At 46.5% G+C, this 140860-nt stretch overlaps 6 protein-coding genes and 2 pseudogenes across 16 annotated transcripts in view; 6 read left to right on the forward strand and 2 right to left on the reverse strand.

Annotated features, from left to right (window-relative positions):
- Window positions 1-1215: 1215 nt before the first annotated feature.
- LOC101837625 lies at window positions 1216-4716 on the forward strand (annotated as a pseudogene).
- Window positions 4717-17589: 12873 nt separating this feature from the next.
- Window positions 17590-24733, forward strand: Foxo4 (forkhead box O4). The gene is made up of 3 exons (XM_005081184.4): window positions 17590-18429; window positions 21984-23046; window positions 23326-24733. The coding sequence occupies exons 1-3, from the start codon at window positions 17977-17979 to the stop codon at window positions 23331-23333; spliced, it is 1524 nt and encodes a 507-aa protein (XP_005081241.1). The 5' UTR covers window positions 17590-17976; the 3' UTR covers window positions 23334-24733.
- A 487-nt stretch (window positions 24734-25220) lies between these two features.
- CUNHXorf65 (chromosome unknown CXorf65 homolog) lies at window positions 25221-28419 on the reverse strand. The gene is made up of 6 exons (XM_005081185.4): window positions 28006-28419; window positions 27800-27886; window positions 27306-27440; window positions 26068-26136; window positions 25475-25641; window positions 25221-25343 (listed from the first exon to the last, which is right to left on the reverse strand). Exons 1-6 carry the CDS (start codon window positions 28028-28030, stop codon window positions 25251-25253), a joined length of 576 nt encoding a protein of 191 aa, XP_005081242.1. The 5' UTR covers window positions 28031-28419; the 3' UTR covers window positions 25221-25250.
- Window positions 28420-28562: 143 nt separating this feature from the next.
- Window positions 28563-32477, reverse strand: Il2rg (interleukin 2 receptor subunit gamma). Of its 2 annotated transcripts, XM_005081186.4 has the most exons (8): window positions 32320-32477; window positions 31968-32106; window positions 31571-31752; window positions 31228-31367; window positions 30388-30550; window positions 29818-29914; window positions 29557-29626; window positions 28563-29232 (listed from the first exon to the last, which is right to left on the reverse strand). In XM_005081186.4, exons 1-8 carry the CDS (start codon window positions 32432-32434, stop codon window positions 29047-29049), a joined length of 1092 nt encoding a protein of 363 aa, XP_005081243.1. In that variant the 5' UTR covers window positions 32435-32477; the 3' UTR covers window positions 28563-29046. The 2 variants fall into 2 exon arrangements, with proteins under 2 accessions (XP_005081243.1, XP_012976780.1); XM_013121326.3 differs by lacking the exon at window positions 28563-29232 and having other exon boundaries at window positions 29576-29626; window positions 30492-30550.
- Window positions 32478-38286: 5809 nt separating this feature from the next.
- Med12 (mediator complex subunit 12) lies at window positions 38287-62199 on the forward strand. 7 transcript variants are annotated; one of them, XM_040744256.1, is made up of 45 exons: window positions 38288-38574; window positions 39093-39197; window positions 39416-39607; window positions 39741-39900; window positions 40539-40720; window positions 40881-40991; window positions 41103-41357; window positions 41866-42012; window positions 42328-42427; window positions 42539-42675; window positions 42902-43033; window positions 43844-43970; window positions 45427-45656; window positions 46010-46090; window positions 46208-46378; window positions 46905-47049; window positions 47217-47267; window positions 47550-47668; window positions 47850-47993; window positions 48396-48559; window positions 48749-48880; window positions 49227-49454; window positions 49628-49772; window positions 49940-50060; window positions 50459-50560; window positions 50662-50775; window positions 51036-51211; window positions 51373-51552; window positions 52583-52654; window positions 53100-53233; window positions 53396-53557; window positions 54167-54278; window positions 54443-54532; window positions 55050-55159; window positions 55333-55468; window positions 55998-56159; window positions 57351-57728; window positions 57923-58073; window positions 58204-58409; window positions 58571-58648; window positions 58729-58946; window positions 60660-60897; window positions 61371-61532; window positions 61727-61808; window positions 62007-62199. In XM_040744256.1, exons 1-45 carry the CDS (start codon window positions 38476-38478, stop codon window positions 62048-62050), a joined length of 6585 nt encoding a protein of 2194 aa, XP_040600190.1. In that variant the 5' UTR covers window positions 38288-38475; the 3' UTR covers window positions 62051-62199. The 7 variants fall into 7 exon arrangements, with proteins under 7 accessions (XP_040600187.1, XP_040600190.1, XP_040600191.1 ...); XM_040744257.1 differs by having other exon boundaries at window positions 58204-58400; XM_040744253.1 differs by lacking the exons at window positions 61727-61808; window positions 62007-62199 and having other exon boundaries at window positions 38287-38574; window positions 58729-58783; window positions 58859-58946; window positions 60660-61440.
- A 1733-nt stretch (window positions 62200-63932) lies between these two features.
- Window positions 63933-86662, forward strand: Nlgn3 (neuroligin 3). 3 transcript variants are annotated; one of them, XM_013121350.3, is made up of 8 exons: window positions 63933-64080; window positions 66684-67339; window positions 67973-68032; window positions 71886-71945; window positions 73576-73725; window positions 80642-80827; window positions 83254-84043; window positions 84737-86662. In XM_013121350.3, the coding sequence occupies exons 2-8, from the start codon at window positions 66883-66885 to the stop codon at window positions 85578-85580; spliced, it is 2547 nt and encodes an 848-aa protein (XP_012976804.1). In that variant the 5' UTR covers window positions 63933-64080; window positions 66684-66882; the 3' UTR covers window positions 85581-86662. The 3 variants fall into 3 exon arrangements, with proteins under 3 accessions (XP_012976804.1, XP_005081248.1, XP_012976805.1); XM_005081191.4 differs by lacking the exon at window positions 67973-68032; XM_013121351.3 differs by lacking the exons at window positions 67973-68032; window positions 71886-71945.
- Window positions 86663-116772: 30110 nt separating this feature from the next.
- Window positions 116773-117202, forward strand: LOC101825860 (annotated as a pseudogene).
- Window positions 117203-138710: 21508 nt separating this feature from the next.
- Gjb1 (gap junction protein beta 1) overlaps window positions 138711-140860 on the forward strand; it is an 8068-nt gene continuing 5918 nt past the window's right edge. Inside the window, exon 1 of one of the 2 annotated variants that reach the window (XM_013121354.3) lies at window positions 138711-138806. The gene's annotated coding sequence lies outside the window, so the exon portion shown is untranslated. The remainder of the gene's footprint in view (window positions 138807-140860) is intronic. The other variant, XM_013121355.3, reaches the window with a different exon arrangement.

Here is a 140860-nt window from a genome sequence, read left to right on the forward strand (position 1 = left end):
TTTTGTCTCCCCCAGTTTGGTTGTGAACACCCCAAAGCAAATGGCTGGCAGTGTGCTAGAGGTGGGACAGAAGCACCTCATAAGAAGGACAGATGCCTTGGCGTCTCCCTAGAGGGAAACTTCCCACTCGGAACCACAGCCTTGATGCAGCTCTTATTTAGCTCTGCTTCCATTATTCAGAATTAAGTGCAATAACAAAAACAGGAAGAACCAGGTAGTGGTGGCCCATCTTTAATCCCAGCACTTGGGAGGCAGAGGCAAGTGGATCTTTGAATTCGAGGCCAGGTTGGTCTACAAGAACGAGTTCCAGGACAGACAGGGCTACAGAGAAACCCTATCTTGAAAAAAAATACAGGAAGAAGAGCAAGTTCAGAGGCAAAAATAAGTTGAATGTTTGACTGCTCATAGCTTAATATAATTACTAGAGGGCCAGGCAGAGACAAACAGCTAAAATGCAAGTTTCAACCTGAGGAGAGGTCAGGGCTGAAGATAAGCATTTGGGAGTCTTGGGCATAGACAAGGCAGTTTGAAACACTAAGATTAAGTCAGCCAAGGATGGCTGGGGGTGTGGGGGTGTAGCTTATTGACAGAGCACTTGCCTAGCATTTTGAGTCCAAAAAAAGAGAAAGACTGTCAAGGACAAGAGAAGAATAGAGCCAAAGATATAGTCTGAGATGTCTTCCACTTGGAAAATAATCAGTAAGGTTAGGAATACACAGGAAAACAAAAAAAAAGACTTGGGAGTGGACAACAGAGTCAACAGAGAATGAGGCAGAGAAGAGAATAAGGCTAAGAAAAAGTTAGTTTTATCTAGTGATTAAGAAGCCAGACCTCTGGTACTCTTCTGTAGGGCTTGAAGGCATTGAACCTAGAAATGCCTGCATGCTAGACAAGCACTCTACTGCTGAGCTACTCCTTTGCCAGCAAACCCAGACCTCTGATAACCTAGCAGCCTTCCCAGTGAAGGTCTGATTTTGCTTATTCTTGTCACCCATAAGTCCTACCACAGTCTCCTCTTTGTACACACATGTTGAATAAATGACCAGATGAGTGAACCGCATCTACCATAAACAGACGCCTGGCCTCTGGAAGTCCCAACAAGCTAAGCTCAGCCACCAGTCCCCAGGATGCCCCTTAAAAAGAGAAACAATAGTGAAAAGCAGAGAAGTGAGATTTATTCAATATGGCTACATTGTAAGAGGAACAAATAAAGTGATGAAACAAGCAGGTCTCAGTGCCACCTTCCGGGGTCCTGAGGTGAGATTTAGAATTCAAAAGGAGGCACGAGGTATGCATAACTAAGCAGTCCTGTTAAAGTATGGTCCTGATCCTCACTGACCCATCATTGTCTGGGCTCCAGCCTGAGCCTGTAGTACAAAGTGGTCTGACAAGTTGTCACAACTGTGTGAAAACGCTTCCTGGGAGGCAAGTTCCTCCTCGGCTGACACCAGGGCCTTACCTTCTCAGAGAAATCTTAATTCTTAATTCCTGAAGGCTTGTTGTTTAAATGATCTAGTGGTCAAAAGAGGGACACAGTATCTTCTCTCCAGCCAGAATGGTTAAAATGGGAAGAGGGGAAAAGCTAAGCCAGGCAACCATTTTTCTCTAAAACAACAGGAAAATACAGGTGATGACATAGAGAATCGTTAAGATGAAAAAAGAGAACAGTTGAGGGCGTTATTTATTTCTTTCTGAAAATGTGGGGTGCAACTGTGAAAATTTGGAATAGAGAACACTTACAAAATATGAACACACACACAACAAGAGATAGAGACGCATAGAGGCAGACAGACTACCTGGAGGCTCTTGAGAATGAGGAAAAACAGGCAGATTTCCTGAGGGCAGTTACAACCTGAAATCAGCATGGAGTGAGTTTCTCATTTTTACAGCCTTTGCCCTAGGGCAGGCTTCAATCCAAGCCAGAACTGTAGACTCCTGAAGAAAACCTTCAGAAAGAAAGAAAGAAAGAAAGAAAGAAAGAAGGAAGGAAGGAAGGAAGGAAGGAAGGAAGGAAGGAAGGAAGGAAGAAAAACCTGAGCCTGGAACAAACTTTGGAGAATGAGGTGATGTCTTAGGAAGGAAAGAAACTCTAAATTAAATTATCTGGATACATTTTTCCCCAAGATGTATCCTGAGCTGTGAGATGCATAGGGCTGACTCCAAGTTCAGTCCAGCTAATAACGACAGAACAGTACTGATCTGACCTGTCACGTAGAACAGACCAGAAGGGCTCGGTAACATAGATTTCAAAAATCCAAGAAGACTTCAATATTGTTCCATAGACAATCAAGAAAATGAGACCCAGTCTCAAGGGAAAACACGACTGAGAGAGATCAATCTTGAGATGGTGATACTCACAGAGAGAGAAATCCATTGGTAATAAGTTTTTGTTTTGTTTGTTTCTTAAGAAACAGAAATTACAAGAGAGAAATAGAAAACATGAAACTAAACTAAATGGAAATTCTAGAAATAAAAAATGTAATATATAAAGTGAGAAATGAACTGGATGGACTTAATAGCACGAAGAAATAACAATGGGGTCAGGAAACTTGAAGAAAATAAAAAGTCTATAATCTGAGCCTATCCTGGTGGTGCATGCCTGTAATCTTAACACTGGAGAAGGCAGAGACAGAATACTCAAGAGCATGAGACCATCCAGAGCTCCCAAGAGGGACTGAGGCCAAACAAAAGAGAACAAAAAAGTGTCAAATTTGGAGGAGAACAGACTGAAGAAAAATGAACTAAGCTCTGAAATCCGTAGGACAGTATCAAAAGTCTGGATATGGTTGATTTTGCTTATTCTCATTACCCCTAAGTCCTACCACACTTCCCACTCTGTACACACATGTTGAATAAATGAACAGATGAGTGAATTGCAAATCCTGTCACAAACAGCAAGTGATGGGGTTATCAAAGTTTCTGGGATCAAAGCCTAAACTCTTGAAGCCCTGACAAGTCAGGCTGAGCCACCAATCCCTAGGATGCCAAAAAGCCAAGAAGGGAGTATTCAAGGTGTCCACATTGTGAAAGGGGCTGTTGGGGTTCTGACATGAGATTCAAGTTTCAATAGAAGGCAAGAGGTATGAATAACTAAGCAGGTCCCGGACAGAACTGACCCATCATTGTCTGGGTTGCAGTAGTCTGAGTAGTTGTCAGAGCTGTGAAATCTCTTCCATAGTTCCTTAAAAGACATTGATGGTGATTTGAATGCACCATCCTTCTTGTCTGGATGCTTTTAGGATTTTCTCTTTACCTTCAGTTCTCAGCAAAGTAGAGGTGGTTTTTCTCCATATTGTTTGAGCTTTACAGAGCTTGAATTTGTAAACTGATACTTTTTGTCAAGTTAGGAAAGGATTCAACCAGTATTTCTTCAAATAATGTCTTTTTTTTACCATTCACACTCTATCTGGTAGTACTGTCACATGTTTTGTTTTGTTTTGTTTTTGTAAAGTTGGAGAGTTAAATACAGGGCCTTAAACAAGCTAAGTAAGCACTCTACTGCCAAGACAACCTTGTTTAATTGTCTCAGAAAAACAAAACAAAATGAAGTAGGCAGGAGGGAGGGAAGAGGAAGGAGGGGGAGGCAGGAAGAGGGAAAGAAAGAGACCCCCATGACCAAGTATTTGTTTATCACAATTTAATGGAGTTCACTAGTAGCCAACAAGTAATTTCAACATGATAAGGAAATCTGGAACAAGGTGGGCAAGTGTCAGGTCCAAAAGAAACTTGGGACAAATGACTATCTGCGATGCCTATTAGCATACCAAAGTTCATGCTGGCCCCAGGTTCCTGGTATCACAAGTACCTGTGGCTCTTCTCAGCTCTTCTCACCCCACCCCCTACCCTAATCTTCTCCGGCTAATGGGCTTCCCTTCCTCAGTTTCTCATTCCCATATAACCCTGTCATTTCGACCATGGCTTCTCTTGGCCTTCTTTTGTCTTCCTTTTTTTCTTTGCTTTCTTTCTTTTGTTTTGTTTTGTTTTGTTTTTTTGAGAGAGGATTTCTCTGTGTAATAGCCCTAGCTATCCTGAAAGTCTCTCTGTAGACCAGGCTGGCCTCAAACTCACAGAGATTCACATGTCTCTGCCTCCCAAGTGCTGGGATTAAATATGTACACCACCACCACCTGGCTTTGTCTTCCTCTTTTAACTACCATCTCTTGTTTGTCTTTCTCTCTTGGTCTTCTCTTGCTCCCCTGCCCCCTCCCCGTCTCTGCTCATGGCCTGGTCCAGTCTGCGACCATGTTCAGTGTGCTGCTTTCTCTCCCTGCCCTGGACTCTTTCAGATGCCTCTGGCTGTGCTTTCCCTCACATCTACAATAAAAACCAGCCCCTCAATCATACCTTGATGCAGTTATGTCCTCATGTCTAACAGAGAGTAAGGTACAGAAAAGAGGATAACTCAATTGTTTGGGATGAGGAACCGGAGGGAAGGTTTACATCTCAAACGGACAATTGTTGGACAGGTGCAATCAGTCCCCATGGAGACTGTCTTTTATAATAGATATGTTCTGGGAAATAGCAGAATTTGTTTTCTTTTGTTTTGTTTTTTCAAAACTCTGCTTCTGCAAGATGTGAAAAAAAATAAGAAAAGGCTATGGAAGCTCAACTGATTCCAGATATGAAGAGGGAGCAAGACCACCAGGAAACTCCCCAGGAAGAATGTGTCAGAGCAGTCATCTTCAAGGCTTCAGCCCTCCTCCAATGGCTGGTTGATGAGGAAGGTAAATGCCCACTCTAGACAGCAGACAACTAGACATGCATGTGCCTAGAGTAAAACCATCAACAGGTGAAGAGCCACTCAGCAGGACAAGATGAAGGTGTGTGTCTGATCAAGTATTGCTCTGTGTCGTCCGTCTCAGATGAATGAGGCCATGCTGGGAATTCCAGCTGCAGGATCTGGACTGACTGACAGGCAGTTCCATAAATGCACATGTTTTTCTCCTTATCTTTTTTTGTATAGTTTACTAAAGTATTGACACAGCTTCAATGAATACTTTGAGGTTGCAAACCTTGATTTGTCATCTTTATTTGATTAAATCCAAAATGTCTGAGCAGAAGAAATAAAGGTCATGTATTTAGTCCTGGAGGGGGGAGAGAGAGATTGAGGATCTAATTCAAACTTGGGGGAATCTAGAAGGCTTCTTGGAAGAAGTAGCAGCTAAGTTTAGATGTGAAGGATGAGTAGCAGTTAGAAAGCTGAAGAGAGCCGGGCGTTGGTGGCACACGCCTTTAATCCCAGCACTTGGGAGGCAGAGGCAGGCGGATCTCTGTGAGTTCGAGGCCAGCCTGGTCTACAGAGTGAGTTCCAGGACAGCCTCCAAAAACAATACAGAGAAACCCTGTCTCGAAAAACCAAAAAAAAAATGCTGAAGAGAGAAATAACTAGGGACATGTCTGTTTGTTCCAGACACAGGGAACAGCAGATAAAGACTTACAAGCATGAGACAGATTCTTTCTTCCCTCAATATATGTTTTTATTTAAATTAGAAACATGCCTGCTTCACATGTCAATCTCAGCTCCCTCTCCCACCCCTCCTCTTTGTCCCTCCACCAGCCCTCCCCAGCCCACCACCCAATCCCCACACCATTCCCCAGGGAAGGTGAGGCCCTCCTTGGGGGGATCATTTTATACAAGGTTTTAATGTGTTGCTCAAATTAACTCCAAACTTCTGGGTTCAACAGACCTTTTTGCCTCAGCCTCCCAAGTGCCTGGAAATAGAGGACACATCATAAGACCTAGTAAGAAATTCATTTTCATCTGATGATATCTTTATTCTGTTTAGGGTCTTTTTTTTCAGAGACAGAGTTTCTTTGTGTCCTGGCTGTCCTGGAACTTACTCTGAAGATCAAGTTGACCTCAAACTTACAGATCCGTCTACCTCTGCCTTTTATGTGCTGGGATTAAAGGCGAGGGCCACCACTACCCAACACAAATTCTTTTTTTTAATTTATTTATTTATTACTAATACAACACCCTGCCTCCATGTACACATCAGAAGAGGGCACCAGATCTCATTACAGATGGTTGTGAGCCACCATGTGGTTGCTGGGAATTGAACTCATGACCTCTGGAAGAGCAGTCAGTGCTCTTAACCTCTGAGCCATCTCTCCAGCCCCCAACACAAATTCTTATTTTAGGACTGGCAAGATGGTTCAGCAGGTAAAGGTGCTTGCCCCCATATCTGGTAGCCTGAAGGGAAGAACTGACTCCCATGAGTTGTCCTCTGACCTCCAAATGTGCTACACACACACACACACACACACACACACACACACACACACACACACGTAAATGAATGTAAAAAAGAAGCTACAAAATCTCATTTTAATACTTCTTCAAGTCAAATACCTAACAACACAGAACTGATGAAACATCCAGCTGGCAGAATATATTATATACTATACAAGTATATATTAAGTTAAGTTAAGTTTACAGCTCATTGGTGGTGGCACACGCCTTTAATCCCAGCACTTGAAAGGCAGAGGCAGGTGGTTCTCTGTGAGTTCGAGGCCAGCCTGGTCTTCAAAGTGAGTTCCAGGACAGGCAGAACTGTTTTACAGAGAAACCCTGTCTTGAAAAAAAAAAATATATATATATATGTATAGTCACAAAGCCTTGTAATAATTTGAAAACCAGCTTATTAGTAAATGGAAAAGGAAAGAATACAAAATTGTATGTATAATGTGATTATAACATTCATTAAAATCCATATAGAATGAAAAACTAATCCTGGAAAAAAAAATACTGGTCGTGGGGCTGGAGAGATGACTCCCAGGGGTTAAGAGCATGCACTGCTATTGCATAGAATCTGGATTTAGTTCTAGTACCCATGTCGGAGAACTTACCACTGCCTATAACTCCTGCTCCCGCTGGACTTGACACTTCTGACCTCCAAGGGCACTTACAGTCATATACATATACCCACACTGCATACACATAATTGCAAATAATTTTTAAAATGCTGACTGTAGTCTATGAGTATGAACTTTTTTATGTACATTATAGTTTTTTTCTTTAGTCAAGATGTATTACTCCTACAGTAGAGGAAAGACTTTGATTTTTCTTTTCTTTTTTATGTACATTGGGGTTTTGCCTGCATGAGGGTGTCAGGCACCCTGTAAATGGAGTTACAGACAGTTGTGAGCTGCCAGGTGGGTGGTGGGAATTGAACCCACTGGAAGAGCAGCTAGTGCTCTTAACCACTGACCCATCTCTCCAGGCCCCTTAACTTACATATTAATGGCCTGGCACCACTTAGACGTTTAACTGAGTGCAGGATTTTATTGAGGGATGCTGTAAAGCTGGGGGGGGGGAGGAATCGGCAGTGGAAACTGCCAAAAGCAGAGGGAGAAAAGAACTAAGCAGAGATCAGAGAAAGTAAACATGAAAGAACAGGAAATGAGGGGAGGTGGAAAGATGAGAGCATAGGTACACTTTCATAATCAATGCCCATATGAAAGGTGCTAGTAGTGGATGTTTATTACAGGCATAGCTAGAAAGTTTCAAGTTATTTTATTGTTGTCTGTATTAAGACTATATGTATCTATGCCTTTAAGCCTCTCCCTATTCTTCCCAGGAGCAGGCTATGCATTTCTTCAGCCCACATGAGCTGTTGTTACATCTGCCTGATACTGCCAGCAAAGACCAACTGGACACTAGATTTGGATATTCTGAAGCCCACTCTGGGAGCAAATTGCATAACCACATGCCTGTGTGTGTGAGCTACAGATTTTGCAGGCTATATGAAAAAGCCTAAAAACTTCTGGTGATAAAGGAGTCAAGATGGGACTCAGGGAGCCCCAGAGGCATTTACAGAAAACAAAAAAAGTACATTGGTTCTCTCTGGATCTAAACCCCGTTTATGACACACAACCAAACGAGCTGAACAATGCTGACTCTTAGCCAAGACCATTTCTGTAAGATGTTTATACTTTTCTGTTGACTTTGGGACATACCCTGTCATCCTCAAAGCTTTTAGTGAGCTAATGGAATGACTGCTGGGGGTTGGTTTAATAAATGTCAAGCGAAGGTGTTGGGGTGAATTTCTACATACAGTATAGTTGTTTCCCAGAAAAGCAGATGTTCTGGGAACCTTGTCTTTTCTGTAGATAACACATCTTTTGACCCATAGAAAAGCCAGGAAAATAGAGACAATCCTAAGAGACCAGCACGTACGAGGACAAAGACAAGATCTTAGTGTCATCACCCTGACCTTTAGAGCGTATTCCAATTGTCTCAGAGTTCTGATGATGCAACTTATGAAAGAATTTTTGCCTTTACCATTCAAGGAGCTAGCTAAAAGTGGCCTAATTTAGATTTTTTTAAATCTCTATCAAGCTGTGTTGATACCTGCATGTAATCCTGCTACTGAGATATGGGCAGGGGAATCAGGAGTTCAAAGACATCTTCAGTCACGTAGTGAGTTTGAGGCCAGCCTGGGCTACAGAAGATCCTATTATCAAAGGAAAAAGCCTCCAGCTCTCTCAGTTGCACTGGTCACATTTTAAGTATTCAGCGGTGATGTGTGGTCACTTGACTATCTTCTTGAACAGTGCAGATATGGAGCACAGAAAGTTCTACTGAAAAACACTGTGAATCTACACGTTCAAAATCCTCATCTCAGGACTGAGTCTCTGCCTCTGCATGAAGAGGGATTTCATTTTTCTCACTTAAGTTGTCTCTGCACTGGTGTGCAGAGTGGTGGAGAGGCAAGCAAGGAAACTTTACAGATAAACCCTCTTGCCATAATGAAAAAAGGAAGAATTCATTTAGGAGTGGCAAAAAATACACCGTATTCACTTAATGGAATAGAACATAAAAGTTAAAGGGAACAAACTAGATAAATCAATAAAGATAGACCTCAAAAGCATTTGTATGGGGGGCAAGTTGCTAAATATAATCACTGATACAAAGAAAAACACAAAACAATGGCTATAGTTTGAACGTGTTGGAAATGTATTGCCCAATTCAATGGTTTTCAAAGATAAGACCTTTGAGAAGCAATCAGGTTGGGAAGCCTCTGCCTTCACGAATGAACTAAAGCCATTATCATGACAGTCTCTTTGACATTATGGGAGTGGCAACCTTACAAAAGCTGAGTGCCTTCCCTGTCCCTCTTGAGTGCCCTCTTGCCTTGTGACCCCTTCTGCCACCATATGGTGCAACACAAAGGCCCTCTCCAGATGCAGTCTTTGATCTTGGATGTTTCAGCCTTCAAAACTGTGGGGCAAAAAAACAAAACAAAAACAAAAACAAACAGCAAACTTCAACTATTTAGAAATTACTGAATCCATGATGTTCTGATACAATCAGGAGAGAATGTACTAAGACAACATTACTATATTTTTCTGTGTAAGAGTAAAAGCAGAAGGGTTGAGCACTTGTCTAGCATGCATGGGGTCTGGGAACATTGACAGCATTCCAAAACAAGCAGGTAAACTTATGGCAGGAGTTACTTCAGGGAGGAGGGGATGGAAAGGTCTGTGGGCTACAGATCCAAAGGGACTTTCGGTTTTATTCTATAATGATCAATTTTTTTTCAAGGAAAACACATTCATGTATACTTGGGTGGTTACAATTATCAAAACAGGACACAAATTGGTATGAGTATAAATATGTAAAAGTGTGATGAGAAAAATAAGGGAAACTTGCCAACCTTAGTGATAATGATAGTCGTTTAAAAATGCAGGATTGAGCGGGGCAGTGGTGGCACATGCCTTTAATCCCAGCACTTGGGAGACAGAGGCAGGCAGCTCTCTGTGGTCGAGGCCAACCTGGTCAAAAAAAAGAAAGGAAGAAAGAAAGAAAGAAAGAAAGAAAGAAAGAAAGAAAGAAAGAAAGAAAGAAAGAAAGAAAGAAGGAAGGAAGGAAGGAAGGAAGGAAGGAGGAATGAAGGAAGGAAGGAAGGAAAGAAAGAAAGAAAGAAAGAAAGAAAGAAAGAAAGAAAGAAAGAAAGAAAAGATGGGTTCTGGCACATGGTAAGTGCTAGAAATAACAAGTCAACATCATTCAAGTAAAACAATTTGTAGCATCCTTGGTGACAGTCTCCAAAATTCAATTGGTCAATAGGAAACCCACTCTGTAGCTAATCTGTACTGGCAGGCGCAGTGGAACACTACAGCTCCTAAAACCAGAGCTTCCACTGGAACATTTTGAGACTTCCTTTTTAGATACAGACCATGTGACTGGCTATGGGTTTTGCAAACAGTTCAGATAAAAAAAAATCTCTCCTTTGTGACATGAAACTCAGTTTCAATAGCTACTTCCTAAAAAAAAATCTGGCTTTACCTGCACCCTACCTCCATGGGAATATGAGGTAAACTTTCATGCAGGCAACAATACTAGTCAGGCTTCTCAACTTTCAAGCCAGAATGGTAACCCTGTCACCAGACCACCTGTTCATCTGACTCCCAAAACATATGGATCCTGACTCATCAACAACGGAGAGTACTACTACGTCTGGCCAGCACCAAAGAATAAATAAAAGTTGGCCTCTGAAGTCTTGTCAAATGCCTGGCTCTGAGAAGAGATATTTATGGACTATATTGTAAGGGACATTCTATCCATCCACTACTTTAGGTGGCATGTTAAGTTGTGTCCTCAGATCAAGTTAGAGCACCAGAAGCTTACATGCCTGAACCATCTGAGCTCAGTCCCAGCAGAAGTGTTTTAATGTGATGCCCTGGCTTTCAACCAGGGTAGTTATGAGAAAGCAATATGGAACTCTCTTCTGTGTATTATTAAACTGGTACTGAGGACATTGTCCCCTATGTTAATCCCACAAGAAATATTTCTTATAGAATTTAGTGCCAGCAATGAACCATTATGTAGCTGTTAAAAATTATAATTATGGAAGACTAAATGTGAAAACCTGTTTATGATATATTCATAGAAAAAAAGCAGGACACAAACTGGTGTATAGACTCTAATTGTAGCCCTGTAAAATTATATGTGCCTATGGACAAAGAGTGAAAGCTGATAGGCAAAGACAAAATTATACGAGGGCAATGGGATTATAAGTATTTTGTTTTGTAAAAACAATTTTGTTTGCTCTCATTCTGTCTTTTCAACTGGGGAAAAAAGACATTAGTGACAGAAAAGCCCCCCTCTCCCCCTCCCTCTTCCCACCATGTTTAAGGAATGCTTATCTTCTTTCTTCCTGACAAGACTTGTACAGTTTGCTGCATGCCCATTCCCTAAACTGCCCCAAAATTTAGTGTTCAGTCATTGCACACTGAGTTCTTGTTCCTGTGCCTCTGATTTTCTCTTTAGAGGCTTAGGACTGTGTACTCTTCTTCAAATGCCTTTAATTGCAGCACTCAGGAGGCAGAGGCAGGCAGATCTCTGTGAGTTCAAGGCCAGCCTGGTCTATAGAGGAGTCCCAGGACAGCAAGGGTTATTACATAGAGAAACCCTGTCTTGACGGAAAATAATTTTTTTCGTCTCTCATTTTCAATATATCTTAACCAAAATTGTGAACATATAATAATAAATTAATATATTGTCATATTCTTTTCCTGTAAGTTTAAAGTATGAGGATGTGCTCATGGTCTGTAAACTCTTCCTGTCATTTTTTTCTGTAGTACACATAAAGCCCATAGGTCTCATACTCTGCACTAAGTTATGTAACTCAGTTCTTCTTTTTCTTATGCTTGTGTGTGTGTGTGTGCGCGCGCGCCCACACCTACCTCCAGTTTTAAAAAGAAGGAAAAACAAACCAACATAGAAGAAAGCAGCCAGTATTGTGGCCCACCCCTGGGATCATAGCACTTGGGAGGTGGAAGCAGGTGCTCAGCGGTTTAAGGTCTTCCTTAGCTACTTACTGAGTTGCAGACCAGCCTGAGTCTTATGAGACCCTGTCTCAAAAGAAAAGAAAAAACCCACTTGTTGTTGTTGTAAAGGACCCAGGTTCCATTCCCAGCATTCACATGGCGGTTTACAACCACCCATAACCACAGTTCCAGGAGATGCTATGACCTTTGTAGACCTCTACAGATACCAAGCACACATATGGTACACATACATATGCACAGGCAAAACAGTCACACATAAAATTAATAGCTGAAATTGTTTAACGTGTTCTTTTTTTAATTGATTAATTTATTTTGTATACATTGGTGTTTTGCTATGGGTGTCAGGTCCCCTGGAACTGGAGTTACAGACAGTTGTGAGCTGTCATGTGGGTGCTGGGAATTGAACCTGGGTCCTCTGGAATTGTAGTCAGTGTTTTTAACCACTGAGTCACCTCTCTAGCCCACTAGCTGAAATTTTTTAACAAAAGGAAAAGGAAACAGAAGGAAGGAAGGAAAAAAGGAAGGCAGGAAGAAAACAGTAATAGCATTTAGCTTATTTAGTTGCATATCTTAAGTTAGATAATTTGTATGATAAACTTAGCAAAGGCTCAATACTATAATCAGATAAGTATCACTTATTAATATTAGTGTACTTTGTATTATTACTCAACTAGTTCTTAACATGACAAGGATGACATCTTTCCCTGTGATTATTATCAAAATCCTGTAAAAACTCAAGCGAGGTTTTCAGAGCTGAATAGGGCAAAAAAGAAGTGGAGAAATGTCTTTGTTCAAACTAATAGAGCCGATTTGGCAGTAGACTTGGGGGTGGCACCCAAGTAGCAGAGTGGGCAGTGGTAGCAGTGACAGAGGCAAGACAGCCAAACCCGTATGACCTTCAAGAGAAAAAGAGAAAATGTAACAAATAAGATCCATTCACCAAATGGACTATGGGACAAAGCCTTTAACTCCCGTGTGCTGCTGTGTCTGTTTCATCACTCACAACAGTCTCCTGTTGATTCTCTCTCCTTCCCTACACCTCTTCTATTTTTGTACTGCTACCTTGCTGACTCTACTTGGCTATTTTTGTGTCTGTTTTTTGTTGTTGTTGTTGTTGTGTTTGACTGGTTGGTTTTGCTTGGTTGGCTGGTTTGCTTTGCTTTGGTTCTGTTTGAGGCAGGATCTCCCTGTGTATCCCTAGTTGGTCTGGAGCTAGCTATATAGACCAGCTTAGCCTTGAACTTGTAGTAAGTGATCTTCTGCCTAATAAGCACCGAGGTTGCAGACATGTCCAGCTTAACTAACATTTATCCTAACACTCCCACAGCAATGAGATAAGTTACCCTGACCTTTGTAGCTTCAAAGTCATGTTTTTTTTTTCTTTATCGTTCCACCAATCCTTTTGCTCACTCTCCTCAAACACCTGGTTCTACAGCACATTGTTCATGCATGACTGTGTGTGTGTGTGTGCGTGCGTGCGTGCGTGCGTGTGTGTGTGTGTGTGTGTGTGTGTGTGTGTGTGTATCTCCAAGGTTATTCCATGCATGGTGGTGTATGATTTTAATCCAAAAACTTGTAAGTCAGAGACAGGTAGAGTTCACTATATATAGATCTCTATACAATCCAGACCAGCCAGGACTACATTGTAATACCCTTTCTCAAAAAAAAATCTATATATATACACGTACACATATACTTTCATCTTGTGACAGCGTAACAAATTTCTGTTGATTAGTGGAAGAGTTCACAGTCTGATGAAGTAGACAATAATACTCTCATGAAATAAAAAGTCATGTAGCTACAACCACAAAATTCAAAAAATATAAACCAAGTTTATAGTGGTTCAGAAGGTACAAAATAAATAAAAGATTTGTCAGGTTGAACTAGTTAAGGACAGTTTGGAGATGTGAATTGGAGATGTAAGGGGGTAATGAACATGAATTAGAAGAAAGGTAGATCTTTTCAAACAAATACACAAAGGAGACAATGAAAGACATAACTCAAGCCAAGACATATTCATACCCTGCCCTACTATTTCCCCATCTCAGCAACTCTACATGATCCAACACCACACCTGTTTCAGTTAGAGAAGAGCTTCCTGTAAGGTAATGACCACTAGACTCTTGGCCATCAAATTTGATATTCATGAAGCACTTATCAAGGACTCTAGGCAGTGCTGCAGGAGAAAGAAGAATATGCAGAAGATGTTTACAGACATTGTGAGCAAGTATTTCCCATCTTCCTACTCTAGACCTCATGTAGAAACATATGGCCTTCTGTATGCAACCAAGGTAGTCCACAGGTAGGGAACAAATCCATATTGGAGAAGGACAAAAGAATATGGAGGGGCTAGGGAGATCATTCAGTGCTTGCTGTACATGCATGAGGACCTGAGTTCAAATACCCAACATTCAGATAAAAACAGGGCTTAAGATTTGGGAAGAAGGCAGAGACAGAAGAGTCTTCCTTGCTGGCCAGCCAGTCTAGCTGAATCAGTTCAGTTAACTCTGGTTTAAAAAATAAGATGGGGGCTGGAGAGATGGCTCAGAGGTTAAGAGCACTAGCTGTTCTTCCAGAGGTCTTGAGTTCAATTCCCAGCAACTACATGGTGGCTCACAACCATCTGTAATGAAATCTAGCACCCTCTTATGGCATGTAGGCGTACATGTAGGTAGAACACTGTATACATCATAAATAAATAAATCTTAAAAATAAAATAAAAAATAAGGTGGACAGTGAATGATTAAGGAGAACATCTGACATCAACCTCTGGCCTCCACACACATATATACACAAATGTGCATGCACACATACACACACACACACACAAATACACGAATATATGCACAATATTTTTTTAAGAATATGGAAAATCAAGACAGTTTATCATACCATGAATAGGCTAATACCACTTTGAAGGCACAAAGTGTCAAAATTGCTGAAAAATTATGGTTGTGTGGACATTCTTTCTTATAACAGGAGAATCTTAACATAACAGAAAATCAACTGGGCAGATAAGATGGCTCAGTGAGTAAAGGCACTTGGCCCCAAGTCTTACAACCTGAGTTTGGTCACCGGAACCCACATGGTGAAAGGAGAGCGCGCGTGCGCACACACACACACACATACACACACACACACACACACACACACACACACACACACGTGTGAAAAACAACTGATTTATCCCCGGGGCCTTGAGGTCACATGCCTCTGATCCCAGCATTTGGGAGGCAGAGGCAGGTGGATCTCTGTGTGTTCGAGGCCAGTCTGGTCTACAGAGCGAGTTCCAGGACAGAGAAACCCCATCTCAAAAAAAAAAACAAAACAAAACAAAAGAAATCAACTATCTTTTTTAGTTAGCTGCATAAGTGCTGGACAAATGGCCTATTATACCAGGACTTGAGAGGTGGAAGCAGGATGATCAACAGTTCAAGGCCAGCCTGGGTTTGCCACATAAGAGTCTGTTTCCAAAAAACAAAACAGGAAGGAGAGGAAAATAGACATTTACAGCAAAAATTCAAACAGTAAACAAATTAAATTATAGTCTCTAGAACCTTGCTATCTAGCAGAAAAATTGCAATATGACCAGGCAAACAAACAGGTATTTGTTTAAAAGTTGTTAAATATCTAAGTACAGTATTTAATTCTTGGTCTTATTAATTCATTCATTTGGCCAACATTAACTGCGACCCAGAGCTGAGATCACAGACACGTAAGACTTGTGTCTGCCCTCAGGAACTCAGTTTATTATAAGAAACAGACCAGCAAGCAAATATGGCCTGCAGCTATATAACAGGAGCTTGCCAGAGGTGCTTTAAAATGCACAAAGGGAACAACAAGCTGTACCTGAGGAAAACATGAAACAATGGATGGGATTTTTCCCCAAAATAGAAACTTGAGGGAGGGATGACAACAGTAATCCATTTTCTTAATTAAACCACTTGATCTCTGATATCAACAGCATTTTCATCTATAAAATGGGCATAATAGCAGTATCTGTCTTTCATGGTTATGTTAGGAGTGAGCTAACATTGATGTGGTGGTTTCTATATGAAGACCCCCCCCCATAGGCTCATATACTTGAATGCTTAGTCACCAGGGAATTGCACTATTTGAAATTATTTGATTAGAAGGATTAGAGGTGTGGCACTGTTGGAGGAAGTGTGGCACTGAGGATGTCACTTTGAGCCCAAGCTATGCCCAGTGTCACACACTTTCTCTCTATATATCTGCAGACCAGGATGCAGCTTTCAGTTACTGTTCCAGAGCCACATGTGCCGTTATGCTCCCTGCCATGATAATAATGGACTAAACCTCTGAAACTGTAAGTAAGCCCCCAGTTTTCATAGGAATTACCTTGGTCATGGTGTCTCTTCACAGCACTAGAACAATGACTAAGACAATTGGTAAAGCAATTAGAACAGTGACTGATACATGTTTTAACTGTTAATTACTAGGTGTTTTTTAGAAAGGTAATAAAACAAACTGTAGTGGGGGGGGTAGTAGGGCGATGGATGAAACGAGATCCAGTTCGGATAATAATGCCATTTAAAATGCAGAGATTATTGCTGTTGGTTGTTTGAGGTTTTTGTTTGTTTTTTTCAAGAGCTCAAACTGTCCTGGAACTCACTATATAAACTAGGCTGGCATCTAACTCTCAGAGATCTGTCTGTCTCTGCCTCCGGAGTGCTGCAACTGAAGGCGAGCACCACCATGCCACGGTCGGTCCTTAAACACAGTCATAATGTCTCCATTTGGGATTTGGAAGCAGCAAGTTACAAAAAGGGAAAGGTGACACCAAGTGTGATTTGGAAGGCTATGTAGACCCAGGACAGCTGCTAACCAAGCTCAGAGTTTAGGAGTAGCTAGAGGGTAAGGGTGTGGGTCCAAGAAGGGATTTCTGAAAAAGTTCAGTTAGGGATCTGTTGAATGAGAAGCTGTTGCAGATCGGAAAAAGGAGAATATCAGTATTTCAGAGGAGGCCCGCAGAACCGACAGAGTAAACAGGCTTAAGATGTCTGTGAACTGCACTTGGAGGGTGGAAAGGCTAGGGGAGGATACTACCATCAGTTAACACCATTTGTTATGTTGTACAAGTTCCCCACTCAATTCCTCATCGTGAATGTATCTTATTTTCTAATTAGTTCCCTACTTATTGATACTCTTCCTGCTTTTTATAGGGACAATACTTTTCATTTTGCTTTCTTAACTGAAGACAGGGACGTCTAGCATCTCTCAAAATCGTCACTTGGGCGATCCCGAAACTCGAGTTAGCGCGTGGTAAGAGAAGGAGTAAGGGAAATGATTTTTGAGAAAAGAAAGCGAGTACGGGACGACCTCTAATCATTAAAGTTCCACCTCCCCATATCCTGCCACGCGCCTCGGTCTTGCTGCCGATATCGGACTCCTAATCGCAAGGTAGGACGGGAGATGTAGTCCTCGAGCCCGACCTGGGTGGCACGACTGAAGAACTCGGTTTCCCAAGTGGCTCTCGAGGCGCGTGCGCAGATGGCTGCCCTGGAGAGTGGTAAACAGAGACGTCAGGCGGGGGCTGCTGCTTGGAGCAAAACAAAAGGGAAACCCGGGGGCCGGGGGGTGGGGGGGGTTCGATAGGGGATTCTATGCAGGGAAAAAGGGAGGCTGGGACCGCGGAATCCTTGACTCTATCAAGAGTGACCTGGAGGGAAGAAGCGGGGGGAGGGGGAGCCAGGGGAGGGACAAGTGACGCCGGGGGAGCGGGGCGTGGGGGAGGGCAGCGATCCGGGTGGGGGAAATTTGGGAGGAGTGTCCGGGGGGCAGCAACTTAAAAGGGGGAGGGAACTTCGCTGAGACGTTCGGTGATGGGAGCGCAATGTATGAGGGGATATGGTGCCTCAGGTTTAAAAGAGCAGGAAGCTGAGTGAGAGGGTGCAGAAAGTGCCTTCGCTAGGCGGAGGTTACAGGTGGTGCCTCAGAGTATCGCTCTGAGGCTGCAGCCTGTAGTCAGGCAGGAGATCGGAGAACTGAGTGGGACACTTTGGGGTCTAGAATCCCGAGACGGGGGAGAAGTTCGTGACTTTCTGAGAACTGGTAGGAATGTGCCTCCTGGCCCTCGTTGCTTCCCCCCTGGGGGGAGGCATGGTGAGGGATGGTGGCAGGCTCCACTGAACGTTGAGCTGCAGAGGTTCAGCTCCACGTATGGATCCAGAGAATAAGAAGTCAGCCACAGAGGCTGCCGCGATCATAGATCTCGATCCCGACTTCGAACCCCAGAGCCGTCCACGATCCTGCACCTGGCCCCTTCCTCGACCAGAGCTCGCTACGGAGCCACCCGAACCGTCCGAGGTGGAGCCAGGTCTGGGACAGAAGGTACACTCGGAGGGACACTCCGAACCCATCCTGTTGCCCTCTCGGCTCCCAGAGCCGGCAGGGGGGCCCCAGCCGGGAATCCTGGGGGCTGTAACAGGTCCTCGGAAGGGAGGCTCCCGCCGGAATGCCTGGGGAAATCAGTCATATGCAGAACTCATCAGCCAGGCCATTGAAAGCGCCCCGGAGAAGCGGCTGACACTTGCCCAGATCTACGAATGGATGGTCCGTACAGTGCCCTACTTCAAGGACAAGGGTGACAGCAACAGCTCGGCAGGATGGAAAGTAAGTATGAGTCCCTTGCCTTCACTCCATCCACCCTTTTGGACCCCTCTGGTTAGTCTCACTCCAGGGGGCCCCATTATCGCTTCTCCACTCCATTGGGAAGCCCAAAGATCCACCTTCAATCCTCAGTTAGACAAACATTGACTTAGTACATAGTATATGCCACACTCAGAGCTTGAAGCGGGAGGATCAGCGATGAATAAGACACTGTCCCTGCTCTGAGGAAAATCGAATTCTCTACTCGCTACTCAGCACTTTGGCTTGAACTGCTCCAAACATTTATTCCCACAGAGAAGTCTTTATCCTATGTACAGCAGGAACTGTGTGGATTCTCCACCCGCACCTAGCCTTCCCTCCTCCCTCCTCTCCCACCCAACACCTTTTGGCCCATTCCTGCGGGATTACTCGGATTCCCTGCTCGCCTCCCAATACCTCAGTGAACAGGAACTGTTACTCTGCCCAAGAGGGAGTGGGCGATGAAAGGGGGGAAAAAGTGGTTGCTATCCATGAGGAAAGGCAGCTGATATTGTGCACTAGGGGAAAAGGTTGTGAACTGCTATCTGCCTCATTTTACCTTCTACTATAAAAAATTCTTCCTTGCAAGGAGCTATCCAAACTCTTGGCGAAAGTCTTTGTTGCTGGGGAATACTACTCTTGAGAAAAGAGGTATCATAGAACTCTGATTTTTAGAGTCCAGGTTGGCAGTTCTCTTGGTCTTCTAGAAGAAACTCGGAAGATCTCAAACGATAACCGAAAAATTTGCCAGAGTAATAGAGACTAATCACAAAACGAAGGAATCGAAGAGTTCAAGCATAGCAATGCCTTGTATCTCTGTAGGTAGTTAGGATTGGTGGGTGTACCAAGTACAGAGGACAGAATGAACAGAGGATCTTCATGTAGAGATTAGTCAGGGAGCAGATCTGCCGTATGCGTAGGGGCCAGACAGAGCAGAAGATGGGACAGCTGACCGAGACCCTTGGCACTATTTCTGGGTAGACTGCCATGCCACAATCTCAAGCTCACAAAGAGCTCCCCTCCTTGGACCCAGCCTGCACAGCTGTTTTTCTTTTCCCTTAAGTTGATTTTCCAGGGTAGAATGACCACGAGTTGCTTGTTATACTGTGGGAGTAGTCCCTCCTTATGATTTACGCTTAACACAGCCTTTATAGTTTATGAAATCCTCTTTTTTCCCCTTTTGGTTCTGGGAACTGAACCCAGGGCAGTGCGGTTGCCACTAAGCTGAATCTATAACCATGAAATAATGTTAAGATTTTTTTCATTTTTGTTAGTCTTCGTGGCAGTTCTGAGAGTCTACATTATGAGGAAATTAAGGCACTGGAGGTTAGGTACTTAGCCTACTATCAGGGTGAAGACTTGAATGCAAGTTTTGCTGCAGATCATGTTTCTCTAAGGAAAGCCTGGCTTGCTTTCATTGCCAAACCTAGTCAGAAGGGGTCTAGAGCTTCCAAAGCCCCCAGCAGGAATACTTCCCTGGTATTGTGCCAAGGTCACTCCCACCCCACCAGGGGGCGGCACTCACTTGAACAAGAACGCTTAAGTTAGGTGGCTTTAAGTGAGCAGTTTATCAGCCCCTCCCCCCCCCACCTCAAACAGTTCTAGGCACCTGGAAACTGACCTACTTGCTTGTTCCAAGACCTTCGGGAGAGGGGATGTGGATGGAAGTAGAGGTCAGTAGTTAATCCTTTGCACAGCATATGTGAGTCTCTGGGCTTGACCCCCAGCACCACACACACACACACACACACACACACACACACACACACACACACACTCAGTAAATCCACAATTAGAGAAAGAGAAGGGAGGAAACTAGAAGACACAATGGTGCTCAGTCACTAAGAGCCCTAGGTGGATGGATGGGCTCAGGGAGGCAAGGAAGTCTTTCGAGAAAGGACCCTGCACAAGAAGCCGGTCCAGCCATGCTCTTCAAGACACAGGTTGCCCTTTTACCATTCAGATAGAAATGGTTTCTCGATGTCTAGAGCCTCAGTTTCTTTGGGGTTCCTATCATGCTCCTATCAGCTTCCTCCTGACCTTTACGGTAGAGAGATCATGCTCAGATTCTTAGACTTCCAGGGGGGAAAACTGGGAAGCAGGTAGGGAAGCAATGGGAGGTGGGGCAGAATCAGAGACTCAAGAAGTGTCAGCCTCCATCTTGCACCCTGGACTACTTGGGGTGGGGGAGGTATATTTATCTAAATGTCACCAGTGAAGAATAATAAATAATAGGTAGGTCCCAATACCCAAGGCACCCAAGAGCTGACAGAGCTTCAAGGAAAACCTCACTATAGACATCTAGGGGCTACCTACCAGTTGGACAAGTATCGACTATGTATTGTGTACTTGATATGCTGTGGCCTTGGTGCTCTGAGGGGGCACTGTTGGGAACAGTGGGACTGGAGGGCATTGTCTGTGCCTTTAGTACTTACAGTTGACAAGACTAATTATATGAAACCATAAACCATGCCATATAGATTGGGTAAAACTGTGGGAAACAGATACAAAATTCTATAAGAAATTTGGCTATGGAAGATAAGCAAACTTTATTTAAAAGGCATAGGATTTAAGCTTGGCCCCCAGTAGAATTTAGAGAAGGAAATGTCTCCCTAGGAAAAGGGGACAGAGAAATTACACCTCATGAAAGTATTGAGTATGTCCCAATTGGCAGAAATAAGAATGGAATCCTTTTTTGGTTTTTCGAGACAGGGTTTCTCTGTATTGTTTTGGAGGCTGTCCTGGAACTCACTCTGTAGACCAGACTGGCCTCGAACTCACAGAGATCTGCCTGCCTCTGCCTCCCGAGTGCTGGGATTAAGGCGTGTGCCACCAATGCCCGGTTTGTTTTTGTTTGTTTGTTTGTTTTGTTTTTTGTTTTGAGACAGGTTTTCTCTGTGTAGCTTTGAAACCTTTCCAGGAACTCACTCTGTAGACCAGACTGGCCTGAAACTCACCGAGATCTACCTGCCTCTGCCGTCCAAGTGCTAGAATTAAAAACTTGACTTGAGATCCAATCTTAGAGAGTTATCTGGCTGGCCTAAAGGTATAGTGAAGAATGGAGTACCCTCTGTACTGACCTTCTAGCCCCTAGCCTATTTAGAGAACTGACCCAGGGACAGGTCATTCCTGGGCTGGTATGGCCACCCTCCTGTATTCTCCACCCAAGCCTGTACATCAGGAAAGGAATGGTGCTATGGAATGCTTTTTCCCATCTGAGCCTAGTTCTTCTAGGACAAGTACTCCCCCATGCCTACGAACCCAAAACTGCATCCAGAGATTTGGGGGGAGCTTTTCTAGAGTAGATAGTAGCTCTCCCTGGGAAGTATGTTGTTACTTTGTCACCCTGTGAGAAGTCTGGGGGAGACACTGAGCTTGGTAACTGTGTATAATTTCTTTTCCCTGCCACATTCTGGTTTCCTCCCTGGATTTGACTTTTGAGTCTTCTGCTTTGTCCCAGTCTCCCCTCAGATTAGACTGCTGGCCACCCTCCCCAATACATATCTCACGCCCCTTTTCTACACCTCTGTCCCATCCAGAATTCCATCCGTCACAACCTGTCCTTGCACAGCAAGTTCATCAAGGTTCACAATGAGGCCACTGGCAAGAGCTCTTGGTGGATGCTGAATCCTGAGGGTGGCAAGGGTGGCAAGGCACCCCGCCGCAGGGCTGCCTCCATGGATAGCAGCAGCAAGCTGCTCCGGGGTCGCAGCAAAGGCCCCAAGAAGAAACCATCTGTCCTGCCAGCTCCACCTGAAGGTGCCACTCCAAGGAGCCCTCTAGGCCACTTTGCCAAGTGGTCAAGCAGCCCTTGTTCTCGAAATCGGGAAGAAGCTGATCTGTGGACCACCTTCCGTCCACGAAGCAGTTCAAATGCTAGCACTGTCAGCACCCGGCTGTCCCCAATGGGGCCAGAGTCTGAGGTGCTAGCAGAAGAGGAATTGCCAGCCTCGGCCAGCAGCTACTCAGGGGGTGTTCCTCCCACCCTCAGTGAAGATCTAGAGATGCTGGATGGGCTCAATCTTGCGTCTCCCCATTCCCTGCTGTCTAGGAGCAGTCTCTCTGGCTTCTCTTTGCAACATCCTGGGCTTGGTGGCCCATTACATAGCTATGGTGCCTCCCTTTTTGGCCCAATAGACGGGCCCCTGTCAGCAGGAGAAGGGTGCTACTCAAGCTCCCAGTCTCTAGAGGCCTTGCTCACCTCTGATACACCACCACCTCCTGCTGATGTTCTCATGACCCAGGTAGATCCTATTCTGTCTCAGGCTCCCACACTTCTGTTACTAGGAGGAATGCCTTCCTCTAGCAAGCTGGCTACTGGAGTTAGCCTATGTCCTAAGCCGCTAGAGGGTCCAGGTCCCAGCAACCTGGTTCCCAACCTTTCTGTGATGGCACCACCTCCAATCATGGGAGGTGCTCCTCAGATTCCTAAGGTCCTGGGAACCCCTGTGCTCGCGTCTCCTACTGAAGCTACCAGCCATGACAGAATGCCTCAGGATCTAGATCTTGATATGTATATGGAGAACCTGGAGTGCGACATGGATAACATCATCAGTGACCTCATGGATGGTGGTGAGGGACTGGACTTCAACTTTGAGCCAGGTATAGCACCCCCTGATCACTACATCTTCTCTGTATATGAATGCTCTGCTAGTTCTATGATCTGAGCTAGAGAGAACCTTATAGCTGGTAACAGGAGTTACTGGGGAGTCGGAGGGAGCATGTCATATTAGAATAGCATCCCTTCTAAGTGGGATTTCCCAGCAGCTCCTCATCACAGAAGGGGGAGCTTTGTGTGGGGAGGGAGTGCCTCTGCTCGGTATAAGTCTGGATGGTGCCCCAAATGAATCTTTTTATCGTGTTCTCCATTTTTCCCCACAGATCCCTGAGTCACAGCCAGAAGCTTTGTCCCCTGCTTCAGAGGTGGAGCCAGGCCTGCCCTTATCTACTCTTTCTCCTTGAGCCCTCCCCAGAAGTTTGGGACCCTGCTTTAGAGCCTGGGTTGGGTGGTCACATACATGAGTGTTCAGAAAATTATAAAGATAGAGCTATGGCATGTGGGGATTGTGGAAGAGGGTGATGGGAGGAAGGAGGGAAGAGGGATTATTCTCACTGTGCCAATTAGGGGGTAATTATGGCCCTTTCTCAGGAGCCATCATTGATTTCCCCATTTCCACCTCCAAGGCCTTGTAGCAGGGGCCAGCAATGCTATTAGAAATGTGAAGTCACCAGTGGCCTTATTACCCCTGCCTTTGGGAGCAGGATTATTATTTTTTTTGTAGAGTCTTACTAGAGCTGACCAGGCTCGGTCAGGCCTGGGTTTTTATGCAGTGGGTGGGGGGTGGGGGGCCGGGGGACCTAGAAGGGCCAAGTTTTGAGCACTGGACTGGCTCACCAGGCCAAATCACTTTTGGAAAGAAGCAGATAACAGACAGGCTTTTTATAAACTTTTAAAGAAATATAAACACAAATATAGAGATTTTTAACAGTGGTGAGGTGCTAGTAATGGGAGAATGCTCTTTTTCTTTCTGAAGGCTTTGTCATAGTGACGTGATACAAACACTACAGATTCTAGGAGGGAGACAGACACAGGAAGCTTGGGGAGAGGTAGGCAGCAAAAGTGACTGGAGAGAAACCTTCGCTCTTGGACCAGGTCTAGAAAAAGCTCTATGCAGACATAGGTTAGAGTTTAAGAAAAGAATCCAAAGCCAGGCCCCTGCACTGCGTGCTTAGAAGAGCGTGCTGTTGCGGGGCATGCACACTCTTGTTTGAGCAGTGCGGGTTAGTGCTACCAGAGAGCATCCAAGGCCTGGAATTGGCTTGGGGCCTGGGAGGGGCCTGAAAGAAGGAAGGATTTAGAGTAGTAAAGTTAGGTACAGAGACCTCCCTGTTCAAGGCTTGGGACAGCTGTCCCTGCCCTTCTTCCCAGTCATGGACTGCCAGGGTTATGTGGGAGACTTGTGTGGTGGCAGACAGGGCTGTGGAGAGGAACAGGGAAGGGGGGAGCTTGGGGAGTTTGGCTGAGGGTCTGGGAAATGAGCAGGGATGGGGGGAATGTGGATCAGGTTTACTAGCACCTGCCAGAGAGGCCATCTGGGGCTCCTCCACCCCAGCCCCCAAGCAGTCCCTCCCCCAGCGCCCTTTGCATTGTCCCCTCCCCCACCCCTGCTGTGGGTTCCCATCATTTCCTGTGTCAGCGCCTAGCCTACCCAGATTGTATCATGTGCTAGATTGGAGTGGGGAAGTGTGTCAAATCAATAAATGAGTTCAATAAATGTCTATAATCAGATCTGGTTTCTGGTTTCTGCTGCCTTGCTGCCCCCCCTTCAATATAGGGGAGGGAGGGAGACGGAAAGGCGAAGGGCAGTTACTTGAAGGGCGGGTGGGAGGGACTGCCTACAGGCTGGGAGGTGGGGGAATTTCAGCCTGGGAGGTAAGGGAGTGTGGTGGGGGAGGGACACCTAACCCCAGCAGGAGTAGGCGGCTGCAAGATAGGCCTCCCTCGAGGGGAGGTAGTCTGGTTTGAGAAGACCCCACCCCCTTCTCGGGCCCTCAAAGGCTCATTGTACTAAAAGTCTAGTAACCAGACTTCACAGTCTCTCCCCCCCAACCCCAAGTGCTCACTCCAGCCCTCTGTTGTTGCTCGGGTCCACCCTCAGCCTCCCTGGTGCCTGCAACCTACTGAAGCCTTTGTGCAGATACTGGGAGAAGGAGTCTTTCTAGAAAAAAAGAAACCTCACGTTAAATTCCAGTAATTTCATGCTCTCCCCTGGTAGTTGCTGCTCTCACTTGGTCTCTTTATTGAGTTAACGATGTCTCTTGAGAAAGTCTGCTCTAGTCTTATAGAATGGTCTTCGGGTGGGAGGTGGCCCATCTTCATCGGATCGTCCAGATTTGGACTAGAAAAGAAAAATAAATCTATTAATGTAGAGGCTCTGCAGGGAAGGTTTCCACTGTCTAGGGCTAACTGAGGGAGAACATAGACATCAGGGTTAGAAAGGAAATTCTTGGGGGTCAGCAGTGCACGGACCTTCTGTTGGCTGCTTGGGCCAGAGATCTGCTGGGTTCCACTACTCTTGGAGGCTCTTGCTGTGAGATTTAAAGAGGATTCCATGGCTGCCAATCTCTTAGCTTCTAGAGTTCTAAGCATCTTTATTCTGCTCCTCTCCAGGAAGTCACATTGTGTGCGCAGGGACTCTAGAAAACAATAAAAGGCACCATCACTGCTGAAGAACAACAGAGACAAAACTCATCTGATCGTTCAGTTGATCAGTCAGAGTAACATGGCCTAAGACAGAAATGATGAGAGGGTGATTGGGAAACTGAGACGATGATAATGAAGTGGGAAAGGAAGACATATATTGTTCACTTAATTTAAACTAGACACCCCCGAAAGTTTACCTAGACCCTTGTTCCCCTTTTCCTTGACTCCTATGATGCCACCTACCCCACCATGCTAGTCCTACCCCTACCTTACCCTCTCTGAGAAGAGTCCTTCGCATTCAGCCTAGGCTGTCTTTACTTCAAAATCCCCTTGAGTACAGGGGTTACCACCAGTGTATGGCACTATGCCCAGCACACAGCTATACAACTTCCCACGCCCCCCACCACCACATGCCTTACCAACTAGTTCGGGGTCTGGATTCTTCAAGAGGGGCACGACAGCTTTGTAGGAATTCTCAATCCTGGTACCTGTAAACATATATAGTGTTGAGCTATTTCCAGTTCCTGATATATACCAAATCTCTGCCTTTTTGAAGCCCAAGATTTCAGAATCCTAACACTAAATACTTTCTTGAGCTGGTGAACTTTTTCCCTCCCCTTTGGCATAGACCTACATGAACCCTAGGATGAAGTAGGGTCACATGGTATATATGAACCTAACCTAGTGCCACCAAAACAGTGCCTTTCTTTGAGCTGACTAGACATGGTCAATTTGGATCTGGTTTTTGTTTGTTTGGTTTTTGGTTTTTCAAGGCAGGGTTTCTCCGTGGCTTTGGAGACTGTCCTGGAACTAGCTCTTGTAGACCAGGATGGTCTCCAACTCACAGAGATCCACCTGCCTCTGCCTCCTGAGTGCTGGGATTAAAGGCATGAGCCACCACCGGATCAATTTGGATCTGTTAAGTGTGTTTTGGGGGGTTCTTGAGATAGGATCTCATATAGCCCAAGTTTTCTTTGAACCCCTAATGTTCCTGGCTCTACCTTGTGGGTGTTTCCTGAGGCAGTGTCTTGCTATGTAGCCCAAGATGGCCTCCAACTCTCAATCCTCCTTACCTCAGTTTCTAAGAATGTATTTCTGTTGGGTGGTGGTGGTGGCACACACCTTTAACCCAGCACTCGGGAGGCAGAGACAGGTAGATCTCTGTGAATCTTAAGCCTAGTCTGGTCTACAGAGTGAGTTTCAGAACAGACGGAGCTGTTACACAGAGAAATCCCGTCTTGGAAAAAAAGAACATATTTATTTATTTTGAGACAGGGTCTTATGCAACCCAGGCAGTCCTCAAAGTTGCTATACAGTTAAAGATGACCTTAAACTTCTGACCCTCCTGTCTCCACCTCCCAATTGCTAGGATTATAGGCAAGCCCCACCACACTCAATTTTATGCAGTGCTGGGGATGGAACCCAGAACTTCATGAATGCTAGGTGAGCACCCTGCCAACTGGGCTACACCCTAGCCCTGCTTTGTGTTCGGTGGTGGTGGTGATCTTGCTATGAAGCCCAGGCTGTCTTTGAATTTACATTCCTCCTGCCTCAGTTCCCTGAATGCTGGGATTACAAGAGAGAGCTGCCTTATTTTAAGGACAAGTTTCAGAATCCATCTTGAGGAACTCTATGGAGAGTACCCCCAAGCCTCTACCTGGTGCTCCACGTTCCACTTTACAAACGTAGTAGGTATTTCGAGCTGTAAGGAATTTGGTGGCATAGTCTCCGGGTGTCTTTGACAGGAAAAGTAACTTCATGGTCCCAGTTTCATCACACAAATCAATGGTGCCTAGGATAATTGGGACAAGTCAGAACAGAGAACAAAACTGGGCATGGTAGCTCACGCCTTTAATCACAGCACTGCAGAGGCAGAGGCAGGTGGGTCTCTGTGAGTTCCAGGCCAGTCTGGTCTACAGAGTGAGTTCGAGAACAACCAAAGATACATAGAGAAACCCAGTCTTGAAAAGCAAAAACAACAACAGAATAGAGAACATGAGTAAACAGGGCCAGTGGTCTTCTACAGAATGGGTTTGAAAAAGGTTCAGGGATATGAGGATAACTCTTCTTGCTGGGAGAAAAGTTTAGAGGCTGGAGGCAGCCCATTGCTTCTGACCTTCAGTCACCCATATTCCTCCCCAAACCACTTACTTGTTTTACGCAACCCCATTTTCTTTCGGATGTAATGTAGCAACAGGAGAACAGAGCAATTGGTATTGACCAGAAACTCTTGATTATCTGAGAAGAGATGGGATGGAGGTATGCAGGCCCTTCTCTGCTTCCATCTCCTCTGTGATCTCTGCTATCCTCAACCCTCCCCAAGTCCCTGCCCAGACTTGCTCTGTGCTGCCCCTCACCTCCATGTTTGATGTAGATAAACATGCTATCAAGATCATCTCACTCTTCAAAGATCCCCAGGTGACTCATGCAGAAAGCAGGTGTTCTAGTGCCCCTGGGGGCCTGAGGGTGCCCATAGGTTTAGATGACCAAAGGGGCAGATGTATCTCATAAGTTGAAGGAGGCCCAGCCTAGGCAGACAGGAGAGAGCTTTTGGCAGTTGGGAAGGGTCAGCATCTCTATGGGTGGAGCCTGAGGCTGTAGTTGAAGGATTGTGATGTCAGAAAGTGATGCATACAGTAGAAGGCGGAGTAAGCCGAGAGAAGACACTGGGTGGGATCTGTAAAAGAGCTTGTAGGAATTGGAACAACACAGCACATACGACTCTAAACTGGCCCCTGGAGTGAACATAGAAATTTACCAGGGAAAAGTGAGTTACCAGAGCAGTATTTCCTTTAGTTCATTTGCGGTGCTCTTCATTCTGCAGTATGACCCTACTACTCCTTTTTCCTACCCTCAAACCATTCCTCCCAACTCTGTTTCCCCTGCTTCCCAACCCCACAACAGCCATTCCTGATGATCATTGGTAGAAACTTTATTTCTCATTGGTTCAGGAACAATTGAATGGTAGATGGGAAAAGGGAGGGAGGATCCTGTGAAAGAGAAGGGCAGTGGTGGGCATGGTGGTACATGCCGATAACCCAAACCCTCTGGAGGCTGAGGCAGGAGGATTGCCTATGAGTTATGGGCTAACTTAGCAGCCTTCACAGTGAGTACCCAGCCACCCAGGGCTACAGGGTTAGACTGTCCCCAAAAGCAGGGGAAGGTAACAGACTTGGGGGTGAGGGTGGGGCTTGAGCAGGGAAAGGGGGCAAGGAGCATTTCTCAAGTAGAGCATATTGAATGGAGGAGCAGTTACATGGGGCATGAAATTGAAAATTAGCCACTGAGGGAGGCAATGGGCATTGGATCCAGATTGTCAAGATGAGCAGGGGAAAGTTAGCATCTCTTAGAGCTATAGGACCCTGAGATTCCATCATCAAGGGATTGAGGCTTAGGCTTCAGGCTTCAGGCTTCAGAGAATAACATGGGGGAGGCCAGTAGAGGGTATGCAGACTGCAAGGAGAACCTCCTGGCCCGTCTCCTAGGGCCCCTCCTTTGGGAGGAATCTCACTGACGTGGCAGAATCGTTCGCTGTAGTCTGGCTGCAGACTCTCAGTCAGCCCTTTAGACACACCACTCCAGGCCTAAAGACAGATATCTCCAGGTCAGAGGTCAATGAGGGGCAGGAAGCAAAAGACTCAGGCTCCAGTCAAAGGAGCTCTCACAACTCTGCAACCATTGTGATTACAGAAGGGTTACCAGGCTCCAGGGTGCCTAATACCAGTTTCCATCTGCATCACACAATCTCTTTTGCTCTGTTTCTCTGCCTAGCCCACCCTCCCTTTGGTCAGCCACATCCTGGTAGTGTAAGCCCCCTCCTCCCTCCGCTCAGCCCCCCTCACAGTCTGTCTTGCTAGCTGGCAGTTGGCTGTTGATAGACTGCAATATGTGTATGGCAGTGCTCTTACCGAAAAGTTCCCGTGGTATTCAGTAACCAGATCCTCTAGATTCTTGATGGTGGGAATTCGAGGCATTGCTCTGAAGCAGAGAGAAAGAGGGGAGCAGAAGTATTAAATTAAAGCTCCTTTATTACCCTTCATCCAATTGGCCAGTGTGGAACCTATAGCTTCCTTTCAACGCCCTCATCATAGCTCTTGATGATCTACCACTGGAGATTTTGAAATAACCCTGCCACCCCACCTCATTTTAAGGGCTCCCTGAAATCTCACCGTTCTAGCCAGCAATACACAAAGATCAGGGTAATAATCAGTCCCATGGAGCCAACCGGGATGAGCACAGCTTCCAGTGCAAACACAGAAGGATTCTCTGTAGAAAAAAAAAATGAAAGGAAAATGAACCCTGCATTTGTGGCACTCATAAGACATGGATGCCAGGCACCATGCCAAACACACTCCTTATGCTTACTTTCCATACATCTCATGAGAGGGAGGAACAGTGTTTATCTACATTTTGCAGATGAATAATCCAAGTCAAAGAGGTCAGTCCAGATCCAAGGTCATCTCCACTGTGCAGACTCTATGGAATGTTATAGATACTGCCTACACATTCCATATTCTCCTTGAGCACCCTTTGGCCACCTTGGGGATCCACTCTCCTATTTTGGCTGCACCCCTTCTCATCCTACATAGAAAACCCTGCTTCATAGTGATTGAATTTGAACAGTGGGTGGAGGTAGAGGCTTGGGAATAGAGAGATAAAGCAAATAATGATGGTAGTGTGTTACAAAGGTTGGGGTACTTGGTTCACGATTTAGGGGTCATGTATTTGGACCACTTTACCGTTTGCAGTATGACTCCCCCAGTGAACAGGTTGGCTCCATTTACTCCAGCGTTGAGCACTTCCACAGAGTGGATTAAAGCGGCTCCGAACCCGGAATGTGTACAGTTTCTGTCCATCCACACTAGGCAAGGAAAATCTAGGGTTCTGATCCACTATTTGTTCCTGGGGAGAAGGGTGTGGGGAAAATGGTTATCTTTAAAGGAAGACAGAATGGAAACATTCTTGTGTATAACTCAGTGTCATCTTCTGATTCTTCAAACTTCTGGTTCTTTCCCATTCTGGGAAAAACAAAACAAAAAACTGGTTCTGGTTCCTCCCAGTTCTACTTCTCTCCTTTCCTGGCTACTCACAATGCACTGCTCCCTTCTCTAACTTAACTCAGAAGTGGATCTCCCCTGCAGATCCACTCACTGCCTTGCTTCATGTCTGCATCAGGAAGAGGATGGGTGGGAGAGCCAGAGTGAAAGCTCACTGGAGATGACAGAAAAAGAAATGAGCTGGGCGGTAGTGGCGCACGCCTTTAATCCCAGCACTCGGGAGGCAGAGGCAGGCGGATCTCTGTGAGTTCTAGGCCAGCCTGGTCTACAGAGTGAATTCCAGGACAGCCTCTAAAACAGTACAGAGAAACCCTATCTCAAAGAAAAAGAAAGAAAGGAAAAGAAATGAAAGTATAGACAGAGGAACTTGGAGGCAGAGACCTGGGGCCGGGTATTAGGTCCTTCCATCTGGATAGTTGAATCCTTCTATCTGGCTAGTTGAATCCTTCCATCTGGCTAGTTGAATCCTTTCTCCTCTCTTGCTTGGCATTAGCTACTGCATCCATTCCTCAAGTCACTTACCGTCCAGCTTCGATCTCTGTCGCTCCGGTACTGCACCAAGTGTTGTAAACAGTGTTCTGCATATCTGCTTTTCCAGCTCAGCTCTAGCTGGGATTCACTCAGGTTGTAAAGTGTTAGATTCTCCGGAGCCCAGGGGATCACTGGAGATATGTGTGCGTGTGGTCATTGCCCTGGCCTAGACAAGTCAGGATCTTGGAGGTAATTCCCCTTATTCCTCCTCCCTTCCCCATCCCACGCCCCTATCTTCTCCCTTCTGCCCATGACCAACAGTGAGGAAAGAAAAAGATTTAATGTCCAGTGCCCTCAAGCTCCCTGGCCTCTTGGTCTCTTCTCTCCTGATTACCAAGATTCTGTAGGTTTAGCTTCTGTTCAGCTTGCCTCTGGGGTCTCCGGGGATCCTGGAGTTGAATGACAAATGTCTGGTAGAGCTGGATCTCCTCTTTTTGTATCTGACACCCAGAAGTAATCTCTTCTGAGAACAGATAGTGGCCACACTCCCGGAATTTATTATCAGATCTCTGGTACCTAGAGAAGGATTACAAGGAAGAATGATGGGGCAAATGTGGGTACTGTGTACATCCATAACCTAGCCGCATTTCATCTGAACTGACAACTTATCCCATGAGAAACTAGTAGGGTGCCTGAGAAGCTGGCTACCCTCTTCTTTGATTCCCATGCAGTCTGTCTCAGCTATCCTACCTTCTTTTCTTTCCTGTGCTACCCACTCTCCCTTCTCATACCTGTAGTGCAGAGTCAGGTTGGTGGGCTGGAGCTCAGAACTGCTATTCCAAGTGCAATTCATATACTCGACATTGAACACAAAACATTGAACCTCTGGGAGGGGCAGAGTAGGAACACTGGTGTGTCCATGGAAGAAATCTAAGTTTGAGAACCAAATGAATAGTGGAGTGGAAGAAAAGAAATCTTGGTCAGAAGAAGCAGAGGGAGACAGAGAGCCCTTCCCTGTGCCCGCCCCACTCAACTCTTTCACGGCTTTAAATGGCCACGATCAGGCTCCAGATTTCCTCCATAAAGCCCTTTCCCCATTGCCTTTCTCCTCTCAACAACCCCCTCTGGTCCTAGATTTCCTACCAGCTTTGGTGTCTTCATTCTCACTGGGCATGAGAACCTTGGAGCTGCACCCTACCCCTAGCAGGAGCAGCTGAAGGAGTAAGAAGGATCTAGATGGCAATAAGGGTTTCAACATGGCGCTTGCTCTTCTTTCTCTGGGTGTAGTCTGTGTCAGAACCCTGAACCACTCTCCCACAACCCCTCCCCACCCATACATTTCCTTTTGTCGTAGCTTCCGGTGGAAAGAACCTTAGAAACCACGGCAGTAGAGGGGGGTTGGTAAATGGGTTCAGTGACAAAGACTAAGTCCTCTGGGAGATTGGGTTCTCCTGTAAGGTGATGTTAGGTCAAGATTAATAGATGATCAACAACAGTGTCACAGAGTCAAGAATCTTCAGGTCACCTAAGTTCAGGAAGGATCTACTGAACACCCACCCCCACCACACACCCTCCTCCCAATCACCTTCTCTTCTAAGTTATCTTTTAGAGTGGAGGGTCTGAACACCCCCATCCTGTGTTGTGATCCTTCCTTGACTAAGTCACCCTTAAACCTCTGTCAAAGTTCTGTAGTCTTGGGAGGATGGGAAATAGTGACTTGATTCATGTGAGCACACATATAGCTGTCTTTCCTCTGACCTAATCTAAACTAGAATAGCCACTCCTAGCTGCTGCCGGAGCTTGGTCCCTGTTGACACTGGTGAGAGCTAGCTTCTGAAATGGAAGAACAACAGTACTAGCTTCAGGCTCCCCTGCTCCCTGCAAATCTGCTTCTCTTCCTGTCTTCCTTGTCCTGGTTAATAGTATCATCACCTGCCAGACTTGAAACCTCAGGATCCTCCTCATGTCCCCCTTCTCTCTCATGCTGAGAATCCAATCAGCCTGTTTCTGTGGTATTTCTCCCAGCAGTTTCCTCTTTTCTGTTACCACAGTCACTGTGTTAAATCAGCCTCTCATTACCTTTAGTCATGATTATTCCTGTAACCCACAAACTGGTCCCCTTTCTAAAGAGCCTCTGCTCTCCAGGCCATCCTTCATTCTGTGGCTAGATTTACCTTCCCTCAAAGCACAGGGTTGATTAGAGAAGCCATTTACTGAAATTGTTTATCCAGCCAACATTTATTGTGTCTTTAATATGTGCTGGGTACAGTGTTTATGTTCTGAGAACATAAGACAAATAAGATGTCATCATTTTAGAAGCTCATAGATAAGTGGGGAACATATAAATAATACAATATACTGTAATGAGTTCTACAGCATAGATGTGGAGATTCTCCAAAACACAGTTGTACAAAGGTAGGAACCAGCCAGCTGCTTTTTTCCTAAGCCTGATTTGCTAATCCATTTTCTCTCTGGTAAAATTACACTCATTTTTTTTCAGATTCTGCTTTAAAAGCATCTCTTTAGTAAAGTGCCCTTGAACTATCCTCTTTCCATCTTGGTCAATTTATTACTTCCCTCTTTTCTGGGAAAGGTAGTAGTGGTGATGTTGAAACAGGGTCTCATGAACTCAGGCTGGCTCCAAACGTGGTATACAATGAGGCTGGCCTGGAACGTCTGATTTCTATGTCTCTACCTCCTAAAGTACTGGGATTACAAGGAAGTGCCAGCATGTTTGATCTGCGATCCTTACCTTAATCATACTCTTAAAAAAACCCTTTTTGCCAAAGAAAACCACAAATTCCGAATGCACATATCTTTTTGGAGGCCACCATTTTTTTTTTTTTTGGTTTTTTCAAGACAGGGTTTCTCTGTGGCTTTGGAGGCTGTCCTGGAACTAGCTCTTGTAGACCAGGCTGGCCTCGAACTCACAGGGATCCGCCTGCCTCTGCCTCCCAAGTGCTGGGATTAAAGGCGTGCGCCACCAATGCCCGGCTGTTGGAGGCCACCATTTTAACTATTACAGAGGTAAATACCTCAAAAGTCTTCAAACGCTATCCATAGCATTTAGGATTCAAAATCTATTGATCTATTAATCTATACTAGCCACACTGGATACATGTGTGCTTATTCTTGGACTGATTTAACCACTGCCTAACTTAGAGAAGGATCTCCTTATAGAATGACCAAAATCTAGAATACTGGCACCATCAAACCTGAATTGCCAGGGGAATCAAAGGGTAACAGTGCTGGTGAGAATAGGAGACTCTAGGTTCATTGCCACTTCATGGTTTTGAGACAGGGTTTCTCTGTGTAGCCTTGGCTGTGCTGGAACTCACTAGGGTGGCCTCCAACTCAGAGATCCGATTGTCTCTGCCTTTGGAGTGTTGGAACTAAATGCATGTGCCACCATGCCTGGCTGCATTTTTCTATTATTTTTGTCCCTTTTTTTAAAAAAGCCCTCTGTACTTAGGGTGTTAATGATGTACCAATGTAGAACATGAATTCATCAATTGTAACAAAATGTACCACTCTAGGGTGAGATGAGGAGAGGCAGAGGGAGTGAATTGGAGCAGTTTCAGGTTCACAGCAATATTAAGCAGAAGGAACTAACTCTACCTTTCTGTGAACCAGAAGTTGTTCCAATTTTTTTCAAACAAAGTCTCACATTTACCATGTAGCTGATGATGATCTGGAATCCTGATCTTTCACCTCCAGTCTCAAGTGTTGGGATTACAGGCGTGTACCACTACACTCAACTGCTATATCTGGTTTTAAAGACCTTCAGAGTTAAATCTAAAGTCACCACATCCAGTACATTTGCCTCTACCCAATCAGATTATATTTTTAAGGCAGGCTTTTGCAATTCTCCTCCTCCAGTGGCCCTACTGCTAAGGGTTCACTCTTTGAAAATCAGCTTCCTAGAGCCAGGTGTGGTGGCGCACATCCTTAATCCCAGCACTGGAGAAGCAAAGGCAGGAGAATCTCTGTGACTCTGTCGTCTACATAGCAAGCTCTAGGACAGACAGCTAGGACTACATAGAGAGACCTGTCTCAAAGGAAAGAAAGAAAGAAAGAAAGAAAGAAAGAAAGAAAGAAAGAAAGGAAATAAATCAGCTTCCTCATCCAGAAAATGGAGACACTAACAGTCCCTAAATCATGGGGAGTGTGGATTAAAGAGGATACTGTCTAAAGCATGTGACACAGTAGGTGCCTCTCACTATAGTAAAGGTTCTTTTTAAAATTTATTTATTTTTGGATTTTGTCAGACAGGGTTTCTCTGTGTAGCTTTGGAGCCTGTCCTGGATCTTGCTCTATAGACCAGACTGGCCTTGAATTTACAGTGATCCACCTGTTTCTGCCTCCGGAGTGCTGGGATTAAAGGTGTACCCCACCACCATCTGGCTTTAAAATTTATTTTTTTTATTTTTTATTTTTTTGGTTTTTCGAGACAGGGTTTCTCTGTATTGTTTTGGAGGCTGTCCTGGAACTCACTCTGTAGACCAGGCTGGCCTAGAACTCACAGAGATCCGCCTGCCTCTGCCTCCCGAGTGCTGGGATTAAAGGCGTGCGCCACCACTGCCCGGCTCTAAAATTTATTTTTAATTTAAAAAAGATTAATTGCTGGGTGGTGGTGGCACAGGCCTTTAATCGCAGCACTCAGGAGACAGGGGCAGGTGGATCTCTGTGAGTCTGAGGTCAGCCTGGTCTACAGAGTGAGCTCCAGGACAGCCAGGGCGATACAAAGAAACCCTGTCTCAACAAGCAAAATTAATTTAAAATTTTTAGATTTATTTACTTTATTTTTATGTATATGAGTGTTTGCTTGCATGTACATGTGTGCACTACATGCATGTCTGGCACCTTTGGAGGAGAGAAGAGGGCATCAACTAGTCTGGAACTGAAGCTATGGATGTTTGTGATCTCCCATGTGGGTGCTGGGAGTTCAATTTAGGTCCTCTGCAAGAGCAACAAGTGCTCTTAAGCACTGAGCCATGTGTCCAGCCCAGGATTTATTAATTTTTATTTTATGTGTTTGAATGTTTTGCCTGCATGTAAGTCTATGCACCACATGTTGTGTTGTACCTTGTACCAGAAGAAGGCATCAGAATCTCAGGTACAGACTATCGCTAACTATCTTATGGGTGCTGTGAATTGACCCCTCGCCCTTTGGAACAGCAGGCAATGCTCTTAATCCTTCAGCCATCTCTGCAGCTCCTCTTTCTTAAATTAATTATTTATTGAGACAGGGTCTCATTGTGTAGCCCTGGCTGTCCTGGAATTCAGAGATTGCCTGCCTCTGCCTCAGGAGTGCTGGGGTTAATGCCCTTTGCCACCAGACCTGGCAAAGATTCTTTTTTGCATGTATTTATTTGTTTGCTTATTGTATGTGTGTACATGGAGGTCACAGGACAATTTGTAGGAGTCAGTTCTCTACTTCCATCATATGAAAACTGAGGATTCTATTCTGGTAGCACAAGTGGCAAGCATCTTCTGCCTTCTGGCTGGCCCTGCTGTAGTAAAGGTTCTTAACTTGTAATTCATAGATACTTTGTGGATACATAGATTCAATGCTCCCTGATAGAAAATATCTGATACTTTGTATAAATACTGTTCTGTGAAGAAGATGAACATTTCCTCCTCCTCCTCCTCCCCTTTCCTTTTGATAAGGCCTGGAAGCTTCAAGAGGAAGGCGACTCTGGACTTTTCAGTGAGTTCTCGGCCACCTTGGGCTACAGTGGGATGACCCCAAAAAAGAGGGGTGTGTATGTATCACTATGTAGTTTGGGCTGGAAGTGAACTTGCTATCCTCCTGCCAGTGTATGAATTACAGGCGTGTAACACATATACTAACCTTTGATGGTTTCGCCTATACCCTTTGGTCTTTTTGAGACAAGGTGTCACTATGTTGCACTGGGTGACCTGCAAACCTCACCACATGTGTCTCTTTGTTGGCTTTTTTGTTTGCTTGGTTGGTTGGTTTGGGTTTTTTTTTTTTTTTTTGGTTTTTCGAGACAGGGTTTCTCTGTGGCTTTGGAGGCTGTCCTGGAACTCGCTTGGTAGTCCAGGCTGGTCTCGAATGGTTTTTGGTTTTTAAGAAGGGTCTCTATGTTGTCTTGGCTGTCCTGGAGCTCACTGTGTATTCCAGGCTGGTCTCAAATTCACAGAGATTCTCCTTGCTTCTCTGCCTCTCCAGTGCTGAGATTAAAGGCGTTTACCAGACGGGCAGTGGCGGCACATCCACGCCCTTAATCCCAGCACTTAGAAGGCAGAGGCAGGTAGATCTCAGTGAGTTCGAGGCCAGCCTGGTCTACAGAGTGAATTCCAGGACTGATACACAGAAAAACCCTGTCTTGAAAAACAAAACAATAAAACTGTTTACCATCAACCTGAGTTTGATGTTTTTTCCCTGCTGTTGTTTGTTTTGTTTTTCGGGGAACAGGATCGCAGTATGTAGACTTGGCTGTCCTGGAATTCACTATGTAGACCAGGCTGGTCTCAAACTCACAGAGATCTGTTTTCTTTTGCTGGACTAAAAGTATGCATTAGCAAGTCTGACTAAGGGTTAATAAACAACGACAACAAGAACAAAAGGATTAGGGAGTTTTGGTGCAGAGGGGCTGTAACTACCTGGAGAGATTGGAAGCAAGCATTTCAGCTTTATACAGGTGTTTTCTTTTTTGTGAGACAGGATCCTTTTGTATCTCAGACCATGGGTGCTTTTTAAAACAATAGTAGTCTCTAATCTTTACAACCATCTTTTAAAGGAAGCATTAACATACCCATTATCCAGATGTAGGAACTAAGAAACTCAGTGATTAGTAAAAGATGCAGTTATTAACCAAAGTAAACATCCACGAGCACTTATTTTTGGCCAAGAATTGAGTGAGGCGACGGGAACCCAGTTCCAGCTAGAGCTCAGCATCGCGGCAGCCTCCCCCATTTCAGATGTGCACCTCTGGCAAAGCCATGCGGGTGGATTTTTAGTAGGTGAAATTGACTTTCCCTCCCAGGGCCCGAAGCTCCCGGGCCGTGGGGCTCCGCCCCGCGCTGGCGAGGCCCCACCCCCTCTGCAGTCAGTATTGTCCGACGGTACCCAGCGTCCCTCGGCAGTTTCCGGCAGTAATCGAGAGTTTCTAACGTGCCCCGCCTCCGCCACCCCCCTTCTCTCGGCCTCAGTCCTCTTAACCGCCGCCCGGCTTGCTGTCCCCGCGCTCCCTCCCGTCCTCGGTCCTCCGCCCCTTCCCTCCCCACCTCGCCTGGCCCTGCAGGCGCCTCCGGCGGTACGGGCTGGGCAAGATGGCGGCTTTCGGGATCTTGAGCTACGAGCACCGACCCCTGAAGCGGCTGCGGTTGGGGCCTCCCGATGTGTACCCTCAAGATCCCAAACAGAAGGAGGTGCGTTCACAAATCCCCGCTCCCGCGGGTCCGGGCAGGTGATTAGTATAGGAAGAGACACTGACAGTTCAGGGAAGGGGGGGCGGGGCGATTAGATGAGAGCAAAAGTCCCAAAAGGGGGAAGTGTAGAGTGGACTGGTGCCGGAGAGTAGGGTCTGCCGGCAGTTCCGGTTGATGAGCCGGCAATGGTTCACGAGCCACGCCAGAGGGGCCCCCCTCCACACTCAAGCGAGCGCTCACACACAAACCTCAGAAAGTTGTTAGGGCCAGCTTGGTGAGGTTACGGCAAGGGAAGAGTGATGTTGAGGTCTCTCTGGGGGATGTGGGAATCTCATTGACTGTGGGGATGAGGGTGGGGTCCAAATGAACATAAGGGCTGGGCTTTAAATAACAACCTCTTCTACTCGGAATCCACCTCCTCCCTTTTTCCCTTGCTACCCTTCTTTCTGCCCTTTCTTACAACCTCTTCTACAAGGCGAATGGGGGGGGGGAGCTGAAATGCTGTTTTTCTGCCTTAGGATGAACTGACGGCTTTGAATGTAAAACAAGGTTTCAATAACCAGCCTGCTGTCTCTGGGGATGAACATGGCAGTGCCAAGAACGTCAACTTCAATCCTGCCAAGGTGAGACAACCCCGCCAGGCTGAAGGAAAAGGCTGGAAGAATCTTCGAAGGAGCAAAGGCTCTGGGTTGGGGAAACTTAAAGGGATAACCTAAATGGCAGAGTTCATAGCCCAGTGCAGTTGGTAACCCATGGCTACAACGTTGGCATTTTCACATGAAAAGCAGGACTACCTGTCTGCCCCTGCTTACCTTCCTGAGGCATTCTTTCCTTCCTTTAGATCAGTTCTAACTTCAGCAGCATTATCGCCGAGAAGTTACGCTGTAATACTCTCTCTGACACTGGTCGCCGAAAGTCCCTAATGAACCAGAAGGACAACTTCTGGCTGGTGACTGCACGATCTCAGAGTGCTATTAACACCTGGTTCACTGACCTGGCTGGCACCAAACCACTCACACACCTAGCCAAAAAGGTAAGGTACTGTTTCCTGTTCTTAAGGTCAAGATGGAGAATGTGTCAGATTATCTACCTATATTCTGAGATTAAACTACGTGATATCAGCTCCTGGGGTAATAGAGACCTTGCTGTTTGTGATGCCCATCCAGGTCCCCATTTTCAGTAAGAAGGAAGAAGTGTTTGGATACTTAGCCAAATACACAGTGCCTGTGATGCGGGCTGCTTGGCTCATTAAGATGACCTGTGCCTACTATGCAGCAATGTCTGAGACTAAGGTTAAGAAGAAAAATACTGCTGACCCCTTCACTGGTAGGTAACTGCACACCTGGTGTACCACTGATGGCTTAAAGGAGTGATAGAGCCTTGGAGTAATTCTTCTTCCTAGTCTGCGTTCCTGGCTTCTGTATGAATCTTGCACTCATTCAATTGGTAAGCATGGAGGAATTTGCCTATCTGCTGTGTTCAGGCGCTGGGCTATAAAGGTGACCAGGTATAATCTCTGCTTTTTGGATCTTAGTGGAAATTCGAAGGCATATATATGGTAATTAAATATAGAAAGCAGTAAATGCCAAAAGAGTAGACAGAAGATTCTTTGAGACTTCAGTGGACATAACGATTACTTGCTTTAAGGAGGTGGCTTTTGTCTACAGGCTAAGAGGATGAATGGAGCTCAGAATTGTGGTGACTGTGGATGGAAGTAGGGAATAAGAAGTATTCGAAGCCTAAGAATAATATCAAATAGGCCGGGCGTTGGTGGCGCACGCCTTTAATCTCAGCACTCAGAGGCAGAGGCAGGCGGATCTTTGTGAGTTTGAGCCCAGCCTGGTCTACAGAGCGAATTCCAAGACAGGCTCCAACGCTGCACAGAGAAACCTTGTCTTGAAAAACAAAACAAAGAAAACAAAAAAAGAATAGTATCAATAGTTCCCTTTCCATATTTTCTTTAGAATGGACCCAAATCATCACAAAGTACTTATGGGAACAGCTGCAGAAGATGGCTGAATATTATCGGCCAGGACCTGCAGGAAGTGGAGGCTGTGGTTCTACTATAGGACCCTTGCCCCATGACGTAGAGGTGGCAATCAGGCAGTGGGACTACAATGAGAAGCTCGCCATGTTCATGTTTCAGGTAGGAGCAAGGGCATGTTGTACATGGCATTGAATTACACCTTACCCTGTGCTGTTGGTGCAGAATGGAATTTGCCTGTTACCTTGCCCCTGTTGTGGCTCTTTTCATCCTTCCATTTACTTTATCTGCCTTACCTCTAATAGTTCCCTGCTATCCATAGGATGGAATGCTGGACAGACATGAGTTCCTGACTTGGGTGCTTGAATGTTTTGAGAAAATACGCCCTGGAGAGGATGAATTGCTTAAATTGCTGCTTCCTCTACTGCTTCGAGTAAGACCTAGACTTAGGGAGGGAGTGTTTGAAGGGATTTGAGGAAGAATTAGACATCAGAGCAGTGTCTCTTGGAGAAAACTAGGCGCTCTGTTGCTCATGTCTTCACAGTACTCAGGGGAATTTGTTCAGTCTGCCTATCTGTCCCGCCGCCTTGCCTACTTCTGTACCCGGAGACTGGCTCTACAGCTGGATGGCGTGAGCAGCCACTCATCTCATGTTATATCTGCTCAGCCAACAAGCTCTCTGCCCACTGCCCCTGCACCTCAGCCCCCAACTAGCAGTACACCCTCGACTCCCTTTAGTGACCTGCTTATGTGCCCTCAGCACCGGCCCCTGGTTTTTGGCCTCAGCTGTATCCTTCAGGTAGGTACTAGAGGGCCCAAGAAGGTGTAAAGAACTGACTGCTCATCCTGGAGAATGGGGGTGAGTCCAACTCAGAGGTGGGAGCAGGCACTGAGTACCTGTTCGAGAATTGTGTTTTTCTGTAATAGGATGTTCCCGTTTAGAGGTTATGGACATTCTCTTCCAGGACTAAGGATTAGGCCCAAAGCTTCTTAGGAAAGTACCAGAGAATCTGGGTATGATAGTGTATGCATGTAGTCCCAGAACTTGGGAAGGAGAGGCAGGAGGACTATGAGTTCAAAGTCAGCTTAAGCTACATAGCCAGACGAAACCTTGTCTGAAAATACTATAAAAATACTAATAAAAGAGGAAGGTGAGGTGGAGGGGGCTCAAGAATGATGCTTGCCCCAAGGACTCAGTCATATAGTAACCCTAATTCAGATGAAAACCTAAAGGAGGCGGGTCTTAAGTGGGGATTCTAAAGACGTAGCCACGATAATTGGGTTTGATTCATCTATTTGTCTGGCAGACCATCCTCCTGTGTTGTCCTAGTGCCCTAGTTTGGCACTACTCATTGACTGATAGCCGGATTAAGACTGGTTCACCACTTGACCACCTGCCCATTGCTCCTTCCAATTTGCCCATGCCAGAGGGGAACAGTGCCTTCACTCAGCAGGTAAGCATAAACACTACCTTGGTACTTTGAAATTGAGATGTGATGCTAGATTATTTTTCCAGAAATAGTGACTTGGAGTCTGCTACTGTTTCATGTTTTTGTTTTGTTTTTGAGACAGAATCTTGCTAAGTAGCCTTCACTGACCTGAAAGTTGTTATGTAGACCATTCAGGTCTCAAACTTCATGGTGATCCTTCTGCCTCTGCCTCCCAGTGCTAGATTACAGGCAGGCATATACTACCATGCCCAGGTTTTGGCTACTCTTCTTTTAATTTTTTATTTATTTGGGTGTTTCCTTTTTTAAAAAATATTGCAGGTCCGTGCAAAATTGCGAGAGATTGAACAGCAGATCAAGGAGCGAGGACAAGCAGTTGAAGTTCGCTGGTCGTTTGATAAGTGCCAGGAAGCTACTGCTGGTAGGTGTCAGAGGGCAGAAGCTAATAAAGGATGGGTGATGGATTCACAGATATCTGAGAACCTGAATGCATTGAATCTCTGGTTAATTCCCCTTTACTGTTTGTCCTCAGGTTTCACCATTGGACGGGTGCTCCATACTTTAGAAGTGCTAGACAGCCATAGTTTTGAGCGCTCTGACTTTAGTAATTCCCTTGACTCCCTTTGTAATCGAATCTTTGGATTGGGGCCTAGTAAGGATGGTCATGAGGTGAGTAAGAAGAGAAACAGAAAGAGCAAAAACATTGCAGGAGAAGCGGTCTGTATAAGGGTAAGGTTAGTAACTCATTGAAAGCAGTAGATTCCTGAAGTGATGAACTTCCTGGTTCCTGGGGCTGTGATGTTTTTAGGTGGCGCCTATTCTTGCAGAAAAAGGAACTCGGTTCTTTTGTCCCCAGCCTTCCCTTACTTATCCTTGTCAAATCCTTTGGTTACAGATTTCCTCAGATGATGATGCTGTGGTATCATTATTATGTGAATGGGCTGTTAGCTGCAAGCGTTCTGGTCGGCATCGTGCAATGGTAGTAGCCAAGCTCCTGGAGAAGAGACAAGCCGAGATTGAGGCTGAGGTTAGAGGCTAAGAAAAGGGAGTGAGTTGCCCAGTGGAAAGACTTCTAACTGGGTTTGGACATATTGGAGTGATTGATGGAGGTAGTAGTGGGAATGGGACTGACTGAGGGATTGGAAAGAAACCATAGAGAGCTCTTGTTTTGGCACATACCTGAAATTCCAGCACTTGAAAGGCAGGTACAGGAAGATCACGGTTACCAAGCCAACCAGGACTAGCTAGAGAAACTGTCTCAAAACTTAAAAAAAAAGAAAGCCAAGCGTGGTGGTGTATATCTTTAATCTTTAATCCAACAGCCAGGAGCCTGAGACATGCAGATCTCTGAGTTTGAGGCCAGCCTGGTCTACCTTTCACATTCTAGAGCAGCTAGGGCCACATAGAGAGAGATTCTGTCTCAAAAAAAAGTTTTACAAAAATACTGGGTATTGTGGTACATGACTTGAATCCAAGCACTCACTTGGGAGCCAAAGGCAGACTGATCTCTATGAGTTTGACACTAGCCTGGTCTACATAGTGACTTCCAGACCAGTCAGAGCTGCATAGTGAGACCTTGCCTCACAAAATCAAATAAACAAACAAAGAAAAGAAAAGTGGTAGAGAACATACGGGGATTGTTAAGGACATAAGGCACAAATAGAAAAGAACTGATGGATTAATTGGCTAGAGAGGAGATCAAGGCTGTAGCTGGGAGGTGGCAAAGGAAATGAAATGTGTGGAATGGAGGCAAGACAGGTGACACTTTGGAGGTTACATGCTGAAGAGTGAAGAAACAGGGAAAAGTCACTCCTCAGTTTGTTGTCTCGTCTTGCAGCGCTGTGGAGAATCCGAAGCAGCTGACGAGAAGGGTTCGGTCGCCTCTGGCTCGCTTTCTGCTCCTAGCGCACCTATTTTCCAGGACGTCCTCCTGCAGTTTCTGGATACACAGGCTCCCATGCTGAGTATGAACACGTATAATCTTCTAGTTCTTTTGCCTAGGTTCAGTTCTAAGCCATGTCATCAGAAAACATAAAGAAGGACCTTCTGGCACCTCTGGGTGGTAGTGGCACACATTTAATTTCAGCAGAGGCAGAGGCAGAGGCAGAGGCAGGTGGATTTCTGAATTCAAGGCCAGCCTGATCTACAGAACAAGTTTCAGGACAGTCAGGGCTACTCTGTCTGAAAAATAGACCAAAACAAAAGCCGGACAGTGACACACACTTTCAATCCTTCAGAAGGCAGAGGCAGGCAGATCTTGAGTTTGAGGCCAGCCTTCTGTACAGAACTAGTTCCAGGACAGCCAAGGATGCACAAAGAAACCCTGTCTCAAGCCGGGCGGTGGTGGCACACGCCTTTAATCCCAGCACTTGGGAGGCAGAGGCAGGTGGATCTCTGTGAGTTCGAGGCCGGACTGGACCAATAGCCTCCAAAACAATACAGAGAAACCCTGTCTCGTAAAAACCAAAAAAAAAAAAAAGAAAGAAACCCTGTCTCAAAAACAAAAAAACAAAAAGCACAAAGAAAGAAAGAAAGAAAGGAAAGGAAAGGAAAGGAAAGGAAAGAAAGATAAAGAACAAAGGAAAGAAATAAAAGAAAGAAAAAGAGAAAAAGGAAGAAAGAGAAAGAAAGGAAGAAAGAAAGACAGAAAAGACGGGTCTTTTAGGCAGAATTACTTTTAGGCATAGTTCTACTCCTTGATGGTCTCACAATTTTAATCGAATAGAGAAAAGCAAAGAATAAACACAAGAACATTTGAGTGCCGGGCGTTGGTGGGGTGCACGCCTTTAATCCCAGCACTCGGGAGGAAAAGTTAGGCGGATCTCTGTGAGTTTGAGGCCAGCCTGGTCTACAAGACCTAGTTCCAGGACAGCCAGGGCTTTTACAAAGAAAACTCCTGCCTCGAACCCTCCCCAAAAAAAATTTTTGAGCAAAGCATTTTCAGTATATACACAGGAGCAAAGATACTCTGTTCATTCCAAGATAGTGGTGGACAGCATTAAGTGGTGCAGTCAACTATCCTTTTTAAAATATTTGTATTTTTCCTGCATTGATGTCTGCGCACCATGTGCATGTCTGGTACCTGCAGAGGCTGGTGGAGGGCTTCAGATGGCCTGGAACTGGAGTTATAGACAATTGTAAACTGCCGTGTGGGTGCTTGGAATGAAACCCTCTGGAAAAGCAGCCCTCTGGAAGAGCAGCCAGTGAATGATCTTAACTACTGAGGCATTTTCCCAGCCCTACCAACCACCCGTTATCTCTAGGCTGATTCAGGGTTTTTCTTTTGTTGTTCGACCTGTTATTGCCTCAGGGGTATCTCTCTCTGCCCTGTTCTAAGAGCACCATTACTGAGATGTGTCCCTATCTCTTTTGTCCCGTCTCTGTTCTGCTAACTTATCTCTCCTCATTCCCTCTTTCTAGCTGATCCCCGCAGTGAGAGTGAGCGAGTGGAATTCTTTAATTTAGTACTGCTGTTCTGTGAACTGATCCGACATGATGTTTTCTCGCACAACATGTACACCTGCACTCTCATCTCTCGGGGAGATCTTGCATTCGGAGCCCCTGGTCCTCGGCCTCCCTCTCCCTTTGATGATCCTGCGGATGACCCAGAGCGCAAGGAGGCTGAAGGCAGCAGCAGTAGCAAGCTAGAGGTGTGTGTCCTTTTCCTTGCTCTTAATTATTACTTTTGACATTCCCATTTTCACAGCTTCTAGAAGCCTCTGAGCATGTCTTGTACCCAAGAAAAATGGTATTTTCTCAGCACTTCATGGTTTATAAAATAGTGTCATGAGTTTTTCACTTAGTCTTTAGAAAAGGCCTGCCTTCCATTTAAAGCTAATGGAAACTGAGGCTTTGCGTACTGGTTAAGTAACTGGACAAGGTTTGAATCCATAACTTGGACTTTCCTCATGCCTTCTTGATCCAGTTCTTACATGAACTTTCCTGGACAGTTAGGAAGCACTCCTGGGACCAAGGCAGCTCTTGATTTGTTGTGTGCCTGCAGGATCCAGGGCTCTCTGAATCTATGGACATCGACCCTAGTTCCAGCGTGCTCTTTGAAGACATGGAGAAGCCCGATTTCTCAGTAAGATTCCGAGCATGGAAGAATCCAGCACCTTGGTTCTCCCCTTATGCCTCCTTTTGGAATTTCTTTATGCCTCCTTTCGCTTCTCCTGAATGTTCTGCCCTTTCGTTCTCTTAGTTGTTCTCCCCTACTATGCCTTGTGAGGGGAAGGGAAGCCCATCCCCTGAGAAACCAGATGTCGAAAAGGAAGTGAAACCCCCACCCAAAGAGAAGATCGAGGGGACACTTGGGGTTCTTTATGACCAGCCACGACATGTGCAGTATGCCACACACTTTCCAATCCCACAGGTACTGTTGTCCAACATTTGTAATAGTCTGTTTTGAGCCCAGATTTCCATCCAAGGAGTTTGCTGAGGGGCTAGACCAGTTCTCAAGGGTATGGGTGTGTTTGAGAAGGGGCTTGAACATGGGAGCGTTGAGAGAGACAAAGCAGGCTCTTAAGAGGAGGGCAGGAGCCAGGCGTTGGTGGCGCACGCCTTTAATCCCAGCACTGGGGAGGCAGAGGCAGGTGGATCTCTGTAAGTTCGAGGCCAGCCTGGACTACCAAGCGAGTTCCAGGACAGCCTCCAAAGACGCAGAGAAACCCTGTCTCAAAAAAACCAAAAAAAAAAAAAAAAAAAAAAAAAAAAAAGAGGAGGGCAGGAGCACTCGGGAGGCAGAGACAGGTGGATCTCTGTGAGTTCGAGGCCAGCCTGGTCTACAGAGCGAGTTCCAGGACAGCCTCCAAAGCTATACAGAGGAAGTCTGTCTTGGAAAAAAAAAAGAGGAGGGCAGGAGAACCGTGATGGAGTCTGATGGTGCTGCCGGGATGCAGGAGGAGTCATGCAGCCATGAGTGCAACCAGCGGTTGGTCGTACTGTTTGGGGTGGGGAAGCAACGAGATGATGCCCGCCATGCCATCAAGAAGATTACCAAGGATATCCTGAAGGTTCTGAACCGCAAGGGAACAGCAGAAACTGGTGGGTTTGAGCCTCCTTAAACAGAAGTCTCCCCAAAGAATGTCCTAGTCAGTCTTCCCATGCCCAGTGTAGGGCACTCCCCAGCTATGTCCCAATGTCATGTCTCTTGGAGTCTCCTGAGAGCTCTAGTCCTTTTGAAACTTCCCCCTCATTCCCCCCCTCTGCAGACCAGCTTGCGCCTATTGTGCCTCTGAATCCTGGAGACCTGACATTCTTAGGTACCTCACAGTAAGCCCCTTATTGCCCTCCCCCTCCCCGCTTCACCTAGCACCTCCCTGTACACAATCCTCTGAGGTCCACATAGTCTGTGGTCCTTTAAGCCCGTGCTTCATCGTCCCGTTTATCCCTACACCAGCCCTTCCTTGACCGCCCTTCCCTTCTTTTCTCCTTCTTCCCCTCCTTCCTCCCTACCGTAGTCCCTTCGCCACTCCCCTACCCCAACCCCTAGTCAACTAGTTTTCTCTATTGTCCTGACTCATTGCTTTCAACTGTCCCCTCAGGTGGGGAAGATGGGCAGAAGCGACGCCGCAACCGGCCAGAAGCCTTCCCCACTGCTGAAGATATCTTTGCTAAGTTCCAGCACCTTTCTCATTATGACCAACACCAGGTCACAGCTCAGGTGTGGGTCTAAGGCAGCCCCCTTCCCACTCTGGCCTCCTGCCTGCGTCCCTTTCCGTTCCATCTTCCCCCTACTAAACAGGCTAAGCCTGCTGGTCCCATCCCCTTCCACCATCACCCTCTCCTGCTTCCCAAGGTCCTCTTTCCTTCCATTCCTGTCTCACTCGCACTGCCCTTATCAGGTCTCCCGGAATGTTCTGGAGCAGATCACGAGCTTTGCCCTTGGCATGTCATACCACTTGCCTCTGGTGCAGCATGTGCAGTTCATCTTCGACCTCATGGAATATTCACTGAGCATCAGTGGCCTCATCGACTTTGCCATTCAGGTGGGGAAGTTGGGACAGATAAGGGTGGAAGAAGGAATTCTTGCTCTATAGGGTCGCGAAGACCAGAGTAAAGGCTCCAGACAGTTTCCTAGGCTGTTTGGATGGCCGAAAGACTAGCACAGTGGGAGTGGAACATGACCTAAGACTGCCGGAATAGAGACTTAAGTGCTCCCTGGGGAGGCCCAAGAGACAGATTAGAGCTTTGGGTACAGACCATCCTCCCCCTGTGGAGTTTGTAACACGCTGTCCTGGAGACCGCTTAGAGCTACTGCTAGTCGAGTGCAGGACACTGGTACATGGTAACCTGACCCTTCTGTGCTGGCATGTCAAGTTCCTCCCAGAAAGCGGGGTTATACCCAGTGAAAGGGGCCTCTTCTCATGTTTCACCTCCATGTCTGATAGCTGCTGAATGAGCTGAGCGTGGTTGAGGCCGAGCTCCTTCTCAAATCCTCCGATCTGGTGGGCAGCTACACAACCAGCCTATGCTTATGTATCGTGGCTGTCCTGCGACACTATCACGCCTGCCTCATCCTCAACCAGGACCAGATGGCACAAGTGTTTGAGGGGTAAGCAGGGTTCTGGTAAATGCAGTTAGAAGTGGCCTAGTGACTTGTGGGTCCACGCAGTGGGGCAGAGTCTGCTGCTGAGGTATGGGTAGGAATAGCTGTACCAGGACACTTGAATTTGTTTCCAGGGCCTTTGTGCCGTAGGCGCTGTATACCCTATTGATCCTCCCTACCCTGCCTCTGTGACAGGCTCTGTGGTGTAGTGAAACATGGGATGAACCGTTCAGATGGCTCCTCTGCAGAGCGCTGTATCCTTGCTTATCTCTATGATCTGTATACCTCCTGTAGCCATTTAAAGAGCAAATTTGGGGAGCTCTTCAGGTAAGAGAGGTGAAGGGGTAAGAGAATGGGGCTAGTCCTACCTCCTTCCCATTACCGCACACCGCAGCGCCCAGCTGTTTGTGCGGGATCGCTTATGGAGTATGCCCTTTACCTGTTACTTCATTGCTGAAAGTGAACCTTCTTCCTCCTTGCCTTCACAGGCCACTCTTTCTTAATCACATGTGGTTCCCTTCCTGCTATGTCTGCTGTGGCCCAGCTCCCTTTTTCTGCTCCCAAGGTTCTCCATCCTTCACTCCTTTCTTTTTCTTTTCTCCCCTTTCCTGCCCATCCCTGTGCCCTGCCAGACCCCCTTCAGTATTGCTGTTTCCTTTCCCTACCCCTGCAGTGACTTTTGCTCAAAAGTGAAGAACACCATCTACTGCAATGTGGAGCCATCAGAATCCAATATGCGCTGGGCACCGGAGTTCATGATTGACACTCTGGAGAACCCTGCTGCTCACACTTTCACCTACACGGGGCTAGGCAAGAGTCTTAGTGAGAACCCTGCCAACCGCTACAGCTTCGTCTGCAATGCTCTTATGCACGTCTGTGTGGGGCATCACGATCCTGATAGGTATGGGGCGTACTGAGTTGATGAATGGCCAGCAAGCCTCCATCCGAGGGAGGGGTGTCTTACCTGAGACATACTAGACCTTTCATTGTTACTGGGGCAGAGACTTGCAAAGCTGTGAGTCTGAGGTTTCATAGACCAAGACGTTTCCTGAGGACTCTTGTACTTTTCCCTAGGGTAAATGACATCGCAATCCTGTGTGCGGAGCTGACCGGCTATTGCAAGTCACTGAGTGCAGAGTGGTTAGGAGTGCTTAAGGCCCTGTGCTGCTCCTCTAACAATGGCACTTGTGGTTTCAACGACCTCCTGTGCAATGTGGATGTAAGCTTTTGGGTGGGGTCTTGCTGGAGAATGAGACAGTTACCTATTTGGTAGAGATCTGGCCACATTCAAGACCAGAGAGGGTCAGAGTTGAGATGGAGGCATGGCACACTGGTTAGATCTCCTTCCTCCACACTGAGTCACGGCGTCTGTCTGCTTTTGCTCAGGTCAGTGACTTGTCTTTTCATGATTCCCTGGCTACTTTTGTTGCCATCCTCATTGCCCGACAGTGTTTGCTCCTGGAAGACCTGATTCGCTGTGCTGCTATCCCTTCACTCCTCAATGCTGGTAAAGTCCCAATCCTTAACCCTAGAATGTCAGGTCTGCACCATCCCCCTTAACCATCCTGTTGATTGGAACACCCTGCTGCAGCCCCCAGGCCAGTGCTGTGTTGCACTCCAGGCTAGGAGACTCAGATGGGCCTATTTTGAAACGGCAGCCCTGATAGCACCTCTGCACTGTGTGTGTGTCTGGGGATGGAACCCAGTATCTCCCTCATGCTGAGCCTGAGCTTCAGCCCAGTCTGTGGACCTGTGCGGTTTTTGGCCCTTCGGCTGTGTAGCATTTCTGTGGTACTTCTCCTTTCACCTCGCTGGTCTTTCACCGTATTCCCCCTCCCAGCACACATAGACACATGCATAGAGTTTGGCTTCATCCTTTTCAGATGTGCTCTGTCTTCATTTTAGCTTGTAGCGAGCAGGATTCTGAGCCAGGGGCCCGGCTCACTTGCCGAATCCTCCTCCACCTGTTCAAGACACCACAACTCAATCCTTGCCAGTCTGATGGAAGTAAGTGACTCTGATTGGAGCCAGGCAGCTACAGAAACTGTGGCTCTCCCAACCCACTGCTTTTACTTTTGCTTCCCCTGACTTCTTCTGCTCCCTTGCAGACAAACCCACCGTTGGAATCCGCTCCTCCTGTGACCGCCACCTGCTGGCTGCCTCCCAGAACCGCATCGTGGATGGAGCTGTGTTTGCTGTTCTCAAGGCTGTGTTTGTACTCGGTATGCAAGGGGGTAGGAAGAGAGACATGCCAGGAGTGTATATAGGGTGGAGTGCCAGCAAAACTACAGGGACAGTCTTTCTCCCTCCCAAAGGTGGTCTCTGTGACCTTTGGAGAAAGGGGGAGGGAAATATATTTCTGTATATTTCTGTTTCATAGGGCAGCATTTGGGGGAATTTCTGCCTCTGTGGGCCAGGGCAGATTTCCACACAGTGTTCTGATCATAGTCTGCCCTCCCTATCTCCCACCCATGAACCACAGGGGATGCGGAGCTGAAAGGTTCAGGCTTCACTGTGACGGGAGGAACAGAAGAACTTCCAGAAGAAGAGGGAGGAGGTGGTAGTGGTGGTCGGAGGCAGGGTGGCCGCAACATCTCTGTGGAGACAGCAAGTCTGGATGTCTATGCCAAGTACGTGCTGCGAAGCATCTGCCAACAGGTCAGTCTCCCCTTCCCCCCACACCACCTAAATGCTTCTGTGTAATGTAGTCTTGTTTCTAGCTCATGACCACACTACCTCCCTGCTATACATTGGTTCCTTTGCCTGCCCTTGGCACAACTTCCCAGGGTTGCCTGCCGGCTAATTATCAGTCTCCTTAGGAATGGGTAGGAGAACGTTGCCTTAAATCATTGTGTGAGGATAGCAATGATCTACAAGACCCAGTGTTGAGTAGTGCCCAGGCCCAACGCCTCATGCAGCTCATCTGCTACCCACATCGACTGCTGGACAACGAAGATGGAGAAAACCCCCAGCGGCAGCGCATTAAGCGTATTCTCAAGGTAGGCCAAGGTGCTGGGTTGCTGGGAGAAGCAGCAGGACCCTACCTGGAACCAGTGGGAACTGTTCAGTCAGCATGAATAAGCATGTAGGAGGATGGTAGCAAGGAAACCAGCTCCAGTTTGGACTTAGGAGCAGATCTGGTGATCTGGTGTGAACTTGAGAGTTAGGCTATTGGATGACTGCACAACTGTCTGCAGTGAGTATAGCTCATCGGCGGGGAGAAGTGCCTCGTGGAGGCCTGGATTCTGCTTTGCATATATGCCACTTTGGTTGTGATTCAGGGAGTGAATGGTGATAGCTACTGTGGTTGGAAATGTATTTCATGCACAGTTACTATATGCATGGCACCGTGCATTCATGTTTTTCATTTGTTCTTTATGACCTTGTGAAATGAATAGGAATCTCCTTACTTGACCAGCACGGAAACTGAGACTTGTGAGGTTAATTAACTTGTCCAAGGTCTCATGAGCTAGGTAGTTGAGGGCCGGCCAGTATGAGGACTCAGGTGTGCCTGCGCTCTCTCACTTCACCATGCTTCAGACGTATGGCTGACTGCGGATGCAAAAATAGGCCACGGAAGAAGAACTAAATGAGGTCTCTTTAGCCTGGAGGAGCTAATGCGAGAGGGAGATTACCTAACAGTAGCTTCCAGTCTCTACAGGACTGTGAGGGAGCGTCCTGTAAAGGCCCTGTGGGGGAGTTTGAGCAGCTGATGGGAAACAGCAGAGTCAGGTTTCAACCTTAACATTAGGGATTTAAAGGTTATGCATGGAGCAGAACTTTGTGAGGCACCAGGACAGGAATCTAGGGGGCTATGGAGTCATTTTTTTAACCATATATAAAATACACTAGTTTTCAGTGATTTTGTATTATTATTTAAATGTAGTCTTTCCTAAAGACAGGGACATAGAGGTCTCTTCCCAACTTCTAGGAATCTGTTTTGGGTGATTAGGACTTAGCCATAAAACAGGAGGTATCTAAGGGTGACACAATGATGACTAGTTTGGGAATGGGGTTTTTAACCACCAGAACTTGGACCAGTGGACCATGCGCCAGTCCTCCTTGGAGCTACAGCTGATGATCAAGCAGACCCCTAACAATGTAAGTAATGTTCCCAGGCCCTCCCTTTCCCAGGCCCACTTCCAGTTCCCCATGTCAGGGATATCAGCCATCTTAGAAAAACTGAGGTCCTGCCCTCAAGCTTCTGACTGAGAGAGATAAGAGAGGATGTGAGAATGGCAGACGCATGGAGCTGCTGATAAGGGAAATGGGTTGAGAGTGTTGGAACTTTCAGCTGTGGAAAGGTATGGCTGTGCTAGGAACAGAGCCTGTTACTGTGGCCACAGATGTAAGGAGGTTTGCAAAGGAGAAGACGGTGGGAAACTATAAAAATGAGGAGGTACAAGAGGGCACAGCACCCTACAGTGATGTCCCTACTGTCAACTGCCACGATGTTCTCCTTCAGCCTCTTCCCCCATCTCTCCTGTCATGTCCCCCTCACTTCTAGCTGCCTAGTTGGCACTTTTGTACCTTTTATCCTCCCCAGGAGATGAATTCCCTCTTGGAGAACATTGCCAAGGCCACAATCGAGGTTTTCCAACAGTCAGCGGAGACAGGGTCATCTTCTGGAAGTACAGCAAGCAACATGCCCAGCAGCAGCAAGACTAAACCTGTTCTCAGGTGGGTAGAAACATGTTAGGATTTGTCTCATGAGTTTTTCCACTGATGGCTTAAATGATGCTCTTGAAATGGTAATACTGGACATGCATAGGGAAAAGAAAGGATACATTGTTCAACCTTGCATACCTGGCTCCTCTGAAGCCCGTGTCCTCTGTCTTCTAGCTCTCTAGAACGCTCTGGTGTGTGGTTGGTAGCTCCTCTCATTGCCAAACTGCCCACCTCGGTCCAGGGCCACGTATTGAAAGCTGCTGGGGAGGAATTGGAGAAGGGTCAGCACCTGGGTTCCTCTTCCCGAAAAGAACGAGATCGACAAAAGCAGAAGAGGTAAAGGGGCTGTGTGGGTAGAAAGGAGGAGACAGCAGGCCCAGGGAAGAATAAACTCTGCGACTCAGGAGAGAGAATAGTCCTCATGAGGAAGTGGCAGTTGGGTGGGATGTGGTAGTACATGTTTTTAATCCCAGCACTTGGGAGGCAGAAGCAGGCGGATTTCTGAGTTTGAGGCCAGCCTCCTCTACAGAATGAGTTCCAGGACAGCCAGAACTGTTACACAGAGAAACTCTGTCTCAAAACACCAAAAGAAAGAGAAGGAAGGAGGGAGGGAGGGAAGGAATGAAAGAATAGAAAAGAAAGTGGGAAGTCAAGAGTTGAATATCATGGCTAAGCAGGAGGTCATATCTTAGGGGTAAAATCTAGGGTTCAGCAAGATGATTCCATGGGTTAAAAATATACTTTCTGCCAGCCCTGAGTTTGATCCCTAAGTTCCATATGGTAGAAGATGAGAACCAACTCCTACAACTTTTCCTCTGATCTCCAAATGTGCAGCAGAAATGAAATATAAAAAAAATGTTTTAAGAGTAGAATCTGGGACAAGAAGTTGGAAGTTGCTTGACCTGCAGTCTCCTGTCTCTGCCCTCCCCCTCCTCATGGCTCTAGCATGTCCCTGTTGAGCCAGCAGCCTTTCTTATCACTGGTGCTGACGTGTCTGAAAGGGCAGGATGAGCAACGCGAGGGACTCCTTGCCTCCCTACACAGCCAGGTGCACCAGGTATGGGTGTCTGGGCCATGGAGATAGCGTCAGGGTGGGGAATGATGTACCTAAGAGGCCACTACATGCTGGGACCCTTCATTATTTTCTGATAAAAACGTTTGATGACTTGTACTAGAAAGGAGAAGATCCCTGAGCACGTGTCAAACTTGTCTCTATCCTAGATTGTGATCAATTGGCGAGAAAACCAGTACTTAGATGATTGCAAACCAAAGCAGCTAATGCATGAGGCACTCAAACTGCGGCTCAACCTGGTAAGGGGAATCTGGGGCGGAGGAAGAAGGGGTGGGGCTGGAAATAGTTAGGAAGCTCCGGGTTGGGGAAGACAGGATTGAGAATAGACGCCCTAGGTTCTTTGAGGTCTTCCAATATTAGCCCTGCTTTCTTAAGGAATACAGGACTTTTTAAACTAGTTAGAGGAACTGAACCCCTGTGGCCAGGATACAATAGACTGAATACCCTGTATGCTTCGGGTACCCTGTCTCGGTGTTGGACATTCTGGCTGAGCCCTAGAAATACTAGAAACCTATTTTGGAATGATGAATGGAATTATGAAATTTGCTTAGTACAATTCCCGTCTCTTTATAAGTAAGGAAACAGATCCTGATATATCAAATTCAGCCACTGACCCAAGACTGAATAGTAAATCCTAAGTACAAATGATGAGACATGGCCTCAGGGGTGTCAGCTCCCACCCAACCAGATTTGAACCTAAGCTTTTCTCAAACACTTATCACCTTGAACCGTTTAACTGATTTGTGGTCCTGGCAGGTGGGAGGCATGTTTGACACAGTGCAGCGTAGTACCCAGCAGACTACAGAGTGGGCCCAGCTTCTCCTGGAGATCATTATCAGCGGCACTGTTGACATGCAGTCTAACAAGTGAGCATCCCCAACCCTGCAGGCCATTTCCCTGGAGTTCCTACCAGAACCACTGTCTCCATGCCCTGAGTTCCCCACAGTCTCACACCCCTTAGGATAACATCTTGAGTAACCCTTCCTGCCTGTTTTTTCTTAACCCCTTGCTTCCCTGGTTTTCTCCGTACCTGCCACAGTGAGCTTTTCACTACTGTGTTAGACATGCTAAGTGTGCTTATCAATGGAACGTTGGCTGCAGACATGTCTAGCATCTCACAGGGCAGCATGGAGGAAAACAAACGTGCATATATGAACTTGGTAAAGAAGCTTCAGGTGAGCAAGGGAGTCAAGAACAAGGGTGGGGTGCTGGAAACTCAACCCTACCTCTGTTTACTGTGTGGCCTGGGAGCGGGGAGTGAGGTGACTGATTTTGGTCTGAGCCCTCTTCCTCCTCATTTCCTGTCTGTTCTTTTTTGTTTGTGCAATGTGGATGTACTAAATGCCATTGACAGTTTTTGAATTTATTCTTTTTGTTTGTTTGGATCTCATTTGGTAACCCAGGTTGTCCTGAAACTTACTACATAGCCCATACTTGAACCCATAGCAATCCTCCTGCCTCAGCCTCATGAGTGCTGAGATTATCTTTGTTTTTTGAGATGAGTGGCTGTTTATATAGCCAAGGCTGGCCCTCAAACTCAAAATACTCTTGCCTCTGCCTCCCAAGTGCTGGAATTATAGCGGTGCTCCACCATGCCCAGCTCGGAGTGTCTTTCTACATACTATGTTCTGTGCTACCCTTGAGGCTTCCTGCTTCTCTTGTTCTGTATCTTTGAACTCATGACCTATCTTCCTGTTCCTGCAGAAGGACTTGGGGGAGCGTCAGTCCGACAGTCTGGAAAAGGTTCACCAACTCTTGCCACTACCCAAGCAGAACCGAGATGTCATTACCTGTGAGCCACAAGGCTCCCTTATCGACACCAAGGGTAACAAGATCGCCGGCTTCGACTCCATCTTCAAGAAGGAGGCATGTTCTGTTTCTTGCCAAGCCCTCTCCCCCCCAGCACCCCATTTTCATTTCTGATCTCACAGTTCCAGCTAACACACGAGACAGGAGCCCATTAGGCTCTCCCCCTAATAAAAACCTACAAGCCGTCTGGGCTTTAAGCAAAGCACTTAGCTTTTCTTACACTTTGTCTCCCTCCTTTTGGAATCTCACCCTTTGGACTCTGCTCTGTCTCCTCCCAGCTGTCTCTTCCTGCCCCTTCCCCTCCCATCCCCTCCCCCCACCTGTTTTCTTGTCCTCTCACCATTCTGCTAACCCTGTCCCTGTCCTCATGTCTCTCTACTTGCCCAACTCTGCTTCTCTTTTTCCATGTCACTTTCAATATTTGGAATAAAAAATTATGTGCATGGGCATATGAATGCCACTTTCGTGTACAGATGCCCACCGAGGCCAGAAGTTGGATTACCTGGAGCTGGAGTTATAAGTGGTTGTGAACCATCTGATGTGGATTCTGGGGGAAAAAAACCCGGGTCTATGCAAGAGCAGCAAAGGCTCTTAAGCACTGGGCCATCTCTGCAGCCCTTAGTTTCAGTATTTTCTTGATTAAACATGTTACTCTGCATAGCAGAGGGAGAAAAGGGAATGCAGAGTTTAAAATGCAGAGTGAAACCCCTTCGTGTACACATGCTCTTGATTCCTTCTGCATCGATGCTCCTGTCTTCCTCCTGCCCTCCCTGCTTCTCTCCCCCACTCCTCTGTCTTTCTCTTCTGTCTCTCTGCCTTTCATTGCCATCTTTAGTTTTTCCTTGCTTCTTCACCTCCCTCCCTCCTCCCCTCCTGTCCCCTGTCCCCCTCCCCTCCTCTCCCTTCCCCTGGCTTCTTTCTGTCCCTCTCATTTTCTGTCAGCCTCTCTCCTCCCCAGCATCTCTGTCTCCCTGCCTGCTCCTTCAGTGCCTCTTTCTCTCGTGGCCTTGCCTTTCCCCTTCACATCTTTCTCCTGCAGTTCAACTCTGTCCCAGCAAAAGTGCTCTTTCCTGCCGATGTCCGTGTCGGGGTTTGTCTTCTCTTCTCATCACGTCCCCTGATCTGCTTACAGCTCTTTCCTTGCTTGAAAACTTGTCAACAGATATTTTACCCTTTCTATAAGTTCTCAAGCCCAGCCTCCCGTTTCCAAGTCTCAACAGCTCATTGTTTTCTCATTTTCTGGAGCAGGGTCTACAAGTTTCCACCAAACAAAAGATCTCTCCCTGGGATCTTTTTGAGGGCTTGAAGCCATCAACAGCCCCACTCTCCTGGGCCTGGTTTGGCACAGTCCGAGTGGACCGCCGAGTGGCACGCGGGGAGGAGCAGCAACGGCTGCTCCTCTACCACACACACTTGAGGCCTCGACCCAGAGCCTACTACCTGGAGCCACTACCACTGCCCCCGGAAGACGAGGAGCCACCAGCCCCTGCCCTACTAGAGCCTGAGAAAAAGGCTCCTGAGCCCCCCAAGACTGACAAACAGGGGACTGCACCTCCCAGCACCGAGGAGCGCAAGAAGAAGTCCACCAAGGGCAAAAAACGCAGCCAGCCAGCCACCAAGTCGGAGGCTAGTCCCCCATCCCTACCCACCCCCATTCCCATGTGGTAGGGAGCTAAAGTTCCTGGTTTGAGGCGGGTATGGGGTGGATAGGGAAGGGATGCCGTTAGAACCATGATAACAGTGTATGTATCCCTCACTTCTCCTACCTCTGGACCAGAACTGCTGTAACCCACTTACCTTTGTCCTCTGCGCCCATGCAGGACTATGGCATGGGCCCAGGTCGGAGTGGCCCCTATGGTGTGACAGTACCTCCAGACCTTCTGCACCATGGAAATCCTGGTTCCATATCCCACCTTAACTACAGGCAGAACTCCCTAGGCCTGTACACCCAGAATCAACCACTACCTGCTGGTAAGTACTAGCCATTAGGAATGGTGGAGTTGAACATTCTTCCCTCCCCGGGGGAGCTGTGCATGGCTGGAACTGTTTTTTAAAAAAGGCTGAAAAGATCCCAGAGAGGTCAATTTGCTCTCCTTTCCAGGTGGCCCTCGTGTGGACCCATACCGCCCTGTGCGCTTACCGATGCAGAAGCTGCCAACTCGACCAACTTACCCTGGTGTGCTGCCCACAACTATGACTACTGTCATGGGCCTAGAACCCTCATCTTATAAGACCTCTGTGTACCGGCAGCAGCAACCCACAGTGCCCCAGGGACAGCGCCTTCGCCAACAGCTCCAGGCAAAGATAGTGAGAGGGGCAGTAGGGAGGACTGTCAGGGAGAGGGATTTTGGTGGGTCACAGGACTGAGGAGATACTTGAGACCTTCACAAGAACATGCAGGGTAGGAGGTATAAAAGAGACATGGCAGAAAGCATTTCCTGAATTTCACTTCTCCTTTTTCCTTTTAGCAGAGTCAGGGGATGTTGGGACAGTCATCTGTCCATCAGATGACTCCTAGTTCTTCCTATGGTTTGCAGACTTCCCAGGTAAGTGCCTAAGACTATGTAGGGTAGCAAGCTGCTGTACACCCTCATGCCCCAACTCTCTCTCTCTTCCTTCTCTCTAGGGCTATACTTCTTATGTTTCTCATGTGGGATTGCAGCAACACACAGGCCCTGCAGGTACCATGGTGCCCCCCAGCTACTCCAGCCAACCTTATCAGAGCACCCACCCTTCTACCAATCCTACTCTTGTAGATCCTACCCGCCACCTGCAACAGCGGCCCAGTGGCTATGTGCATCAGCAGGCCCCAACCTATGGGCATGGACTGACTTCCACTCAAAGGTATCCAAAGTTAGTGGTGAACTGGGAAGGAACACTGAGATATAAGCAAGCATCTGATTTGGGAAATCCCATACTTGAGGTAATAGATGAGCCTGAACTTTGGGAGACATCAGGAATACTAATCTTGTCCCATAACCATTACCACAAACAACCTGAGTGGGAACGGACCCTAGAGACCAGTAGTCTCACATTTACAACCCTGGAACTTCCTTGAGGAACAGAGAGAAGAAACAAATGTAGCTACCTTTGATAAGAAGGGATCTAGGGCTTTTAGACATACTAAAGAATAAGGAGTCCTAAATCTGGTATTAAATAGTAAACTCTAGGGCTGAGGATGTAGTGTAGTTGACAGCATGCTTTCCTAGCATGCATAAAGACCCGAGTTTGATCCCAAGCACCACATAAAACCTGTTGTGTTGATACATACCTGCAATACCAGCACTCTAGAGGAAGATCAGAAGTTCAAGATCATCCTTGGCTACATAATGAGTTTGAGGCCACCCTGAGCTATATGAGACCCCGTCTCAAGGGAAGAAAAAGCAGTTGAACTCTAGAATGGACTAACAAATAAATTTCATGATTAATTCTAGTCAAATTGTAGTTAAAACCTGGGTAACTGTCATGAGGCTCTGCAACTTAGGATTCAGAATACTCTAGAGTGGGCTGATTAATTGCCTGCTGTGTAGCCAACGTTTTGTTAGGACTAGAGTGAGGAAAGAGTAAAAAAAAAAAACATACAAGTTTCCTCACCACAAAGATTTTTTTACCCTAGTTGAGAAGTAGAGGTCTTATACAGAAGAAGAAGAAGATACCATGCAGAAGAATGTTTAGAGAATGGTATGAACAAAGACACAATCAAGTGTTCAGTTGGGTGCCAACAAATAAAATGGGACTCAAGAAAAAATGGGCTACTACCAATGTAGATCAGAGTCAGTGGAGAAAGAGTCAAGGATTCGAGCTGACCGTTAAGGATAGCTATGATTCGGATTTGTAGAGAAGGGGAAAGGCAGGGCATTCCAGGTAAAGGCAACAGCATGAGCAAAAACATGGGACTGGATTGAGTGTCTGGAGACAGAAAGGAGCAGATCTTAAATGTCATGTGAAACTCGTGCTAGCGAAGGAGCAGGGGCTAGGTTACAGGGGACAAGCTGACATATGACATTGAATAGTGAGCGACAGCATTGAGATACAACCCCAGAAAGGACTACTTTGCTCAAGAGAGTGATAGGAGGAGCTTGGCATGGTGAGGGATTACTGTGGAAAGAGTGGACAGAGCGTAGGGGAAGGTAGGAGAAGACGAGAGAGGGAGCCCAGCTGCACATTGTCAGGGATGGGCAGATTTGGGTAGAACAGGCATATGGAGTAGCAGAAAAACTGGGGGTGTTTCTGGGGCACAACAGCAACCACAAAACCCTTGATAGGTGTTTATAGACTGCTTATCGTGTGCAGACTGTTTTTCATAAGAGAAAAATAGCTGAAACAGAATCGAAAAATTCCTAAGCATTAAGGTTATGAGACAGTAAAATGGAGTATTGTCTTTGTGTTTTATTCCCTGACCTAGAAATCTGTCAGGCTCCAGAAGGGCTCCTCTAGTTAGTGCCAAGAAGAATGAATACAATGACTTGTTAGTTTCTTTCAGGTCAGGGACCCAGGGTTTGTACCACCCCCTTTCTCTGCCCTGTGCTTTGACCCCTGGACCTCTTGTCTTTGGAGGTTTTCACACCAGACACTGCAGCAGACACCCATGATGGGTACTATGACTCCATTGAGTGCCCAGGGTGTCCAGGCAGGCGTCCGTTCAACTTCCATCCTGCCTGAGCAACAGCAGCAGCAGCAGCAACAGCAGCAGCAGCAACAGCAGCAGCAGCAGCAGCAGCAGCAACAGCAGCAGCAGCAGCAGCAGCAACAACAGTACCACATCCGACAACAGCAGCAGCAGCAGATCCTACGGGTAAGGCCTTGGATTGTGTCTGAGACTTAGGAGCCCAGGAAAGAAGGGATAGATTCTTCCCACACTGTCCCCAAGATGAAACATGAGGTAATGTGCTAAGCACGCAGCAGAATGGGTGATGTATGGTAGTACTTTTAGTTTTCTTTGGTTTCTTCAAGCAAGGTCTCATACTCATGACTGTCCTCCTGCCTCAGCCTCCTGAATGCTGGAATTACAGGCCTACACCACCATATTCAGTTTGATGATGGTGCTTAAGTGGTTTTCTTTCCCCTCCTTTTCATTTCTTGAGTATCATAGTGAGGGGAAACTTGAACACTGTCTGCCAGATACACTGTTTGGTTTCTTTCAGATGTAGACCCAGAGTTCCCTCACTGTTCCTTGGCCCCAACTCCCTTTTCCCTGCCTGCTCCCATCTTTTCAATGCAAAGTCATAGCCCCCTTACTCTCTTTAAAATATTCTCGTCTGCTTGTAGCAGCAGCAGCAACAGCAGCAGCAGCAGCAACAGCAGCAGCAACAGCAGCAACAGCAGCAACAGCAGCAGCAGCAGCAGCAACAGCAGCCACAGCCGCAGCAGCCACACCAGCAGCAGCAGCAGACAGCTCCTCCCCAACCCCAGCCCCAGTCCCAGCCCCAGGTAGCTGTGGCACTATAGCTACAGGCTCCGGGAGAGCTAGCTGCACAGGACGGGCACACAGCCAGCCTATGCTAGGAACAGTGTGTGGTGGGGTAGTGTTGGGAGGATAGGCACAGCACTATAGGTTAGGAGGTGTGGGTGAAGATGGAGGTGGAAGGTTGGAGTTCCATCTTCCACTTTCCATTTCCACCCAGTTCCAGCGCCAGGGGCTTCAGCAGACCCAGCAGCAGCAACAGACAGCAGCTCTGGTCCGGCAACTTCAACAACAGCTCTCCAGTAAGCCTGCCTCCTTCCCAAGAAGAATCTGGGGACGAAGTGGGGATGGGGTAGGCAGAATTGGCTGAGGTGCTGGCTTCAGGCCCAGGTTATGGAGGTCCCTTCCCCTTTCCCGTTCCCTTCCCATCTGACTAGTTTTCCTCATGAATATGAGCCCTGATTGGTCTTCTACCCCTGACAATCTCTCATTTTTCACAGATACCCAGCCACAACCCAGTACCAACATATTTGGACGCTACTGAGTCACCTGGAGGAACTTCTTGTACACTGGATGTGGGCCAGCCTTTCTGCTTAATTCCCAGTCCCCTTCCTGGGCGAGCTCCAGTAGTGGTCGGGGTCCTTCCCTCAGGCTCCATTTTTAATGAATTTTTAGTATTTTTGTTAATGTGAAGCATTGAACTGTTGGGTTTTTGTATATTATTTATATAGAGACCCCAGAGCTGTTGTGCCCAATACATAGAGCTTCTTTGCAAAGGAAATGTGTGAATCTGCACATGGAAGGGTCTCCCCTGAGAGTGCCAGGGAAGGATGGACAACTCGGAGCCCTCATGCCTTCCATATTCTCTCCCACCACTCACCCTCTACCCTCTCCATCTAGGAATTCTAACTGCTATCCTGTCTTCCTGCCCAAAAGCAACCTGCAATGAGCTCCAAGCCCTCAAGTCCTTTTGGGGTGGCTTCCCTCCTCAACTCAACAGTGCAGCTTCTTTACATCTGTCTTCCACTGGGGACGGAACACCAGAAGAAGGGGTTCATTGGGCTGGAGAGAAATCAGTGGAACCCCAGCATCCTTCAACAACACTCCAGACACTGGGTCTCAAACAAGCTGAGAGCAGGGACAGAGGCCAGACAATACCTTTCCTTTTGTCATCTCACGTGGTGCCCATCATCCATCAGCCTAGCTAGAGAACTTCCCCGAGGGTAACATTTCTGGCCTGAGAAGTTGCTCTCCAAGGGTATGTGATGTCAAAGAATAGGTGACAGAAGTCCAGAGTGGCTCTAGCAGGAAGAGAGGCCAGCAAACAGCCATACCTGTTTTTCTCTGGCCTGCTGTTAGACTTCATGTTTTCACACACCCACCTTGGCAGTTTCCCAGGGTAACTGGTGCTAACTCCCAATTCAAAACTTCCTTAAGAGTCACATTTGGAGCAAGGACTGGGTCAGTGTCACCTTCTTTGTTATCTGTTTGCTTTGGGCCTTTGACCCAAGGCTGTACTGGAGACCCCAATTGCTTTATGACTATGGTGATTTCTGCTCTGCCCAGCTGGGGCTGAAAGGGGACTACACTAGTCTGGTGGTTAGGTGACAACTGGGGGGACCCTCCAAGCTACAGTTACACCCTATCACTGGGAAGTGTTGAATATGCTGATAAAAGCATGAGTGCCAATCAGTATCCAAGTTGTTTTTTAAAGTCCTTTTGAGCCCACAAAGCTCTCCTACACATGGGATATATCCAAGTTATGAGTAAGGAATGGGCTCCCAGGCATGGTAAAGCCAACACATCTCAAGCATTTTTCCTGACTATCATGGCATAGATACACCAGGAGCCCTAATGGGTAGAAGTTTGGCTGGAATCAGGCATCTTCAGCAGGGATTTGAGGGTGTATGTGTGCTAGGTCAAGTGGACAGGTGCATTACAGAAAACTAGATAAAGGAATTAGCTATTGGGGTGGAGTAGAAACCATAATGGTCAGACAACTAGTGTGCCGACAGTCTGAATCCAATCTGCCTTCATAGAGCAGAAGAGAATGACATTGACCTCTGGGAGGGTAACAGGATGAGGCAAAGCAGCCCCACTGGTGGTTGCTGCTTGGGTGGTGCTGGGGCTGAGGAGAGGTGAGGGTTGACAAGTGAGGTCTCTGTGGCAAGAAACTGGGTCTTCTTATATAGTGCCTCAGTTTCTCTCTGTGTGTCAAGGTCTCAAGCTTTGCAGTTTGGGCTTGCTGCCCTGGAAGATCACCTACCTGTCTGACAGCTTGGGATGTGAGGTGTGGAGGGAGTGGGGAGAGTGGGAGCAGAGCTTGCTTGAACGTGGGGTGGGGGTATTGGGCCATGCCCCAGGACTTGAGCCATCACTGGCACAAAAGGAGTTAATGCCAGGGACCGCGCCCCCCGTGTCCGGGCACGCGCAGCGCGCCCCCTTGGTGCGCGGGCACAGCAGCCAGGCTGCCGGAGAGCTGATCTCGGGGATTCGGGTGCGGAGCCCTTGGCCTGGAGGCGATATGGGTGGTCCGTGGCCGGGTTCAGTCGTTTGCAGCCGCCTGGGGAACAGGTGAGGCCGCCTGCTCCGGTCTCTCATCCTCTAGCTGCCCATACCTTTCCCCAATCCTGTCCCCTCCCAACCCCGGGTCCTTCCACCTCCCCAGCCAGTGGCTCCCATCCTTCTCAACCCCGTGTTCTCCATAGGTACCCCTGACCTCCCAACCCTCTCCCTTGCTTTGCTTTTCTCCTCTATCTCCTCCCTAAATCCTGCATCCCTATCATCCTCCCGCCCATGGTCCCTCTATTTCTTTGGTCCAGCTTGCATGCTCACCAAAATACCCCTAACCAGAGCCCCTAGCCCCATTCCAGTATTGCACATTGCCAATACCCCCTCCCCTGCAGTGCACCCCCATCCCCCTTCCATCATAGCATCTTATAGCCAGGTTCCCTCCCCCACTCTCTGCAGCCCCCCCACCCAATGGAGGCCTTTATTCTATCCTCCCCATTCTAGGGCAATTTCATCCTCCAATACCATTCCAAACCCACATAGCTCCCAATTCTGCAGTTCTCAACACTGGTCCATTCCAACACAATGCCCCTTACCCAATACCGCTCCAGCCCCCAAAGTCCCCTTAGATGCCATTTTCATCCCAGCATCGCTGCCTCCCCTTGTCTTCTCCCAAATTGCAAGTTGGACCAGAATGGAGATCTTGGCCTTGGGAACTCACAGTGGGTCCTAGGGTACAGAGGGCATTTGGGGGTCGGTTGGTTTGTCTAGGTGTTCACCAGAGGGAGGGGCTGCAGCGAACTGACTCAACAGGGGAATTTGGCATTTGGCGCCGAAGGGTTACTGGAGAGGAAGGCCTCAAGAAAGGGTTAATGGAATTTATGAGGTGGGGGCAGCATCGAGGGGGTTAATGGGGGGGTGCTGGTAGGGAAGCAGTGTGAATGAGCGGTCTGTGCCCCAGAGTTGCCATGGAGACGGTGAATGGGGGGATTGTGTGAACTCAGCTGCAGACTACCCCCCCCATATACACACCCACCCACTCCCTCCTGCCCCACCTCCCTCTACCCCTTCCTTCCCCTTCCCCTCCTCCTCTCCACCCGGGTGCATTCTGGGCAGTGTCTGGGATCTCCCCACCCCATACTTTGCTCCCCATTTCCTCTGAGCCCCCATCCCTTTAGTCACTTTACCCGCCTGCCTGCTTTCCTGCCTTTCTTCTCTCTCTCTCTCTCTCTCTCTCTCTCTCTCTCTCTCTCTCTCTCTCTCTCTCTCTCTCTCGTCTGTCTCTCTGTCTCTGTCTGTCTCTGTCTCTCTGTCCCTCTCTGTCCCTCTCTCTCTCTCTGTCTCTCTCTCTCTCTCTCACACACACACAACACACACACACACACACACACACACACACAAATTCTCATTCCCCTCCCTTGGTGGCCGATTGCCGGTTGTTCCCAATCTCTCCCTCCCCCACCTCTTCAGCCACTTCTTAAAGGAACATGCCTGAAATCTCGGAAGGCGGGAGAAAAGGGGAAAACTAAATGTGCCTGTGTGTGTGTGTGTGTGTGTGTGTGTGTGTGTGTGTGTGTGTGTGTTCGAGCGCGCGCGTGCGCATGAGTGTGTACGTGCTCATTGTGTGCATGTGTCCATGCGGGACACACATGTCCGTGTGCCTGTGTACATGTGTTGACTGTAACTGTGTCAGAAAGCCTGTATGTCTGAGTGTGTTGCTATTTCTGTTTCTGTCTCCACCTATGTGTCACCATTATGCCGCTTGTGTCTGGATATTTACCTATGCGGGTATGTGTGATTTTCTTTCAGTAGGTCTCTGTGTGTCTGAATGTATCACTGTGAGGCCCTGGCTGTGTGAGGCAGTCTGTTTTGGAATGTGGGACTAAATGAGGGGATCTCTGTGGGTTTGGAATGTATGTCTCTACCAGTGAATATTGCAGTGTCTGTGATCCTGGCTTGGTCTCTCTTTGAGTCTTTGTGAGTTTATTTCATGAGTTCCAAGTGTATGCCCCTGCACCCTGTTGTTTATTTTATACTGAACTAGCATCCACAATGCCTAGCGTGCTCAGCAGACGAATTCTGCCTTTGGTTCTGGGCATTTGGTGTGAATGAACAGCTAGGCAGCAGCAATGACAAAGGTTTAAGGACCTGGCAGCAGCAAAGGCTGGGGAGAAATGTTAAGGAGGGACATGGAAAGGTCTTTGGACTTAGGTGAATGGGTGTTGTGCCCCCTGCCCTGCCTGAGGGTAAAGGGCATCTTTCTGTTGGACCCTCTGCCTGTCTGCTGCTTTTCTTTTCTTATACCTTCGAGTCCCCGAATGAAGTTGGCAGTCATACTGGAAGCTCCACTTCCAGCTTTCCCTATCACTAGATGTTGGCTCCAGAAGACCCTGGTGAACTCCACTGATGATGGAGTTGGAGTTAGGGACAGTGAATTTGCAAGGGCAACAACTATCACTCTGTTCATCCCCTTAGATTTTTTCCAACCATGGCCAGGCACACAAAATAGTTCTGAAAAGCAATGGATCACCTGTGACTCCCTGGAACCCTGGGCATGTGAAACCACTAATTGTGGGAAAATAGGCCAAGCCCACCAGGGTCCCAAAGCCTGACTCTCCAGCCCTTCCAGACCATCTTGGATGACACATGCTTCCCTCTTTCCACAGGCCTGTCTGGCCCTAAGGGAGCCCTCTTTCGAAGTGGTGGTGCTTGGACGACCTGCTCTCTGCATTGCTGGGCACCTGTAGGTGTCCCTCGAGAGCTCAGTTTTGAGGTTCAAGTCAGTGTGGCCATGAAGGGGCTGCCTATTGGGCTGATGCTGTGACCCCGGAGTCTGCCTCTCCTGCCAGTACCCCTGCCCGGAACATGTGGCTGCAGCTTGGCCTGCCCTCGCTGCCCCCGAGCCCCACGCCCACAGTTGGCCGGAGTCTGTGCCTCACGCTGTGGTTCCTCAGTTTGGTGCTGAGGGCCAGCACCCAGGCCCCAGCACCCACAGTCAATACTCACTTTGGGAAGCTAAGGGGTGCCAGAGTACCATTGCCCAGTGAGATCCTGGGTCCTGTGGACCAGTACCTGGGGGTACCCTACGCAGCTCCCCCAGTCGGCGAGAAACGTTTCCTGCCCCCTGAACCACCCCCATCCTGGTCGGGCATCCGGAACGCCACACACTTTCCCCCAGTGTGCCCCCAGAACATCCACACAGCTGTGCCCGAAGTTATGCTGCCAGTCTGGTTCACTGCCAACTTGGATATCGTCGCTACTTACATCCAGGAGCCCAATGAAGACTGCCTCTACTTGAATGTCTATGTGCCCACAGAAGATGGTGAGTGCTGCGGCCAGGCATTGTGCCCTCCTTGCCTACCGCCTGCCCTGTTGTGTTTGTGGCTTGCATGTGGTTGTGTGCCCTGCAGCATGCGTCTGTCTGTCTGTGAAAATGCTTCTAACCATCACTCCGCTTGGCCTTTCCCCTCCCTGTTCTTCCCTCTCCCAGCATTGTCCGAGCTCCCATGTGTGAGTGACACTGATGCCAGAAGGGGGCTGGCCAGGCCTGAGAGCTTTGACAGGTCTAGGTCCAGTACTGGATGGGGGTCCCCTGGGGGAGTATGGGTGACTGCTGGCAGCTGCCCGCGGGAGGATGCTGGCTCCACCAGGCCCCCGTTGCCATTCCACCTGCTTCGAAAAGGTGGTAGGTGTGTGTGGCTGAGGGAGCTGGGTGTGTGTGTGGGGTGGGGGGCAAGCCTGGTTGGCGATGCTTAGGTGCCTCCTCTTCCACTAGCTGATGCCTCCTCCCGCGGGGGTCACATTAAGGTAAGTGACAGAAACAAGGAGATGGTGGGACAGGCTTTCTGCCATGTGCCGCTGCAGAGCAGCTCAGCTCTTGGGGCCTGGGTGGGGGGGATGCATGCCCCTGGGCAGAGGCCTCCTGTTATTTTTTAGTTTTTTATTCATTTTACAGTAAAGCGGATTTCCAAGGAATGCGCCCGAAAGCCCAACAAGAAAATTTGTAGGAAAGGAGGTAGGTAGCGAGCCGGCGGGGAGGGAGAGAGAGAGAGAGGGAGGGCTGCCTGCCCACCTGCCCCTGCCCCTGAGGACCCAGCCTTCCTTCAAGTAGGCCAGGTTGAGAGAGCTGTGAGCAGACTTAAGGTCCCAGGCTTAAGGTCCCACCTCCTCCAAGGGCCCTGGCTACTTTGCAGATAGGATGCAGGGGCCTAAGGCAGGTTCAGAGTAGAAGCAGAAAGTCCGCTGCTTCCAGTCTTCCCAGCTTCCCTAAGGAGTGTACCAAAGATAGAGCCAGTGGCTCTTTTGGTAACACCTCAGAAGAAAGCAGGCAGTCAAGATGGAGCCAGAAGCTCCTCCTTCCCCTGCAGCCAGTGCAGATAAAAGGAGCATCCCTCCAGCAGTCAGTCCTGGATTTAAGGTCTAAACTCCACTCTCCCCCACTGCAGCTCAAGAGAAACTCGGGCACACAGAGTGATTTGCTCTTCAGCAGCATGCCCTGCCCCTGCCTCGCCACCTCTGAAAGACCCAGGCTACTCCTGTAGTAGAAATGGCAAACTGTAGACTCTAAAGAAGGCCAATTTTAAATTCACCCTCCTGCTAAAAGGAATTCGTTTCTCCATATAGTATCACCCTCCTGCTAAAAGGAATTCGTTTCTCCATATAGTATCACCCTCCTGCTAAAAGGAATTCGTTTCTCCATATAGTAATGCTTCCTGTTTGCACGCCACTTTTTGTTTTCTGCAAGGGTTCTCAGATTTACCTCATAAATGCCTCTCCACAACTAGGGAAGCAAGCAAGGCAGGAAGCAGTATTCCGATTTTACAGATGAGGAACCGAGCCCAGGGGAGTGACTTGCTGCACAAGGCCCTGTTGCCGGTCTAGAGCAGATCTGGGGCCAAAACCTAGGCCTCTTGACCCTCAGGGAATGTTCTTTCCACTGTAGCTCCATGGAGGCAACTACCACCTGGTCAATCCCACCTCCCTGAAACAGATCAGATGTGGCTGGATTGGGCCAATCGGCTCTGGTAACAGCCTAAGGAACAAGGACAACCACAATCCTTACAAGTCATTGGCAAGCTTGGCCTTTGTTTTCCTTTGATGCTCTAGGGCAGGGCTTCTCCAGTGTCATCAGGATTCCTGGGCTGGAACGATCCCTACTGAATGAGAATCTCTAAGGACAGGCGCAGAATCAGCACATTCAAAAGCTCAGCTGTGGAGGGCTTTTGATGCATGCTGGAACATGGAGTCAGACTTGCTGCCCTTAAGAACAGTGTTTTACCTCTCTTCACATCCAGCCCAGGCCCTCACACGCAGTAGGAAGCCTGCACAGGCTCTCATGCAAATGAAGGATTTCTGTAGTACTGCCTGAGCAAGAAGAGCACTTGTCTAGAAGCACAACCCCTGACTGACTCCTGGCCTCTGCTGCCAACTCATAAGCCCCTTCTTTTTATTGCCTTTCGGTTTTCCTTGTTTTGTTGTGTTTTCTTTTGGTTTTTGGAGGCCGGGTCTTGCTCTGCAGCTTGGGCTGCCCATGAATGCCTTATATAGCCCAGGCTCAGAGCCTCCATTTCCATATGGGAAGGCAGAAAGACCATCCTGACTAGAACCTTCTATTAAGCTATACCTGTATTCAGGGAAAGGGTTTCAAAGCTATTCTCATGAGTTACTACTAAGTGGGGTGCAGTGGGGTGAGGAAGAGAAGGCATTACTGTTAGCCACTGCTTAGGAAGAAAGATCTTTCAGGGCTCCAGTAAGAGCCTAGGGCAGGCCAAGCTCATGCTGAGATTTTGGCCAGATTGCTGACTGGAAGCCACCATGCAGTGTGAATATTTTGCCAATTGTAACTGTGGACGATACGCAAGGTGCTGTTGGGATATGAACAGAATCTAATCATTGTTCTGAAAGAGCTCCTAGGCTGGTATTAAAACGCTGCTGGATTCCTTAAGTCAGTAGGCCCATCTGGGAAGTGGGCTTTAGACAAGATAGGGGAGGACATTTGCTTAACTGTTCAAATTAGTTCCCTATCCTGGGCGTGGGCTTGTGAGTGTGTGAGTGTGTGTGTGTGTGTGTGTGTGTGTGTGTGTGTAATATACAGGGCAGCTGGGGTGGCCTATTTATGTGGGTGGTGCCTGGTAAAGTCCATTGCAGCAAGGAATTGTTCATCAAGGACATACTGAAGAAGGATGTACAGGGCAGGCTGGGACAAGGCCGGAGTAATGTACCCTCAGAGCTTCATAGAAGGAGACACCAGAAGTGAAGGGCGTCCTGGAAACGACTTGCCCAGCCCTACCTCCATGGAGTTGAAAGGAATTTATGTTTAGGAATGAATGAGTGATTCTGTTTGGTGGTTGATCCACTGTGTGGCCATGTCTCATTAAGATTCTGAGGGCAAGACTGCCAGGTGTTGAGCTAACGTGTTAAGACAGTAGGTGCCACTGGAAGTTCAGGAAGCCGGAGGCTGTTTCTACAAGAGCTGGGCTTTTGCCCAAGTTGAAAAGCCATCTTGTGGTATGAAGGTAGTTCCTGTTTTGATCCATAACTAAGAGGATATTCAGTCACCAGAGTGCAGACCAACAGAGAAAGAGGGCTATTTGCTTGCTCCAGGCTCAAGGTATCTGTGATCATGGAAGCCAGAGGGTAAGGGGTGGGGCACTAGCAGAATTACTTCCATTTTGACACTGACCAGCAACCAGGCAGTAGATCGTGTCTTTTCACAGCCATTCCAAGATGTCCTTCTAGTCTCCTCAGACCAGGAAGGAGGTGTGGTGCCAGCCTACCCCTCAGGTCCTAAATACCTTCCTTCCTCCTCTAGTCCCTTTCCTCCCTTCTCCGTTCATGCTCTACCTCTTGTCTATTTCTTCCTTCCCTTTCCCTCGCCCCTGAAAGGTGGCATGATGCAGTGGAAAGACCATAAGGGCTTTGGAGTCAAGCAGACCTAGGTTTGATTCACACCTCTAGCACTTCCTAGCTGTGTGATCTTGAGCAAGTCACTTTACCTCTCTGAACCTCAGTTTCCCCATCAGTGAAAGAGGAATAAAGATGGTGCCTACCTCACTGGGATGTAAGGATCAAACAGTACAGCAGAAGTAGAATGTCTGACATGTGTTAGATGTTAAGGACTTAGTATGTGGTAGGAACCATTTCTCTCTCTTTCTCGCTCTCTCTCTCCCTCCCTCCATTCCTTTCTCCTTCCCTCCTTCCCCCCCACTCTGGCTCTCTCCTAGAGCAACACTTGCTGCTCTTAAAACTGGTTCCTGTGGGCAGGAGCCCTATTTGCCATTAAAAAGAGCAGGGGGGCCCAGTGAACAAGGCCAGAGGCAAAATTTTGTTCCCATCTTCTCCTGTGGGAATCAGGGTCAGCTGAAGCCTGGCTCGAGTCTGCCCACTGGGACTTGGGAGCTCAGACCTGGGGTCCCTGGTGTACCTCTGCCCCAAGTATATCACATAGATATCAGCAGATCTGGCAATGTCACTCCTCATCTTCAGTACCTATCCCTGCCCTCAAGCTCAGCCTGCTTGTGTCGACACATGCAGCCCTTCCATCCAGAATGAAGTTTCCACAAGTGGGCCTCTGGCTCTGTGCCCCAGCCCACCTGCTGCTACCTCCTTCCTAACTGAATGAACTTGATTGGGGACAGGGAGGCGGGGCAGGGAGGTCAGCACAGCAGAGGCCTGCAACACCATCATCCTGATGAAGGTCTGGGCCTCAGCCCACCCATTCCCTCAGTTCTTGCCATCCCTCCTGCCTGTCCTGGGCCCAGGCCCAGAGCTGGCTTGCTGGGCCACACTGCAGTCATGCTGTTTTTGAATTCTCTCTCTGTTTTGTTCTCTGTTCTGTGCTGTTGTGTCTCCCCGTGTCTGGTCCCCAGGATCCGGCGCTAAGAAACAGGGCGAGGACTTAGCGGATAATGACGGGGATGAAGATGAAGGTATTTGGGGGCTGCAGGGCGCGGCGGCTGGTGCATGGCACAGAGCCCCTCCCCTTCTCAATGGGGAGAAGCCCCGTCTGTCTGTCTGTCCGTCCGTTGGTGTGTTTCTGTTCCTGTACAAGGCCGCTGGGCTGTTCCTCCGTCTTTGGCCTTATTGGCCACTGGGACTTCTGGGGTAATGGACACGGCTGGCAGGAGCAGGGGAATGACCATAAGTAGAGCCATAGGGAGGGTGTCTTCCTGGCCCTGGCCCCTGACCCTCTCCCATCTTCTATGACGTACGGACACCTGCCCATATGTGGCAGCCGAAACGGTGAAGAGCAAGCAGGGCCAGGGAGGGTGGGAATAGGCACAAAGAAAAAAAACTGGACGGTGAGAGGATGCCTGGGATTCACTAAGGAGATCTCTGCTCTCATGAGGGGCCTAGCTCTTGGGAGAGTGGCTCTGCTAGCGCACACCAAGGGGCAAGACAGGGAAATTCAAGGCTTCCTCCCCCCCAAAGAAAGATGGCCACAGGGCCAGAGGTCACAGTAGGTTGGGGACGGAACCAGAAAAAACTGTGGCCTAACAAGCCAGGCTGAGGCCCAGACACCACAGCCATCAGTAGGTGAACTAAGATTCTCGGGTGGTGACGGGGCAAGCCTTCCTCCTTGGGGTAACAGGATTGTTTGTGCTGCAGCAGAGAGCATTCCCTACTCCACCCATGCTCTGGGCCTGCCCCTTTGGAGGCCCTGGAGGGGGCAGGCAGTTCAGGGGATCCACTGGTGACCGGCAGGGCTGTGCGATGTGCCAGCTCACAGACTGACGGGTGACAGGCAAGTCAAGGTCAGGCCTGGAGCCTTCCCTTGATTGCTCCAGCCCAACACCGTGCTTACTGGGCTCAGGAGCACCCCTTGATGAGCCCTCAGGCACTGGCCTGGGTGGAGACTTCTACATCATAACTCTGGCTGAGGAGGCCTTCTCATGCCAAGTTCTGCTCCACCCCAGTGTTTCCAGCTAAGTTTGCCCAGGAAGAATGGGGGATATGGGCATGTGGTCAAGAAACCATGTCTATAAGGTTCCCCCACCCACCCCATCTCTACCATTCACGACTCCCCTCTCCCCCACCTTCCTGTTCTCTCCCTGTGCCACCCCTTCTACCCACCCTTCTTGTCTCTGTCTGCACTGGGGGGATCCAGCTGCTGCCAATGGCCGTTTTTCCATGTAACTGGTCTAGTCCTGGGGGTTTCAGGGCTCCCCAGCTCCTGCTTTCTAAAGCCATGTCAGGTCCCAGGACTCCTGGGTGTGCAGGGCAGGAACTCACCTGATGCTGCTAAGGGACCACCAAGTCCTTGTTACTCCTTGCTATCCCAGAAGCCAGCCATGGCCACCCAGGCCCAGGTGAACTATACCCACATGGTCATCTTCAGTTGTGAGGTGCTTTAAAAAAAAACATTATACGAGTTCAGCTCTCTCTGGCCAATACTTGAACTCTGGGCCTAGCAGCCCCACGAGTCCTGCCCTTAGGGATGGTGGTGGTGTCCTGGCACCTGGAATAGCTTTTCTGCCCGCACCCCCACCCCCAGGGCTGGCGGGGGTAGGGGAGCAAGAGCATCCTACCTAGCCTGTATCTCACCCCTTCTCCTTACAGACATCCGGGACAGTGGTGCTAAGCCTGTCATGGTCTACATCCACGGAGGTTCTTACATGGAAGGAACAGGCAACATGATTGATGGCAGTGTTCTTGCGAGTTACGGCAACGTCATCGTCATCACCCTCAACTATCGGGTCGGGGTGCTAGGTATGGTTCTCTACCAGGTGCCTAGGAGGAAGGCTGGCTTTGAAGGGAGGGGGAATGAATCCTGGGGAAGTCAATTCAGGCAGTCTTAGTTCTCTAGCTGGTATTAATAACCAGAGTCATGATATTATTCTGTCACCCTTGACCAAATACCAGGGGTTTCTCTCATCCCCAGGCCCTTTTTCTGAATACTTAGGTGCCAGTGGAAATGCAGTTCAAATTTTATACTTTTTAAAGGAGGGGTTAGACTGGGTAATCTAGGTTGGTCTTGAACTCCTTGAACTCGAGATTATGGGCATGGGTCACCATGTATGGCTCCAACTTCACACCAAGTCTCAAGCCTCTGTTACAAGACCACTGCTTGGCTGGGTTTTGTAGTCCCTGTTAATTTTCTAGAGTCTTATTATCTTCATTGCTACCCACCCAGCCCCACAGTCCTAAGTACCTATACATATCAAGATAATTCCTTCTAATCCACCTGTAACCACACATCCTTATACACTCACACATCACATCCATCCACCCACTCCCACGAATACAAATACTTCTCACTCCCTGAGGCACATGCACACACAGCTCCAGTCCACTCCTACATTCACCCTCACAGAGTGAGACACATACAGTCTCGCTCGCACACATATCCACATACCCACACACTATATGCCCCATATCCACACCCTACACAGATTTCTCTCACCTTCCATATATATATTACACTGTGCTCCACATCTTTTATCCAGAGCTGCACCACACATAGCACACACTCCCAGAGTCACAATTTCTGTTGCCCCTACATTGATACCTTGTACAAATATCTAGACTCTGCACCCAAATTCCACGTAACTTATATATACATAAATATGCCTTCCACTACCCCTACACATCCACACACACATCAGTATCCTCCTACATGCCCTACTTGTGCATTCACACGTGATGTACTTCGCATATGCATATATTTATCTCTCTCCTACTCTACAGAATACAAACCAATATTCTTTCTCCCTGCACGCATTTAACTTCCTACATGTCGACAACAGCCACCCCATAAATTTACAAGTACACACACACACACACACACACACACACACACCCTCTGCTTTCACACACTGGTGACCATTCCATTCACTGCACATATATCCCCGTATATATGCACGCCAAATAGACCACCTCCACATACCTAGATGGATATACATGTACACAGTCTCCCCACATATACTCTGCTAGTATATACCCAAATCATACATGCGTGCTCATACCCTTACCTCTCAAATACACTTACATCCTTGTACCTAGAGCTGCATCTGCACACACACACACACACATGCACACACCCCTCTACCTACCCTTGTCACAGTCATGCTCCCTCATGTATGCACATCCCTTCATTCCTACCCATTGTGTATACCTATTCATACTCACACACGTGCATTTCCCAAAACTTCCCCTATGTACCACCTTGTATCCTACCCACCACATACTCGGGCTGTTTGGGTGATTTAGGCTGTTCCTCTGTCTTATACCTTCTTTGATGACTGCTACTACCCATCTGTGGCCAGGGTCTTGAGATAAACAAACATCCCAGAGAAGGTGACAGAACATATAGGACATTGCTCCCTTTTAGATACCCATCCAGGTTCCACATTCTGGTAGTGGCATAAAGAAGCCATCTTCTTCCCTGGGGGATTGTGTCCTCAGGGTTTCTGTGGGGGTCTGTGGGCCCAGATGTTGAACTAGCAGTTTGTCTGGTTGCTGGGCAGGAGCTTCTTTGAATTTGCTCTTGGCTATGTGGCTTTGCCAGCTCCAGTCCCAGCAGCCCTGGTACTGCATTTGCTTCTGGGCAGGGTTATACGAACAGAATGGCAGTCTTCTCTTGACTTACCCACAGTTCTATGTGAGATATACACCTATTTGAGGTCAATGTGGAGAAATGAGGCTAGGTGTGGTGGTGAATGCCTCTAATTTCAGCACTTAAGAAGGCAGAGGTAAGTGGGTCTCTGGGTTCAAAGTCAACTAGGTATACATATTGAGTTCTAGTGTAGCCAGGCCTACATAGTGAGATTGTCTCAAAAACAAAACAAAAACAAAAATACCAAACCTCTAGAAAAATGATTACCTGAAAAACTGTTTTAGACTGTGTCTCCTTCAGTGGTTCCCTGGGATCCTAGTTATGGAACCTGTAGGACACCTCTCTGGTCTCTTCATGATCTGGTGGGTTTTAGCTTCCAGGGCTCTTCCGTGTTCCCCTGTCTTCCTATACTGCCTCAGACACCATAGCAAGGCTCTTATGCCTTGTTTAAAAAGGCTATCTAAGTGTCAAAGTACCACAAAGGTGACTGTAAACTCACAAACCGGGGCCACACAGTTCTGAAATCACAACAAAGGCCCAAATGTAATCTTACACAGATAAACAGACTACATACACAGTGACTGACGGCCCAAAGCAATGTGCTTATTTCTTTCCTCTAACTAAAAGAAAATGCTTGCTTCAGCTGCTTTCAATGATTATAAAAGCAAGAGTCCATTTTTATAAACTGTATGGGAATGTGCAGAGAACACTAAGAATATGAGCAGATACTATGTTATCAGAACAGCAAGGAATGGAAGAAAAGAAGGACTGGAGGAGAACAAAAGTGAGGGGAAAATAAGGAAAATAATAAAATGGCCAGGCGTTGGGGGCGCACGCCTTTAATCCCAGCACTCGGGAGGCAGAGGCAGGTGGATCTCTGTGAGTTTGAGGCTAGCCTGGTCTACAGAGCGAGTTCCAAGACAGCCTCCAAAACAATACAGAGAAACCCTGTCTCAAAAAACAAACAAACAAAAAAGAATAAAATGACTGATGAGTGAAAAGAGGTTGGGAATAGCAATGGGACACAAGGGAGAGGAAACACTAGATTTCAGTAGCATTCAAGGTCTCCATGGTATCAATCAGGAGCTGTGGGCAGGAAAGGCAGCTGGTTGGGAGCACTCTGTGTGGTGTCCTGGGTTTGTTGTTGTTTTCTGAGACAGGGTGTAACAGCCCTGGCTGTCCTGGAACTCGCTTTGTAGACAAAGTTGGCCTGAAACACAGAGATCCACCAGCCTCTGATCCTAAGTACTGGAATTAAAGGTGTGCACCACCACTGCCTGGCCTGGTGTTCTGGTTTCATGGTCATTTCTCATCAGCCACTCTAACTTTTCAGCTTCTCTACGAGACATTCTTAATCTTTTGAGGAGGCCTTGCACACTTCCGAGATTATAGTGACAAAACAACACACACACACACACACACACACACACTTTTTTTGTTTTGTTTTTAAAGACTAAGTCTTGCCAGGGGTTGGTGAGGCACACCTTTAAGAGGCAGGCAGATCTCTGTGAGTTGGAGGCCAGCCTGGTCTACAGAGAGAGTTCCAGGACAGCCAAAGCTACACAGAGAAACCCTGTCTGGAAAAAAAAAACCCAATCAACCAATCAAACAAACAAAACACTAAGCCTCACCCTGTAGCCCAGGCAGCCTTAAACTTGAGACCCTCCTGTCTATGCATCCAAGTACTGGAATTATAAGCATAAACCACCACAGTCATCACACAAATAGTTAAAAAGAGAACTTCACAGCTAGCTCCCATTGAAGCTCAGCCATGAAACTCAGGCAGAGAGCACTGACTTTACAACCTCCTCTCATTTGGATAATCAGAAAAGCTCATCTTTGAGCTTAAGCAATTAATGATACAAATAACATCACTCCATACTTAGGAAGAGTTATAAACCGAGATTTGGTCAGGAGTTCCAAACACTCCTTAGATACTCTTCAGTGCCTATTCTGGAACACAAATATAATCAATAAGTCACCGATTGCCTTCTGGGTACATACAAGATGTTTTTGTCTCTTGGCACTAGATATAGAACATGAGTTTGTTCCTGATGCTTGGTGAGTTTGCTGTGTAGCTGAGGTTCTGTTGTTTTGTTTTCCAAAGATATTTTAAAAACAAAACAAAACAGGTGGCCAGCTTTGGACTCCAGTTGTATACATTCACTTGCCTTCCCTCTCACCAGCATCGCCTGGGCACTGAATGCAGCCAGCCTATGTAAGAAGCTTCTCTAAGAGTCTTGAGAATGTGGCGACATTCTCCCCCAACCCCTGACCCACTAAGGCAGAGGGGTAGCTATTTTTGAGACACTCCCACTGAGCTCGGGGCCAAAAAACAAAAGGAATCCAGTAGGATATAGGATGTGGATATACCTAGAAGTAGTGGCTATACTGAGAACGTAATGGCTTGCCAAGTTTTATTCTGAATTCTAGAATTAACTTAATTCCACATCATTGCTCAGGTATCTTCCAGGCAAGCTGCAATCATGAGGAGTGCCAATCCTGGAATGACACATATACCTAGTTTTGATACAATCTGCCAGATTCCTCCATCTTCTGTTGACAAGCGGCTTATGTATACTGCAGTATAAACTTGGGTTCAAGGAGGCTGACTCAGATTTGTTTTGACAACTTATGGAGTAGGGTATTTGAGTCTTTATTCTCTCACAGTTTCTGTGAAGGGCCACTATCCTAGGGAGCTATCAAGGAGTGGCTTCTCTCCTAGGCTGCAAGGCTTTGTGCACTCTTGTTCAGTCAGTCATGCTTAACCCATCACCTTCTGAGTCTGTTGGCTATATAGTTCTTGGAGAAGAACTCTCTGTGTAATGAGGATCAATGGCATGTCCCCAGTCACATACTTCACTGTTCCTTATCTGGAAACTCATGAGGTTTGAGGAAGCAGAGCTATGGCCAAACCCTCTATTCAGGCTTTCTAGGCAGATCTGTGTGTGTGTCTCTCTCTCCATCTCTCTGTCTCTTTGTCTCCCTTCCTCTCTCTCCCTCTCCCCTCCCCCTTTCTCCCTTGCTGTGTAATCCAGACTGGCCTTGAACTCAAAATTCTCCTGCCTCTGCCTTCTGAGTGCCATAGACGTGTGCACCAACCATGTACAACTAGGGCAGAAAACTTTAGCTTATCTCACCAAATGATGCCTTGACAAAGATAGAAGCCAAATCGGTTATTGTCTAGGTGAGAGGGAGGGAAAAAACGAATATAGGGGAAGGAGAGAAAAGAAGGCAGATAGATGGTGAATTTTGCTAGAAGATCTCAAGGCTTGGGCAGCTGAGTCGGGTGTTGGCTGGCATAGGGTTCTTTGTTGTTTTGTATTTGTTTTTTGTTTTTGCTACCACCCCCAGCCTGGCATAGGTTGTAAGATTCACAGGAGTCACTTGCATTTCTGAATAGGACCTCCCCTACAGAGACGCTGACACCACCCCCGCCCCTATCTGAAGGAAGTAGATTTCTTCCACTCATCGTTGCTCAAGCTTACTCTAATCCCCTCTCCTTTCCTCATATGGAACCTGGGGTTATGGAAGACATGTGCCAAGGTTCTGGGGGGAGAATAAATAACTACTTACATACTTAATTTTACCAAAGAAAATTAATAACACCCTCAAAGATGGTAAGATGAATTCTTTTGCAGAAGCTAGGTACAGACAGACCCGAGAAAGATAGTGATGTGGTTTCTGTCTGCTTGGCTCTATTTGAGTTAAGCTTCTGCCTGCAGACTGTCAGGACTGCCAGCCTGCTCTCTGTGAGCTGAGTGCTCCTCCAACATGTCCCTGCACTAAGCTGATTCCAGGTGCTGCGAACAGGCTTTTAACTGTGGAGTCAAAGAATACTGATCCAAGTTTGGGGTTGCAGTGTGTAGGAGCACAGCAATTACATCCACCTGGAAAGGACCCTTCCAGAAGCCTAGAGCAGGAGAAGATAGATGGAGCCTTCCAAGGAACCCAGGGATCAAGGAGGAGACAGAGGAAACGAGGCAGCAGGATCAGTCTAAAATGGAAGGGGGTGATATAGGACATCTCTGTGGGATAGCCAGCAGGTGGGCGGGAAGGTAGTCTCCATGGTAACAAGTCTCCACAGCAGCAAATCCCAGCAGGTGGGTGGGAAGGTAGTCTCCATGGTGACATGTAGTCTCCTCAGCAGCAAATCCCAGTGGGTGGGCGGGAAGACCTGTTTCTGTGGTAACGCAGTGCACTGACTTCCTCATTTCTCCACCAGATGAAAAAGATGATCTGACCCAGTGGCTTCTCAACTTTAGCAGGCGTCAGCATCACCTGGAGAGCTTGTTAACAACACAGATTGCTGGGTTGCCTTCCCTAGAGTTTTTGATTGCTTAGGTGTTGGAGGAAGGGAAATGAGGACCTGCCCTGAGAGTGATGAGAAGAGGGCCATACCAAAGCCCTGGAAAGAATTGGAGATGGACAGATTGGCACAGGAAGGGCAAGGCGAGCTTAGGGATTACTGCCTGTGCGCTCTTCACTTCAGAAAGAGAATGAAAGGGGAAATGTAGCTGTAGATCTACCATGTGCTTGCCTTATGCTCATTTTATCCTCGTTACAACCCTTTGAGGTATTTTTATCCCCATTTTACAGAAGAGGAAACTACAGCCCAGGGATTTTAAATAACTTGCTGAAGGCCACATGTCTAAGATGCTGGATTTAACCAAGGGCTGTTTGGCTCCAGGGTCCTTGCTTTTTCTCCACTGCATCTTGTCTGATGTTAGGATCACATCCCCATATACTACATCAGGGGAGACAATGCTGAATTCTGGCCATTTGCAAGCCCTGCTGTTTAACTCTTCCTCCTAGAGGAAACAACCACTTCAAATGCTCTGCCCCCTCCTTCAAAATTGGATCATGGGTGGGAAGTAGGGGGTTTACCCTGCCTATACTGGTGATGCTGGGCCTTGCAAAAAGAAGCAGTGGTTTATGTTAGCATTAGTGAGATGGGGAGTGCTACATGGCTGCATGTTTATCCTCCATGTGACACCTTCCCAAATTCATCATAACCCAAATCCTGCATCCCTTCATCTTCATTATCCTCATGCCTTTTCTTAAATCTAGGTTTCCTGAGCACTGGGGATCAGGCTGCCAAGGGCAACTATGGGCTCCTTGACCAAATCCAGGCCCTCCGCTGGGTGAGTGAGAATATTGCCTTCTTTGGAGGAGATCCTCGTCGAATCACTGTCTTTGGCTCGGGCATTGGTGCATCCTGTGTCAGCCTCCTCACACTGTCTCATCATTCTGAGGGTGAGTAGCTCTTGAGGACCAATGCAGAACAGTTTATGCTGGTACAGTTTGAGCTCTAGGTATCCCAGGCTCTGGCATGCCTGGTTCCATATCCCAGACATGCCCGTGGGAATTGGCCAGCCCTCTCGCACCAGCTTCTTGGGGCAGAGGGGGTGGGAAGGAAATCTTTCTGTGCAGGAAGAACCACTTCTCCTCATGTGAAAGAAATCCCCATTCACACCCCGAGAACGATACTTGTCTCACATGGGAGTCTTATTTGGGAGAGTGGGAATAGAATGCCTCTCTCTGAAGGGACAATAGTTTGTTGTCGGCGAGGAAATCAAAATCTAAGGTGAAAATTGGTTTCTAGGTGTAAGAAACACTCACTGTATACCTTTCTTGAAAGAAAAGCATGTGCACAAGAGGAGAAATGGCCTAGCATGAGGGGTGTGTCTATAGTGAGACTCTGGCCTGGGACATGGGCTTTTCTGAGGGAGCAGACAGGTGTTGGACCACAGAGTCCCTCCAGGACTATAAGCCTCACTGAAATGACACTCATTTTTACCCTGCTTCTGGTGTGGGTCCTTCTGCCAGTGACTTTCTGAAGGGCTTGGATAGGCCCTATTTTGCTAGGCAGGGGGATGTTCCTTTCTGTCTAGACTATAGAGAACATTATATCTCTGAGAGGCAAAGCTGAGCTTCTTATGGAGAAAAAGTATCCTTGAAATAAGTGCCCTTTTCTAAAGTGAGGAAAAATGTGAGCAAGAACACGTTTTTATAGTTGAGGTTGACCCCGTGAGGGAGTACTCTTACAAGAAGCCTTGCCATCTTTCGAAGAAGGCTTGTCTCTGAACGCAAGGAAGCATCTTCACGGCCCCAGAAGCTCTGTTCCTGTGCCCCTCCAGAAACAGCACTGGTAGAAGACTAAATTGCCATTTGCATCTGCAAAGAGAGGGGATGGGAAGCCGGGCATGGTGGTGCACACCTGCAATCCCAGTGCCTACGAGGCTGAGGCAGGGAGACTGCCGCAATTTTGAGGTCAGCCAGGGCTACCAGCAAGACTTTGTCTCAAAACAAGAACACACACACACACACACACACACACACACACACACACACACACACACACAGAAGGGAGAGAGACAGAGACAGAGACAGACAGAGAGACAGAGAGATGGAGACAGAGAGATGGACACAGAGAGAGGAATATGAATGAGCAAATGAATGGATGAAGGGAAGGAGGCCTGAGCTACATCCCCAGCACCACCAGAAAGAGTATCTGTTTCTAGGTGACAGTAGAGAGAACAAGAATCCTCTTTTTTCCTCCAGAGGAGGGAGACATGACTGGCTGTAAGGGTGCCTGTGTCTGAAGCGAGGCCTGGCACTTCTGACTGGAACTCTTTCCTGGAACGACACTGTGCTGTGTATCTTAAGGGGGACTGTGACTCTAGAGACCTGGCTTCTATAACGATTTGTTCTCTCTGGGAAGAGGTGTGGCTCAGTGACAAAGCATTTGCCTACCCTGTGGGATGCTGAGGGTTCCATCCCCAGCACTAATAAATGTCTCATGGAGAATATCTGGGGAAATGACTCTCTCTTAAACAGTAATCCATACTTCTCTCTCTGTCTCTGTCTCTGTCTCTCTGTCTCTCTGTCTCTGTCTCTGTCTGTCTCTGTCTCTGTCTCTGTCTCTCTCTCTGCTCATGTAAAAGCATCTTTCCATTGGCCCTGTGTACCTGAGAGCCAAATTCTCCTTTGGGAGTATTGCGGCCAAGGAAAGATAGTTCTTTCTTCAGAGAGATGGAAGACTCTTCTTTTTGAATTTGGGGGATAGGGTCCCTCTAGCTATGGGGAATCTGGATGTGATGTGTCCCTAGCTTCAGCAAAAGAGGATCTGTGCAGAGAACACACTGCCAGGGCACGTGCCAGGAGACTCTTAGACCCCAGGGCCTTTGCTCTTGGGATTCATCCCTAAACTCCCAGAATGTGGGGCTCTCTCCTGCCTGCATTTCTCATCTCTCATGAAAAAGACCCCTTTGTGGTGTGAACGCCAGCTTTCTGGTGGTGCGTTGGCACAGAACCGGGCCCAGCTGGGCAGGAAGCAAGAGGGAGAGACAACGAGTGATAAAGAGAAGGAGCATAAGGAGGCCCATTTCTGGGACCCAAGGGGTTAATTCTCCCTGGCATTTCCCTTAACCCCTAAGTTACCAACCACTGTACCAGGACTGGGAAACAGTGTGTGTGGAGGGGTGCTCCATAGGGGAGTGATCAGAGGAGGGGCTCAGCAACCCCACTCCGGTCCTGCCCTGTCATCTCCCACTAAGTGACCAGCTCCTCCTTCCTAGTCAATCCACAGCACAGGGTGACCTCAGTGACAAAGAATAAAAGGTGTTTTATGGTCATATGTGACATGACAGCTCTGACCCGGTGCCACCTATCTTCTGTAGGGCTTTTCCAAAGGGCCATCATCCAGAGTGGCTCTGCTCTATCTAGCTGGGCTGTGAACTACCAACCAGTGAAGTATACCAGTTTGCTGGCAGACAAAGTGGGCTGTAACGTGCTGGACACCGTGGATATGGTGGATTGTCTTCGACAAAAGAGTGCCAAGGAACTGGTGGAACAGGACATTCAGCCAGCCCGCTACCATGTGGCCTTTGGCCCTGTGATTGATGGTGATGTCATTCCTGATGACCCTGAGATCCTTATGGAACAGGGAGAATTCCTCAACTATGACATCATGCTAGGTGTCAACCAGGGTGAGGGTCTCAAATTTGTGGAAGGGGTGGTAGACCCTGAGGATGGTGTTTCTGGCACTGACTTTGACTACTCTGTCTCCAATTTTGTGGACAATCTGTATGGCTATCCTGAGGGTAAGGACACCTTGCGGGAGACCATCAAGTTTATGTACACAGACTGGGCAGATCGTGACAACCCTGAGACCCGCCGTAAAACACTGGTGGCACTCTTCACTGATCACCAGTGGGTGGAACCTTCCGTAGTGACAGCGGATCTGCATGCCCGATATGGCTCACCTACTTACTTCTACGCCTTTTACCATCACTGCCAGAGCCTCATGAAGCCCGCATGGTCGGATGCAGCTCATGGGGATGAAGTGCCCTATGTGTTTGGTGTCCCTATGGTAGGTCCCACTGACCTTTTCCCCTGCAACTTCTCCAAGAATGATGTTATGCTCAGCGCTGTTGTTATGACCTATTGGACCAACTTTGCCAAGACCGGGTAAGGAAAAAAATGGGACATCTTCTCTGGGACCTCATCATGCCCTCCCCTTTGCTCCTCTACCTAACCTCTTTCATTATGTCCCTTTCTGTGCAGTTCCCTAAATCTTGCTTGTTATCAGCTTTATCCCCTTCTTGTCATGATTCTGTGCTATTTTCCTTCCTTCGATTTTTTTTGTTGTTGTTGTTGAGGGAGGTAGTAGAATTCTTGTCTAACACACCCCCAGGCCCTGGTACCCAGAGCCACCAAACAATAATTGTGTTGAGAATCAGAACTGTTAGTGTCAGGACTGAGCAAGAATGCCTTACTGGTAGAATTGTGGGATTCAAGGTTAGCTGGTCAAAGGCAATATGAAAGGGGAAGGAATGAGCATTTGGAAAGAGTCTTCCAAGGGCTCTTGATAAAACTGGGCAGCTGAAAGGACTGATAGATACTCAATAGCATGTGAGAAGACAAAGCATTTGCATAGCCTGATGGCAGCGGATGAGCTCAGGGAAGAATGAGATGTTTTCATGCTGCCTGCCATGGGAACTAGTTCAAGCCTTGGGGAAGAAAGGAGGGGGGGAGGTGACAGGACCCTGAAACACATGGAAGAGGTGGGAAATTTTAGACTGTGGGAGTGAAAGAAAGGAGGCTGGAACTTTTCTTTCTCCAGGTAGCATGGTGACCCCAGGTTTCAATATGGTATTTCAGGGATCCCAACAAGCCGGTACCCCAGGATACCAAGTTCATTCACACCAAGGCCAACCGCTTTGAAGAAGTGGCCTGGTCCAAGTACAATCCCCGGGACCAGCTCTACCTTCACATCGGGCTGAAACCAAGAGTTCGTGATCATTACCGAGCCACAAAGGTAGCCTTTTGGAAACACCTGGTGCCCCACCTGTATAACCTGCATGACATGTTCCACTATACATCCACGACCACCAAAGTGCCGCCCCCGGACACCACCCACAGCTCCCACATCACTCGCAGGCCCAACGGCAAGACCTGGAGCACCAAGCGGCCAGCCATCTCACCCGCCTATAGCAATGAGAATGCCCCTGGGTCCTGGAATGGGGACCAGGATGCAGGGCCACTCCTAGTCGAGAACCCTCGAGACTACTCCACTGAACTAAGTGTCACCATTGCTGTGGGAGCCTCCCTACTGTTTCTCAATGTGTTGGCCTTTGCTGCCCTTTATTACCGTAAGGACAAAAGGCGCCAGGAGCCCCTGAGGCAGCCTAGTCCCCAGAGGGCAGCTGGTGCCCCTGAATTGGGACCTGCTCCAGAGGAGGAGCTGGCAGCATTACAGTTGGGTCCCACTCACCATGAATGTGAGGCTGGCCCACCCCACGACACATTGCGTCTCACAGCATTGCCCGACTATACCTTGACCCTGCGGCGCTCCCCTGATGACATCCCACTCATGACCCCCAACACCATCACTATGATCCCCAACTCCCTGGTTGGGCTGCAGACCTTGCATCCCTATAACACCTTTGCCGCAGGGTTCAACAGTACTGGGCTGCCCCATTCACACTCCACTACCCGTGTATAGCTCTGACCCAGAGCACAACCCATCTCCCAGCTCCCTCCCTCCCTCCCTCACCCACAAACACACATGCACACATATACACATATATGTACACGCACGCACCCACACCCTACAGCAGACCCATCTGCACAAACACAGACAGATGTGGACATGCACCCGCATGTACAAAAACACAAATCCAGAAGTGAACCTGAGCAGGCCCTTCAAATGGGGACACATATGAGTCCTTGGAACTAAGGGCCCACGGAATAGCAGCTTGTGCCAGCTCCCTGAACCCGACCACAGACACTCCTGGGGCCCTGGAAGCCACAGCCGGACACCCCCTTGGTGCTCGCCTTCTCGGAACTGCACCGTCTACCAACTGCAGACTCGGGAACTTTAAAGAGCAGGATAGCTCTTCCTCCCCCAGACTTGGTCTTTTCTCTGGGTCTTGTTTTTGTTGATTTTTTTAAAAATTTGGAACCAATGTTTTTCCAGCCGGTTGAATGCTAAGCAGCTCTGGAAGGGAGGGCTCCAAGATCAGGACTCTCTGGTTCTGAGACTCCCGGTGTTCATATAACCAGACCAAGGAAAAGGACCCTCCAAGACAGTAACAGATGGGAGCAAGACTATGGGGTGAAAGGAGGAAGAGGCTAGCAATGGATGGGGCTGGAGGGCCATCAAGGACAGACCACCAACTGGCTCTGTGTTCCCATAGAGGACTACAGCATCAGCCTGGCTAGACCAGGAGAGCCTAGGTTTGGTAAACTAAGAACTGTGGAGGCCTGGACCTTATTGGGCCTCTGGGTATATAATCTGGGTTCTGCCTATACCCTTGGGGAAATGATATCAGAAATTTGCCCCATTTTCTTTACAGTCTCTTTGTGTCTGTCATTTCTCTTTCAAAACAGCGGTGGTTTTTATTTTTATTTTATTTTATTTTGGTTGTTGTTGGCCTTTTCTTTTTTTTTCTTCTTTTCTTTCTTTCTTTTTTTTTAAGAGAAGTTCTTAAAACACTAACGGAAACCCATGGAGTTTGTCCTTTGTAAAAAATTTTAAACACAGTGTCTTGATATAAAAATAAAAAATCCAGTTAGCACTCCCAACCTGCCTCCCGTGCACAGGCCTGCCCCGACAGCCCCTGGAGCCAGGCGCCTGCTCAGGCTGGAAGCACAATTCTCCAGGAGCCTGAGGTCTCCTGCCTTGTAGCTCCTAGAAGTCTGGGCTGTGCTCTGCCTTCCCTGGGCCCCCTGCATAAAGCCTCTCTGATCCTAATCACGTTGCTGTGCCATCCTCCTGCCCCCAGTGCTCTGAGTTCCTGCAGCTGAAAACTGTCATCGCCTCGGGCCTCCTAATGAAACAGCAAAAATAATACTTCCTTCCTCCTCTGCTACCAGGCCACCACCACTGCTACCCACTACCTCCTCCAATGCCATCATTACCATGCTCACCACCCTGCCTCCAACTTGAACTGGTGGCTAGGGGGAGGCTTGACCCCTGACCCGCTGAAATTCTTTCTCCTTTAGAAATGCAGTACATGTGGCAGCAGCCTGTGGCCTCCCCTGCCTCCACTGACTTACAGAATGGCCAATCTACTTCCCTTAAGGGAGACAGGTTTCCTTTTCTGTGAATTAGAATAGGAGAAGTCATTGGAAATCAAGTTCTCTCGGGTACTGTCACTAGTGGCTCCCTGATAACTCTGGGGGATGGATTTAAGAAGGGTCCCCGTAGGGTTAGCATTGCGGGGTTTTCCTCTGTGACTTGAAGAGCTGAACTTGAAATCTGTTCATCAAGTGTGACAGTTGGGCAGGGTTGCGATACCTCGGAAGCCAGGAATAGAATTGTTCAAAGTGACCCTGACAAAGTAGGGAGATGAGCCATCGCAAGGCAGGATGATGTGCAGAGGGAACAAGTGTATACGAAGATCCAAACCCAGAACTAATACACTAATGTGGTGCCTGGGACAAGGGGGGCAATGGTTGCTTCAGCACACAGGAACAGTTAACAGAAAGGTTTGGAGATGGAGTGCATTTTGAGTGATTTCATGATTGGAGAATAGCTTTAGGCCCCCTCCTCCTTCTTTCCTTTATTCTTTCTGAAACAAAAATACTAGCATATAGTAACAAAAACATCAGGGAGGACCTGAGAAGTAACCACAGATTGTTAAAAAAGAATTTACCGCATCAGCGTATACTTCAACCCACTTTACCTGGGAGGAACAGCAGGAAAGGGAAGACCCAGGAGGAGTTCAAGGTTATCCTCAGCTACAGTGAGCTTGAGGCAAGCCTGGAATATCTGAGGTTCTCTCTCTCTCTCTCTCTCTCTCTCTCTCTCTCTCTCTCTCTCTCTCTCTCTCTCTCTCTCTCTCTCTCTCTCTCTCTGTGTGTGTGTGTGTGTGTGTGTGTGTGTGTGCCATACATATGCAGGTGTCCTGGAGGCCAGAAGAGGGTATCTAATCCCTGGGAGCTGGAGTTACAGGTATTTGCAAGCTGCCAGACATGGGTGCTAGAAACCTAACTTGGTTTCTCTAGAAGAGTAGGAGGTGCTAACTACTAAGCAATCCTTCCAGCCCCAAAACTCTGTAAAGAAAAAAAAACAAAAATGAGACCTAGAATTTGAACCAATAGTTTATGAGCCTATGGTCACCCTCTTGGACTCTATCCTGCACTGGCTAGTAATCCCAAAGCATCGGCAGCTCTGGCTTTGATGGGCACGCTCTAAGTTGCTGGGGAAGCAGAGAGGCTCTGGAGAAAAGTGACATCTCTAGGCTGTGCTCTTGGGTTGCTTTGTTTGGTTTAATTTTGATTTATTTGCTTGTTTCTTATCTTTTTTGAGACAGGGTCTTAACTGGGTAGGCCTGGCTGGCCTCGAACTTGCTGTATAGAGCAGTCTGGCCTGGAACTCATAGAGATCCACCTGCCTCTGTTTCTGGAAAGCTGGGATTAAAGGTGTACACCACCACACCCAGCAAAATATTCTCTTTTTAAAGATTTTATTTTTATTTTTTCAGATTTATTTATTTTATTTTATATGTGTGAATGTTTTGCCTGTACATATGTATGTGCCAGATGCCCATGGACGTGAGAAGAAGGGGTTGGATCCCCTGGAACTGGAGTTATGGATGATTATGAGTCACTATGTGGGTGCTGAGAACTGAACCCAGGTCCTCTGAGAGAGTAACAAGTGCTCTTAACTATTGAGTCATCTCTCCAGCCCCGGATTTTATTTTTATGTATATATGTGTGTACATCAGATCCCCTGGAGCAGTAGTTACAGGCAGTTATCAATCATAGGTCAAGTCTGCTAGGAACTGAACTCAAGTCCTCTGCAATCATAATACATGCTCTGAACCACTGAGTCATCTCTCCAGCCCCCAGGTTGTTTTTTATGTTGTTTGCTTGTTTTGTTTTGTTTGAGACAAGGTCTCTCTATGTAGTCCTGGCTGTCCTGGAACTTGCTATGTAGACCAGACTGGTCTTGAACTTACAGAGATCTGCCTGCCTCTGCCTCTGAGTGCCAGGATTAAAGGCCTGTACCATCATGCCCGACTCTAGGTTGCTTTTTCTTTAATATAGAGAGAAGGAAGCTGATGAGGCGCATCCAATGGTTTGCCAAATGCCTATTATGTAACAAGTGTGCTATAACCATCTTCAAAATGTGACTCCTGAATAAAGACTGAGCTGTGTTCTTTCATGGCCTGTGTGCTGCACTCCTTCTGAGGATGACAGAGGGGAAGCAAGACTAAGAGAAAACCAAGGCGTGATGGAGGTGTGGTCAGGAGGTGCTCTGTGCTGCCAAATAGAATGACTGTGCTGTGTCTTTCACCCTCGGGAGCCTACATAATGCTACCTTTTGGGTTCATTTTGTCTGTAGTTTCAGAGGCACTCTAAATCAGAGGACTGTCTCGTGGGGGTGATTTAGACATTTCTTCTCACACACTCAAGATGTCATAACAATGCCAGGGACCCCCTCACCCCAGTGAGAAGCTTTGATTGCTCCCCATACCTTTCAAAGGCCTGAAGGGACAAGGTGATCTCCAGGACAGACAGGATTTCAAGATGATTGACAGCCATCCTAGACTCATGGTTTTTCATGGTCTGGGCCTCATTGTTGAGCAGCAGCCCTGAGCCCACATCTCACAAATCATAAATGTTTAATTATAGGGTGTTGGAGACAACTGTCTTAGGTTCTGTATTCGGAGTATATGTGAAGGGTCAGAGGTTTAAAGTCCCCATGCAAGATTGGTAACCCTGGCTGTAGGGCTGTCCCTGTGCTATCTTCTATAACTATCAGGGTAAAGACAGCATGCAGGCACATACTATCAGGAACCATGCTCAAAGGAAAGCCAGTTTAGCCCCAGGGAGCCTCTGGCTGCTCAGACAGGCTCCTTGTCACGGTCTGCTCAGTAACAGCCCACACAGCATATTTGCAGAGCACCTGGAGGTGGTTTTCTCGAACCCCACAGAAAATAGAAAGGATGTATTCTTCAGCCTCAGGATGACCTGTTATGGATGAGGAAAGGTGAATCCCACAGTTAATAGTCCCAATGGAGGGCAAATGAATGCAAGGCTCCTTGGGGATCACTCACAAAGCAAAATAAAGATTGCTCATCCTTGCACAGAGTCAGGAAAAACAGACCACTCCCCCATTCAGCTCACCCCCTTTGCTGGGGAGACTGGAAAGCCCATGTAGAGAAGGTCATGCCATGGTTGCCTGTAATTAGACAAAGCATTCTTGAGACAAGACAAAATTTCACAGTGGGCAGATGAAGGGGGCTCTTAACTACTCAAGTGATCATACGCAAAAAGATTCTGTTTTGGTCACTAGGTCAGTTTTACTAACTACATTTACTAAAGGTAAATTCCCTTTCCTGAAGTCCAAAATGTAGGATGTGAGAGGTATTAATAAGAATATATCCGATGGGCATTGTTGGTGCACACCTTTAATCCTAGCACTAAGGAGGCAGAGGCAGAGGCAGAGGCAGAGGCAGAGGCAGAGGCAGAGGCAGGCGGATCTCTATGAGTTTGAGACCAGCCTGGCCTACAAAGCTATACAGAGAAACCCTGTCTTGAAAAAAAAATATTTATTTACTTGTTCACCATTATTTTGTGGGGGGGGTTGTTTTGTTTCATTTGTGGGTTTCTTTTTTTTTGCTTTGCTTTTTGAGACAGGGTTTCATCTCCGCTGGCCTCAAATTCACTGTACAGTGAATATGACTCCAGTTTCTGATCCTCCTGTGTCCACCTCCTGAGACCTGGGACTGCAGGTGTGCACCATAATGCCCAGATTCTGCAGTGCTGGGAATGGATTCCCAAGGCCTTACGCATGCTCACTGAGCTGTTCCTACGGAGCTCCATTGGCAGCCTTGCTCTTTCCTTTTTATAATAAAAAAATGTGATAAAAATGTTTAGCCCGTTTGCAGTCCTTTTGAGTCTTTTGAAATTTATTATCAATGGCTTCAAAATGGGGGGAAAAACAAATGCCCTAAGATCTTAAGATGTGCACTTTGATGTGTTACTAGCACTCTGCAATTAGAGCAAACTGCCCAAAGGGCAACAGTCCCTATCACCAGAGATAGTCAGGCGGTGACTGCATACATGGGGCTGATACAAGGGTAGTGAAATGTTTGATTAAGGAGATGACCAGCTAACCTTTAGGCTCACTGAGATCTTGTGATACTTGATCTGGAAGGTCTCGTGAAAAAGTATGCAGGAAACTATTTCTGGAGCAGAGGGCCAGCGTGGGCCAGAGGCAGAGATTGGAAGCAGAGAGAACAGCTGGTTATGAGGTACCTTCTCTGAGGGCTGCAGCTAGTTTTCACCTCTAGTCTCTCTATTTGAATTGCAAGTTCATGTGAAATATGGCCTCACTAGGTTAGACAAACTCTTTACCAAGTACTGACCTTGCCCTGCTTAAGTAATTCCCGGGAAGGGAAATCTCATTCTCTCAAGTCAGACAATTGCAGACTGGATCTTCTCAAAACTATTCTGGAGTCCCTTATTGGAATGAGTCTGAGTCCATTTCCCATATTACCCACCTTCTACTCCTAACAATGCCTTCTTAAGCAAAACAAGGTGAAGTCTTCTGCTGTGCATATTTGCAAACTGGCCCCTGAACCAGCACGCTATCAGTCTGTCCATCTCTTCTCCAGGATAAACAGCTCCAGCAGCTGGAATACAGTCCTCTCACATACCTGCATTCTCTTTTCTGTACTTTGCTCCAGATCGCTAATGTCTCTCTATAGTGTCCAGGTCCAACCTCAGAACGATCCTCGGTGGCCTACTGTGCACTACAGACAGCAGAGCTGCACCCCCCCCCTCTTAGAGAGCTGAACTGATTAGCAACTGGGGAGTTAATGCCCAAAACTGATGAGCACACAGTCACCTGCAACACTTGAAAGCATGCACCCAGATGGATGGATAGGAAGTCACTTCTCTCTTACCAAGTATTGGAGCATCTGCATTTGGCAAACTGGATTTTGAAGATTTACATTTCATTTCATGTTTCATGATGGCCTTTTGGGAGCTTTCTGAAAGCTGGTTCATGGCATTGTATAGTGTGTGTGTGTGTGTGTGTGTGTGTGTGTGTGTGTGTGTGTGTGTTGCTGGGGATTGAAGCATGGGTTTTGCGGCTGCTAGACAAGAGCCCTACCTCTTAGGTGCATCCCTCATCTTTTAAAATTTGAACAATTTGAACAGTATGCCATCAATACTTCATCCAAGTCATCAATTAAATTACTGGGCAGAGGTGGAGAGCTGGCTTAGCAGTTAAGAGTGATTACTGCTGAGAAGACAAGTTCAGTTCCCAGTACCCACATCAGATGGCTCACAACCTCTGCACAGACTCTCACACATAAATAAAAGTAAATCTTTAACAGGGGGTGAGGGCTGGAGAGATGGCTCAGTGATTAAGAGCACTAACTTTTCCTCCAGAGGATCCAGGTTCAGTTCCCAGCACCCATGTGATGGTTCACGACCATCTGCAACTCCAGTTCCAGGGCATCAGATGCCCTAGGAGAAGTGCACAGACATACATGCAAGCAACAACTCATACCCATAAAATAAAAATAAATAATATTTTAAATAATTAAAATTATCAGGCAGAACCAGTACAGTGGATCATGCTTCTAAACTCAGTACTTGGGGGGCTGAGGCAGGAAAATCTTCAGTTCAAAGTCAGCATAGGTTACACAGTGAGATGAGATGCTATGCCCTCCTCCCAAATTGGATGAGCCAAGGACTACTGTCCAGCTGACAAAAATTCATTAGTCACCAGCTGTGAATACACATTCTTGCCTGCTTTACCCCAGAGTTTTCCCTTTTTATCCGAAAGGACATCTCATGCCAATCATTCTGAATCAAAATAGGATTTCACTGAAACACCTTTGGAAATAGGCATAGGGACGATAGGGGAGCGGGAATGGAAGGAAGGCAGAAGACATCCTCCCCAGGCTTCAGGATGAGCCCACACGCTTTCAGACCCCGAGAAGGAATTTCCAGACAAGAACTCAGACGCAGACAGTTGGAAGAACTAGACAGGGGCTTAGAAACCCTGCATGCAGCTCCGCCTCCACCTCCTCCCAGCAGGATAACCCTGGGCAAGTTGCTTAACTTGTCCGTTTGTTCATCTGTAAACCAGACAAGATAACACCTTCCTCACAGGACTGTCATGAGGCTTAAACGTGAGAAAATGTATGTGGATGTGCTTTGTAAAGTGTAAGCACTGTACAAATATAACATATTGTTCTGATGATTGAGCGGGCCCTGTTTTCAGAACAGGGTACAGAAAGATAAATAAGACCTGGTCCTTGCCCGCCCCCAGGAGCTCATACTTTTGTAGAACAGATTTGTTCACAAATCAGAAGATAAAGCACAAAACAGGGCACATGGAACATGTCGTTCTAGTCAGAAGAAGAAAGGTCCACCTGGGTGTGGTGACACATACTTGTAATCCCAAAGTTCAGGAGGCAAAGGTGGAAGGATCATGAGTTCAAGCCCAGTCTCAAAAAGAAAAATCAAAAGAAATGTGTGGGGTGTCTATCAGACTCAGGAACAACAACAAAAAAAAAAGAAAGAAAGGCTTCCAGGCATTTGATAGGTACTACAACAAATTGAACATATCTAACAAAGGAAGTGGCTGAGGGAAGACAGCATTTTAGAAAGAAGAGTCCAGGAATGAGAGTTTCTGAAGTGTGACTGAGGCACTGGGAGCAGTTGTGGCCGACAGGAAGAGGCAGTGGGGTGGGTGAATCACATCACAGTGTTTTTAGACCATGTCACTCTCAAAGTGCCCAAGATACAAGCATTCTGCTTTTCTTTCACAGGAGACAGCGGCAGATTTTGAGCAGAAGCACTTAGTTCTCATGTTTGAGTTTCTCCAACTGACTTCCTTGCACTCTTCTAGGGAGCAAAGGCATCTAGAAACACTCCTAGAAGATCACCTTTCTTCTTTTTAAGAACATTTTTAATTATTATTTTATTTGTATGGGTGTTTTGTCTCCATGTATGGACATCACTTCCCGTGTGTGTGTGTGTGGGGGGGGACTGGCGTTTCAAACTATACTGAGCTGCCATGTGGGTGCTGGGAATGGAAGCCAGGTCTTCTGGAAGAGCAGTCAGTGCTCTTAACCTTTGAGTAATCAATCCAGCCAGTCTTTACCTGCAGCTGAGAAATAGGAATCTGGGAAGAACAGGAGCTATGGCTGTGTTTCAGGAAATAATCAGTGTTCCAACAATTGGACAGATCGAATAGACAGAGGTGGCTGGACAAGAAGACAGCACTCCCGGTGAAGGAATCTAAAAAGCTTCAGCTGGAAGTGGCTCCCTGAAGGATGGTTATCCATCATACCTGAAAGTCTTCTTATTCTCCAGCTCCATGCGGGGAGCAAGGAGTAGGAAAATAGTTCAAGGGCTCTCAAGGTCCATTTTCCAGATGGGTTTTTCAGAACTACTGTTGTGATTTAGTGCCACCTGGTGTCCAAGATGGGATATAGCCGCCATCTTTCCGGCTTTTCCAGCACTCAGGGACAAGACTAACTAGCTCCCTTCTCTAATGGGTTTTTAAGGTACTGTTTGGGGTCTGTGGAATGGAGCAGAAGAAGGAGAGAGGGTCAAGTGCTGCTTGGATCCTCGAGGATGCTCTTTTCTATGTTATCAGGGTTTCCATTTCCCCAGAGTACCTCTGGGAATGTGTATTTTCTGGAGCACTACAGGATTGGGTTTGCAATACATGCTTGCAGATGATGATGGGCATCTGTAAATCTCTCAGCCAGAGCAGAGAAATTACCCTGAGCCTTTGCAGAGTTCTCCATGAACTCAGGCTTAAGTGATGTTTCCTCCTAATTGGGTTAGATTTATTCATATGATTCCTATAGCCCCACTGAAAGGTTGAGAGAGAAGCCTCAGAAAATTGAACAGAGAGATGGAAGCCCTGCTTTTTCTCAGAATCCATTTTGGAATGGATTCCTAGTGAGCCGTGAAACAAAACCTAGAGAAGGTAGGGTTCAATGTAATCTCAGATACCTAAGAGGCTGTGGCAGGAAGATCACAAGTTCAAGACCAGCTTGAACATCAAAGAAAGATCCTGTCTCAAATTTTAAAAAATGCTAACAATGCAGTGATGCCTCGTAGTGTGGTATCAGACAGCACACAGGAGTAATAGCTTGAGTGGGAATGACCAGAGTTGAGCATGACGAGACTATGTTAGGGAAGATGTTACTCTCTCTGCAGGTCTCCATTCCCAGTTACCCTTGAAGTTTGTTTCTGTCACAACCCATCCCAGGCTTAGGCTTCTCAGGCTCTTCTGTTTGCTTATAAATTCTGGAACAGCTCTCGGTTTAGAATACTGATGGACAGGGTACGTACTTGCAGAGGGTATTGAAAAACAGCAGAAAGAACAAAGAAAAAGAATCATTTTTAGACTGTCTTGATTCCTAGATAACTTTTTAAAAATTCTTTTGTTTGTATAGGCTCCAACTCTTCCCTGGTCTCCACAATACAGGGGTCCATGAGTAAAGGCACCTTAACTATACTAGCCAAGAGGTGAACAAATCTCTTTTTATCCTTTAATTATGGTACTTTTCAAGCCCAGTGTGGTGGTGCACGGCTTTAAACCCCGCACTTAGGAGGCAGAGACAGGCTAATCTCTGTGAATGAGAGGACAGCAAGGTTTACAAAGAGCATTCCAGGACAGCTGAAAATGCATAATAGAGAGACACACACCCCCAACCCTTTTTTGAGACAGGGTTTCTCAGTATATCCCTGGCTGTCCTGGAACTCTCTCTGTAGATCAGGTGAGCCTCGAACTCAGAAATTCACCTGCCTGGGTCTCTGGGTGTTGGAATTATAAGTGCGCGCTACCATAGCCCATGAGGGTGGGTGGAACTTTTCCAAAGTAATGTTTGTGAGCAATTTCATAAAGCAGTAACAGATGAACAACAAAAATGACATGGATTGACATATTTTATGTTGTAAGTTGTAAAGTTTTAAGATTTCTGACCCTGAATTAGCTATACTGTACCCATTCAAGGAGGTTACCTAATACAATGAAATGGGCACCACACTGGAGAGGGCTCGGATATTAGCCCTCACTACCTGGAACTAAGCCTCTTGGGATTCAGAATACTGGGCAGAACTGGCTTCCCTTTCTGTTCTCCCAAATGCCAAGACCTGGGTGGGTGCCTTCTGTCTGGCACGTGCTGCCCTTCTGCGGTTTCTATAACCACCGTAGCCTGGGCTTCGCCCCACCCCTTTCCAAGCTTGCTGAGGAAAAAGAACCCAGAGAAAACCCCGCCCCTTCACATAACTGTATGACGTGTTTAGAATATGGGTGATAACTAAGGCAAATGTGCTTGCGAATTGGGAAAGAAAACATTTGGAATCCAGACAGCTTCTAAAAATCAGGACCCATGATGGCCGTCCCTACTGCTCTCGGCTAGTCTTTGGTTTCAGTGCCCTAAAGTGGCCATGTGACCTTGACGGCAAACGCCATCTTCCTGCCAGGGGGCCTACGCGTGTCTGGCGCCTCCGCCAGCGACAGAGCCAGCGCCCCAGCTTTTCGGATCTCAGCGGCTTTAGACCTCCTCCCAAGACCCCCTTTCCGGTCTGCGAGGCCCAAGAGACTCCCAGATCATTGGTGGAGAAAGTGTGATTGACACGGTCTGCGTCTAATAACTGACTGGCTCTTTCCCAGCCCTCGATGACTAGTTCCGCTCTCTTTCCCAGAGTCTTTTTGATGACTCATCCCTCTGTCTTCGCACTGTGGCCTTTCCTGGCCCCGCCCCTGCAGCCCGCCACCCGCCATCCCCGCTGAAGGGAAGGAGCTTCGGGAATCCGTGTGCGCTTGTGTGTGTGCGCGCGCGCGTTCTCGTGTGTGTGCGTGGTGTGTGTATGTGTAGTTGAGGCACACAGAAGCAAAAAAAAAAAAAACCCACTATTTCTGCACCGGAAGGAGGCTCATTTCCTTATGAGGAACTTAACCCCTCATTGTCCTTTGCATATGTTGTTTCTTTTGCATATGTTGGAAGCTGGGAGGGAGAAAAGATTGTGGGGTTTGGCCTCAGCTTCCAGTTCAGCTCCGTATCGTAATGGGTACTGAGTTGCTAGGACAGGTCAGCTTCCTGCTCCAACAGCTAGCCACTCTGAGGGAGGAGCCTTGGAAGGTGCAGTTAGTTGGAGGCTTACTGATCGTTTTGTAGATCCCAGGGGACGTGCCAGGCACCTAACAGAGACTACAATCCTAAAGAGTAATCCAGCCTTACGTTGGTAATGGGAGCATAGGGAACCCAGACCGAGCTAAGAAACTGTCTGGACCCAGGTGAAAGAATGGATGGTCACCTGAGCCAGAGCAGAGGTCCTAGCCGTGTTCCTGCATGTCCCCAAAGCAGACTTTCCTGGACTGGGTTAAGTGAAGCCACAAGAACTGTACAAGGAACCGGCTACACTTGTCTCCTTTAGGCTGCTTCCTGTAGTCTCATTTGCTCTTTTATGCAGCCGTCACTTCGCCAAGTTTCTTCTCCCACAGGTAAAGCTCACTGAAAGTACCAGTCTAACCTAGATCTTAGTAGGCTCTGTGCACAGTAGGTGTGCAATAAACATCACTAAACCTGAGTATTCCATCAAAGACTAGAGACTTCAGACTGCAAGGTGGGCAAAATGCTCTGAACTCGAGTGTACAGTGGTGAGTTTGCACTTCGGTATCTCCCGAGGATATGGAAGAAAGATGGACACGAAGAAGATGGTAAGAAATACTAGCACTAACACCTTCTTTCCTAGCCAGCCTCCCCTGCTCTCCCTGTAGAGGCCCCTTGGCTAAATCCCATCCACGGTTCATTTGCATTATCCAGGCTTGTCCCTCTGACCTCTGTATGGAATGTAGCCAATGAACAGCAAAGAGGCAACATGCTTTTGCCCCTACTGGGGTGAAGAGGAAATGGAGACACAAATCCTACTCCTCCTTGGCTTCTGCTTCCAGTTTCTCATCTTGATCGTAAAGCATTTCTCCTCTCACTGCCCTGACTTCTTTAGTTTATCCACAGTACTTGCTCTTATGGTCAAAGACAAGGGCTGAGTGACACTGAAAAATGCAGAAAGCACACACATGTTGGTGGGGAGGATGGGGAGCAGGTGAGTGCAAAATAGGTAATCACAATGGTTTTTTTTTTTTTTTGGTTTTTTTCGAGACAGGGTTTCTCTGTATTGCTTTGGAGGCTGTCCTGGAACTCGCTCTGTAGACCAGGCTGGCCTCGAATTCACAGAGATCCCCCTGCCTCTGCCTCCCGAGTGCTGGGATTAACGGCGTGCGCCACCAACGCCTGGCCAATCACAATGTTTTATATTAGCATCCTAACTGGGAGTAGTGCCAGTGGGAGGCAGATAGTCATGGTAAGTACAATGATTATGGCAGTTGCCAGTCTTAGATGTTTCTAGGCAGACTGGGAACTGCAGAACCATTGGCTTTCAACTGCAAGAGAACTCCTAGAGGAAATTGCATTCATTTTACATATTTACTAATTGTGTGTTTGTGTTTATATGTGGGTGAGTAAGTACGTGTCATTGCACAGGTGTAGAGGTCAGAGGATAACTTGGGAGTCCTTTTACCATATGAGACTCAAGGATAGAACTCAGGTTGTCTGGCTTTGTGGAAGGTGCTTTAGACAATGAGCCATCATTTTAAGATATAGGGTTTAAGCCCAACAGAGGCTAGAGAGATGACTCATTGATTTTCTAGAGGAGCTGGGTTCAATTCCCAGCACCCACATGGCAGCTCACAGCCACCTATAACTCCAGTTCCAAGGGATCTTATGCCCTCTTCTGGTCTCTGCAGGATCTAGATGCACATGCAAGCAAAACACCACTTCACACGAAAATGTTAAAGGGGGCAGTGGTGAAGAGATCATCAGCTAAGAGCACTTGCTTTTGCAGAGGATCAGGGTTCAATTCCCAGCACCCACATGGCACTCATAGGTGTCCGTAGCTCCAGTTCCAGGAGATCTGATACCTATCTCTGAATTATGGAGCACCTGACATGTACGTGGTGCTCAGACATACATGTAAGCAAAATAGACGTAACATAAATAAACCTAAAATAATTAAAGAGGACAAAAGAGAATAAGAACTAGGACAATAAGAAACCTAAAGGGTCTTAAGGTGTTTGCAACCTGCAGTGGGAATAGGGATAGAAGGAATTGTTACTCCTTCACCTTTTTCAATACATATTTGTTGAGTGCTAATCCTGTCCTCACTACTGGAAATGTATAAACAGTAATACTAGCAAACAGCCACCTATAACTCCAGTTATAGGTGTGTGCCAGGTACTGTATTATGTGCCTTAAGGACAAAGCCTTGGCTTATGCTGACTCAATTTATAACTTTTTGGACAATCTAATGGGAAGAAGTCAATACATGAATGGTTAAAAAAAATGTCTTTTCCCAGTCTGCTGATAGGTTGTGTGATCCTCTGTCAGGGTGCTCTTCTGTGGTGTGATTACCTGGCAGCTGGAATATCCTACTAAGAGACTTGTGCCCCTTTCTTCTGCTATCCGACTATTAATATTGGACACCAAAGAATATAGATTTCCCAGGGCTAGAGAGATGTCTCAGAGGTTAAGAGCACTGGCTGCTCTTCCAGAGGTCCTGAGTTCGATTCCCAGCAACCACATGGTGGCTCACAACCATCTATAATGAGATCTAGCGCCCCCTTATGGCCTGCAGGCATACATGTAGGCAGAGCACTGTGTACACAATAAATAAATAGATTTTAAGAAAAGTTTTTAAAAGAATATAGATTTCCCAGTAATCCCATGCTGGGAGAGGGAGAAAAGTGAAGCCCTGACGGCAGCCAGAGGAGTAACTTCCTTACCTGGAAGATTTCATACAGTGCTGGCATTTGTCAGATCACCTTGTTGGCTAGACTGAGCCGAGACCACACCTTGACAGGGCTACTTAGGGTGCATACCTCCTGCCCTCTATTGGAATTTGAATTTCATGTCAGCACCACAGAAAATGGACTTCGGGGACACTGGACCCTTTATTTGTTTCACTTCTCAATGTAGCCACAATAAACTAAAACTCCTTTCTTAGCTTTTCCTCATTACTTGTCTCTAGTTGGTGTATTGGAGACCAGCAGCTGAGTCTAGCTTGTTGAGACTGACAGAGCTGTGGCTTTTATTTAAGAACTGCTGTGAGCAGTGGAAGAGAGCACATTTCCCAATCAGCCAAGTGATCGGGATTTTGAGGGAGAACAGTATTCCACATTATACTGGATTCCACAGTAATTGAACCATGATGTTTGGTAGGTTCAATATTTTCATCCTAGGATATTCCCAATTTAGGAGGCTGGCTTGGACCTTCTGAGCCTCCTGTTTCTGCTCTGAATGTTGGGATTGTAGGACTGTGTCACCATGTCTAGCTATGTGTCACTCAATTCTCATGGTGGAGGTAGGGATGTAGTTCACTAGATAGCAGTTGCCTAGCCCTAGCATGTGTGAGGCCCTGGGTTCAATCCTCAGTATGCACCACAATACAATAAAGAAATATCTCATAGTGATATAGGTATTAGCCTGCCCCCCCCCCTTTTTTGACACAGTTTCTCTGTGTAGAATGGCTGTGCTGGAATTTGCTCTGTAGACCAGGCTGCCGTTAAACTCAGAGATTAGACTGCCTCTGCTCCCCAAGTGCTGGGGTTAAAGGTGTGAGCCACCAAGCCCAGCTTATCCTTCCTTTTTAAAAAATATTTATTTTATTCTTTCTGTGTGTCAGTTTGTGTGTATGCTGCCTATGCATGTGTACCTGCAGAGGCCAGAAGAGGGCATCAGATCCCCTGGAGTGGGAGTGGTTGTGAGCCGCCTGCAGTAGGTGCTGAGCCATCTCTCCAGCTCTATTCTTTCCATTTTACAGATAATCAGACTATGATTCAAAGAGACGAAGTGAGCTGTCCCAAGATCATACTAGTGATTGTAAGAGAAGAGTTGGGATTCAAATCCTGACAGTCACAATGCACAGCCTGTGAAATGTAATCAGTAGGCTCATCTCAGTCTGCTAGTTGGACATTATATTAATAGGACTCATTTTGTGACAAGAGAAAGCAGGGAGAGTTAACATTTTTTCAAGATAGGCCTCTCTGTGTTACCTTGGCTGTCCTGGAGCTCACTCTATAGACCAGGCTGGCCTCAAATTCACAGAAATTCACCTGTCTCTGCCTCTCTCGTGCTAAGATTAAAGGTGTGTGCCACCACCACCCAGAGAGAGTTAGAAATTTAACAGCACATATATGGGCTGGGCTAAGGTAAAAGAGATGATCCCAGGAGTAGCAGAAGACTCTAGTTGGCTGTTCTGATAGTCAGATAGAACGAGCACCTGACTGTGCAGAATGCCCAGAGGAAGCCCAGACAGGCAGGTGGTTGGTTGGCAGTCACAGTGTCTGGCAAGCAGTGATGGAGGCCCAGCCATGGGGTTTGGGCTTCCAGAACAGGATGCCAGATCTCAGAAGGTCTGGCAAGAACTAGATGAAAGATTATTCCTGTAAAGACAAAGGTATTCCATAGGACACCAAGGTAGGACTCTGTAGTTATGAACGTCAGAATAGGTGCCTAAAGCAGGGGATTTTATTCAATAGACAAGAAATAGCCCAGTTATTAGAGTTAAGGACCAGCTCCATTATTTCTCCTTTCCAGCTGTTTTTTTCCACTTTTTTTGGCACTTAGGTTCCAAATGCTATGCCAGGTACCAGGCCAAGGCACACTCCAGTAAAGGAGTAAAACCTGTAAAACAGGCATGTACAATGCTGGGAGATAAATTCTGTATTAGAGGCACAGACTGTGGGGGTGGGGGAGATCCATTTATTGAGAGAATTGAAAAAGGCTATATTGATCACAAATTGTAGGCCAGCCTAGGTTATATGGTGAGAGCTTGTCTCAAAAAACACACATAGCAGAGGTGATAAGATGACTTGGCAGGTAAAAGCCACACACACACACAGAGTAAATATGTCTTGATCCATGGCCCAGTAGCAGCCAGGGTCTGGGTTGATATCCATGTCTCCTGTTGCTACCAGGGACTGTGGGGATTCCCGGGGTCTGGACAGTGAGACCATATTGGTGTCCAAGGATCTTGCTGTTACTGGAGCCATACTGATCTGAGTGACCTGGGCTGCCACCGGGGCCACAATGACATCCATGCCCAAGCTGCTACCAAGGGGTATGTCAATCATGTCTGGGTCTGGTTCGTGCTGCAGTTGGGGTTCATAGCCCATGTTACCACAGGGGGTCATAGGAACAATGTGTGTTGAAATCTGAGAGCTGTGCTAAGTCATCCCTAGCTTTCACTGACTCTGGGAGAGCTGGCCCCACCTTCCCATGGGAGAGCTCCCCTTACCACCAGCCCTCACTCAGGAGAGATGACCCCACCCCTCACCATGGTTGTGGAAGAGCTGGCCAAGATGGCATAGACCTAGGAGAGCCAGCTCTGGCCCTCACCTGAGAGGGGCAGTCCCAGTGGCCTGGACCCACGAGCTCAGCTACCACTCAGACCCACATCCTGGGCCTTGGGTTGGCCCACCCTAACAGCTATCCCATCTATGACCTGCTGGAACGCATGAGGGGCCTGGTCCTGCTGAAACATAACCACAGGACCTCCATGACTTGGGGCAACACCAGGATATCAAAGAGACATTTTGGTGAAGGTTAAGGGATGATGGTGTGTCAGAGAGCAGGGGCCTTGAACCAGACCAATGACTCACTGCAGTGAACATTTGCAGGCAGGACTAATTGGAGAAAAGGATATACTGCATGACACACTGTAGCTCCCATTGCCACTAGGATGAATGAAAAGGAGTTGGAAAGATGGAGGATCGAGGTGGTTTTGTTTGTTTGTTTAGTTTTTAATTAATTTGGGGGCTTCTTTTATGGGGAATACTACAGGGGGTGAGGAATGGATATGGAGGGACTGGGAGATGAGTGGGATTGTGGGGTATGATGTGAAATTTTCAAAGAGTCAATGAAGAATTATGTAAACAAGCAAATAAGTGTAAGAAAAGAGAAAAAATGGGCTGGAGATATGGGTTTCTTAAGAGTACCTACTGTTCTTCCAGAGGACTCAAGTTTGTTTTCCAGAATCCATGTTGATCAGTTCATAACTTTCTGTAATTCCAGCTTCAGGGGATATGACACCCTCTTCTGGCCTTCTTGGGCCCATACATAGCATACACAGATACACAAACATAAATAAAAATAAACTGAAAAAGAAAATATACACAAATGTATAGCATGTACAAGCATCATGCGCAAGCTTGTGTGTGTGTGTGTGTGTGATCTGTTCTAGGACTTTAAAGAAGAGACATTTTCTAGGTCCAAAGTGTGCAAAAATAAGGGCCAAGGTCCAAAAATGTAAAAGAGTAGTACCCATTAACCATTTGGTGACCAGTGAACAGTTCATACTGGGAAATCAGTACTTGAGAGGGAGCAGTGGGGGTATGAATCTGAAGCAGACCTGAGGCCAGGATGTGAAAGGCTTTTGTGGGTGCTGCTGAAGATCTCAGGATAAAGTAGAGACATGTGTGGTCTTTATATTGGCAAATGATTGGATTGCATCTGGCTATTTCCGGAAGACCACATAGGAAACAGTATCCAGAATCATTGGAAGCAAGTCTCGCAGGATGTTACTGTAATTGTATAAGGGTAGTAGGGGCAAGCATGGTGGGGACAGGAGAGATGGCTCAGTGCTTAAGAAGACCCAGGTTTGATTCCCTGGCAGCTCACACATGGTAATTCACAACCACCTGTAGCTCTAGTTGCAGGGAATCTGGCTCCCTTCTGTTAGAACCATAAGCACTGGATGCACATGGTGCACAGGCATAATGCAGGTATGACACCCATACAAAGAAGATAAATAAATTAAAACATTTAAAGGTCAAATGAGCTGGCTCAGCAGAGAAGGCACTTATCGACAAGCCTGTGCCACCAAGCACTTGCCAAGCTGAAAAGATAAGTTCAATCCCTAGACCCAACATGGTGGAAAGAGAAAAGTGACTCTTGCAAGTTGTCCTATGACCTCAACACAGAGACTGTGACTTGTACCCATATACATGCACATGCATACACACTCCTAAATACATAAATATAGTAAGATTCTGACAAGTCAAGATTCATTTAGGGAAATGTTTCTGAGTGAGAATGGGTATAACTTGATGATTGCTGTGGTCAGTAATCAAGAAAGGGGTTAAACAATTTGAAAGATTTTTTTCCCTTGAGAAACTGAGAATGTAGTGGCATCCTTCACGAAGAGATTAGGACTCTAGAATGTGGGTCAGGTTTTCTATGGGGAGGTGAGGAGGCTGTTTGTGCTCTCTGGAGTTGGAAATGCCAGAGTGTGCTGGAAGGTGATTGTGTTAGTTAGGGTTTCTGTTGCAATGAAGAGACACCATGACCATGGCAACTCTCTTTTTTTGTAATGTTTTTATTTAAATTAGAAACATGCGTGCTTCACATGTCAATCCCAGCTCCCTCTCCCACCCCTCCTTCCTTGTCCCTCCACCAGCCCCCCAGCACCCCACCCAATCCCCACATCATTCCCCAGGGAGGGTGAGGCCCTCCTTGGGGGGGATCTCTAAAGTCTGTCATTTCATCCAGGGCAGGACCTAGGCCCTTCCCCACGTGTCCAGGCTGAGAGAGCATCCCTCCATGTGGAATGGGCTCCCAAAGTTCATTCATACACCATGGTAAACACTGATCTACTACCCAAGACCCCAGTGATTTCTGTGGCCTCCTCACTGAGACTACATTCATGGAGTCTGGATCAGTCCCCTGTTGGCCTCTCAGCCATCAGTCTGGGATTCAAGAGCTCCCCCTTATCTGGTCAGCTGTCTTTGTGGGTTTCACCATCATGGTCTTGACCCCTTTGCTCATCACTTCTCCATCTCTGTCACTAGGTTCCAGGAATTCAGTTCAGTGTTTAGCTGTGGGTATCTGTCTCTGCTTCCATCAGTCCCTGGATGAAGGTTCTAGGATGCCATATAAGGTAGTCATCAACCTTACCATCAAGGAGGGACATTTAATGTAGTCTCTCCACTATTGCTTAGTTTGCCAGTTGGTATTATCCTTTTAAGGGAAGACATTTTATTGGGGCTGACTTACAGTTCAGAGGTTCAGTCCATTATCATCACGGCAGGGAGCATGGCAGCATGCAGGCAGATATGGTGCTAGAGAAGGAGCTGAGGCTTCTACATCTTGATCTGAAGGCAAAAGGGGTTGAACTGTGTTCCATACTGGGTGTAGCTTGAGCAAAGAGACCTCAAAGCCTACTCCTACTGTGACACACTTCCTCCAACAAAGCCACACCTACATCAACAAAGCCACACCTCCCAATAGTGCCACTCCCTTTGGGGGCCATTTTCTTCAAACCACCACAGCGGTTCACTATTCTCTCTAAGTGCCAAGGGGAACCATCATTTACAGATTTCTTTGATTTAAAGACTCACACTATAACCACTTTCATGCCACTAATATGGCATCAACCCACATATAAATTTTTTGAAATTAGAAAGAACTGATTAGATACTTTTTTAAAATTTATTTTTATTGTATGTGCATTGGTGTTTTTGTCTGTGTGATGGTGTCAGATTTTGGAGTTACAGACAGTTGTGAGCTGCCATGTGAGTGCTGGGAGTTGAACTCAGAGCCTCTGGAAGAGCAGTTAGAGCTCTTAACCACTGAGCCATCTCTCCAGCCCCTGATTAGATACTTTACAATACAAACTTTTAATAATGTTGCTTAAATAACTTTGGAGCCACACTACTGGACTCCAATGGAGAAGCTGATAGGGTAACAAGATTACTAAGGTCAGGTCAAGCAGAAGAAGAATTACATGAGGAGTTGGGGATGTACCTCAGTGACAGAGGGATTGTCTAACATACACAAGACCTTGGGTTCAGTCACCAACAGGACCAAAAACTATGTGGGACTGAATGAACACTGCTGCTGAGTTTAAGGAACTCTCTCTTTCCTCAGTTCACTCATATGTACTCATAGCTACTACACTACATTTTTGTTTTTTGAGACAGGGTTCCTTTTTTAATGTTTTATTCATTTTATTTTATGTGTGTTGATGTTTTGCTAGCAGTGTCTTATAAAACAAGGTGAGGAAGAGTGAAATGACCCAGCAGGTAAAGGCACCTGCCACCAATCCTAATGACAAGTTTGATCCATAGACCCACATGGTAAAAAGAAGGAACCAACCAACTCCAGCAAGCTGTCTTCTATTTGTACCATGGTATGTGCCCCCAACCGTAAAAGACATTAAAATGAAATAAAGAAAAAATAAAGTGATCAGTTCCTGAGGAACAATATTTGAAGTTAATCTCTGGTCTCTCTCTCTCTTTCTACACACACACACACACACACACATACACACACACACACACACACACACACACACAATGCTTCAAGACCAATATATAGAAATCTTGTGCCTAGAGGTGATACACAACTTTAATCCCAGCACTGGAGAGGCAGAGGCAGGTGGATCTCTGTGAGTTCGAGGCTAGCCTGGTCTACAGAGTGAGTTCCAGGACAGCCAGAGATACATAATGAAAGCCCGTCTTGAAAAAAAAAAACAAGAAATCTCAGGCTATGGTTGTAGCTTGGGGGTAAGTAAACACTTGCCTAGCAAACACTTGCCTAGCTTGTGGGAGGCTCTGGGTTTCATCAGTCCTACAAAGGAAAAGAAACATCAACAGGTTTGCATGCTGAACTCAAACTGGGTCCGTCTGCACCAATCTTTTTTTTTCTTCATATTTTGGGATAGGGTTTCTCTGTGTAGTCCTGACTGTCCTGGAACTCGCTCTGTAGACCACGGTAGCCTCAAACACACAGAGAACTGCCTGTCTCTGCCTCCCAAGTGCTTGGAATAAAGGTGTGCACACCCAGCTTCCAAACACATTTTAAAATATTATCAGGGTATGAATGCAGGGTCTTACTCATGTTGGGCAAATTCTCTACCTCTGAACTATATCAACAACTCTCTTTTATTGAGACAGGATCTCAGCACACTATGTTGCAATGACTGACTTTGAACTCCATAGTCCAGTCTGACTTTAAACTTTCCATTGTCCTGCTTTGGCCTCCTCAGCAACTAGGATTAAAGGTCTGCACTCCAAAACAATACAGAGAAACCCTGTCTCGTAAAACCAAAAAAAAAAAAAAAAAAAAAAAGGTCTGCACCACTACTAGGCAGGTGTAGTGGTGCATGTCTTTAGTGCCTGAACTCAGGAGGCAGACAGGAGAATCTCTTTGAGTTCAAAATCAGTCTTATCTACATAGAGAGTTCCAGGACAGCCAGGGCTACATAGAAAGACCATGTCAAGAAGAGGAAGAGGAAGAGGAAGAAGTAGTAGTAGAGACATGGGCTCAGTGGCTCAGTGGTTAAGAGCATTTGCTGCCCTTGAAGTCATGAAGAGGACACAAGTCAGTTTCCAGCACCCATAGGGTGACCCACAGTGTCTGTAATTCTTAGGGATCCAGTGCCTTCTTTTAGCCTCCCTGGGAAGCAGCCATGAACATGGTACACAGATGTGCGTGCAAGTAAAACATACATAAGATAAAATAAAAACAAAGCCAGGCGGTGGTGGCACACACCTTTAATCCCAACACTCAGGAGGCAGAGGCAGGCAGATCTGTGAGTTTGAGGCCAGCCTGGTCTACAGAGCAACTTCCAGGATGGCCAGGGCTACACAGAGAAACCCTGTCTCGAAAAAAATTTAAAGCATAAGTGAAATCTTTTTAAAAAAGGAAATGTCCTGTTTTGAAAGCCCACTGGCAGCACCATCTAGCAAATATACTCTGCTACCAGTCTTAACACATGGCTCAGCTGCACCTTAGTGACCAAAAAGCAGCTGGGCATGGTGACAGGGGAGAATGGCAAGTTCCAGAGCAGCGTGATCTACAAAGCAAGACTGTTTCAGAAAATAAATAAATAAAACAGGATGGGCACAATGATGGTACACATTTGTAACCCCAGCACTTGAGAGGCAGAGGAAGGAGGATTTCTGTAAGTTCAAAGCCAGCCAGGGCCACATAGAAAAACCCTGTCTAAAGAAAAAAAATCAAAATGAAGGAAGGGGAGGGGAAGGTGGATAGGGGTGGTAGGTGAAAGTGGTCAGCATGCAAGGCATACATATGTTAAGTAACTGAAAAAAGTACAAAAATGAAAACTAAAACAACTCTGGGCTGGAGAGATGATGCAGCAGTTCCGAATGGGTACTTCTCACCAGGCAGTGGTGGCGCACGCCTTTAATCCCAGCACTCAGGAGGCAGAGGCAGGCAGATCTATGAGTTCAAGGCCAGCGTGATCTACAGAGTGAACTCCAGGACAGCTAGAGCTACACAGAGAAACCCTGTCTCGGAGATAAAAAGGAATGGGCATTTCTCTTGCAAAGGAGCTGAATTTTGTTCCTGCATCCACATCAGGCAGCTCACAAATACCTATAACTCCAGATCCAGGAGATCTGATGCCTCCATAGGCACCTGTACTTATTTGCACACAACACATACAAAAAGTAGGGGGGGAAAGTCTGTCAAGCAACATGCCTTTATTCTCAGCACTTAGGAGGCAGAGGCAGACAGTTCTCTGCCAGCCTTCTCTACTTAGTAAGTTCCAGTCTGGTCAAGGTTGTACAGTGAGACTCTGTCTAAAAAAATTGTTCTTTTGCTGTAAGCTAAATTTCAGTGGCTGTCAGACACATCCATTGAGTGGTTGGAAATGTGAATTGAATTACAAAAGGAAAGTATGGGCCAGAAATTTGTGAATCACCTTATAGAAATAACAGTTGATGTGGAAGCTTGTGGCTGAGCCTCCATGTAGGACAGAGAACTGGACTTTGTAGAATGTCCACAATTGCAGGGGCAAGAGGAGGGGAACAGGAAATTAGTGGCGTCTTTGGATTGTTCAGTGCAGTGGCTTCCTCTAATTGCTCAGTCCCTGCCACCTCTGCAGCAGTGGATGTGAGCGACCTCTTCATGACTGCTTTTAGAAACCCTTCTACGGTTTCCATGGTATTCTGCACTCTTCGATCTTAACTGATTATGCATAGATGTCACAGCTGAAAGCTTCATAACACTTCCTTCAACCCCCTCATTTTATAACCGTGGAGACTGAAGAGCCAGAAAATGGAAGTTGCCGTACCGAGGTTTACAGGCAGCCAGCCCTGCTTTGTCCTTCCCACCCCCTCTCGTTGCCTGTGGCCCTTCGCTCTCTGTTTTTCTACACTCCTGGCCTCTTAGGAACTCATCTGTTTGTATGCTTTTAAGCTTCTGATTGCCGACTGGAAATTTCCCATCCACCTCTCTTCAGAGTTGCTACCTCACCCTTCCTGCAGCCAGCTAAGTGGTCCTTGAACACCTCACACCAGGATGGCTGGAAAGCATCTTTTCCCATAGGGCATAGGGTGAAGCTTCCCTCACTGGCTCCACTATCTTATTATTGCCACTCCATTCTTCTAGTTGGCTAATTCTTTGTCAAATCTTGTCAGTTAGTCCTACAAAAGTGTCCACACATAAAGATTGTATATGTGGTTCAGGAATAGAGGGCTTGCCTAGCATACATAATGCCAGCACCACAAAAAATGCCCACAGCAAGTCACATGCCATGGAGGAATTTGCCTGTAATCTCAGTACTAGTAAAGTTGAGGCAAGAGGATCATGAGTTCAAGATGTGTCTGAGCTACAGAGAGAGAGACAGAGTGAGATCCATGCGTGACAAAGCTGCAAGGGACCTCAATGATAAGGATTCTCCCAAGCTTCATCTTTTCCAGATGATAAAGGTGCACAGTCTGTCAAACAGAAGTCTACACTAGAATCTGGGCCCATTGGAACTGGTGTACTTGGGGATTCTGGTGGTGGTGGTGATTTTGTTTTGAGCCTCTCCTGCCAAGACAATCTCCCTAACGCATCATTTACCTCATCAAAACGTTTCTAGTCCTTCCCTCTTGCCTACTAAATCAACTTTTCAAACTTTCAAGCCAAGCTTTACTACTCCTGCAAAATCTGGTGCCCACCCACCTCTTCAAGCCTCATTAGCTGCACTGCCCTTTCATGTTCCTAAACCCTATGGGCAGCCATGTCCAATACTCGGTGTTCCTTGAATAGCTCATGCACTTTCATGCTCTACTGCTTTTTTTACATACTGTTCTCTCAACTCGCAATGATGTTCCTTTGATTTTTTTTCTTCTACAAAGTTCTTATCTCCCAAGGCCCAACTGAAAACCCCTAGGGAATAGACTTCAGTTAATTCTGCTCCTCGGGATTAATTTCTGTGTGAGTCTGGGATGTAGCTCAGTTGGTAGGATGCTTGCCTGGTGTGAATAAAACCCTGGATGCAGTTCTCAGCACAGCATAAATGACTGTAATCCTAGCACTTGGGAGATACAGGCAGTGGGATTAAGAATTCATGATCATCCTTGGCTACATAACTAATTTGAGGTCACCCTGGAATGCATGGGACCCTATCTCAAAAGTATATTAAAAACAAAAAACAGAAAAACCCAAGGTGGTTATAGTGATGTGTGCTTTTAATTCCAGCATTTAGGAAGCAGATCTCTGTAAAATTCAAGGCCAGCCTGGTCTACACACCAAGTTCCAATATAGTAAGACCCCATCTCAAGAACAAGGCAAAGGGCAGGAGGGATGGCTCAGCAGTTAAGAGCACTTAACTGCCCCTGCAGAACCATCAGGCTCAGTTCTTAGCACCACGTGGTGGTTCACCTGTAACCTGTTACAGTTCTCTGGGAACACCCAGGAGAGTCGGTGCCTTCTTCTGATTTACACGGGCCAACTACACATACAAATAAAATAAAGATATATAAATACTTTTAAAAAAACCACAGTGGGTAAGGAGCTGGAGAGATGGCTCAGCACAAAACACTTACTACTTTTCTAGAGGGTCCAAGTTCAGTTCCCAGTAATCACATGGTGGCTAATAACTGGCTATAACTCCAGTCCCAGGGAATCCAACAACTGTTCAGACCTCTAAGGGCTCCTACAAACCTGGTGCACAGACATACACTTGGTCACACATATACTAAATAAATATTTTAAAACAAACAAGGGATTGGAGAGGTGACTCAGTGTAGTTAAGAGCACTTGCGACTCTTCCAGTAGTAATTCAACTCAATACTCAGCACCTATATCAGGCAGCTCACAACTGCCTATACCTCTAGCTCCAAGGGATATGACAACCTCTTCTGGCCTGCACAGACACACAGTACAGACAGACACACAGACACACGGGCACACACACACACAGGTGCACACACGTAAAAATAAGATGAATCTTTAAAAATTAAATGAAACAATGAATTAGACATAGTAAAGTGTTTGTTGTATAAAAGTGAGGACCTATGTTCGATCCCCAGAACATAAGTAGAAAAGTCAGGCACAAGTCAACCTTCCAGCAAGAAGGGAAAGGAGCTCATGAGGCTCACTTGTAGATGGGGAGCTATTGACAATTGATTTCTGCTGGAGGAGATGAGCGGTTTTTTTATTGGGTGTGTGACTACTAATATGTTGCCCATGCTCTGGTGCATGGTCCAACACTCACGTATATGCAGGCAGCACTAAGTAGACTCTGTGGGTCATATAAAAAAAGAGGATATATGGACTGGAGACATGGCACAGCTATTAAGAGCACTGGCTGCTCTTCCAGAGGTCCTAAGTTCAGTTCCCAGGAACCACATGGTGGCTCACAACCATCTATGGTAAGATATGATTCCCTCTTCTGGTGTGCATGAAGACAGAGCACACACATATATAAAATACATAAATAAATCTTTAAAAGATTTTAAAAACTCGCTGGGCAGTGGTAGCGCACGCCTTTAATCCCAGCACTCGGGAGGCAGAGGCAGGCGGATCTCTGTGAGTTCGAGGCCAGCCTGGTCTACAAAGTGAGTTCCAGGACAGCCTCCAAAGCCACAGAGAAACCCTGTCTCGAAAAACCAAAAAAAAAAAAAAGATTTTAAAAACTGCATATAAATGTGAGAGGGGTGTGTTGAGAGGCATGGGGTAGGTGAGAGGGGAAGTTTCGGTTAGATATGATCAAGGTAAAGTATTTTGCATATATGAATGAAAAATAAATGTAAAAAATGTTCTTAAAAAGCACAAGAGCTGGGTGGTGGCGCACGCCTTTAATCCAAGCACTATGGAGGCAGAGGCAGGTGGATCTCTGTGAGCTTGAGGCAAACCTGGTCTACAGAATGAGTTCCAGGACACCCAGGACTATTGCACAGAGAAACCCTGTCTCAAAAAAAAAAACAAAAAATCAAACAAACCACAATGAAAACAAGACTTGAGTGCAGTCTGCACACCTTTTTTTTTTTTTTTTTTTTTTTTGGTTTTTCGAGACAGGGTTTCTCTGTATTGTTTTGGAGGTTGTCCTGGAACTCGCTCTGTAGACCAGGCTGGCCTCGAACTCACAGGGATCCGTCTGCCTCTGCCTCCCAAGTGCTGGGATTAAAGGCGTGCACCACCAACACCCCGAGTGCTGCACATCTTTAATCGCAGCACTCACTTAGGAGTCGAGTCAATAGGATCTCTGTGAGTTCCAGGCCAGCCAGAGCTACATAGTGATACACACATAAATACATACATAAATAAATGGGGTTGTGCCTGAAAAATGGCACCCAATTGTGACCACTGTTCTCCATGCAAATACGCATGCATACCCACACACACCAAAAGAGAAAAGAAAACGTACATGTGACAGGGCCTGCCATCAAAGTGAGTCTGAGCATCCTCTCCCCTCCCCTTTGCACACATGTTCCCGAGCATACATGGATAACTGCTTGCCAGTGGGATTTGTCTCATTCGTGTTTGCATCCTCCACAGCCCCGAGATCCTGGCACACAAAGGGTACTTAACAAGTATTTATTGAAATGAGCACTCTGCAGCCACGTCTTGAAATATGGCCTCATTAGTATTGCAGCAAGGCCGACTCCTGTTGCTGATCACGGAGCGACACGTTGCGAGAAGAGAAGTCATGTTGGCAAGTCTCCAACAATGTGCCTCCGAGCAGCCACAATCACTTTCAACCTGACAGTTTGCTTGAGGGTGATGAGGTAGGAGGGGTGACAGCTCAGATAAGGCTTTTTTTCACACGGGGAAAAGCTCAAAACTGGAATGATCCAATTTGATCTACTGGTCCAATTATGACCTAATTTCTAATATTTGCTGTCAGAACTTTCACTGTGTATAATGATTGAACAAAAGGATGGGCTTCATTTCCTTATGATATTTCATTCAGGTAAGATTCCTGTCCACATGTTTGTTCACATACACTGTGGTCATGCCCTCCATCCTCATCCGGGGGACCACAGGAGAGAGGAGCATGAAATGAGGCAGAAGCAGAGTTCCCTGGAGCTTTAAAGAACACTATCAGGACCCAGAAAAGAATCCTCCCCTGGGAAGCGATGACTGACTGAAAGCCTGGATCATTCCCCTCAGAAGATTAATGGTGATTGGGGATGCTCGGCAAGTGCTTGGCATGTATGATGCACCTTCCTGGTCTCTGGGTAACAGGGTCTGTTTCAGGCCATTCAGGACACAGCTTTGCACTCAAGCTGCTGTGTGGACCGTTCTAGTTCTAGAAACAATGTTTGGTATAAGGTCAAGATAAAAGAATGACTACCAGGAGCTGGAGGGATGACTCAGTGGTTAACAGAATTTGTTGCTGAGCAAACCATGAGGAACAAGCCAGTAAGCAACACTCCTCCATGACCTCTGCATCAGCTCCTGCCTCCAGGTTCCTGCCCAACACTCACAGGATGGCTCACAACCATCCATAAGTCTAGTTCCAGGGGATCTGACACCTTCTTCGGACTTTCTCAGGCACCAGGCACACACATGATGCACAGACACATAGGCAAAATACTCATATATATAAAAATAAGTAAATCTTAAGCAAAAAATTTTAAATTATTTATTCATTTTACATTCCAACCACAGTTCTCCCTCTGACCCCCCCTCAGCCCACCCACCAGTCCACTCCTCCACACCGGTAAGGGCTCCCATGAGAAGTAAAAACATAGTCTTGCACAATGGGTTGGGACAGAGCCAAGCCCCTCTCTTATGCCGTAAGGCTGAGCATGGCAATTCACCATAGGGAATGGGCTCCAAAAAAAACTAGCTTATGCACCAAGGACTAGCTCATGCACTGCCAGGGCCCTTCTGATAGTTCAAGCTTCACAACTGTCTCCCACATATGGAGGGCCTAGTTCAGTCCCATGGAGTCTCCACAGTTGTAGGTCTAGAGTTCATGAGTTTCCACGAGCTTGGTTAGCTGTCTCGATTAAGATATCTTTTTCAGCCGGGTGTTGGTGGCGCACGCCTTTAATCCCAACACTCGGGAGGCAGAGGCAGGCGGATCTCTGTGAGTTCGAAGCTGGGCTGGACAGACAGCCTCAAAAACAATACAGAGAAACCCTGTCTCGTAAAAAAAAGATATCTTTTTCATTGCTCTTCCAGTGCATTCCTCCCCCCCTCGACCATCCCCCATCCCCTCCCTCTTACCACCCTCACCCACAGTTTACCCAGTAGATATCATCTAATTTACCTTCCCAGGGCTATCCATGGGTCCTCTTAGGGTCTTCCTTGTTACCTAGCATCTCTGGAGCTGTGGACTTTAGTCTGCTTATCTTTTGCTTTACGTCTAATATCCACTTATGAGTGAACACATATCATGTTTGTCTTTCTGAGTATGGGTTATGTCACCCAGGATGGTTTTTTTTTCTAGATTCATCCATTTGCCTGCAAATTTCATAAGGTCATCGTTTTTTACAGCTGAGTAGAACTCCACTGTGCAAATGCATCACATTCTTCAGTTGAGGGGCAACTAGGTTGCTTCCAGGTTCTGGCTATTACAAACAATGCTGCTATGAGTATAGTTGAACAGATGCCCTTGTTGTAGGGAAAAGGGTCCAACCAAAGAAGCACACCCTGAGCAGAGCCAAAGAAACACACTTTGGCCCTGAAATAAGAACCAAAAAATACACCCTGACCCTGAAACCAGTGCCAAAGAAACACACCCTGGCCCTAAAATTAGAGCCAAAAGGCTAAAAAGGACCAGTGAAAGAAACATACTTTGGCCCTGAAACCAGAGCCAAATCTGACCCTAACCCTGTACAAAAACCTAACCAATCCTTCAGCAGGAGATTAAAATCTAACCAATCCCCACCCTGGAAGCCCTATGTAAACCCTGTGTTTGTTCAACTTGTGGCTGTTCATGCTACAGCCACTCTCCTGGATTCTTGCCTCCCAATAAACCCCTTGGATGAGCTTTGGGTGAAGACCTTCTTTTGCAGCGGAGCAGAGATGAACCTGGGCATAGCAGAGCAAGCAGGGCTACTTCTGCCAGGGAAACCTTCCCCTGATAGAGCGGAGTTGTTATACTCCACGCTCCACTCTCCCGGGAGCAGAGCTCAACTGTAGCAACTTTGCCCGGGAAACCTTTTCCTGCCGGAGCAAAACTGCTACACTGGGCAGACATCCCCAGCTGGAAGGCCCTGTCCTGCCGGAGCAGAGCTGATACACTGGGGAAGCCTTTCCCTGAGGCAAGGCTGTAAGCTGCTTTGCTTTCTGTCACCTGTGGTAGTCCTTGGCTCCTGAGCTCCAGGATACCTTTCCACCTGAGCTGTGTAACACTCAGTATTCTGTGACTCCTGAGTGCCAAAATACCTTTCCATCTGAGCAGTGTAACACTTAGTATTCTGTGACTCCAGAGTGCCAGAATACCTGTCCCACCCAATTTGCCCAAAATGCTTACACTTGTATGAATGTGCATCTTTGGGTTATATGCCTAAAAGTGGAATTACTGGGTCTTGTGGTAGACTGATTCCCATTTTCCTGAGGAATCTCCATACTGATCTCCAAAGTGGCTGGACAAGTTGGCCCTCCCACCAGCAGTGAAGGAGTGTTCCCCTCTCTCCACATCCTCTCTAGCATAAACTCTCATTGGTGTTTTTGATTTTAGCCATTCTGACAGGAGTAAGATGGTATCTCAGAGTTGTTTTGTTTTGCGTTTCCCTGATGGCTAAGGATGTTGAGCACTTCCTTAAATGTCTTTTGGCCATTTAAGATTCTTCTGGTGAGAATTCTCTGTTTAGTTCTGTACCCCATTTTTATTGGGTTATTTTGTATTTTGATGTCTAGTTTCTTGAGTTCTTGTAAATTTTGGTGATCAGCCCTCTGCCAGATGTGGGGTTAGTGAAGAACTTTTCCCATTCTGTAGGCTGTTGTTTTGTCTTGTTGACTGTGTCCTTTGTCTTACAGAAGTTTCTCAGTTTCAGGAGGTCCCATTTATTAATTGTCGATCTCAATGTCTGTGCTATTGGTGTTATGTTCAGGAAGTGGTCTCCAGTGCCCATGCGTTCCAGGGTACTTCCCACTCTCTCTTCTACCAGGTTCAATGTAACTAGATTTATGATGAGGTCCTTGATCCACTTGGATTCAAGTTTTATACATGGTGATAGATATGGATCTTTTGTAGTCTTCTACATGTTGACATCCAGTTGTGCCAGCACCATTTGTGAAAGATGTTTTCCTTTTTCCATTGTACCATTTTGGCTTCTTTGTCAAAAATCAGGTGTTCAGGTGGATGCGTGACATCACTTCTTGTGGGTGGCTTGGCTTCCTGTGCTGTTTCCTCCCTTGTTTTCTCTTTGCTGCCAAACCTCTACCATCATGGGGCACATGCATGGCCCCAGGAAGGGCCTGTCCCAGTCGACACTGCCCTGCTGACTTGGTATCCCCACATGGCTAAAGCTAATGTCTGACAATGTGAAGGAAGAGATTTACAAACTGGCCAAGAAAGGCCTAACTCCCTCCCAAATAAGTGTGATCCTGAGGGACTCACATGGTGTGACATAGGTCCATATTGTGACTGGTAATAAAATCTTGAGAATCTTTAATTCCAAAGGCCTTGTCCCTATTCTCCCTGAGGATCTCTACCATTTGATTAAGGAAGCAATCGCTGTCTGTGAAAGCAGCTAAATTCCACCTGATTCTGACAGAGACCAAAATACACTTGCTGGCTCATTACTATAAGACTAAGAGGGTCCTCCCACCCAATTGCAGATATGAGTCATCTACAGCCTCTGCTCTCATGGCATAAATTCTCTTACGTACACAAGCAATAAAATCACTTTGAATCAATAAAGAATCAGGTGTTCATAGCTGTGTTGATTAACGTCAGGGTCTTCTATTTGATTCCATTGGTCGGTTTTTGTGCCAATATCAAGCTGTTTTTATTACTATAGCTCTATTGGAGAGCTTGAAGTCCAGGATGGTGATGCCTCCGAAAGTTACTTTATTGTACAGGGTTGTTATGGCTCTCCTGATTCTTTTGTTTTTTTCATATAAAGTTGATTATTGTTCTTTCAAGGTATGTGAAGAATTGTGCTGGGATTTGGATGGGGATTGCATTGAATCTGTAGATTGCTTTTGGTAGGATTGCCCTTTTTACTATGTTGATTCTACCTATCCAAGAACATGGGAGATCTTTTCATTTCCTGGTGTCTTCTTCATTTTCTTTCTGTAGGCACTTAAAGTTCTTGTCATACAGGTCTCTCACTTGTTTGGCTAGAATCACCCCAAGTTATTTTACATTTGTGGGTATTGTAAAGGGTCATGTTTCTCTGATTTCTTTCTCATCCCACTTATCATTTGTATATAGTAGGGCTACTGATTTTTTGCATTAATCCTGCATCCCACCACTGTATTGAAGGTGTTTATCAGCTGTAGGAGTTCCCAAGTAGAGTTTTTGGGGTCACTTATGTGTACTATCATATCATCTGCAAAGAATAGTGATACTTTGACTTCTTCCTTTGCAATTTGTATCCCCTTGATCTCCTTTTTTTGCCTTGTTTCTCTAGTTTGAACTTCAAGTACTATATTGAATAGATATGGAGAGAGTGGACAGCCTTATCTTGTTCCTGACTTTAGTTGAATTGCTTTGAGTTTTTCTCCATTTAGTTTGATGTTGGTTGTCAGCTTGCTGTATATTTAAGCAAAAATTGTTAAGATGTCTCTAGTCTCATGCTAACAGCTTAAGGACATCTTGAAGGCCATGAGTGTTTTCTTTGTTGGGCACTTTCATTCACCATCACTCATCAAATTTATTCTAAACACCAATATGTACCAAATATAGAAGTACTGATCCATAGATGAATTGTCCTTTTGTCTGAAACTAGTTTCGTCTCGTGGAGGGAACACAATAAAGTGAACTATGATAAGTGCTATCATGAAGATACACAGAAAGAGGAGAAGACACTGAGAATTAGGCGGAAACAAACTCTTAGTCATGTTTGGTGGCTCATGCTTATAACCACAACATTCAGGAGACTGACACAGGTTGATCACCACAAATTCTCTAACAGCCCAGGCTACAAACAAAAACCTAAACTCCTAAATGTGTTGAATTGTTTTTGAGGGGCAAGGAAGGCTGGCCTTGAACTCTTTTGGCTGTGTGGGGGTATGTGCATGTGAGTTCAGTGCTGGACAAGGCCCACATGAAGCCAGGCATGGTGGCGCATGTCTAATCCTAGCATTTGCAAGGCAGAGGCAGAAGAATCTCTGGCACCAGCCTGCTCTACGCTGTGAGACCCTGTCTCAAAACAAATCAAGACATAAAATTGGTAGCAAGATTTATAGAGTGTGGGAGGAAGAATTGAAAAGAGTGACATTAGAATGATTTTTAAAAATACTTAATTTAACTTTTAATTTTATGTGCATTGGTGTAAGGGTGCCAGATCCTCTGGAACTGGAGTTACAGACAGTTGTGAGCTGCCGTGTGGGTGCTGGGAATTGAACCTGGGTCCTCTGGAAGAGTAGTCGGGCTCTTAACCACTGAGCCATCTCTCCAGCTACTAGAATGATTTTATACATACATGAAACTGTAAAGAACAAATTTAATTAATAAAAATGGTTGAAAATAAAAGGTCTGGCAAGGTGGCTCAGTGGGTAAAGGCACTTACTGCCAAGCCCGACCACCTGAGTTCAGTCCTTGAATCCTACATGACACCTGCATGTTGTTGTCTGACCTTTACATTTGGGCACACTGGAATGCACACACAAATAAAATAAATAAATGCAATATAAAAATAAAGAATTTGTATCAGAAATCTAAAAAAAACTTTCTAAGAGTCTTTAAATGTAAAAAACGACATGGAATATTAAAGGCATAACTAAATGGAAAATGATCAAATTTTGGGGGAGGTGAAGAGTTGCTCAGTTCACTTTCTCCTCTTGGTTTTTTGTTTGTTTGTTTGTTTTTGTTTTTCGAGACAGGGTTTCTCTGTAGCTTTGGAGCCTGTCCTAGAACTCACTCTGTAGACCAGGCTGACCTCGAATTCCCAGAGATCCACCTGCCTCTGCCTCCCGAGCACTGGAACTAAAGGTGTGTGCCACCAACGCTCGACCTTACTTTCTCCTTTTAATGCAATGTAGGGTCCTGACCCAGGGGATGGAGTCACCCACAGTCTTCCTAGTTCAATTAACATAATTTCATGTGGACATCCCCTGAGGCTCATCTCCCAAGTGGATCTAGCTCTCTTTAACTTGACAATTGAGATTAATCATTACAGACACTATGCCATTAAAATTCACAACAGGTATCTCAGACCAGGTATTCTCACACTTATCAAGATAATCCTCATCTACATAGGAAATTCAAGAACAGCCTGGGCTACATGAAACTGTCTCAAAAAGAATTAAAAATGCTGTGAATATTCTGCTATCACAAACCACACTCCATAGATGGAGGAGTAGAGCTAGAGTGGTCAGAAAACAATCCCATTGGCATAGATTGATGAGAGGGGATTCAGATGGAAGTTTATTGACATTTGAGTATATGTACTTGACAAGCGAAGTTTAAAAGTCAATGTTTGAGAAAATTTACTACTGTTTGCTCATTTGTTTTGGTTTTTGTTGTTGTTTTTTGTTTTTTCTAGACTGGGTTTCCCTGTGTAACAGCCCTGGCTGTCCTGGAACTTGCTCTGTAGACCAGACTGACTTCAAATTCACAGAAAACCGTCTGCCTTCCCAATGCTGGAATTAAAGGCGTGCACCATGACTGCTTTTTAAAATTTTTGACTGTTTATTTCTTATTGAGACAGTATTTTATTCTGTAGCCCTGCCTGGCCTGGGCTATCTAGACCAAATTTATTATTATCCTCCTGCCTCAGTCCCCTTAGTGTTAGGATTAAAGGCATGAAGACACCACACTACTCTTTGGTTTGATGTTTTAAGGGAGTTATTTGTCAGCACTGGAGGTTTTTGCACATGCTGGATGAGGGTCCGCTATGTGGCCAGTTTGAGATCAACCTGTACTACATGTGACCTAGCCTCAAAAGAACATAACAAAATCATTGTATAGTTAATGCTTAACATGGATTCACCCCATCACACATATACACAAACAATTTAAAAATTCTTTTTTTGTGGTTTTTCGAAACAGGGTTTCTCTGTGGCTTTGGAGGCTGTCCTGGAACTCGCTCTGTAGACCAGGCTGGTCTCGAACTCACAGAGATCTGTTTGCCTCTGCCTCCGGAGTGCCAGGATTAAAGGTGTGTGCCACCACTGCCCAGCTTAAAAAACTCTTTACACTTAAATTTTTATTTGTGTGTATGTCACAGTGCACATGCTGAAGTCAGAGGACAACTTGTGAAATCTGGCCTTCTTCCATCACGTCGGGTTGGGAGATTGAACTCAGGTCTGGCTTTGTGGCAGGCACCTTCACCTGCTGAGCTATCTCACAGCTTTCCCAAATCCAAATTGATTTTTTGAGACAGTGTCTCACATAGCTCAGACAGGCCTTGAACTTGCTATATAGCCTGTGTAACTGAAGATGGGCTTGAAATTCTGATCCTCTTGCCTCCATTTCTCTCCAGTGTTTTGAATTGCACCATTACATCAGGTTTATGCAATGCTGAAGATCAAAGCCAGGGCCTCACACATTCTATGAAATAGTCTATGTGAACTACATCCTTAGACCCACCTCTCTACATTTACAATTTTAAACCAATGAAAAGCAAACCATATTTGGGGTGGGGTTGTCAGCAGCAGCAGGGACTGAAGCACAGCTACACTCTGCTGCCTGGAGCAGCCTAAGGACTTCCTTAATCTTTTATGAACCTTTAATTAGGGACCCTTGTCTTCGACACAAAAAGAGAATTTCAGGATGAGCCAGTATGAAGCAAAGTTGGAGTGTATTAAAAATGGAAAGAACGGCACCTCAGGGAAAGAATAAGTCATAGGTGTGGAATTCTCAAAGAAGAGTCACAGTTTATTAAAAGGCTTTGTGTGTGTGTGTGTGTATGTGTGTGTGTGTGCGCGCGCGCGCTTTTAGAGGCTGCTGAAGGAGGATAGCATTGACTGTTTTCTTCAAACACCTTCATTATATATATATATATATATATATATATATATATATATATATATGGTCTCTCACTGAACCTGGAGCTCCCATTTCAGCTGAACTGACTGGACTGGAATACAGGGATTAAGGAAGAGAGATGTGGGGAACTGGTGAAATGGCTCAATAGCCAAGAGCAGTGGCTGCTTTTCAGGAGGACTCAAGATTTGTTTCCTCTTACACAGCGGTTTGTTAACGATCAGTAACTCCACTTCCGGGGATCTGATGCCCTCTTCTGGTCTCTATGGGTACTGCACACACATGGTGCACATGTAGGCAAAACACTCATACATAAAATTAAAACAAATGATATATTTTTAAAAAAGAAATAAATAAAAAATGCTCAGAGGAGAACTGAGACACACTCAAGTGTCGGCATAATCTTCTTTGGGGAGTCTTATTGAAGTGTCTCACCAGTAGCCATATGTACCATTTGGTTGCTCTCATGTTACATCTTGAAGGATTGCTGGGAAACTTTCTCCCTCTGTTCTTTCTCTTTTGTATTATTACTGGGTGGCTCCAGGGGTGACTTGGATGGAATTACAGAAGCCACCAAGCCACCAGGGTTACACAAGGTGGTTAGGAAACATTTGTTTCTGTAGTTTGGTTTTTGGTAAGATTGGGTTTAGAACTGGGAAGGGAAAAAGATCTTAAGCTAATGTCACTAATTGTGTTGGAATTCTTGCTTCTCAATTGGAGAGAGGAATGTGCAAGCATGTGTGTGTGTGTGTGTGTGCCACCACTGCCCAGCTTAAAAAACTCTTTACATTTAAATTTTTATTTGTGTGTATGTCACACAGAGAGAGAGAGTTCTTTTTCCCTTCATGTGTATAATTTCTCCTATTTTCCTATCCTGCCTCAGGATAAAATGGGTACAGTATAATTAGATTTTTTTATTTTGCATGACTTTGAAATATTGTGGTTATGGTGGCTTTCATTTCTTTCTCTTTTCCCTTATGTGTTTTACATTCATTTATTACGTGTTTGCATGTGTGTGAATATTTGTCTGCCATGCTGCACATGTGGAAGACAGAGGGAAACATGAAAGCAGGCTATCTTTCCACCATGTGGGCTCTGAGAGTCAAGCTCAGGGCCTCAGCACATGCCTCTTCCTGCTGAGCCATCTCACCGGCCTCCCTACAGCTGTTTGTTTTCCATTTCAAAAGACCTGTTTTTTTAAACAGGGTCTTACTCTACAGACTTGGCTGGTCTCCTGGAGACAGCAGTGATATGGCTGGGCAGAGAAAGGAATGGAAAGCAAGGAGAGGCAGGAACTTGGAACTTTTGCCTCTGAGGATTCGTGGAGACAGGATTGGTAGAGGTAAGAGCTGCTGGCTTGGCTGCTTTGCTTTCTGAACCCTCAGGCAAGCTTTAATAAATCATAAATAATATATCACCGCACCTCACACTCTCTATGTAGACCAGGCTGGCCTCAAACTCAACAGAGATCCACCTGCCCACCTGTCTTTGCCTTCTGCATGCAGGGACTAAAGGTGTGAGCCTTGTCTTTTAAAAAAAATTTAAATTTCAGAATAGCTTGGTGTTGGTAATCCTAGCTATTAAGGAGGCTGAATTAGGAACAACACTTGTGAGTTCACGTGTTCTAGACCAGCCTGGACAACATAGTGAGACCCATTTAAAAAAAACAAACCTTCTCAAAGAAAAGAATATTAATAATTTTAGAAGTGACAAATATGTTCAGTATCCTGTTTAATTATCATATGATTTGTACCCCATCAACATGGACAATTTTTCTTTGTCTCCCATAGTTTAGATATTTGTTCTAGTTTGGGTCTTCAATACTCCCAAATGTCCATATGTTAAAAGTATCATCCCCGACTTGGTACTATTGAAAGGTAGTATGATCTTTATCCACCCGAAGGCCAGGCTTCCCGTTGTTGAGCATGTGCTCTGGAAGGGGAAATGGGATGCTAGCCTCTCTGTCTCCCTCTCTTTCTCTGTCTTATTCCCAGCTAGAACATTGAAGGGATTTGCTCTGCCACATATTCCCACCATGATGTGCTGCTGCAGACTGAGAGGGACACTGGCCTCAGACTGAACCTTCTAACTGCAAACCAAAACCAACGTTTCCTCTTTAAGAGCTAATTTACCTGAAGATCGGGAGTTCAAGGCTAGCCTTGACTACACAACAAGTTTGAGGATAGCCTAAACTGCATGAGTTTTTTTAAAAAACAAACAAATAATCCTCCCAAAAAGAAAAGAACAAAAAAAGAGTTGATTTACCTTAGGTATTTGTTAGAGTAATAGCTGAAAAACTGAGTAGCACAGAATCAATTAAAAACAAAGTGAAGCCGGGCGTTGGTGGCGCACGCCTTTAATCCCAGCACTCGGGAGGCAGAGGCAGGCGGATCTCTGTGAGTTCGAGGCCAGCCTGGTCTACAAAGTGAGTTCCAGGACAGTCTCCAAAATAATACAGAGAAACCCTGTCTCGAAAAACCAAAAAAAAAAAAAAAAAAAAAAAAAAACCAAAGTGAAATTTAAGCTTGGCTCCATGGTGCTCAGCAGTTAAGACTGCATACTGCTGTTCCAGAGGCCTTGAGTATGATCTCCAACACCTGCACTGAGCATTTCATAGTCACCTGTTAACCCCACATCCAAGAGGTCCAACATTCTCTGGCCTCCAAGGGCACCCATACATATGAGGTATTCACTCACATCCATAAACAAAGATAATATACAAATAAAACTCAAAAGGAAAAATTAAAGGGTAAAGAAAAATGAGCAGAGGAAAAAAATCAGTAAAATAGCAAGACATTGTCTCTTTAAAATTAAGTTAAAGGGATGGAGATGTATGTATCTTAGTTAGTAAAGGGTTTGCCTAGCATACAGGCAGTCCTGACTTTGACCCCTAGCACTGGATAAACCAGGTGTGGTGGTGCATACGCCTGTATTTCCAGCACTTGGGATGTGGAGGTAGACAGGTCAGTGGTTCAAGGACATCCCTACATGGCAAATAGGGAGTCAGTCTAAGATATATGAGACCCTGTCTCAAACAAAACTTTGAAAACTGGGACTGATGGCTCAGAATTGTAATCCTAGCTTCTTGGAGGGCGGAAGCAGAAAGATCATGTGTATGGGGCCTGCCTGGGTTATAGAGTGAGTTCAAGGCCAGTTTGGGCTTATTATTGAGTCCTTGTCTCCAAATAATAAATAGAGAATGCTGTTGATATAGCAGAGTATTTGTCTAGCATATGGGCAGCCCTGGGTCCAGTCCCATTCCCCACCCTCCCACAAATGAGTCGGACCTGGAATAGTGGTGTCTGCCTGAAATACTTACTATTCAAGAGGCTGGGGCAGGAAGGTTAAGATCTTGAGGCCAGTCTAGGTTATAGAGCAAAACCTCACTCCAAAAATAAAAAAAGGAAGTGAATTTTAAGAAGCTGAAGTCATGAGAGTAGATGGGTCCTCTCAGGAAGAGTTGAAGAGAACCTAGATATGGTGGCATATACTTGCAATCCTACCACTCAGGACACTGAGGCAGGAGGATTAGAGTTCCAGGCCAGTCTGTGATATAATCATGAACCCTTGTCTCATCCTTCCTACCACCCGAAGAAGTATAAAAAGTAATAAGAACAAAGAGCAGAGAACGAAGACCGGACTCTGAGGAACATCATCATTTAAGGGTCACAGTGAAAGGAAAGCATGGAGCTGTCAAAGACGCACAAAGATGTAGCCAGACAAACACACAGGGAACTAACGGGCCATGGCTGCAAGCCTGCCGTCTCATCACTCCAAGACAGGAGGGCCGGCCTTAATGTCTTCTAGTTTCATCCATGTTTCTACAAATGGCAGAATTTCCTTCTTCGTGACTAAATGGCACTCCACTGTGAATCTGTACCACATTTTTTACAAAGTCTTGGAGTCTAGAAAGTCAGTGTAGGGCACAGAGTTAAGATTTGGGCCTTTTAGTTTTTGGTCAGGGCTGGCCCCAACTCTCCCTTTAAAAAAACTTAAGAAACTATGCACCAGCCAGGCATGGATGGTGGTGCCTTTAATCCCAGCACTCGGGAGGCAGAGGCAGACAGATCTCTGCAAGTTCTAGGCCCACCTGGTCTACAAAGCAAGTTCCATGATAGCCAGAGCTGTTACCCAGAAAAAGCATGTTTCAGTAAATAAAATAAAAGCCCCAAACCCCATGAAACCACTAATATACATGTTTAAGAGAAATATTCAATGGCATCTGTCACAAAACACCATGAGCAAAAGCAAGTTGGGGAGGAAAGGGCTTATTCTGCTTACACTTCCATATCACTATTCACGGTTGAAGGAAGTCAGGATAGGAACTCAAGCAGGGCAGGATCCTCTGATGCAGAGGCCATGGAGGAGTGCTGCTTACTGGCTTGCTCCCCCTGGCTTGCTCAACCTGTTTTTTTTATAGAATTCAGGACCACTAGTCCAGGTACAGCACCCTCCACAATGGACTGGGCCCTCCCCATCATCAAACTACGCAGCACAACATTCTAGTGTGGTTAAGATATAGCGGCAAGTGAGAAAAGCAGGGTGCAGCATAACATACAATATGTGATAACAACTTCCTTTTTTGATGGCAGTGCTAGATATGAAGCAAGTACCCCACCAGGCTGGATCCCTAGCCCTAAAGGTATATGTGTATATTTCTCGCTGAAAAAAAAATGCCGCGGCGTTGGTGGTGCACTCCTTTAATCCCAGCACTCGAGAGGCAGAAGCAGGTGGATCTCTGTGAGTTCGAGGCCAGCCTGGTCTACAGAGCTACACAGAGAAACCCTGTCTCGAAAAATCAAAAACAAAAAAGTCCCCCCCCCCAAAAACAAAACAAAACAAAATGCCAGGTGGTGGTGGTGCACGTCTTTAATCCCAGCACTTGGGAGGCAGATGCAGGCGGATCTCTGTAAGTTCGAGACCAGCCTGGTCTGCAAGAGCTAGTTCCAGGACAGCCTCCAAACCCTGTCTCAAAAACCCAAAAACAAAAACAAACAAACAAACAAAAGAACAAAAAAATTCTTTCAAGGTTTCGCACCTAGTATCTCAGGGGAGGAGAGTTTTTATAGACTATTTTTATTTTCATCCTTGTGGTGGTTTGAAGGCATTTGGCCACCAAACTCATAGGGAGTGGCACTATTAGGAGGTGTGGTTTTGCTGGAGGAGGTGTGGCCTTGTTGGAGGAAGTGTGTCACTGTGGGGGCAGACTTTGAGGTCTCAAATGCTCAGGATTTCACCCAGTGTCTCAGCTGACTTCCTGTTGCCTACAAGATGTAGCACTTGCAGCTCCTGCACCACATCTGCCTGCACGCTGCCATGCTCACCATCATGATGATAATGGACTAAACATCTGTGACTGTAAGCATGCCATTCCAATTAAATGCTTCCTTTATAATGGTTGCTGTGGTCATGGTGTCTTTTCACAGCAATAAAATCCCCAACTAAGACAATCCTTACGGAACTTTGAAAAATATTTTCTAGTTTTTCTGGAAAGCCTATGCATTCCTTGAATAACCAGCAAATGTAAAATTAATATTAAATGTAAAATTAATATTAAAAAGGAGGGGGAGGAAGACTAGAGAGATGGCTCAGCAATTAAAAACACTAACTGATCTTCCAGAAGACTTGAGTTCAATTCCAAGCACCCACGGGACTATAAGTCTGTACCTCTATTTCCAGGAGATCCAGTGACTTCTGGTCTCTGCAGGCAGTGCACATACGTGTTACACAGATACATTTGCAGATAAAATACCCATACACATAAAACATTCTAAAAGAATAAAATAAAATCATTTTTACAAAGTACTTGCTGTTCTTGTGGAAAACCTGGATTTGGTTCCCAGCCCCCATATAACATTTCACAACCATCTATAACTCCAGTTCCAGGTTCCCTCTTCTGGTCTCTGTTGGCACCAGTCACACACGTGGTGCACAGACATATGTGCAGGCAAAACATCCGTCCACATAAAATAAAAACAAATCAATAATTAGTTTAAAGACATGTCCTTAGTATGTATCCCTGGCTGTCCTGGAACTCACTCTGTAGACCAGGCTGACTTGGAGCTCACAGAGATCCACCTGCCTCTGCCTCCTGAGTGAGCAAGTGCTGGGATTAAAGGCATACACCACCATGTGTGGCCTAAAAATGAATAAATCTTTAAAAAAACAAAACAAAACAGGAGTGGGCTAGAGAGACAGCTCCTTGTTGAAGAGCTGACACTTTGCTTCCAGAGGACCCAAGTTTAGTTCACAGCACTCATGTTGGGTGGCTCACAATCACCTGTGACTACAGCTCCAGGATTCAACACCTCTGGCCTCTGTGGGGACTCACATTCGCTTGCACATTTACACACACACACATATACTTATAATTTTCAAATGAAATATGTGGTGGCTTAAAAGAAAAGGGCCCCCAGAGGGAGTGGCACTGTCTTAGGGTTTCTGTCCTCAGCTCCTCCAGCACCATGCCTGCCTGCACATCACCATGTCCCACCACGATGACAATGGACTAAACCTCTGAAACTGTGAGTCACCCCAATTAAATGTTTTCCCTTATAAGAGTTGTCATGGTCATGGCGTCTCTTCACAGCAACAGAAACCATAACTAAGAAGAAGTAAAAATCCTTTTGTTGTTGGTTTTTTGAGACAGGATTTCTCTGTGTAGCCCTGGCTGTCCTGAAACTCACTTTGTAGTAGAACAGGCTGGCCTCAAACAAAGATTCTCCTACCTCTGCCTCCCAAATGCTGGGACGAAAGGTATGCACCACTACCAGGCTGAAGCAAAATCTTTAAAATAAATAAAAATAGGGAGGAAAGGGTTTGAGCTACAAACCAGTTGGTAACGTTTTTGCTTGGCACATACTTAAAGCCCCAGGTTCTACGCACAGCAACTCACAAACTGGATGTAGTGGCATATGCCTGTGATCCCTGAATTTGGGAGGTAAAGGCAGGAGAATAACAAGTTCAAAAGCTCAAAATAATCCTTAGCTATAAAAAACGATTTTACTAGTTATGGTGATTGCACTTCTAAAATCTCAGTTTTTAGGAGACTGAGACAGGAAGATTAAGTCTGAGGGTAGCCTGGACTACATGAAGAGTTTGAGGTCAGCCTGGGCTACAAAGTTAAACTCTAGCCCAAAAAAAAACAAGATTAAATTGAGACTGGAGAGATATCTCAGCACTTAAGCGCACTGGCTAATCTTCCAGCAGACCTAGGTTTGATTTTCAGCACCCATATAGTGGCTCTCAACTGGCCAGTTCCAGGGGATCCGGCGCCCTCTCTTGGACCGTAGACACCAAGCACACACATGTTGCACAGACATACATGCAGATAAAACCCTCCTACACATAAAATAAAATAACTAAATTAAAATGAACAGGCAAAAAAACCAAGAAAGTTTAAAGGAAAATAGAAGCAGCCAAACACCACAGAGGGCTAGGGAATTTCATTCTCAAGTGTGTCTGTTTGGACCTTGTAATCCGGAGGCTGCTAAAAATGATTTCAGTGGAGTGGGGGGTGGCAGCAGAAGGCATGTAGGAGTAGAATGACTGGGAGATGAAAACATAAGCACATCTCAGGCCAGCGAGGTGATACAGTGGACAAAGGTACTTTCCAAAGAGCCCGATGGCCCAAGTTTCATTCCCAGGATTCACAATGGAAGGAAAGAGATGACCTAGGCCTGAACTCCACGTGTGAACTGTGGTGTGTGTGTGTACAACACTCTGAATAAAATGTAATAAAAATCTCAATAATTAAAAAAAGAAATAGAGATGTCAAGCATATAAGAAGTGTCTTTCAAAAATGCAGTTGAGAAAGCTTGGGAATAGCTCCATGGCAGAATGTTTGCCGAACATACTCAAGGACCTGGGTTCCATCCCAACTCCAAGTTGGGACCCAGGAGCCACAAAAAGGAAAGAAAAGGGATGGATGTTCAGTCTCAGTTGCCACTCAGACTAGGAATCGCATATGGTATCCTTGAGACGCTGAAGAAAGACAGTGATGAAGGTTTTCTGACGCAGGATTGCCAGTGTAAGGGATTCAACACAGCACAGAATTGGAACACTGGTCAGCTCAGGATACCAGCATCAGCAATGGCTCTGCTACACTCAGAGACAAACTTGTCATTGTTAAAAACTACGGAAAACACTCCAATGCTTACCCTCAAGTACTCTAAGTCAGGCAGCTGCCTGCTCACTTGCATCGTATCTGATCGGTGCCATCACTTTGCTCTGAGTGAAGTTTCCTTGAAAAAAAAAGCAGAACAAATCAAAAGCATAAAACCCACTATGGTGCTGCATATACAGCCAGACAATTTAGAGTGTCAGCTAATCTTCCGAGCAAGAGACCCAAAAGCTTGTGAGGTGTGTGCAGTAGCTATGGAAATGCTTGTGACTCATATGGTAGCAGTGAGGGCTTCTTTGTCAATACGTGACACCCAGTCCCATAGGTGATATTGTTTTTCTAGGAATGGACCAAAGCTGCATTCCTTCTGTGACTCAACCCAGCTCTGACACTGCGGGGTGAAATGTCAGCAAAGAGCAGTTAATGTTTATTGTAAAGCACTCACTGAGCTTTAGAAATCAATAACTGCTTGACATTCTGCAGAATGCCCCCACACTGGCAAGCCAAGTGCCACTGAACACCCATTTTCTTATGAGACAGTAAAATAGCTCAGTCATCTTCAGTCTTTTGTGGAAGAAAAGCTACACAAATGGACGTATCTACACAAAGTCTGAAACCCTTTATACCTCAAATTGGCCCCCCACAGACTGCTGGATAAGCCTGCTGATGGGGTGAGCAGAAGGAGCAGGATCCTAAGGATCTGACTAGAAGAGATTTTCACCTGGGGAGAGCTGGGGCAGCAGAGGCCTCGAGGAGAAGCAGTCTTTGGTCTCAGGGTGAGGCCAGGATTGGGGTAGAAGAATGGAGACAGTCTTTGACCTGGAGGCCTGAAAGAAGTACTATCCCATTTAGGGGCATGGAGCAGACTAAGGATAGTAGGCTAAAAAGGTGTAGATGGGGGTATGATGGAATATGCCTTTAGCCCAGCACCTGGGAAGCTGAAATGGAAGGATCCAGGCCATCACATAGAAGGCATGTGGAAACTGGGTGTGGTGTCACTCTCTGAATCCCAGCATTTGGGAGGCAAAGGCAGGTGGGTCAGGAGCTCTAGATCACTCTCCACTAAATAGTGAGCTCAATGTCATCTTGGGCTGTGTGAGACCCTGTCTCAAAAAGCCAGCATAAATTTTAAAAAGAAGGCATACAAAGCTGTATTCCATTTCCCTTTGAGTTGACCATGCACTGTATAGGCCAGGCAGTGTCAAACTGGCTTTATAGAAGGCATCAAGACATTACAGGGGATGTTAAGGTTGGATGAAGTCTATTATGGGTGCTTCTCTGGCCCAGGTACTGGAATCTTTCATGCTGGAGTTGTCCAGGTGCCTTAGCAACGACATGCTCTAGCTCCCTGTCCCTGCTAAAACTGATGGACATGTATGGAAAGGGAGATTGAGAACTTCAAGCAGAGGGGAACAGAGTGCCTAGGTTCTGCCGGTCAAAAGACCCTGTTATCCATCCTTAAATTTGCTGCAGTCTGGGCTCTAGCAGGTAGAACAAGAAAAAGGCTGCCCTCATTTTCTGCCTGGCCATTCCACCATCCCTCCCATGAACAGTGTTGGCCAGCAGCGTTTGCCTGGACATAAAGGGTGCTGTCAGCACCACCCTGTCTATTGATCTGGAGGTGCTGAGTGATTCATGGAAGCAGCAGGGGTGGTGATTGTTGCTCCCAAGGCTAGGGGAGTCTGGATGAGACATTTGTGGTTACATTTGGCAAGCTTGGCTAATTGAGAGGGGACTAGGGTAGTTCAAAGGTTCTTCAACAGGAAGGGTGACTACCAGTGCTCTATTTAGGGTATAGTTTACATGCTTTATTTTCTTTATGTGCTGGAGTGTTTTGTCTGCATGTAAGTCTGTTCACTACATGTGTGCCTGGTGCCATGGAGACCAGAAGGGAGCTTTAGATCCCCTGGAACCCATGAAACTGGAGTTACAGATGGTTGTGAGCCACCATGTGGGTGCTGGGAATCCAACCCAGGTCCACTGCAAGAACAAGTGCTCTTAACGGCTAAGTCATCTCTCCAGCCCCATATATTCTATTAAATCATCAGTTTGAGGTGTGGGTGATGGGTGAATAGATTTCTATTTAGAACACCTTGCAGGGGGAACCTATGGGGTGACCCCTCATATAGGTAGGTAGATAGATTTAAATGGTGATTTTTTTTTACAAGACAAGGTTTCTCTGTATTGTTTTGGAGGCTGTCGGTCCAGCCCAGCCTTGAACTCACAGAGATCCGCCTTCCTCTGCCTCCCGAGTGCTGGGATTAAAGGCGTGTGCCACCACCGCCCGGCTAAATGATGAATGTGGACAGAAAGTCAGGAAATGGAAGGGAATGTACTTTAACTATTAACAACTCCATGGGCAGGACACCAGCTTATCAGTTGGTTGACCAACCTAGAACAAGCTTAATTCTTCTGTGCCATTTGTGCCTCACCCTTCAGGTTTGACACAGCCTTATTTTTCCAGTTCTGAGACTTGGACTTCTCTCTGAATACTTACCCCAGATTTCTGACTCTCTGGAAAAAAATCTAGCATGGAATTTAATCTGGGTGGTGTTCCTACCCCCGTGTCATTCCATAGGTTCTACCATGTCTGTACCCCTAAGGGTACAAAGAACAGGGTATGGATACTAATTGGCAAGGCCCATGTTAAGCAATATTATGATAAGAGCCCCAAGATTCCAAATTCCCCATCTTTTCTTCCCCCTTGTACATTTTATTTGAGTATTAAGTGTGTGTGCATATATGCCATGGCATGCGTATAGGTGTGCCACTGACCCTAGACCTAACCTCAGAGCCAAAATAACCCTGTCCTTCATATCTGTTGATTACCTCATGTATTTAGTCACAGTGACTAACACAGTTCTCTAAGAAACCCTTTAGAAAAATATTTACAATTGCCTCCAGCTGGCCTCTCTCCTATGTCTACGAATTTCTGGTGCACAGATTCATCCATGTGATTATATAGCCTTTCGAAAGGATTTGTAAATAAGTAAGCAAGCAGATAAATAAATAACAATAGCAATTAGGACTACACAACCACTTCCATGTTTCCCCAGTAGCCCTCACTGGGAATGTTCTGCATACCCTCAGCCTGGGCTGAGCTGGGGACAATGAAATGGTATGCAGATTTTCTGGGTTAACCATCTCCCTCATCCCATGAGACCCACTTAGGAAGTTTTTGCCTATGTGTATTGGAAACTGTCCCTTTGACTCCTGAGCCATACAACAAGGCTGTCTCATTGATCAAAGCCACCCAAAATGGCTCATTTTGTTTGGTAATGAAGCCAGGGACATCCAGATGATGAACTCCATATGTGAGGCAGTGGGGCTGCCTGCCATCTGAGACTGCTGTTGCGGAGGCAGCGGGCCTCGCTCCTGTAATGTCATGAGCAGATCTCTCTCACCAGGCTGCTGATACTGTTTATGGAGCCCAGAGCTCTGAACTATGACCCTGTTGCTGGTCAGACATGCCCTCTATAGTATGATCAGTTTTCAGCATCCTTTGTCCCAGTCTTGGGTAGAACAGGAATGAGAGCCCTTGTTTGGGCTGACAATGGAGCTGTGCTGGAGACAGCAGGCTTATTGTCTTCAGGGCCTTTTACCTTGTATGTGTCAAGATGTAATTCTGGAAAATCAACAGGCTGGCATAAAATGCTTAAACACTGTCCCCAAAACATTCATTATGAGAAGAAAGTCTGCTGAGGAGTCAAGGTAGCAGCTGCATTCAGCTGCTTATAGGGCGCTGATAGACAGGCACTGTAGCCGTTCTCCTCCTCCCATCTCAGCCACCCACCCAACTCCCCCCCCCCACTTCCTTTTCTTCCTTTCTTATGCAGCATCTCAGAGAGAGAATGAGCCGAGAGGTAAACAGGCCTTGGACAAGTTAATTCCAATAGCAGTATCTTTTAATATATTCATTTACATCGAGTGGTGGAGCACTCCTTTAGTCCCAGCACTCAAGAGGCAGAGGTAGGCGGATCTCTGTGAGTTCAAGGCCCGCCTGGTCTACAGAGCTAGTTCCAGGGCAACCAGGGCTGTTACACAGAGAAACCCTGTATTGAAAAAAAAGTTTCAATTTTTTCTTTTGTTTTTTAGTAATATCTTTTCTACAGCTACAAACTAAACTACACGCCTCTCAAAGAAGCCCTACCAGAACTCCCAGGAACCTTGACTATGCTGATAATTGACATGGAGTTTCCTTCCCAGGAGTTCTGCTTGCTCGTCTAACAGGTCTGCCTTAAAACACCTCACAACTTCCTGTCATCTGAAATGTCCAGCTCCTCTGTGTTCTGTAATGAGGCAAGTGCGGCTCTGCCTCTTTTGTGAAATCTACCCCTAGGAATTATTCCCTGACTATTAGTCACTCTGCCTAGTTCACCCCTTCTTCTAACTTTTACTCACTGCTTTTTACTCACACTCTTTCGTATGATGTGTGTGTGTGTGTGTGTGTGTGTGTGTGTGTGTTGAAACAGAGTCTCACTATATGCCCTAATCGACCTAGACATCACTATAGAGATGAGACTCATGATTCCTCTGCCTCCACCTCCCAAGTACAGAGATTCACAAGCTGCTGCTTCTTCTTCTTCTTCTTCTTCTTCTTCTTCTTCTTCTTCTTCTTCTTCTTCTTCTTCTTCTTCTTCTTCTTCTTCTTCTTCTTCTTCTTCTTCTTCTTCTTCTTCTTCTCCTCCTCCTCCTCCTCCTCCTCCTCCTCCTCCTCTTTTCTTTTTTTGATTTTGTTTTTTTGAGACAGGGTTTCTGTGTAGCTTTTGGAGGCTGTCCTGGACCTTGCCTTGTAAACCAGGCTGGTCTCAAATTCACAGAGGAATCAAAGGTGTGTGACACCTCTGCCCCGCCTTCTTTTTTAAAGATTTATTTTCTTGCTGTGCATAGTGGTGCATGCCTTTAATCCCTGAACTGGAGAGGCAGAGGCAGGCAGATCTCTGAGTTCAAGAGCAGCCTGGTCTATAGAGTGAATTCCAGGACAGCCAGAGCTTTTACACAGAGAAGCCTTATCGTGAAAAACAAAACATTTATCTTATTTTTAACTTAAATTTATCATTTATTTATGTATCTATCCTTTGTATGGGAGTTTTGTCTGCATGTATGTCCATGCATTGCACGAATGCCTGGTACCCGCGGAGACCTGAAGAGAGGATCAAGTCTCTCTTGGGACTAGAGTTGCAGACTACCATGTGGGTGCTGGGAATTAAACCTTACATTCATATCTGGCCCCAGGTTATTATTACTTTTTTACTAATATGTGTGTGTCTGTGAAGTATGTGCCATGTGTGCCTAAGTGTCTGACAGCTGTGAGTCACACAATGTTGGTGATGGGCACCAAACTTAGGTCTTCTGAAAGAGTAGCAATTGAACCATCTCTGTAGCCCCTTGCACCAATTATTATTGTTGTTGTCATTAGTAACTATTTTATGTTGATGGGCATTTTTCCTGCATGTCTCTGTGCAGCATGTAAGTTCCTGGCGCCCATGGAGGTCACAAGAGGGCATTGGAGCCTCTGGAACTAGAGTTACAGATGGTTGTTAGCTAAAATTTGGGTTTGGGGATCAAACCCAGGTTCTCTGCAAGAGCATCCAGTGATCTTAATATTTGGGCTGTCTTTCCAGCCTCTTATGCCAGTTCTTAACAGAAACTGCAGAGCTCATCAACTCTGGTGTAGTGCTTATGCCAACAGGTTCTGGATCCAGAGTGCCTGAGTTCAAATCCAGCTTTGCTACTTACTAGCCAAGAGACCTTAGATATGTTACTCAACCTCTCTGCACCTTAATTTTTCAATAACATAGAAATGTTACTTCATAAAATGAGTTTGAGGCTCAAAATAGTACTTGGACTCTGCCATTCAGCCATTAAGTACTCAAGAAATGCTAGTCCTTTCCATTCACTCCAGTCTGTACTGAGCAAAAATCACTAAGAATCAAAAGGACATTTATTATGCTCATAGCACCCCCAGGATTCTGGTTTGGTGTCATGTACCAACTTCTGCAGATATTCACTAAGGAATTCCCTATCTGACTTTAAATGCTGCCACTACTCTGAACCCCTGGATGACTGATTGACACTCCTCGCTGTTCCACAGGTAAGCTTTGTTCTTTTTCTGTTCTGTGCCTTTGCTCATGCAGTTTCTCCTTCTCTACCCTCTCATTTCCTTCCCCTTCCCATCTTTTCCTTCTCTGCTCAAACCTTGCCTCGAATAAGAAATCTTCCCTGACGATATCAATTTCTTCTTACTAGTTTTCTTTTTTATAATCTTCTCTCATATTACATCCCAACTGCAGTTTCCCCTCCCTCCACACCTTCCAGCACCCCCACCATCACATACACACCTCTCCTCTCCCCCAGATCCACTCCTCCTCTGGTACCCTTCAGAAAAGAGCAGGCCTCCCAAGGATATCAACTGAAGTTGGTATAACAAATTATAGTAAGACTAGGCACCCTCATATCAAGGCTAGACAAGGCACCCCAATAAGAAGAAAAGGTCTCAAATTCAGAGACAACCCCCACTCCCACTATTAGGAGTCCCACAAGAACACCAAGCCACACAACCATAACACATACACAGAGGACCTCTGTGACTGTTGCTTCAGTCTCTGTGAGTCCCTATGAGCCCTGCTTAGTTGATTCTGTGGGCCATGTTCTCATGGGGTCCTCAACCCCTCTGGCTCCTTCCCCACCTCTACCTGGGGGTTCCCTGAGCTCTGCATAATGTTTGGCTTTAGGTTTCTGCATCTGTTCCCATCAGCTCCCATAGGAAGCATCTCTGATGATGACTGAGTCAGGCACTGATCTATGAGTCTAGAACATTATCACTGGGGATTATCTCATTCATTGACTTTTTACTTTATTTTATTTTTGCCAGTCATTTTTGGTTCTATCCTAGGTCTCTGGGCTATCCTGCCTTGGTTTCTGGCCATCCGAGCAGTGTCAGGCACGGGCTCCCTCTTGTGTTGTGGGTCTCAAGTTGGACCAGTCACTGGTTGGCCACTTCCACAAGTTCTGTGCCACCTTTACGCCAGCACACCTTATAGGCAGGACACATTGTAGGTCGAAGGTTAGGCGGCTGGGTTGGTGTCCCAGTCCCATCACTAGAAGCTAGGCTCAAGCTTGTAGATTCCAGGGAGTTCCCACTGCACTAGGTTTCCACATAGTCCCCCAAATCTCCCCAGTTCAGCTCATCTCTCCTCATACTCTCTCTCTCCATCCCCACTGTCACCTGATCCATCCTGTTGCCATCCCCACTCACCCCCAGTCTACCCACAAAATCTCTTCTGGTTTCCCTTCCCAGGGAGAACCATGCATCTGCCCTCTTGTTACTTAGTCCCTGGGTCTGTGGATTGTAACATGGTTATTACTTTACATCTATTATTCACTTCTAAGTGAGTACAAACCATGTTTGTCTTTCTGGGTCTGTGTTACCTCACTCAGGATGACTTTTTTTCCTAGTTCCATCCATTTGCCTTTAAATTTCCTGGGGCCATTGTTTTTTTTCCGCTGAGTAATATTCCATTGTGTAAATGTACCACATTTTCTTTACCCATTCGTCAGTTGAGGGACATCTAGGTTGTTTCCAGTTTCCGGCTATCATGAATAATGCTGCTGTGAACATAGCTGAGCAAGTGTCTTTGTGGTATAATCGAGTGTCCTTTGTGTATATGCCCAAGAGTGGCACAGCTGCGTCTTGAGGTATACCGATTTCCAATTTTCTGAGAAACCACCATATTGATTTCCAAAGTGGCTGTACAAGTTTGCACTCCCACCAGTAACGGAGGAGTGTTCTTGCTCCACATCCTGGCCAGCATGAGCTTGTCACTTGTGTCTTTATCTTAGCCATTCTGACAGTTGTGTTTCTCTATGTAGCCCTGGCTGTCCTGGATGGAACTTGCTATGTAGACCAGGCTACCTGCCTCTTCCTGCCTCTGCCTCCCAAATGCTGGTACTATAGGTGTGTGCCACCACACCCAGCTCTATATCTGTTTCTTTTTCTCTTCCCCTTTGAACTCCCCCACAGTCAGAATCAGAACCATGTTGCCAGAATACAAAAAACAATCATTTTAGTCTTGGCCATGTAGCCTCAAGAGATTACTAAATTCTGTTAGCTTGTTTGTTAATGCACCAAGTGTTGGACATTCAACCCAAGGCTAAGTACTATACGCCAGGCCACACCTCCAGCCCAATAAACGTTTTCAGTCAGCATGTTCTCTCTTCCTCTGCCCCCCCTGACCCCAGCACGTAGCCTTGTGCTGTCTTTCCCATAGTTATCCAGTGAAGACTCATCTGCTGACATATCTGACATAACTCAAATTTAGCTGAGGGAAGCTGAGGCCCTAGCTTCATTTCTGTCAGTGAGCTCAGTCAGAAGGCAAGAAAATTGGCTCTCCTGACTTCACTTGTTTCCTCAGTGGTCTAGGTTGCAGAACGAGCAGGGTCCTCAGGTGAGGAGCCTTCAGTGTAGAGACCTTGAAACTAAATAGATCCTTCGGTTAATGGTTGACATTTTCTGTTTGCCTAAATGATTGCCAAGAGTCTCTGCTTACAGACAACATTTTGTGGATCAACTGCCTTGGCCCCAAGAGGAGAAGATAATTTCTGGGTAGGTTTTATGGTTTTGGGTTGTAACTGGAAATACTGTAGTCTGCCTCCAGTTATTAAGTACATGATAGCAAGTGATGCCCTGGTATTGCTATATAGGGAGGGAGCAAGGCCATCGTCCATTTTGATCTTAGGTGGGTTTGTTTGTTTGTTTTTTATCCTCTCTATTCTCCATAGTTTTAGAGGCTGGGGTCTAGAAGAGTTAGTATCCAGCACTGGAGTCCTCTCTATTTGCCCACACAGTGGGTCGACTGAAGCCCAAGAGTTGGGCATACTGAAGGGTATAAAACAGCAGAGTCCAGTTCAGTACCTCAGATAGGGCCTGACATGACATTTTGGTGACAGTGATGCTTCTCTTCCTCTGGAACAGGGAAAGAACCCCAGGTCCAAATCCATCGGGAGCCCAGGGATCAATCTTGTTTAATGATTCTGTGTGGGACAGGGGTGGGGCTGGTTAATATTTCTCTGCTTCCTCTTGGCCAAGTTTGTTGTCCCTCCCCTGGGCTGGGCTTTGACAGTACCTAGTGGCACTGAGCAGACACGCCTGCATACATTCCCTGGGAAAAGGCAGCTGCAACCAGGTGTGTCAGTGCCAGGGAGGTGAGGAGTGTGGGAACTAAGGAGGGGGGACCACGGTGGGCTGATATGGTGCTGGGGTAGAAATACTGGCTGGGAAGAGGCCTGGGTCGTGCCTTCCCCTGACTTCAGCATTCAGCCACTTGGGGCCTTTCGTGCTTCCCTCTGAGCTATGATGACGTCCTCCTTCCAGGTGCTCAGTCTGCTTCGATTCTCTCTTCAGCCTCCAACTTTAACCTTCTTTCCAGGCTCCAGTTCTGCCTCTTCTCACTCTTTTTCCTCAGCCAAAGATTCTTCTCATGCCCACAGGGTCAGATTTCCAGGAAGACAGACTTGAACTCGAAACATAAGGTAGCCAAGTTTGCCTTTCTGAGACATTTTGTGGCATGCAGGGTTAAAGTTCCGTGGGACTGTCAGACAATGCCACGTGCTGCTTTCTTTTCTTGACTACAAGGTAAAGCAGGCCTGCCAACAGAGCCAAGGATGTAGGAGCATGCCTTTCTGTTTGCTTAAAGGGGACAGACAAGCTCAAGCTGAACTTATGGTAACTGATGGCTTGAGGATGTACTGGAAGGGTAGATCCCAGCTGTTAAAAGTCACTCCAGCTGTCAAGAATAGCATAGCAGAACGCAAGGACTTAGAAAATGAGATGGGGGAAAAAGGATATATGCAAAAGGGTTTTTTTCTTTTTATTTCCTTTCTTTGTTGTTTTGTTTTTTGTGACAGGGATCCTCTGTATTGCTTTGGAGCCTGTCCTGGAACTCTCTGTAGACCAGACTGGCCTCAAACTCACAGAGATCCACCTGCCTCTGCCTCCTGAGTGCTGGGATTAACGGCATGCGCCACCACTGCCTGGCATCTTTTTTTTGTGACAGGGACTCACTATTTAACCTTAGCTGGCCTTGAACTTCCTATATATGCCAGTCTAGGCTCAACCCACAGATCCTCCTGCCTCTGTCTCCTGAGTGAGTACTACCAGGATTAAAAGTATGCGCCAACTAGCCCAGTCACAAAAGAAGTTTTAATAGGCAGAAGCCATTGGTAAGGAACCCAGGCTGGGAAGAGGGGCCAATGTGCTTTGCAATCTGAATTTTACTACTTGGTTACCAGCTGTGTAATAAGTTACAACATTTGCCAGGTATAGTGGCGTATGTCTATAATCCCAGGACTCAAAAGGCTTGAGGCGTGAGGATTGTGAGTTCCAGACTAATCTGGTTACGTGTGTGACTTGGGGCTGTTTGGAAGACGAGAGTACAAGAGCATAGAGCTTCTGATACGCAGGGGGCATTCTATAAATGGAGGCTGCCACAGGGAACCCAAACAACAGCAGCAAGTGAAGCGTATATAGAGGAGCAAGCAGCAATGGCCCAAGCAGGGGCAAGAGAAGGAATGTCAACAGAAGCTTTCTGAAGAGGCTACAGCAGGGAGGGGGAAAGAGAAAAGTGAATGCACTAGGCGGGTTATGGTGAGCAAGCCTGGTCACAGCAGATGGATGCCAGGGTGGAGAATAAGTCAGTACCTGAGAGTCTATAGAACCACAGGGTGGAGGCATGAAGATAACAGGAAAAGAGAAGGAGCCAGGTGAGATTGGCTTCAACCACAGCAACCTGATGAAAGCACCCAAAAATTCAGAAGGAAGTCTCCAAGAAAGCCCCATGTCCCTTCCTGATCATGGGTGTTCTATGAGACAGGAATGGAGCATAGAGTTTGTATTAATTCTTTATAGTTTATTTGTTTTTGAAACAGGGTCTTATGTAGCCCAGGCTGGCCTCAGACTTACTACATAGCTGAGGATGACCTTGAACTCCTGATCCTTCTGCTCTCCCCCCTCCAGAGAGCTGGGAACAAATATACACACTGCCACTTGCAGCAATAGAACCCAGGGCTTCAAGCCAACTAGACAAGCACTCTACCAACTGAGCGGCATCCTCATCCCTGGTGTCTGGGCCTGAGTGTAACCTCATCTAGCCCCATCAGAATCCTGTTGTCCAAATCCACAAAACATAAGGATTCACATGTAGTTGGAGGAGTGACAGAGTAGGAAGGGAAACTGAGGTAATAAACGTACTACGTGTGCA

The sequence above is a fragment of the Mesocricetus auratus genome, unplaced genomic scaffold (assembly GCF_017639785.1).
Source record: "Mesocricetus auratus isolate SY011 unplaced genomic scaffold, BCM_Maur_2.0 Super-Scaffold_100003, whole genome shotgun sequence".
NCBI lineage: Eukaryota > Metazoa > Chordata > Mammalia > Rodentia > Cricetidae > Mesocricetus > Mesocricetus auratus.

Coding starts and splice junctions, on each gene's coding strand:
- Foxo4 (XM_005081184.4), top strand. CDS start 17,977: ATGGATCCAGAGAATAAGAAGTCAGCCACAGAGGCTGCCGCGATCATA. Junction 18,430..21,983: donor ACAGCTCGGCAGGATGGAAA/GTAAGTATGAGT, acceptor TGTCCCATCCAG/AATTCCATCCGTCACAACCT.
- CUNHXorf65 (XM_005081185.4), bottom strand. CDS start 28,030: ATGTTTATCTACATCAAACATGGAG. Junction 26,137..27,305: donor AGTGGAACGTGGAGCACCAG/GTAGAGGCTTGG, acceptor ATATGTTTACAG/GTACCAGGATTGAGAATTCC. Junction 25,642..26,067: donor TCCAGACCCCGAACTAGTTG/GTAAGGCATGTG, acceptor ATTGTTTTCTAG/AGTCCCTGCGCACACAATGT.
- Il2rg (XM_005081186.4), bottom strand. CDS start 32,434: ATGTTGAAACCCTTATTGCCATCTAGATCCTTCTTACTCCTTCAGCTG. Junction 31,368..31,570: donor GCTAAACCTACAGAATCTTG/GTAATCAGGAGA, acceptor ACATATCTCCAG/TGATCCCCTGGGCTCCGGAG. Junction 29,233..29,556: donor AATACCACGGGAACTTTTCG/GTAAGAGCACTG, acceptor ATCTGTCTTTAG/GCCTGGAGTGGTGTGTCTAA.
- Med12 (XM_040744256.1), top strand. CDS start 38,476: ATGGCGGCTTTCGGGATCTTGAGCTACGAGCACCGACCCCTGAAGCGG. Junction 40,992..41,102: donor TGCTTCCTCTACTGCTTCGA/GTAAGACCTAGA, acceptor ATGTCTTCACAG/TACTCAGGGGAATTTGTTCA. Junction 57,729..57,922: donor AGCCAGCCACCAAGTCGGAG/GCTAGTCCCCCA, acceptor GCGCCCATGCAG/GACTATGGCATGGGCCCAGG.
- Nlgn3 (XM_013121350.3), top strand. CDS start 66,883: ATGTGGCTGCAGCTTGGCCTGCCCTCGCTGCCCCCGAGCCCCACGCCC. Junction 80,828..83,253: donor ACTGTCTCATCATTCTGAGG/GTGAGTAGCTCT, acceptor TATCTTCTGTAG/GGCTTTTCCAAAGGGCCATC. Junction 84,044..84,736: donor ACCAACTTTGCCAAGACCGG/GTAAGGAAAAAA, acceptor ATGGTATTTCAG/GGATCCCAACAAGCCGGTAC.